The sequence below is a fragment of the Mauremys mutica genome, chromosome 17 (assembly GCF_020497125.1).
Source record: "Mauremys mutica isolate MM-2020 ecotype Southern chromosome 17, ASM2049712v1, whole genome shotgun sequence".
NCBI classification, from domain to species: domain Eukaryota; kingdom Metazoa; phylum Chordata; order Testudines; family Geoemydidae; genus Mauremys; species Mauremys mutica.
The window spans coordinates 26903624-27043720 of NC_059088.1; the positions used below are offsets into that span (position 1 = coordinate 26903624).

The window sequence follows — 140097 nt, forward strand, 5'->3', positions numbered from 1 at the left end:
GTTTTACAATCTATAACCAAGACAATTTACATTGAGTCCCAGGCCTTTAATGTTTCTCTAATTTACTTAAACATAGACACAATAGAGAATCCTGTCTCTTACTACCTAAATCTTAAAACAAAGAGTTAGAGAGGGCCCAATTTGTAATGCATATGGGAAAACAGATTCTTATAGTCCCAGAGGGTCATTTTTTTCTGCTATTTAAAAAGGGTGGCTAGCAGGATGAAATCAAATTATACTTTAATTATTATGGGACATTAGAAAATCCTGATCCTACATATCCCCCTTTTGACACTAAGATTATTAATCGCCAGTGTAACTTCTTATTTAGTCCACGTAATAGAAAATAGTGATTTGGCTTTAGCTTTGCATACATTTGTTTTATTCACCAGCACATTTTAAACATTTTAATTAAACACATACAATTTAAAACCAAAAACAATTAGGGGTAGTAACATTAGTATGCCAGTAGTTGTGGGAGACCATTCTGAAAATATGTTATACCAATGGTAAGCTGTTATGTCTTTCTGCAGTGGCAATTCTTAACATGTTCCCATTTGCGTGTATAATATGAATGGTTCTGTTTCCCACATTGTATTGTTTTGTTTGTTTGTTTGTTTTTAGGAACTATGTTACCTTTTTACCTTTTTAAACAGATGATTGGTAACTGTTTGCCATTCAATGCCAAGATTGATAGAGAACTCCGCTAAATCAGTACTTACAGTAAGCTGAGACTTTTTGGTTGTGGCAAATAGTAAATGTGATTATTGGTAAACACAGTACTTACATTACATGTACATTTGTCTCCTGGTGGGTTGCTAACACTTTTATCCTTTTAAAACACTTTTTTTCCAAGAATTAACACACACATTGCCCGTTATACAATACTTTGGTCTAATTATTAATTTTATTCCACATACAGGATCCTAGTGAGATGTCTTTACTACAGGGCTTTGGAGCAACAGGCAGGATAAGCATACCCACTTTTGAGGAGTCCACTTGGTACAACCTCTAGTGTCCAATAGTTTCCCTTCCTCCCCAGCCCATTAGCTCGAGGTCCGGGGTAGCCAGAAGGATCCCATGTACAATATGGAGAGTGGGCTAACTTTCCATATCTTTGCTTCCAGAGCCTGTTGGTGTGCGATTTTAACAACAATTTCTTCACTTAACAAATTTTGTCTCACCGTACTGGAGACATACTGCATTTAGTTATATTGATAGGTATTAAATAATTATTTTTTTCTTTGCTTTAACAGATGTATCAAAACCTTAATATTCTCTGATATTACCCAAAACATCTTATGTTCTAAATATCTGCATTTCAGTACATTCCATAGCTATTGCGGTATGTTTTTTAACTTTCATTTGTTTTTGTAATAGGTTGTTCTGTAGCTGGTATTAGCTTTTTCTGATTTTCTGAAAGACAAAAATAACATTTTTCTACCCCTTTCAGGGTGGCATTGATTATCGCTTAAAAGATTCCATTCTTTTACAAATACCCTTGCTGATTGCAGGCAAAACAGAGGAATTACCTGTGTTTTTTGTTCTATAGGCAGGCCAGGTTTTAATGGGTTCTACTTTTTAAGGGTTATGGGGAAATTATTCCACTGTTTAGTTATTAAATTAATGAGGTGGTGTACCTTAAGTTTTTCTTCTTATAGCAGACCAAGTTTGTAATGTTTTTCCTGCTGTGTTAAGCTTTAAGTTTATTCACAGGTAATAGCTGAGAAGCATCATTACCATATTACCTTAAAGGATTTTTCCAAAAATCATACACACCATACGTTGTTACAGGGGTACTTACTAACATTAAATTTATTTCAGTGTTTAATATTAACAATAACATTAGCATCAAATTGTTATATCCTTGGGGGCAGCCGGTTTAGGAAGAAATCACTTGAGGCCAGACAGCAGACAGCTAACAAAACCACCATTTTATTTACAGACTCAGAGAACTCACCCAGCCGGCTGAAGCTGGCTGAGCTATCCCCTAATAATCTAACTCAGTTACCATAGGAACCAAAAACCATGACAACCAAATACACAACATATTTCTCCCCCCCTAATAAGAACATCCCCTAAATAAAACACACACTAGACTAGAGAAGGAGGGTAGACTGCCTCCATTCCCGGCTAAACCCTGGGGATTATTTTGCCCCATAACCGTGGGTTCGCCCTAGCTAAAGATCCAGCCGATGAGGAGGCCTTCTGTCTCTAGGTGGATTACGGCGAACTTCTGGTGTTGTTGCACCCGAAAGTACCATGGGCTCAGGGTCCGCAGCATGAACGGGTGAGGAGGTGGTATCAGCTCGTGCTGGGCAAAGGGGCATCTCAGCCTCCGGCAGTAATGGAGGAGGACAGTCAGGAATAGGTGATTCATGATTCAGTGTCTCACCAGAAGAGGTGAAGTCAGACCCCTCAATTGCAGATGTGTCCTGAGGACTGGCATGACCTGGCAACAGCTGATCTACATGTCGCTGCCAGGTAAGATTCTCTGCAGTCCGGACTGTGTAGGAAACAGGTCCTGTTTGAGTGATGACTGTGGCCGGGACCCATTTAGCTCTGGAAGTATAATTCCGAGCCAAAACTGGCTGTCCCGGGCTAAAGGTTCGGTCTTTTGCTCTGGGTGCCCGTCTGATGACTTGATATTGCTGCTGATGTTGCACAGTTTGTCTGGGTTCAGAAGGTTTCAGCAGATGAAAGCAAGTGCGCAGCTGTCGTCCCATCATTAGAAAGGCCGGAGATGCCTGGGTCGTAGCATGAGGTGTGTTTCTGTAGGAAAGTAAGAAGGTATCCAGACGCTTTTGAATGGACTGTTGTCCCCTTGCTGATTTCAAAGCGTTTTTCATTGTCTGCACAAATCTTTCAGCTAATCCATTGGTGGATGGATGATATGGTGCTGACGTGATGTGGTGTATCCCATTTGCCTTCATAAAATTTTGAAACTCCTGAGAGACGAACTGCGGTCCGTTGTCGCTCACAAGTTGTTCTGGCAGACCAAAACGACTAAAGAGTCCTCGTAGTTTTTGGATAGTACTCTCTGCAGTAGTGGACTGCATTCTAGAGACTTCTGGCCATTTAGAATGGGCATCTATTGCCACCAAGAACATGCTTCCTTCAAGGGGGCCAGCAAAGTCAATGTGAATACGTTGCCACGGGTTTTCAGGCCAGTCCCATGGGTGTAGGGGTGCCCACTGGGGTGCATTCCTCACACTCTGACATGACATACAAGCTTTTGCCTTCTCTTCAATAGCACTGTCCAATCCAGGCCACCAAAAATAGCTTCGTGCAATTTCCTTCATGCGCACTATTCCACAGTGACCAGAATGTAGCTGTTCTAACATCTGTGATCTCAGTGGTGGTGGAATAATGACACGTCTCCCCCACAACAAACAACCAGATTGGACCGATAATTCCGTCCTTCTGGACTTGTAGGGAACAAGGTCAGATGAGACCGGAGAGGTTTCTCGAGATTTTCCATGCATCACCAGGTCCATAACTTGGGACAATACTGGGTCAACGCGGGTTGCCTTCTTTATCTGAGTAGCAGTGATGGGTGTATTCTCTACCTGTTCAAAGTAGAAGATTTCCTTTTGGGCACTATCTTGATGTTTGACCGGCAAAGGCAACCTTGAGAGGCCATCTGCATTGCCGTGCAGAGTGGATTTCCGATATTTGATTTCATATGTGTGTGCTGAAAGTAACAATGCCCAACGTTGCATATGACTAGCAGCTAATAGGGGAATGCCTGTGTAGGGTCCAAAAACTGACGTTAGAGGTCGATGGTCTGTGAGAAGAGTAAACTTTCGCCCAAACAGGTACTGATGAAACTTCCGAATTCCAAAAACAATTCCTAATGCCTCACGTTCGATTTGGGTGTAGTTAGTTTCTGCTTTGCTTAGAGTGCGTGAAGCAAAAGCAATAGGTCTCTCTTCTCCCGAAGGCATAATGTGTCACACGACCGCTCCCACTCCATAAGGGGAGGCATCGCAGGCCAATTGTAGGGGTAAGGATGGATCAAAGTGCGTTAGAACTTCAGAATTTAGCAATGCATCCTTAGCTTTGTTAAATGCAACATCACAGGCTTCAGTCCACTTCCAGGCCTTGTTCTGCCCAAGGAGCTCATGAAGTGGTTTTAGCAGTGTGGCTAACTGTGAGATGAACTTTCCATAGTAGTTCAGTAGTCCTAGAAACGAGCGCAGCTGGCTTACATTTCGAGGTGGGGGAGCCTCCACAATAGCTTTAACTTTTGCAGGGGCCTTATGAAGACCTGCAGAATCAATGATGTGTCCCAAATATTCAACAGAGGGCTTGAAGAATTCACACTTGTCTTTGCGAACTCGTAGGCCATACTCTTCCAGTCTTTGTAGGGTAGCCTCTAAATTCTTTAAGTGATCCTCTTCATTTCTTCCAGTGACCAGGATATCATCCAGATAGCACTGAACTCCTGACAAGCCACACAAGATCTGGTCCATAGCCCTCTGGAACAGGGCGGGAGCAGATGTTATTCCGAAGGGTAGGCGGCAGTATCGATAAAGCCCCTTATGAGTCGCAATAGTCAACAGCTCTTGGGACTTTTCATCGACGTGCATCTGTAAATATGCTTGACTCAGATCAATCTTAATGAACTTTTGTCCCCCAGCCAGGCCTGCGAAGAGGTCATCGATGCGGGGAAGCGGGTATTGCTCTGCACACAACACTGGGTTGACAGTGACTTTAAAATCACCGCAAATCCGGAGAGAGCCATCTTTCTTCACGATTGGAACGATAGGAGTGGCCCATGAGCTATGGGTAACTGGTATTAGGACTCCATTGGTGACCAGGCGCTCCAGGTCTGCTTCAACTTTTGGCCTGATGGCATATGGCACAGTTCGGGCTTTCAGATATTTTGGTGGACTGTCAGGTTTAATGTTCAATGTCACAGTGATTCCCTTCATACTTCCCAAATCATCTCCAAAAACAGCAGCATGTTTCCTTAGTATAGGGGTTAGACTGGTTTCTTCTTTAGTCATCCGGTGCACTTCTGCCCAGTTCAGTTGAATCTTCCCAAGCCAAGACCTACCCATTAAGGCTGGGTAGTTACCTCTCACCACAAACAGTGGCAATCTAGCCGCCTGTCCATTGTGCTCCACCTTAACATCAATAGTGCCCAGCATAGGCACAGCTTCTCCCGTATACGTCTTCAGAACAGTTTTTGTTGCCTTAAGCGGAAGATGCTGTAGCTTTTCTTTATACACAGTCTCGGAGATCAGTGAGACGGCTGCACCGGTGTCCAGTTCCATGCGTATACGTTTGCCATCCAATAACGGGGTTACCCAGTATTCATGTGAGCCCACTGCCAAAGACAAAACAGGCAGTGGCACTTTCTCTTGCGCTGAGGTGTCACCTTGATCATCCTGGGTCTGCTCTAGGGTATGCAGGGTTCCTCTTTTTGTCGGCCAGACCACAGGCCTCCTTTTCTTTTGTTTACAGACTCAGAGAACTCACCCAGCCGGCTGAAGCTGGCTGAGCTATCCCCTAATAATCTAACTCAGTTACCATAGGAACCAAAAACCATGACAACCAAATACACAACACAAATCTATTGAAGGTATCTTGTTATACCATGTCTTTTATGTAGGCAATTTGTTTGCTGACCAGATATGTTCTTTATTTGCAGCTTCTTTTGTGCTAGCAGTTGTCACCTTTTTTTATCAGTTAGGTAATTTGCATCAACACAAGCTTGGCTTTTGGATTGAAAGCCATCAGCAAAGCTCAGAGACTCTGTCTTAACACACAGGGATCTGAAAAAGAAAACACAGCCTATTGCGGCTCTTTTTGGAGCCCTAATAGGATTTTAATTCAGTAGCATATTTCATTTGTATTTCTTTTACCCCTTTCTACAATATACACTGCACATGTCCTAGGGAAAAAGCGTATTCCTTCTATACTACAATTTTTTTTTACATACGATGTAACTGTTTCTTTTTTCTTAGAGTTTTCATGTACCCTTATTAAAGTGACAGTCTGATTACACAGAGCTATTTTAAGGCTCAGTGTTTTTTAACATTGCTTCTTTTTGTTTTGTGCACCTCACCTCTGCTGTTGCTTCAGAGGGGCACTGTTAATTTTTTTTTATTCTTTCACTACAGCTTTTATCTGCTATTGTTACAAAAAAAACAACCAACCAAACAAAAAGACTCCAGAATCTTTCCCTATTCTCCTGATTTTGACTGCCCTATTGTTAGCCAAAAGGGCCCGTTTCCCCCTGGAGCTTACCTAATTACACCAAGGAGGCACGGAGACAGGAAGACGAGTACCACACCCTTTATTGATCGGTCAGCTGAGCGGGTGCTCCTCTCGGCTAGTGCCAGAGAAAGAGACACACCTTACATGGCCAGATGGGCCTACCTTTATACCCCGAAACAAACAACTTAGCCTACGTTTGTCTACGTCATTTGGTTGACCTGTAGAACCTGTACATGCATCTGTTAGGGAATAATTGGATATGCAGGATACATATATCATTTTGTGGGGGCTACAAGATACATACAGCTGTTGAGGATACATTTGTCATTCTGAAGGGGAAACAAGATACACCCGTCGACCCTTTGTGCTATATACTTTGGAAACATTCATGGGAACACAGCTGCATTTACTGGGGAGCCAAATAAAACTGATAAGCAAAATAGCTGACTTAGGTAGATACACGGCCTTCAGTCTAATAAGTTCTGTAAGCTTTCCAACACGGTTTGGGCAAGCATAGCATAACTTTGGTTCACTCAGGCCTAATACAAAAAGGCTTCATTAGCACTATGATTTTCCAACACTATTGCAGCCATGACTTGGTTTTTATTTAAAAACATTTTAAATTTTATAAAGAATCAAGTTACCCCTTAAGGGTTAAATGCTAAATCCCAAAGCCAAACAACACTAATTACCTGTGTCTTGCAAAAAGGTTTATCAGTTTTGAAACTTTGAATTAAAGAGTCAAATGAATTTTTAGTGGCATTAAAAACAAAAACAAAACCAATTTATCTTACACCTACAAAACAGAAGTTTTACAAACCAGTTGTGCTGGTTTAGATTCTTAGAACTTTACATATTTTCACAGACAAATAGATACATACACACTTTTTTCCCCCTTAACATTCCTTTACACTGCTTTGTTTTTACATAGCTGTATATATATTTGGATTATTTACAGGCATTCTTCTGGAAAAGGGCTCATTTTCCCTTCAGAATGGCTGCAAAGAAACCAAGAATTCTCTCTCTTTAACATGGTCCTTTTTAACATTTTCACAAAGTTTAACTGCTTAATTCTCTCCAGCCTTTGTAGAGTTAACTTTTCACTCTCTTTCCTTAAATTACTTGTTTATCTCCCAAAATGACACCTTTATCACCTCAGATTTCACCATGTTAAGTATTGTTCCAGGGGTTCATGCCTGCACTTACTGCTTTTCTTACTCCCAACACTATGCCCTTAAGGCTTCCAACCTGTTTTTCAGTTTCTTTATCTGTTGCTTGCCTGCTTTTCTGGGCCCGATCCTGCTTTTTTTTTTTTCCCCAATGAACCGTTTGTGAGTGATATTGTGGTCACTTCACAATTTTGAAAGAAATGTTCAAGGAAAGGGACCAGGAAGGGTGGGGGCTAGTTGAGGAGCCCACCCTCCTTGCAGAATTGGTAGTGGAACACTAAAGAATCAGTTTTTGAGGCAGACAACAAAGGGGAACAGAACAAGGGGCTTTTTGTCCTTTTTACAATGAGATGGGAGTATTAAGGGGTTTAGATCGATCCGGGGTGGAGGGTTTTTTTTGAGAACGGGGCAAAGGGGAGCGCTCGGTCTGGTGGTGGGAGAGGAGGCTTTTAATAAAGCTTTTAACTTATTATTTGAATATTTGAGAGAGGCGAGTTTTGATTTTGTCCACCTACAATTTGCCTCTTCCCACCACTGCATGAAACAATTAACCTCTCCTTTAGCCAACTTAGTTTTAGGTTGGCCGAGTTTGTCCTTTAGGACATCCACTCGGTCTTTGTTCCAAGATTTTAACAGTGGCCACTGAGTTTTGGGATCCCCCTGAGTTAGCCTAGACCATTTTTCCAGAAATTTACAGGAGTCCGGACCCATCTTAAATACATAAAATGAGCCGGCGTTTGTTTAGGGAACTGTCCTGACTTAGACGTCTCGTTACCCATACAGGAGGACTTCACACACCAATCGCACAAGAAGGAAATTCGGGTTCGTCAGAGCGATGCCCGGTGCAACACACAAAAGGAGCCCACAGGCTACTGCCTCAATCGCCCTTGCTTTCACACCCAGGGTTTTATCCAAAGTGCGGTGCGGCTGCGATTGTACAGATTCCACTCACTCAGACCGTGGGGACAGGAACCCCTTGGTCAGCCGATCCCCGGATGGAGATGGCACCCAGACTCAAACACTCCACAGGAGGACGGATAGACACAGAGACAAGACAGTCCTCAGTCCGGACAAAACACAGAGGGTATGGCTACACTGGCGAGTTGCAGCGCTGGAAAGCCTCCACCAGCGCTGCAAAGTAAGTGGCCACACCTGCAGGGCACTTCCAGCGCTGCAACTCCCTGACTGCAGCGCTGGCCGTACACCTCACTCAGCATGGGGAATAAGGATTCCAGCGCTGGTGCTGCAGCGCTGGTCATCAAGTGTGGCCACACACCAGCGCTGTGATTGGCCTCCAGGGTATAAGGATGTATCCCAGAATGCTTTTATAAATTACTCTTTGTTTTGTTGTGAACTCCGAGCTCCGTAGCTCTGTTGATCGTGGAGCTGTTTATCTACAAACACAGCTCCTGTTTGCTGTGATCAATCTGTGAACAATCAAATGAGATAATGAGGCAGGCAGGGAGGGAGTGATTTTGCTTGACAGAAACAGCGGGGGCAGAGGGGAGAAAGGGAGTCATGTTGGCTGCAGGCTGTTTGCAGTTAAGAGTTAAGGGTAAGGGATCGGGAACATGTTCTGATTTTTCAAGTCAGGAAGCTAACACACAGTGTTGGCTCCAAAAATCCACTCTCTCTCTCTCCCACCGCTCCCTGTCACACTACGCCCCACCCCACCCCGCTCTTTTGAAAAGCACGTTGCTGCCACTTGAATGCTGGGATAGCTGCCCATAATGCATCACTCCCAACAGTGCTGCAAATACTGCAAATGTGGCCACACACCAGCGCTGGCCCTGCACAGCTGGACGACCAGCGTTGCAACTACCAGCGCTGCAGATTGGTAAGTGTAGCCATACCCAGAAATAATTACCTGACCGGATTCCTGATGTCAGATCCCGGGATCCCTACCAGAACAGAGTGGGAACCAACAGGTTCGATGGCATAGACTTCACTGTGGTTGTGCGCCTTTCCGTTCTGGTGGAGGACCGCTCGGGCCAAATGCCCAGGTGCCGGCTGCCACGGTCGTCCTACAAAAACGGTCAGGAATCACACAACCCCAGTGAAGACAGTTGCCATCTCGGTGGAACCTCCAAATTGTCAAAGTTAGACTCAGGACTCACAGTTTGTCAGACCACTCTGTTTTATTAGCACAGCGCTCTGCTAATAACACCCAGATAATGTGAGCACCATGCAAGACACAAACTATCTTATTTATACAGATAAAAGGGTGAGAACTTAACAAGATAACAAAGGAAGCAGAATCAGATAAGTTTACTTGGGCTAGGCATGCATATCTTATTTCCTTACTAACTATTACCCATCTTCTGTTAATGTTTTGCCATTAGCATCATTGTTTATGCCTAATGTTTCTTTTCCTGGCACCTGTATTTCAACATTTTTTATTTCTGCTTAAAGGTACATACAACATTTCTTTAATCCATTCTTATTTTTACAGTATAATTCATTCTACTTTTACACTGTGAACATTTAAATAATTCAAAATGGGTGGGGAGAATTTAAACATGACCCTGGGTGTTATCTGTCACATTATAAAAGCTGAATTCCCCCAAGCCTCACTGAGCGGTGCTGGCCTCCCTGCTAGTGCAATGACTGGTCTCCAGACCTGTGTTAGGTATGTGGGTCATTCCGGGTGCTCCCGAGAATCACTGAATTCCCCTGTATCTGGGACCTGTAACCACCACGTGGTCTCACTAGCAGTGAGCTCCCCCGGACGGGTCGCGTGTGTATTAACTCCCAGTGCGTGTTCCGGGGACCCCTGCGGAGTCGCTCCAGCACCCGGGCGGACGTTGCTGCGGGGTGGGGGGTTTCCAAACACCACGGGGAGCTCATGGGGTCACTAGGCTGCTGGGAGCCCAGTCAGCTCTGCCTGCCGCACCTGTAGCAGGGCCAGGCTGGAAGGGAGACGCTAGGAAAGGGGAGACCCTGGCTGGGAAGGAGCAGGGACCCAACAGCCCTCAGGGGAGAGGGGAGCTGGGCGAGGGATTGGAACTGGGAGGCCTGACTGGGCCTCCCTGGGGGGACAGAAGGCCCTGCCAGGGGACAGCTTGGAAGTGCCTGGGGTGATTCCTAACGCAGGGCCCTGCAGGGGCAGGAGAGCGACTGCGAGCTGAGTCCAGGGGGTGGGCAGACGGGTAACGGGAAAGGGGCAGAGAACTCAGCCCAGCTGGGACAAAGGCTCCTATGTCTTGTGTGTGGTTGGACTCTGATACCCTGGAAGGGGGCTGAGCTTCCGCACTGACCCAGCCAGAGAGCTGAGCCAGTCAGAGCAGGTGGGGAGACATATACTGGAGAAACTGAGGCAGAGCAGCAGCAGCACCGTGCCCAGCCAGGAGGTGGTGGCGACCCATTCGCAGTCAGGTGTAGGGGGCTCCGGATGCTGAGCCCCAGCACGGCCGGGCAAAGGAGCAGGGATGGCTCCAAACCCAGGCCCATCGACAGCTGTGCTGCTGCGGCTCCCGTTTGCAGTAGGGGAGTGAAAAGACCCCGTTGCAGAGGCAGACGTCGCCCCAAGCAGCAAGGAAAGCTCCTTGCACTGGCCCTTCGGCTCAATCCAGCCTCTCTTTGTCCCGGCTGAGGACGTGCACCGTGACGATGGCTGTGACCAGGGCGCCCAGCACCACCAGCAGGAGAATCCCCTTCACCTGGCAATAGCTCGCTGGGCTGCTCGCAGAACCTGAAGGAAGAAACGTGACATGATTGGTTCACGCGGGGAGCGATCGGGGACGCTCTGTGGTTGCTGCACCCATAGAGTGCAACAGAGGAAGGAACCCGCGCCCCATGCTGCAGAGGAAAGTGAAAAAAACCCAGGGTCTCCGCCAATCTGACCTAGGGGCAAATTCCTTCCTGACCCCAGCTTCCCGCCATTGGATCTCGTGCTCTCTTCAGCTAGGTTAAAGTTCCCTCTGCAATCGGAAATCACTGATACTTGTAGGCTAAGATCCAGTCACCTGCCAACCTTCTCTTAAACTAACTAGATTGAGCTTCTAACGTCTCGCCTTATAAAGTGCATTTCCCAGACCTCAGATTCTTGTTGTAGCTCTTTCCTGAACCCTTTCCTGGTGGACAGTTTCTACATTAAAAGAAGCTGGTGCCCGGGCTCGCAGCACAGCTCAGGTTTGGCACAGTCGTGACTCAGGGGGCGGCCAGGCCAAATCTGAGCCAGTCGCGTCGCACACGGGGCTGCAAGGCCCAGAACAGGAAGCTGGGCCCAGCCCTGCAGGACAGGAGCTGCCTCTGTGGGGTGCGTGTGGGGCAGGCTCATTCTCCCATCCCCCCGGCCAGAGGGTGCTGCTGCAGGGGGGCTCTGGCCCCCTCGGTGGGGTGAGGAGGAGGCAGCTGCGAAGGAGGAAGGGAAGGACAAAGACGCTGGGTCTCTGATTTTGGGGGACCCCCTCTGAATTTGGGGTGGGGTGGGGAGACTTTGCTCACCTTTTCCTCCAAACCCGTGATTTGTACTAAACTGACCACGACTCACTGTCTTTAATGTCTCCATCCTCCCAGCACCCCCGGGGTGGTGTCACTTGTCCTGGGTCTGTACAGCGCCTAGCACTGGGGGCTCTTGATCCAGACTGGGGCTCCCAGGCCCCACGGCCATGCAAAAACCACCCCCACTCTCCATTTTACAGCTAGGGAACTGAGGCACTGAGAGATTAAGGCCCAGACCCTCAAAGGTATTTGGGCTCCTCACATCCAGTGGGAGTCAGCAGCCTAAATACATTTGAGGAGCTGGGCCCAAGGGACTTGCCCAGGAGAACATAGTGAGTAAGAGCAGGGAAGCAAACGGCGGTTTCCCAAAGCCCAGTACCCTAACCACTGAGCCAGCCTTCCTCTGAGCCTGAGCTGGGGGCTGAGAAGGAATCGTAAGTTTCCTTGGTTGAAACAGGATCTCACTGGAAGCAGGAGACCCCGTCAGGGGCTGTGTAGGACCCTGAGGTAAATTCTAGCTCTGACGAATGCAGAAATCTACAGGCTGAATCCAGAGCCTCTTCCTCCAACTTCACTCAGGCAGAAATATGACTGACAGATATATTAACAGATACATAACAAGTGGAAAGAGAACGGACTGCCGCTGTAAGGCCCTGTTGTGCTGCTAGAGGAGAACAAGGTGGCTCCAGTGTTAATGACAATCAGGCTCCGAGAAGGCTTATACTGAGGACTATTTACCTGTGTCTGGGGAGTCACACAATGATTTGACATCTACAGTGTCTGCGGCCCAGCTGGCTCGGTTACTAGCGTTACATCGGTAGAAGACGTCACTGCTGTCTGCGTTAATCACTACGTGCAGCAGGGATTGGCTCCCAGGGAACTGATGGTCCCTGTCAGACGGTATCCGGGACGTGCCTCGGGACCAGCTGTAGGTGACTCTGTCAGCGCCAGGCACCGAGCAGGACAGGGTAACGTTGCACTGGCCGAGCTCCGGGTGGGCAGAGAGCACCGTGAGGTTTGGCTGCCGCACTCGGTCTGAAAGGAGAGACCCTGGTGAGAGATGCTGAGGAAGGCGGCTGCCGTCAGTGACACACACTAGGGAAAAACGTGATCTTTGCTACTCACCAAACACAGAGACACGGAACTTTGTGATGTCGACACGGCCTCCTCCAATGTCAATGATCAAGGTATAGAGGCCACTGTCTGACTTCTTAACGGGATCAATCTGCAGTGAGAGATTCTCAGGGTGGAAAGTGACTCTGTTGATAAAATGTGGGGATGACCCAAGGTCAGGGGGTTCCCCTTTATTAAATGTTACAATCCGATACGTCTCTGCTGAGTCTAGTGTGACCTTCCAGGTGATCTCTGCCCAAGGCTCCGGCAATTTCACTGGCTGTAACTGGATGGATTCCTCTGCAATTGCAGCCACTTCCATTTCTTTACAACCTGGGGGTTCAAAAATACAAAGAGCAGGTGAGTTAAGGGTTAACTGAGTCCCAAGTTTGTCAGCGAAACATGGGCTGAAACAAGACCATTCTTAGCCTGGTTTGAGGTGAATTTGAAGCTGCTCAGAGGCGCTGGGTAGGCAGCCCTGGGGAAGGAGGGCTCTGTTTATCCACAGCACAGGTATGGGACAGGTGTTATGAGCCTTCCACAAACCTGACTTGGAGCAACGCTCTCTAAGGGTGAGCAGGGACAGCTGTATTTAAATACCATGTCGGTCTCTTGGACCTGCAACAACGTTTGAATTAAAATAATAATCCCTAGTTTTTATACAGGACCTTTCACCAGTAGCTCTCAAAACAATGTACACAGGAGGTAAAATAGCCTTATTTCTATCTTGCAGATGGGGAAACTGAGGCACAGAGTGGTGTAATGACCTGCCCACGGTCACCCAGAAATCCAGTGGAGCAGCCAAGAAGAGAAGCACGTCTCCTGGGTGCCAGCCTGGTGCTCCCTCCAGGTACTCGCTAGGCCAGCTGCAGCTTGTAGTTAAACTTCGAAACAGTGGGCCTTAATTCTATTCTGTGCTGGGTGTCACTGTCATTTACACCCACTCCGAGGTCCTTTCACAGGGTGGGGCCTGAGTGTAACTGAGATCTCTGCATCCAAAGAAGTGGGCTGTAGCCCACAAAAGCTCATGCTGAAATAAATTTGTTAGTCTCTAAGGTGCCACAAGGACTCCTGTTCTTTTTGCGGATACAGACTAACACGGCTGCTACTCTGAAACCTGAGAAAGTTCGGATTCGCAGAGGAAACATAATTTTCATCCAGCCAAAAGTGGTTTTAATTAGGGCTGTCGATTAGTCACAGTTAACTCACGCAATTAAGTCAAAAATTAATTGTTATTAAAAAAATAATAGCAATTAATTGCACTGTTACACAATAGAATACCAATTGAAATTCATTAAATATTTTGGAAGTTTTTCTACATTTTAAAATATATTGATTTCTATTACAACAGAGAATACAAAGTGTTCAGTGCTCACTTTATATTATTACTTTTGATTACAAATATTTTCACTGTAAAATGATAAACAAAAGAAATAGTATTTTTCAATTCACCTCATACAGGTATTCACATGGCACCTTTTTAGCACTTTTGTAGCTGGGGTTGCAAGGTATTTAATGCCAGATGTACCCAACATCTGTATGCCCCTTCATGCTTGAGCCACTCCAGCTCTAATCTACTCTTGGCTGATCTGAAATTATTCTTATCAGTATTGAGTTTCTGATTTTTTTCTTTCAATATTCTTTTTAATTAGAATATTTATTCAATGGGGACAAGAAATATAATTATTTTAGATATTTTCCCCAAAAGACAAACCAGTTCTAGCATGAACCTTGGCCTTTTAAAAAAATGAATATTTTTTCAAAACAGCTTATTTTGAAAAATTACAATTTTTGGAATTTTTTACATGGAAAATACTAAGTAAAACTATTGAATGCATTGGTAGTTCTGTGAAAAAATTTTTCTTCATTTTCACTATTTTTTTCCAAAATTTCAAATTTTGATTTCTCTCTGAAAATAAAACACTTTCCAAAATTATATTTAAAAAATCATTTATCAATGTATAGAAATCATTTAAATTCATTCATTGAAATGAATTTCATGAAACACTCACAAAAAAAAATTATGGGAGAAAAATTGCTGCAACTTTTTTTATCAGCTCTAGTTGCAATTTAATAAACTTCTGGAATTATTATTAATTATTTTTATTATTTATTATTCATTTATTTATTATAATTGTTATAATGCAGCAGTTCCTCAGAGCCCCACTCAGGGCTCTGGCTCCAGATCAGACTTCGAGAGACAGACCAGGGAGCAGTAGGAGGCTCTTGTGCTTTTTTGTGGTGCCACCACTAGATGGGGACAAAGAACCGCGCTGTGCTAGAGCAGGTTACAGGTTTTTAAAGGTGTTTTTCTGCATAGACTCAAGGGCGGCTGACAATCCTGTTACAGCCCCTTGAATGGCTGATTGTGTCTGACTGTCTCTAAGGTCACCTCTCTCTTTCTCTCTCTCTTTGCCTCTGGGTCCTGGGGAACGGTGGGTCTTGCTGCCAACACTATAGCGGGGGAATGGCTGCAGTCAGTGTCTCCACGTAGCAAATGATCTGCCAGGCGTTTAGTAGTCGGGTCCCTCATGTGATGGGAACCTCAAAGGGCTGAGAAATGCGACTAGCATCTCAGGGTCCTGTCCCAACCTCTCCGTAGCCCTTAGGTCAGTAGGAGAGGGGAGCTTGGGCCCTTCCTAGGGCTGGTAGCTGCTGGCAGCAGCTGGAACAGCATTTCTGAGTTTTTCAACATCCCCACCTGTGGTAACGTCTGGGGCCAGGGTGTGCACAGGCAGAAGGGAAAATAAACAGAGGCTGAGAAGATCCTGGGCCTGATTCTCCATCGCTCTGCACCTTGCAGGGCCGTTTCCCCCAGTGCAAAGTGACTGTGAAATGCCTCTACTGTGAACCGGGGACATTTCACACCCAGGACAATGGAGGATCAGCCCTTTCCGGGGCTCCGATCCCCAGCAGGCTTGGAACATCTCAGCCATCGCTGGTGTCGACTCAGAGAATCAGGCCGCGCCATCTCAGCCCCATGATTCTCATCACTGAGTCGCATCCGCCATTCCGCTACCAACCCCTCCTCGCTCGGCTCCTGAGCTGGGCTCGCTCTCTCTCTCTCTCTCTCTCTTTCTCTCTGTCACTCTCCAGTGGCCTGTGTAGGTTGGCGGCCTGGCTGCGGCTCTGTGTGCAGCTCACGCTCACAGTGTGGCTGGCCCCCGGCAGTCCCTGTGCAGGGGGTGGGGAGCAGGGAGCGGGAAGCACTAATCCATGTGGACCCTCCTGAGCAGTCGCCAGCAGCCACCAGGGAAGCAGTGATAATCCTGCCCCTGCTCAACGCCCTGCTACCCCTAGGGACCAGGGCTCAGTGTATCCCCTGCTGCAACATGGCAGGAGTCTTCCTCTGTCCTTCCTGCAACGCTGTGCCCCGACCCCTCCTTTTCCCTCCCCCAAGCCCTCCTGTCTCCCTGCCCCAGAGCCCCCCATCGCTCTGTGCTTCTCCTTTCGTTATCCCAACCCCCCCCATCTCTTCCCCTCCCAGTGTCATCTCTCTGCCATCTGCTGAAGGGAGATGCAGGCCCCAAAGCCCAGGGACTCACAGGGCCTGCCTACCCCTCTCCTGGCCACCCTGGGCTCCTCAGGGTCTGGGCAGCTTCCCACTGGTCTATCCCCCGGCTGCTGGCGAGGATGATGGGGACCCAAGTGCAGGGTTTGCAGGGGACGCTGTTTGTCACCGGTGGTTTCCTGCCCTGGAATTCAGACAGATCACTCACCGCCGGGCTGTGAAACCAGCAGGAGCAAGAGAAGGGAAGGCCGCAGAGCCCCCTCCATCCTGGCAGCGAGGGGCAGGCAGAGCGGGCAGCCGTCAGGCCGTATAATGGGTGTCCTGACCGAACAGGGCCGGAGCGGGTTAGACAGCAGGGTCTGGCTGAGTGGCCGATCCCTGATGGTGCCGAGAGGCTGCAGAGAAATGACCCGCCCCTCAGCTCTGCAGCTTCCCCCACGAGACGCTCTTTCCTTTGTGGTAACCTGCGCAGTGAGCTCAAAGCAGCCCAGGGCGCTGGGCTGGGGAAGGTTCCTCTTACTGGCCTTGCTCAGGGCTGAGAGGGGCGGTGGGTGGATCTGAAACGGACACGGCTCCTGCAGTATTGGAAAGTTCTGTCTATTTCCCCAGAGAGCCTGTCACGCTAGGCCTTGAGGGTCGGCGGCTCAGGACACCAGGGCTCCCATTATCTCCAGTGTGCAAGGGCCAGAGATTGGGCCCCCAGGGCTCCCACATTCACGGCAAGGCCCCTTCCCGCTGGCAGCGAGGGGTCAGGGAGCTCAGTGCCGATGAAACACTGGCCTGAGTCACTGGGAGCCGAGTGCCAGGCCGTTCCCTAGCCAGAGGCCTGGTCACAGGGATCCAGTGACTCTCAGCATGGCCGCAGCGCGGGGCGTGATGCAGGGGCAGGTGCTCAGCCCAGCTGGGACAAAGGCTCCTATGTCTTGTGTGTGGTTGGACTCTGATACCCTGGAAGGGGGCTGAGCTTCCAGCCAGAGAGCTGAGCCAGTCAGAGCAGGTGGGGAGACATATACTGGAGAAACTGAGGCAGAGCACTGGCAGCACCGTGCCCAGCCAGGAGGTGGTGGTGACCCATTCGCAGTCAGGTGTAGGGGGCTCCGGATGCTGAGCCCCAGCACGGCCGGGCAAAGGAGCCGGGATGGCTCCAAACCCAGGCCCATCGACAGCTGTGCTGCTGCGGCGCCCGTTTGCAGTAGGGGAGTGAAAAGACCCCGTTGCAGATGCAGACGTCGCCCCAAGCAGCAAGGAAAGCTCCTTGCACTGGCCCTTCGGCTCAATCCAGCCTCTCTTTGTCCCGGGTGAGGACGTGCACCGCGACGATGGCTGTGACCAGGGCGCCCAGCACCACCAGCAGGAGAATCCCCTTCACCTGGCAATAGCTCACTAGGCTGCTCGCAGAACCTGAAGGAAGAAACGTGACGTGATTGGTTCACGCAGGGAGCAATTGGTGACGCCCTATGGTTGCTGCACCCATAGAGTGCAACAGAGGAAGGAACCCGCACCCCATGCTACAGAGGAATGTGAAAGAAAAGCAGGGTCTCTGCCAATCTGACCTAGGGGCAAATTCCTTCCTGACCCCAGCTTCCCGCCATTGGATCTCGTGCTCTCTTCAGCTAGATTAAAGATCCCTCTGCAATCGGAAATCACTGAGACTTGTAGGCTAAGATCCAGTCACCTGCCAACCTTCTCTTAAACTAACTAGATTGAGCTTCTAACGTCTCGCCTCATAAATTTTTGTTTCCCAAACCTTGAATTCTTGTTGTAGCTCTTCCCTGAACCGTCTCCAGGTGGATAGTTTTTGATCTGCTGTTGCTGGGGCACATTTTAGCCCTAAGTGGATTGGCTACAACTACCATCAGAAATGGCACATACAGCAAGAATGACTGCTAACAGGACTTGTTGCTGTAGAATGTCACCTTCACAAAATTCCTGGAGAGAAATGGATTTTGAGCTGCTGCTGATGGGGTTCCTGGCCGTGCAGGTAACAGGTGAGACTCCACTTCTGAGTCTGTGCGAGATGAAAATGGATCCCTCACTGGAGACAACCGTGCTCTCTGCTATCTGGTTCCAGGTGTAGGTCACATCCTCTCCTCCCCCTCTGAGGGTGCAGTGCAGGGCGACGTTACACGTCCCATTCACAGTGCACATGGAGTCCTGCACGGGGAAGATTTTGATATATGACTCTGTCAGTCGTTCTGTTTGGGAGGAAAAAAAACTCATCAGTGATGACAGCTGGTTCTGGCACCTGCTGTGCAGGTGAATTTGGAAATCGTGTAATTCTGAAAGGGGGAGAAGACGAGAGAGAACAAACAACCCGTGAGAGATGTTGTCACGTTGCTCAGTGCACCACTGGAAGGTGCCCGGATACCGCAGTGATGAGGGCAGTGGAAGAACCTACACGGAGTGGAGTGGCTGGACAAGATCCGGAGAGGGGGGCTGCAAATCAGGTGTGAGTTTGCTATGCAGTATAGCTGCAGAAAGGCCAAGAGCGCAGCTTCCTTCTCACTTCAAGGGGCTATGGATCAGGCCCTGTGTGGTTCTATCTAAAGTGCTTAAATGGCCCCCATAATGGTAGAGTCTCTCAGTCTTTATCCTTGCAGCACCCCTGTGAGGCAGGGCTTTAATCCCCTTTGTACAGATGGGAACTGAGGCACACAGTGGCTAAGTGACTTGCCCAGGGTCATGCAAGAAGCCTGTGGCAGAGCAGGGATTTGAACCCAAGCCCCAGAGCCACCCTTCTGGTCTGAGCTCCACCTGGGAAGGGTTCAGAAAAGAGTGACGAGAACGATTGGCAGCCTGGACAACCTGCCTTATAGCGAGGGACTGAAGAGGCTCATGTGTCTAGCTCATCAAGAGAAGGTTTCTGTGCCACAAGCTGTGCAGAGTCTCACCAGCAGCTGCCGGAAATGCCCAGGGGACAGGGCTGGGAGATCACGACAGCGATACGAGTATCGAGAGCCTGCCATGCCAGAGTGCAAAGCTCACTTCATCCAGCGCTGCCATGGAACCTGCCACCACAGACCATCCTCCCCCTGCCCCGGCCGCATCCCCCAGCAACGCCCCTCGTGGCAACAAACTGAACAACCAGAATCCAGAACCATCCATCTGCTGTGGAGAGAAAGGGGCTGAAATCTCCACCCGCGACTTACTGTACACGTGCAGGTCGAATCTCTGTAAGGTGGGTTTAGTGATTCCCTGTATGGTTATTTGTGCTGTGTATGTGCCCGTGTCCTCCTGGCTTAGGTCAGTGAGTTCCAGTGAGTAGCTCCCGTCAGGGACTCTCAGTCGCTCTGTGTAATGCTGATCTATCACAGTGAGGGGGGCTTGTTTTCCTGGTGCCACAATTGCTATAACTGATTTTGCATTCCAGGCTATGCTGGTAACCAGGGTTCCTGTTGGAACCGCAGGAGAGAAAGTGACCGACTCTCCTTGAATCCCGTTCAGCCTCACGGGCCCCGACTCTCCTCCAGAGGCTCCTGCAGCTGGGAAGACAGAAGAAAAGGAAACTGTAAGATCCAGCCAGAACAAACCCCTCCCCCGCCTCCTATCACAGACGGACCAAGTTCTCCCCCGTGCACCTGTTAAAATATCTCCACAGAGAACCTGCCGCAGAGGATAAGAATAAATAAACCATTGCCTACATTACCCCAGTCCCGGACCAGGTCCAGGGTGTGAGGTGCTGTACAAGCACAGAACAGAGACAGTCCCTGCCCCACAGAGCTGGTGCCCTTTGTTGGCCTCTGGGATATTATACTGCCTGTCAGTTTATTGTTAAGGTGTCTATTCTTCCCTGGTACAGCCGGGCAACTTTCCTGGGTGCAGGGGGAAAGCAGGCTGCACAAGCCCTGCAAACTACGGTCTGCGGGCCATATCCGGCCCACAGGACTGTCCTGCCTGGCCCTTGAGCTCCCAGCCGGGGAGGCTGCCCCCGGCCCCTCTCCTGCTGCTCCCCCCTCCCCCGCAGCCTCAGCTTGCGTGCCGCCAGTGGGGGTTGGATGAGGGGCAGAGGGTCCTAGGGGGCAGGCAGGGGGAAGGGAGCAGGGAGCAGTTGGATGGGGTGGAGGTTCTGGAGGGGCAGTCATGGGACGGGGAACGGGAGGGGGTTGGATAGGCATGGGAGTCCTGGGGGACCTGTCAGGGGGCGGGGGTGTGGATAGGGGTGAAGGCAGTCAGGGGACAAGGAGGGGGGGTTGGATAGGGGGTGGGGTCCCCAGGGGGGTGGTTGGGGCAGGGGGTCCTGGGAGGGGGAGGTCAGGGGGCAAGGAGTGGGGGAGTTGGATGCGTTGGGGGTTCTGAGGGGGCAGTCAGGGGGCAGGAAGTGGGAGGGGGCAGAGAGGTGGCGGGCCCAGGCTATTTGGGGAGGCACAGCCTTCCCCACCCGGCCCTCCATACAGTTTTGCACCCCGATGTGGCCCTCGGGCCAAAGAGTTTTCCCACCCCTGGTCTAGCAAGAGTAGAACTGGGCTGGAAATGGAGAGGGAGCTGAGGTGGGGGAAGAAGGTTTTTAGATGCAGATTAAACAAGCCCCGAGTGCCTCCCCGCCCCCTGTTTTCTCTCTTCCTCTTCTGCTTTTTTCCCTCTTTTCTGCCCTTCTTTCCATCCCCCCTTCTGGTCGTCTCCTCGCCCACCACAGCCCCGTGCCCGCCTTGCTCAGCCCGATATTACAGCAGATAGACGTGCACCTGCGGGACAGCGCTGCTCCCCTGGCGATAGTATCCAGACCCCTCCCTGTCTCTGACGGAGTTCTCCTCCTAACACAGGGGTTGTCGCCCCCACCTTCAGAGAGGGGACCTGAGGCGCAGAGAGACTAAGTGACTTGCCCAAGGTCACACACGGGGTCTGCAGCAGAGCAGGGACTTGACACCCAGCCCACAGAGCCGCCCAGCCTCTCAGCCTTTGCTTCCGGCCCTGACCAAAAGTGAGAAGTGTAAACGCTCACCAAAGCTTCTAATCCGGTTCGGAGCCGCACGACTGTGTCGTCTGCCATGGATCCAACCCACTGCTCTGTGCTAGTCCCCGGCCTGTAGCCAGCCCCTTGGGAGGACCCCCGGCAGCGTGCCAGCCCCCCAGGGGGTCACCCTTTTCCGCAAGAGCTCTCAGCTCGGCAGACTTTGCTGTCCAGCTCTGCTAATGCACCCGCTTTATGACTTGCGAAATACCCGTTTTACCCTGCTCCACACAACTCAGCCAGTGCGTCTCAGTCCGGACCCGCAGTGCCCAATGCTATTCCAGTCCGGAGCCCCCCACGCAGCTCTGTCTAAGCATGTCAAACCTGCTCTCCAGGCCCCATGCTGCTGGCCTGAATCCCCTCCCCAGAGCTGGTGATGTGCCTGGAGCCTCCTCCACATCTCCCGTAGCTGCGAGTCTCACTCAGCCCAAGACCCGGTGCCAGCTAATGCTTTGTGATGGGAGCAGCTCTCCAAGGACGTGTCTACCGTGCAATCAGGGGGCCTGTGCAGGCATCACTGAGCTACCTTCCATTGATCTGGCTGGCTAAGAATAGCAGTGAAGCTGGGCTGGCACAGACTGGCTCACTGAGTATAAGCCAGCCCAGATCCCTGGGTACCTGCCCAAGCCCAAGTGGTTAGTCCATGTCCCTACCCATGCTGCTGCAGTTTCACTGCTATTTTTAGCTGGCTAGTTTTCCTCTAGCGAGCTGTGTTAGGCCTACAGAGGGTGCAATCACACCTCCTGATTGCTGTGTAGACCAAGGGTTGGCAACCTCTGGCACACAGCTCGCCACGGTAAGCACCCTGGCGGGCTGGGCTGGTTTGTTTACCTGCCGCATCTGCAGGTTCGGCCGATCGCGGCTCCCATTGGCTGTGGTTCGCCGATCCAGGCCAATGGAGGTGTCGGGAAGCCGTGGCCAGCACATCCCTTGTCCCGCGCCGCTTCCCACAGCCCCCATTGGCCTGGAGCAGCGAACTGCGGCCAGTGGGAGCTGCAATCGGCCGAACCTACGGACGCAGCAGGTAAGCAAACTGGCCTGGCTTGGCCTGCCAGGGTGCTTGGCCTGGCCTGCCAGGGTGCTTACCATGGCGAGCCGCGTGCCAGAGGTTGCTGACCCCTGGTGTAGACAGACCCTCAGTGAGCCCAGATGCTGGGTTTTTGTTCATTTCTTTTCAAATAAAACTAGTCTATCCACCCCACAAACAACTGGCTTCATCAGATCTCAGAGACTTCTAGCTACGACCATGTGGCTGGCCTGCTGGCTTACTGCTCTTTCACCCTGCCCTTTAATTGTTACTTACCTGCAGCTTGGAAAGCCAGCGGGAGGAAGAGAAGAGAAGGCTGCAGAGGTCCGAGCATCGTGGCAGCGCAGGATGGGACAGGCTGCTGAGCCAGGAGTAATCAGTCTACAGAGCAGATATCCAGACCAGCTAGGCAAAGAGCTCAGAGTGGTGGGGCAGGAGGATCTTGTGACTCCCCTGCTGAAAGGTATGTAAATGATATAACCCCCAGGTGGAGTGCAAATTCCCCTCGCTGTTTTTTGTGGAAACCCGGCTGCTGAACGGGTACAGTCCGGCTCGTAAGAACTCTGCAGAGCACATGAAACTCTGCGTGTGTGAGACTGAAGCTGAGCAGGGTTTATGGAGAAGGAAGGTTTTGTTGCTCAACAGAGGAAGTGGTGTAGAGACAACAGGATATTCGTAGTTTTGAAAGCTTGGTTTTTAATGGTCTTCATAAGACCTGGTTGAAAAACCAGGAAACAAATCAGACTGATTTCTAGGGACATTTTGCCCTGGCTTGTTGCAATTCAACGTGACGTTTTAAAAAATTCTGATCACTGCTGTAGCTGGTCATGACGGGTGTGTGCGGCAGGAGATAATTCTGGCCGTTCCCGATGTGCAAGACATGGGGGAATTTTAAACAGAGCTGGTTGGAAAATAGGTGGTGCGGGCTTGCAAGGAAAACAGTGATTAGAAGAAAATGGTTTGTAGGGATTTTCAGCAGAAAGTTTCGAAGTTTGGTTTTGAAACTTCCTACAGTGGAAAATGGAAAGTTGTTTTGTTTGTTTGTCTTCAGCAGCCAAAACTGTTTCAGCCACAACCTTGTTTTTGAGGATTTCAGTTTTCGGATGGAAAAATCAAACAACTGTAGCGTGAAGCAGCCGCTTCCTGTGAACATTTGCATTTGGCCAACCCCCCAGTTTTCTATATGAAAAGAACCCAAACCTAACTGGAGCCCATTCTGATGGGAAACATTCAACCAGCTCCAGGTGTAACGGGTTAGGGCATTCGTGACCCAGGAAAGGACCTGCCTGGGCAGCCGGCATCACAGCACTCGTGCAATGGCAACTTTCCAGAAAGGGGCCCAATTTAGTGCTGGGGCAGACACGTGTCATGAACTTTACGGGGACGATTCTGACTGAGCGCAGGGGACAGGACAGGAGTCTCCTATTGTAGAAGGGAGACAGCATTGCCTAGTGGTTAGAGCCCTGGACCAGGAGACTTGGCTTTGATTCCTTGCTTGGCCTCTGGGTGATCATGAATAAGTCACTTCTCTGCCTTCTGCCTCAGTTTCCCCAGCTTTAAAAAGGGGGAAATGATACTGACCCACTTTGTAAAGCACTTGGACATCTACTTAGAAGAGCAGGTATTATTGTTCCTGGCAAAAAATGATTTTTTTTTTGTAGAGGCCAGGAGTTGTTGGGAGTTGCATTAAGGGGACAGTTATCAGAGAAGAGAGTAAAGGGAATCTGTTCCCATTTGTGACCTCTCCCCTCTGCCCCCTACACACTGGTTGCACCCATCCCTGGATCAATGGTTCACTGGTGTCTCTGACCTCTGGTTTGTGCTGGTAGAAATGGCTTCCAGGGCGTGTTCCAATGGCTTTTCTAAATGGCCGTTCACAGCCCCTCCCTGATCCATGAGGCAGCCTGGCTAGGGTCACCCCAGCTGGGTGTGACAGCCTGGCTTGGGGTAAAACACTTCCACGCGGTGCTGGCTGCTTCGATTTCCCAGTCGGCCACTGGTAGCATTTTCATTGATGGCCTGATTTCCTCTCTCCTGACTGGGGTACAAAGGGGCCGCCGCAGGCATTCTGAAAAGCCGTACAATCCCAATGTGCTTTTCTAAGTTTGGGGAGTGAAATGCCAACATGGAAATGCAGCCTCCTCTGGGGTGGAATGGGCCAGCCGTTTAGCGGCTACTGTGCACCAGTAAACAGTGTTTATGGGCGGGGAAGCCTCCACTGCATCTGATTAAAGTGGAGGGGAAAGCAGGGCACCAATGTAATTCACCAACACTTGGATTTAGCCCCAGGCCTAACACCTCGACTGTAGCAAAGTACCCTGGGATCCCTAGACAGAACCAACAGCACCAAATAGCAGAACCTCGCCCTCTGCCCACTGTGACGTGCTCCGGGGTGTCATCCGGACTGTGGAACCTCTGTGCCCCTTTAACTCACCTGCCCAGGCCGTCTCTTACACTGCTCTGCCAGTGAGCTGCAAACCCCTCCAGGCTCTGGTCACTCAGCCAGCAGCGAGCAGAGGTGCACCCAGCAAAGTTACCTGGAGGCTCTCCCAAGCCACTCCTGAACTGCATGCAGGGGGACCCCAGCAAATTCCCCCAGCCTTGCCCCCCAGAAATGTGCGTCTTACACCGCTCAAGGCCTTCTTGATCAATACAAGCTCATTAATGAGCTTGCCACTCCGTCAAAGGGTAATGGACACGCCCCAGCCTCTGTCACCTGAGCGGATCCCCCAAACATTTTAGACAAACTCACTGGTTTAGATTAAACATCGAAATAAATTTATTAACTAAAGAGAGAGAGATTTGAAGTGATTATATGTGGTAGGCGTAAAGGTCAGAGTTGGTTACATAAGAAATACAAAGTAAACAGGCATCCTAAACCCTGAACTTCATCAGGCTAAGCAAGATTGGAACCAAACACTTTTTCTTACCCTGCTGAACACTGCAGGCAGGTTGCAGTTCAGAGTTCATATGAACTCAAAAGCTCTCTCGTTTGGTCCCTCCCTTCCCCCAGTTCCAGGAGATTTCTCGTTGTCTTCCCGGTGACATTTCTGCCAGGAGTCGAGATGGGGAAGGAGAGAGAGACCCCGCCTAGGGCGATGTCACTGTCCCTCATTTATAGGGTTCTCCAGGTGCTTGAAAAGTCCACATTGTGTCCTGGGGTTTGGCCGCCCCATAGTGTACGTGCCTGAGCCACTGTCTTTGTATACCAGGGCCGCCCAGAGGATTCAGGGGGCCTGGGGCAAAGCAATTTCAGGGGCCCCTTCCATAAAAACAAAGTTGCAATACTATAGAATACGATATTCTCGTGGGGGCTCCTGTGGGGCCCGGGGCAAATTGCCCCACTTGTCCCCCCCCCCTCCCCCCCGGGCAGCCCTGTTGTTTACAACTCCCCTGCTGTAGAATGGGGAGTTGGTTGCTTAACGCCTGGCTGGGTGTTGGTCACTCTTTTGAGACCCCTGAGGAGCTGCTCTGTGGGCGTTTCCCAGACTCACAACATATTTCAGTAACCAACCTACAGCAAAATCTCACAGCTTCATATACAGCGAGGCTTCATGCATTGCAACAGGACAGTAATGCTTAACAAAACCCATATAATCCTATAACGGTGGTGACTATGTGGGTACAGGGGGTTACATGGGGTATGAAACAGAAATCCTGGGTGAGAACCGACAGATTTACCAATTGATAAAAACACAGCAGTGAAAGCCACGGAGCTGTGGCAGCGTCAGCGTAAACCCCCGAGCCCGGTGACAGCTGCTGCCTGAGACCTTCCTTCTCCCTTTTCATCCGGTCCAGTCCCGTCTCTGGTTAGGACGTGAGTCGCTGCTGTCATGGCGACCATGGCCCCCAAGGCCAGGAGCAGCAGAATCCCCTTCACAGCACAGTGGGACAGCGAGGGGCCTGGAAATGAACAGACGCAATGGCAGGGGGTGGAGCAGGAGGCTCGGGCGCAGACCAGCTCCATCCATCAGAATTGGGGCTGCGGGTTTGTCACAGGGGCAAACATGTCACAGATACCAGGGCTCTGGGTCTGTGACTTTCTAGGCGGGCTACTGGCCCGGTGAGGAGGAGAAACGCACTGGGGTGCATGGGGTGTTGGAGCCCTGCCCTCACCCCACAGTGGGGGCTCCTGTCCCATGGGGCTGGGCTCAAGTCCTGGGCATGGTGACCTGGTGCCTGGGCTTGCAGCACAGCTCAGGTTTGGCACCGTCATGACAGGAGCCAGACCAAATCTGAGCCAGTGTCGTCGCCACCCAGCGCATGGAGCTACGACGCCCAGAACAGGAATCTGGGCCCAGCCTAGGGTGACCAAATGTCCCGATTTTATAGGGACAGTCCTAATTTTTGGGTCTTTTTCTTATATAGGCTCCTATTACTCCCATCCCCCATCCTGATTTTTCACACTTGCTGTCTGGTCACCCTAGCCCAGCCTCATAGGGCAGGAGCTGCCTCTCTGGGGTGCGTGTGGGGCAGGCTCATTCTCCCATCCCCCCTGGCTAGAGGGTGGTGTTACAAGGGGTCTGGGCCCCTTCGGTGGGGTGAGGAGTAGGCAGCTGCAAAGGAGGAAGGGAAGGAGAAAGATGCTGAGTCTCTGATTTTGGGGGACCCCCTCTGAATTTGGGGTGGGGTGAGGAGACTTTACTCACCATTTCCTCCAAACCCGTGATTTGTACTAAACTGACCACGACTGCGCGGTGACGTGTTGATACCCTGTCGCGAGAAAACTGCAGCCCTGGCAGAGTTCTCTGGCCTCGTCTCTGTAGTATCCGCACCTCACTGTCTGCAATGTCTCCATCCTCCCAGCACCCCCGGGACGGTGTCACTTGTCCTGGGTCTGTACAGCACCTAGCACCTGGGGCTCTTGATCCAGACTGGGGCTCCCAGGCCCCGTGGCCATGAAAAAACACCCCCTCTCCCTCCATTTTACAGCTAGGGAACTGAAGCACTGAGAGATTAAAGCCCAGACCTTCAAAGGTATTTAGGCTCCTCACATCCAGTGGGAGTTAGGAGCCTAAACACACTTGAGAATCTACAGGCTGAATCCAGAGCCTCTTCCTCCTACTTTGTCAGTCATATTTTTGCCAGAGTAAATATATTAACAAATACATAACAACTGGAAACAGAATGGACTGTCACTGTAAGGCCCTGTTGTGCTGCTAGAGGAGAACAAAGTGGCCCCAGTGTTAATGCCAATCAGGCTCCGAGGTTGCTTATACTGAGGACTACTTACCTGTGGCTGGGGAGTCGCACAATGATTTGCCATCTACAGTGTCTGTGGCCCAGCTGGCTCGGTTACTAGCGTTACATCTGTAGAAGACGTCACTGGTGTCTGCGTTAATCACTACGTGCAGCAGGGATTGGCTCCCAGGGAGCTGATGGTCCCTGTCAGACGGGATCCAGGACGTGCCTCGGGACCAGCTGTAGGTGACTCTGTCAGCGCCAGGCACGGAGCAGGACAGGGTAACGTTGCACTGGCCGAGCTCCGGGTAGGCAGAGAGCACCGTGAGGTTTGGCTGTCGCACTCGGTCTGAAAGGAAAGACCCTGGTGAGAGATGCTGAGGAAGGCGGCTGCCGTCAGTGACACACACTAGGGAAAAACGTGATCTTTGCTACTCACCAAACACAGAGACACGGAACTTTGTGATGTCTTCACGGGCTCCTCCAATGTCAATGATCAAGGTATAGAGGCCACTGTCTGACTTCTTAACGGGATCAATCTGCAGTGAGAGATTCTCAGGGTGGAAAGTGACTCTGCTGATAAAATGTGGGGATGACCCATGGTCAGGGGGTTCCCCTTTATTAAATGTTACAATTCGATACGTCTCTGCTGAGTCTAGTGTGACCTTCCAGGTGATTTCTGCCCAAGGCTCCGGCAATTTCACTGGCTGTAACTGGATGGATTCCCCTGCAATTGCAGCCACTTCCATTTCTTTACAACTTGGGGGTTCAAAAATACAAAGAGCAGGTGAGTGAAGGGTTAACTGAGTCCTGAGCTCATCAGTGAAACATGGGCTGAAACAAGACCATTCTTAGCCTGGTTTGAGGTGAACTTAGAGCAGCTCAGAGGCGCTGGGTAGGCAGCCCTGGGGAAGGAGGGCTCTGTTTATCCACAGAACTGGAATGGAACAGGTGCTATGAGCCTCCCACAAACCTGACTTAGAGGTGAGCAGGGACAGCTGTATTTAAATACCATGCCGGTCTCTTGGACCTGTAACAGAGCTTGAATTAAAATAATAATCCCTAGTGTTTATACAGGACCTTTCACCAGTAGCTCTCAAAACAATGAACACAGGAGGTAAAACAGCCTTATTTCTATCTTGCAGATGGGGAAACCGAGGCACAGAGTGGTGCAATGACCTGCCCACGGTCACCCAGAAATCCAGTGGAGCAGCCAAGAAGAGAAGCACGTCTCCTGGGTGCCAGCCTGGTGCTCCCTCCAGGTACTCGCTAGGCCAGCTGCAGCTTGTAGTTAAACTTCGAAATAGTGGCCCTTAATTCTAATCTCTGCTGGGTGTCACTGTCATTTACACCCACTCCAAGGTCCTTTCACAGGGTGGGGCCTGAGTGTAACTGAGAATCAGGTGCAGAAGATTTAAGGTTAGGATTCCCAGAGGAAACATAATTTTCATCCAACCAAAAGTGGTTTTAATTAGGGCTGTCGATTAGTTGTAGTTAACTCACGCAATTAACGAAAAAATTAATAGTGATTGATTAATCCCACTGTTAAACAATAGAATACCAATTGAAATTCATTAAATATTTTTGATGTTTTTCTACATTTTCAAATATATGGATTTCTATTACAGCAGAGAATACAAAGGGTACAGTGCTCACTTTATATTATTACTTTTGATTACAAATATTTTCACTGTAAACATTATAAACAAAAGAAATAGTATTTTTCAATTCACACAGGTAGTCATATGGCACTTTTTTAGCACTTTTGTAGCTGGGGTTGCAAGGTATTTAATGCCAGATGTGCCAAACATCCGCAAGCCCCTTCAACCACTCCAGCTCTAATCTGATCTGAAATTATTCTTATCAATATTCAGTTTCTGAATGTTTTCTTTAAATATTATTTTAATTAGAATATTTATTCAACGGGGACAAGAAAAAAAAACATATAATTATTTTAGATATTTTCCCATAATGACAAACCAGTTCTAGCACGAACCTTGGCCTTTAAAATTTTTTTTTGAATATTTTACAAAACAGAATATTTTGAAAAAATTAAAATGTGTGGAAATTTTTATATAGAAAATACTAAGCAAAATTAAATCTGAAAATAAAAAACACTTTAAAATTATTTTAAAAACCATTTACATGAATTCTATGGCACATTCAGAAAAAAAATTATGGTAGAAAAGAAATGGAATGACAAAGTTTTCAAATTTGCTGATATTTCTGCAAACTTTTTTTTAATCAGCTCTAGTTGCATGTAATAAACTTCTGGAATTATTATTTATAATGCAGCAGTGTCTCAGACCCAGATCAGGGCTCTGGCTCCAGATCAGACTTGAACACATCAAAGCTTGGGGGAGAGAGTCGTGGTAGCAGCAGGGGACTCTTGCGCTTTTATAAAAAGAACAGGAGTCCTTGTGGCACCTTAGAGACTAACAAATGTATTTGGGCACAAGCTTTCGTGGGCTAAAACCAACTGCATCTGATGAAGTGGGTTTTAGCCCACGAAAGCTTGTGCCCAAATACATTTGTTAGTCTCTAAGGTGTCTCAAGTACTCCTGTTCTTTTTGCTGATACAGACTAACACAGACTCTGAAACCTGCTACGCTTTTATGTGGAGCCGCCACTAGATGGGGACAAAGACCCGCGCTGTGCTAGAGCAGGTTACAGGTTTTTAAAGGTGTTTTTCTGCATAGACTCAAGGGCGGCTGACAATCCTATTACAGCCCCTTGAATGGCTGATTGTGTCTGACTGTCTCCAAAGTCAGCTCTCTCTTTCTCTCTGTCTCAGGGTCCTGGGGAACGGTGGGTCTTGCTGCCAACACTATAGCAGGGGGAATGGCTGCAGTCAGTGTCTCCATGTAGCAAACAGGGGCGGCTCCAGGCGCGTGCCTGGGGCGGCAAGACACGGGGGGCTCTCTGCCGGTCGCCACGAGGGAGGCAGGCAGGTTGCCTTCGGCAGCATGCCTGCGGAGGGTCCGCTGGTCCCGTGGCTTCGGCGGACCTCCCACAGGCTGCCACCGAATCCGCAGGACCGGGGACCTCCCGCAGGCAAGCTGCCGAAGTCAGCCTGCCTGCCATGCTTGGGGCAGCAAAATACCTAGAGCTGCCCCTGGTAGCAAATGATCTGCCAGGTGCTTTAGCAGCCGGGTCCCTGATGTGATGGGAACCTCAAAGGGCTGAGAAACGTGACTAGCATCTCAGGGTCCTGACCCAGCCTCTCCGTAGCCCTTAGGTTGGCAGGAGAGGGGAGCTTGGGCCCTTCCTAGGGCTGGTTGGTGCTGGCAGCAGCTGGAACAGCATTTCTGAGTTTTTCAACATCTCCACCTGTGGTAACGTCTGGGGCCAGGGTATGCACAGGCAGAAGCGAAAATAAACAGAGGCTGAGAAGATCCTGGGCCTGATTCTCCATCGCTCTGCACCTTGCAGGGCCATTTTCCCCAGTGCAAAGCGAGTGTGAAATGCCGCCATTGTGAACCGGGGACATTTCACACCCAGGGCAATGGAGGATCAGCCCTTTCCAGGGCTCCGATCCCCAGCGGGCTTGGAACATCTCAGCCATTGCTGGTGTCGACCCAGAAGATCAGGCAGCTGCCTGGAGCCACCAGGAGAGCAGTCATGACGCTGCCCCTGCCCACCGCTCTGATACCCCTAAGGACAGGGGCTCAGTGCATCCCCTGCTGCAATATGGCCACCTTGCAGGAGTCCCCCTCCGTCCTCTCCCCAATGCAGTGCCCCTGACCCCTCCTTTTCCCTCCCCCAAGTCCTCCTGTCTCCCAGCCCCAGAGCCCCCCATCGCTCTGTGCTTCTCCTTTTGTTATCCCACCCCCCCCATCTCTTCCCCTCCCAGTGTCATCTCTCTGCCATCTGCTGAAGGGAGATGCAGGCCCCAAAGCCCAGGGACTCACAGGGCCTGCCTACCCCTCTCCTGGCCACCCTGGGCTCTTCAGGGTCTGGGCAGTTTCCCACTGGTCTATCCCCCAGCTGCTGGAGAGGACGATGGGGACCCAAGTGCAGGGTTTGCAGGGGACGCTGTTTGTCACCGGTGGTTTCCTGCCCTGGAATTCAGACAGATCACTCACCGCCGGGCTGTAAAACCAGCAGGAGCAAGAGAAGGGAAGGCTGCAGAGCCCCCTCCATCCTGGCAGCGAGGGGCAGGCAGAGCAGGCGGCCGTCAGGCCGTATAACGGGTGTCTGGACCGAACAGACCCAGAGCTGGAGTGGGTTGGCCGGCAGGGTCTGGCTGAGTGGCTGCAGAGAAATGACCTGCCCCACAGCTCTACAACTTCCCCCACGAGACGCTCTTTCCTTTTGTGGTAATCCGCGCAGTGAGCTCAAAGCAGCCCAGGGCGCTGGGTCGGGGAAGGTTCCTCTTACTGGCCTTGCTCAGGGCTGAGAGGGGAGGCGGGCGGGTCTGAAACGGACACGGCTCCTTCTACCTTCGATGGTTCTGTCTATTTCATCGCAGAGCCTGTCATGCTGTGGCTAGAAGTTGTTTTAGGTACAAGAAATAAAAATGGAAGGGCAGCAGGGAGCCCCCTAACAATATCCGAGCTCACAGTCCTCCACTGCGATACCCACATCAGCCATCTGGTTGGCAGCCCCCCCTCCATTATGTAACCTCCCTTCCCTCCCTATGATGGGATAATGCAAATGGAAGCAGACGACTATAAGCCAAACGAGGTGTGTTTATTGAGGGGAAACTGAGGTACATGACCGGGAATGGGAAGATGCGCAAACATTAACTGGAACTCATTTGCTTTACAGGTGCAGTAACTCAGTGACTGTGTGGCCTGAAGCCAAGGCGCAGATGAGTGGAGTGGAAGGTGAGTATAACAGACAATATCCCCCTTCTCAGGGGTGCTCAGGTCAAACAGCCCCTCACTGAGGTAACTGCCGGCCTAGGATGGATTCTCCGGCGCCAAACCCCTCAGGGGAGCCCCGTAGAACCCCCGGGTCAGTCCGGTCCAAACTGGTCCTTGTTCACCACCGGCACCACCACTGACCGTTAAAAAGGGCGGGAAACACTCCAACTGCCCTTCTAGTCACATGACCCAATCCTCCATGTTGGGTCACGTAGTGAGGCGGCTGCCCCACTCCTGGAGAAGGGGTTAAAAGCGGCCAAGCTGGGCTGATTGGGGAAGCTGTGGCCAACTCATTAGGGCCCAGCTGGCCCTGATAAGAGGGCTGGGGGCCAGGAGCAGGAGCTTTGCTCTAGCCCTGGAGGGAGAAGGACGAGCTGCCTGAGAGGAGGGGACCTGAACTGGGCACTGCTGGGGAATAGGGCAAGGGAGCTGGGGAGCTCCAGCCTGGTAAAGCCCCAGGCTGCAGGCCTTGGTGAGGGCCTACAGAGGTACTCGGGCTGCAGAGGGGCAGCCCAGGGCTACGCAAAGGCAGCAGGTCCTACCCCCTTGCCAGCGATGAGTGGCCATTGCAGACTGCAGTCTGCCCCAGGGAGCAGGGGGTAGATGACGACTGGCAGTAGCCACTGAGGCGAGGTGGGTGTAGAGGGTTGGGGGTGCCCCTGGGATGGGAGACCCAGAGTGTGGGGGTGCTGCGGGGCAGAACCCTGAGGTAAAGGGTACCGGGGTCGGGGAGGGACACAGGGCCAGCGGCAGGCGAGACAGCGGCCGGCAGAGGATGCCCCGAAGGCTGGAAAGAGCTAATGCCCAAGACGACCAGCAGGAGGTGCCGCGCCGGTGAGTCTTCGCTTTGCTACAGGTCACAAAATGGATTTTGTACAAGTACCATAAATCATAATGATCTACACGATACAAACACATGTTAGGAATTTGCTCCTAACAGTTGAGGGCCGGGGTCTCCGGACACTAGGGCCCCTGTTATCTCGCCCTCAGTGCACCCACATTCATGGCAAGATCCCTTCCCGCTGGCAGCGAGGGGTCAGGGGGCTCAGTGCCAATGAGACGCTGGCCTGAGTCACTGGGAGCCGAGTGCCAGGCCGTTCCCCAGCCAGAGGCCTGGTCACAGGGATCCAGTGACTCCCAGGCATGGCCGCAGCGTGGGGTGTGATGCTGGGGCAGCGGCTCAGGCTGGGAGGGAAATCCAGAGCGGGTTCCAGCAGGAGGCGCTGAGCATGGGGGGGATAAGGCTGACCGAGCCTGGGCCCATCTGGGCAGCCCCTGGCTTCCCCTTGCAGGTCTCCCGCTCGCTGACCAGTCCCAGCCTTGCTCCACTGATGCGATCGGCACAAGCTGCAAGGGCCGCAGGTCTGAAGCTGCAGGGGCCATTAGCAGCTGGTGCCAACCCAGCAAATCAGCCCAGCTCAGAGCAGTGCCCGGGCTGGCCTGGTGCAGCAGGCCCACGTCCAGCCCAGCTCAACTGTAGCAAAGTGCCCTGGAATCCTTAGACAGGATCAACAGCACGAAATAGCAGAACCTCTCCCTCTCCTCCCGAAACAGAAATCCTTGATGAGAACACAACAGCTTTAGCAACTGCAAAAAATGCAGCAGTGAAACTACGGACCTGTGCCAGCATCAGCGTAAACCCCCGAGCCCGGTGACAGCTGCTGCCTGAGACCTTTCTTCACAGGCTGTACCCAGAGCTAGGGAGCAACATTCACTTCCTTGGGGGACTCGTACCCCGCAGAGGGTGCTCAGCTCTGTTCTCTGTCTTATCCCCCGCCCCCACCATCAACACGGAGTGCCCCTACAGCCAGTCAGTATCTAGAGAGCCCATGTAGGCTGGTGCCAAAGACCACCGCCCTAGCATTTGCTCTCCAAAGGTTAATGCAGCCATCACCCTGAGAAGCTTGTCTACATGGCAAGTTATTCTGCAATAGCTGTTCCTGATTAACTCCATGTACGGCTGCTCTAATTCCAGAATAAGTGTTTTATTCCGGATTGTCTTCATCCATTTAGGAAGTGCATTAAACTAAAGTGCTTTAAAGTCACACCCTATCTTATTCCAGATGAACTTTCACGTGTAGACAATCCTAAAAAAGACTGTAATCCTCAATGCTCACCAAACACAGAGACACAGAACTTTGTAACGTCATCATGGCCTGATCCACTGTCAATGTAGAGGAAATAGAAGCTGCTGAATGACTCCTTAAAAGGACTAATCAGCAGTGAGAGATCCTCTGGGTGAAAGCGACTCTGCTGGTGAAGCGAGAGTTTGTAAGTTCACCCCCCCCCTTCCCTCCTTGTGAAGGTTAAAAGCCAAAGTTCCTCTGCCGAGTCCAGTGAGAACTTCCCCCTGACTTCTCCATGCATCTTTGGCCTCTTAGCTAGTGGTAACAGGACTGAGCCCTCTGCAATTGCAGCCACTTCCATTACTTTGCAGCCTGGTGGTCCACAAATACTAGGAGCCAGGTGGTGGGTGAAGAGTTAACGGATTGCAGAGCTTGTGGGGGAAGTGTGGGATAAAGGGAACACGTCAATAGCCTGGACTTTAGAACCAGGGAGAGGGGGAGAAGGAGGTCTCCGTTTATCAGAGGAACAGGTCATATGAACGTCCCCCAAACCTGACTTTGACCCGCTGACTTCAATGTGTAAGGTGAGGCATTTGGCTAGGGGGCTTGCTGGACTGGGGCCAGAGGGCTCATTGCCTTTACAGGATGGAGCCCTTAGCCTCCCCCAGATCTACTGACCCCGATCTCCTGAAGTGCAAGGGAGGCTAAGTGCACGTGTAACATACATGGAGCTCTTACATAGCCCCCATCCCCTGATTTAGCGCACGCCTGCTGTTGCCTTGACCTGTAAGCGGAGGTGAAAGAGCGCCGGTACGGCGTACCGGTAAGAAAGTGGCTGCCGGTACACAGCCAACCGTACTGGCAGGGCCACTTATTGGGGGGGGGAGGAAGAAAGGGCAGCCCAGATCTGCCCCCCCCCCCACTTGCCCAGGACCTGCTACCGGTAAGTCCGTTAAGTTACTTTCACCCCTGCCTGTAAGTGACAGGCCTGGACACAGGAGGGAGCGTTAAGTAAGTGCTGAATGTCAGCAGGGGAATGGGTCTAATTTATAGCCCCTTCAGACACAGGGCCCTGCATCCTGCAGGGTTTGGCCTGTGAGAGGCAGAGAGACGCTGACCATCAGGCAATGCTGCGGTGGGGAAAATCCCACCCATGTGGCTTTATAACTTACTTCCTCCAGTCTATTTTCCTCTGTGGTCCAGCCCAGGGTGAGCAGGTGCGATCGCCACAAGAAGTGTGAAACTGCACGGGGAAACAATCGCTCCCTTTTTTAAAAATGAGACTATTAGCTGTATAAAAGTTAGGGGAGGGGTTTAGGGGTACTTGACTAGGCTAAGACAGGCAATGGGGGCTGATCAGGGACTAGGAGGACTGCTCCTGCCCTACTGAAGTGAATGGGAACTCTGCCATTGACATCAGGGATCCGGGACCCAGTCCTGCAAAAACTGCTGCACGGGCTTAATTGTGAGGAGTCCCACTGCAGTGCACTGAGCTACGTGCAGAGGCCGGTGCAGACTGAAATCAGTGAGCTAGGCCACCCTGCAGCAGCTAAAACCATCCTCCCTGCCATGCATAAAGTGAAGTGTGTGCATAAGTCCAGGGCCGGTGCAACTCATTAGGTGACCTAGGCGGTCGCCTAGGGCGCTGACATTTCAGGGGGTGGCCACCACAGTGGCCGAACATCCGGTCGTCGTCGGTATTTCAGGGGCGGGACCTTCCGCCGCCTCTGTCGGGGGCGCTATTTTAGGGGCGGGACCTTCTGCTGCCAAGGGCGCCAAAAAGGCTGCCCTGCTTAAGTCTTTTCAGGATCGGGGCCTCTGGAGGGGACTGAAACAATGGGTCCGCTGGAGGCGAAAGGCCCCACTCTGCCCTACACGCTCTTGTTCCAAAACATTCTTCATCGGCACAAGAGAATGAATTCTGGACGGGGTTTGGTAGGTGGTAGCATGGGCCAGCCAAATGGGACTTAGGACGCCTGGGTTCTGTTCCTGGCTCTGCCATGGACCTGCTGCGTGTGTTTGATCAAGTCACTGCCCAATTCAGTGCCTCAGTTTCCACATCTGTAAAATAGGAAAATGCTACTTACCTTGGGCCCTGAGCCTTTGGAAACGGGGTCTATAATAGCCTGACTTTGTCAGCCTTCAAACCATGCTGGAAGACCCATCTTGCCCATAAGCAGATGGGTGATTGCTAGCAGTGGTGGAGATTCTGGGCAGGTAAATTAATTTTGTGTTATTACCGATGCTGTCGCTGGCTTACTTCATTGGATTTTGGGTCTGTTTATAAATGATATGTGTATTTTAAAATAGTTATGGGAGCCCAGAGTATCGCACTCTTCTAGTACAGGGAAGTAAAAACCAAAATAGATAAATAAAAGGAGCTTTCTTCGTAAAGTATTTTGTGGTTTGCAACTGAAAAGCCCAGTTAGGACGAGAAGCAATTTCTTCCCCAACTCTTCGCAAGTCACATCTACCCTCCTACTGGAATTGGTTCTTCCCCATTGCTGCTCCTGGAACTTTTTTTAGTCACTTCTCTTGCAAACTCTGCCTGGATTGGAAGCGGCGAGCAGCAAGGTGCCTGCAAATAGCACGGCTCGGCTTGGTTGCTAGCGTGTGCTGGGGGCTTTTAAAGGAAGCTGGGAGGATATGGCGCGTAGGCTTTTGTGAGCAGAGCGGTCAATGTTCTATTGTGAAATGACAGGGCTCACGGCGGAGAAACCACACGGAGCAGAGGAAGTTGTTGACTGACCGCCTCGAAGGAGTCTCTTTTCGCTGTCAGAAATTCGCCTCCACTATCATCTCGGGGTGTCAAGAGCAGGGAGGGGGACATGAAATATTCCAGCTTTTAACAGCAACCGGTGCAGCTGATTCTCTCTTCTGGAACCAGATCATGAGGATCTCCTTGTGCCTGCTGCTTTTCTCTGTGGTACATGGTGGAGGTATGCGGTGTTAATTTTTACATCAGGTTCGAGGGAACCCCGTTACCTCACCAGTCATGTCACCAAGTCTGTGCAACAGACAGAATGGGGGGGCTACATGGCTCGAGAGCTCAGTTGTAGACTGCAGAACGCTTCACCTTGAGGGTGCCAGCTCAACTCCACCCCAGCTTGGTGGCCATGCAACAAGCTTGGAGGGGGTCTCAGTCCCGAATGGACGAGCCTCCTAGGCACAAAACAGCCACTGAAGCTGAGTCTGGTTATCTCCCCTTGTTGGCACCTCAGCAGCGCAGTCCGGGGCCAAAGGCACGGTCCCCTCCCTCAGCCCCAGAGCAGGAGAGGGGGAAATGGATGGGAAGGGTGTGATCTTTTAGCTTGATGGTGGGGCAGTGCAAAGGGAATGGGAGTGCAGGCAAAAAACTGGCCCTTTGCATCTTAATTTTCTTTATAGTGCTGCAATGAGCCATGGGGATAATTCAGAGCAGCACCTGGACAAAGGGCAAATTGTGGGAGTTGACTTTAACCCCATTCTAGAGGGTGACAGAGAGAGAATCTAGTATACATCTATAACAATTCCAGGAGCCTGTCCTCGGGTGGGGTAAATCAGCATAGCTGTATTTACTTCAGTGGAACAATGCCGATTTACACGTGGGGAGAATCCGGCCTCCTGGTTTAGCTAAGCTCTGCCGTGGGTTTGAAATGCACCATTTGCAAACACGTATATAGAACAAAAGCTGCCTGAATGTTTGCAGACAGCAGCTAATCAGAAGGTGAACCCAGGCTCATTCGAAACTGCGAGTTGAGTTTGGCGAGTTGTTTGCACTTGGGTTTTCACACCGTTGAAACAGCTCTGCAGTGGAATAACCGACCTGAATTGCACAGACACAACAACTTTCTTAAACTCTGGGGCTAAAGTCACTGGCCTAAATCTTCCCAAGTGATGAGTGATTGGGATGTTTCAATTTCTAGAGGCCTTCAAGGGATCTGTTCTGAGCAAGCATCCCCTGAAACCCAGCTCCCTTTGAGGGGTCTCGAGTCGGGCACCCATGAACGGAGACGCCAGGGATAGCCCCTCTCTCTTAAAATTCAGGCTGATTTGTATCGTGCTGTCAGCTCACCTGGGGCTCTGCACACCATTTTGTGTCATGGGCACTGAGGGGAACGTTTTCAAAAGCACCTAAATCCCACTGGCTTTCAATAAGGCTTAAGGACCAGATTTTCAAAGGTGTTTTAGGTGCCTAAAGATGCAGAGAGGTGCCTAGAAGAATTTTCAGAATCACCCTGGCACCTAACTCACATAGGCACTTAGGTGCTTTTGAAAATCCCACTAGGGCACCTCAGCACCTATGGGAGTTAGATGCCTGGGGGGATTTTCAAAGTCACTGTGGTACCTAGCTGTATCTTTAGGCTTCTAAATATTTTGGAGAGCTGGCCCTAAGTGCCTAAGTCACTTTTGAAAATGGGACCAGGTTCCTAACTCACTTGAGTGCTTTGGAAAAAGTTACCCTGAGTCTATTTGTGTAGCAACATTTTTGGAAACTGCTGCCTTGTGTTCTAGTTCCCCCTTGAAACGAAGCTGTCTGTAGGCTCCCAGGGCACTGTCTACTCATCTGGGGCAATGCTGATTTACTTCAATAGCAGGATGCGGCTGGTGCTTTATACTCGGGCATGATTTGGGTGGGTGGGCTGTTAAAAGATAGGCTGCAGGCACGACTCCAAAGTGGGCTGATCTCTGAAGACTGTGTGGTGTAGCAGGCTGGTATGGGAACGCAGAACCTTTCCCTGGTTCAGATCCGGTGCAGGTCTGTAATGACGGACAGGTATCGTCAGCTGGAAGCTGCTTAGTGGGGTGCACTGCAGGAAATGCTCTCAGCCCACTTCTCAGAGTCCACATCACGGTGTTGTGCCCCAGTCCTAGTGGAGAGACCAAAGAGAGCCTGAAAACTCCACCATCCCTCTCACTCCTTTAGGGCAGGTCTGTGGGGGAGCATGGGGCGAGCTTGCCTTACCTCTGCTGAATCAGGTCTGGGGGAGCCTGTTCGATAGTCCTTCCCTTGGATCAGGGCCTGGATTTGGCAAATGATTCGAGTGAACAGATGCGGTTTAAACAACACCCTGTCAGCCAGTTCCTGCTCCTAGTGACACCCGTGTGAATGGTGGAGTCACAGCAGAATTCAGCCCAGTGTCCCTGCAACGTGTGCCTGTTACTATGCCTTGTTCTGCACCAGGGTGCGCGCTTGGGGCTGTGCACACAAACCGAAATGCCTTGCGCTCTCGGAGCCAAAGAGTTTAGCTACTAAAGTGGGGAACCTCGGCTGGGGCCAACTGAAATTGCCTGAGGGATTTCCACAGAGCTGTGTCGACTGACACCCGCTGAGGATCTGGCCCTTAAAATATTAGACCCGGCACAAGGGAGAACAAGAAGATAATAGAGGAAGGGGAGCAAAGATAAGATCTTGTGGTTACAATGGTTAGTTGTGGCCAGTACGACGGTAGCGACTGTACGTACTGTACATATACAGGGCACGGGGCTCAGTTCTCCTCTCACTTTTTGCACTAGTCTGACTTCATAGGGCTTGATCCCCATTCACACTGGTGTCAATGAGAAGCGAATCAGGCTGGATGTGATCCTCAGCATCTGTAAATCCATTGGAGCCAGCAGTGCTATGCCAATTTACACCAGCTGAGGATCTGACCCACTGTCTTTAATCTGGTGTGTATGGGGGGTGGGGAAATACATCTTTAAAAGAACTGTTCAGTCCCCGAAACAGGACATGTTTCTAAAAAGCCATGACTGGAAAGGGTTATCTATAGCCTGGCAAGCAGCCCTTCCTCCGGTGATGAGCCTTTATGGAAGGAATCAGGATTTGGTAAAAGATTAGAATCGAACCTTACTTGAAAACTGAATTCCCATTGGCCTGGCTGTTCACACCATCACACAAGTTGTAATTAAACAGCAATGGGTTTGGTTAGGGTGTCCTCATGGACAGGGCCCTACCAAATTCACAGTCAATTTTGGTCAATTTCACAGTTGTAAGATTTAAAAAAATCATAAATTTCATGATTTCAGATATTTAAATCTGAAATTTCATGGTGTTGTAGGGATCCTGACTCAAAAAGGGTTTTTTTGGGGGGGGGGTCACAGGGTTATTGTAGGGATGGTTGTGGTATTGCTACCCTTACTTCTGCGCTGCTGCTGGCGGCAGCGCTGCCTTCAGAGCTTGGTGGCCAGAAAGCTGCAGCTGCTGGCCAGGAGCCCAGCTCTGAAGGCAGAGCTGCCACCAGCGGCAGCAGCGCAGAAGTGGGGACGGCATAGTAAGGTATTGTCACCCTTCCTTCTGCGCTGCTGCCTGCAGAGCTGGGGCCTTGGTCAGCAGCCGCCACTCTCTGGAGGCAGCGCAGAAGTAAGGGTGGCAATACTGCGACCCCCCCCTAAAATAATCTTGTGACCCCCAGCAACTCCCTTTCGGGTCAGGACCCCCAATTCGAGAAACGCTGGTCACCCCTGTGAGATTTGGGCAGAAGATAAATATTCAACCTGGAGATATGCAGGTAATGTATCTAGGGTGTAAACAAGAATCCCAACCAACTAAATGTACTTAGTACTGAATAGAATTGTGGACCATACACGAAGGTTTCTTAAAGCGGCAGCAAAGGGGCTCTCAGACTGTAGTGTCTAACAACTGGGAATATCCCTTTAAATCCAGGGATACGGTGGAGTTGAAGAAATTAATCTTTCCCCTCCCTCCTTTCTCAGTCATTGTGGATAGCAGCCATTTCCCCCCGTCAATCAGGCCTGTAACCGAAGCACAGTGTTTTTCCCAGGAATTTAATTGGAGGGGGGGGTTGAATCAATGGGAGGAGTCAGGGCCGATGAGGGGTGAGACCGTGAGGGTGAAAGGGGCTGTATGGCACCATAGTAAAAACTGAAAAATGTCTCATGACCATTTTATTAGATTTAACTCGTGTTTTAAAATCATCACACAAATTAAAGTTGGCTACTCAAGCCTTCTATGAAGCACCACGTCTACATCCTTCTTGGTTTCTTGTTATAATTTTGCACAACTCCGTTAATGAACTTCTTGAATGCAACATGTTCATCTTTGGTGGCTTCTCGTCTGTCCAGTACTTCCATTCCTTCAGCTGATATGCTCATTAGTTCACATAATCAGGCAGAAGGCGACTTCTTTCAGAACACAAAATTCTGTTCAATTATGAAAAAGAACACTCAACTGTAGCTGTTGTGACTGGGAGTAGCAAGAGATGAATTCTTACTTTTTTCATCCCAGGAAACAGCACAAAGATCGGTTCGAGTCACTAGTGATGATAAAAAAGAAGTTGAAGTCTTCATTCATTCGTCGTATGATATTCCACTCTGTGTTCAAATTCTCCATTCTGTCCTGAGCACATGGCAGCCCCATTGCTGGTAGTGCCTCACTCTACTCAGCTGTCGGTGTTTTATAAGACAGGGATCTGTGAAAGCTACATAGAAGTTGAGTAGAATCTAGAAGCTGATGTTGTAGATTTTTAAGAATCAAGTTTGGGTACTTTTTCAATTGTTTTAACAAACACTTCTTGTCCTCTTCATTTAAGGATTCAATATAAATGCCTTCATTAGTCATCTTCTGGACTGAAGTCTTTGCTTCTTCCAGTACTTTTTCAATGGATCTCTCTGATTGATCCAAATGTAGCTTCTATTGCTGGACAAAGATGTACGACTGTTGTAGCAGATGCCTGGATGGCATTGTTTAATGACCCAAGTGGTTTCAATGGTAGACTTACAAGCAGGGTCGGCTCTACCATTTTTACCATTTTGCCGCCCCAAGCAAAAAAAATTAAAAAAGTCCTGCCCCCATCCCCAAAAACCTCTCGGACTGTGCCACCCCAAGAATGGATGGAATGCCGCCCCTTAGCATGTGCTGCCCCAGGCAGGTGCTTCCTCCGCTGGTGCCTGGAGCCGGCCCTGCTTACAAGAGAGAGAATGGCAGTAGCCTTCTCTGAACATAGTAGCAAAAGTAATCCACCAGCCTCACTGCTTCCGCCCGCCCAGTTTCCCGGAAACCCAATAGATACTTAGAGCCATCCCATCTTGGTAGATACTTTCCAAAGCCAGAAATAACGGCTGGCGTAATTTTAAGACAATGGCCAAGGATCGCTCATGAGAAAGCCAGAGAGTTTTCCCAGGTTGGACTAATTTGAACTTCAGACCCAGTGTATCTTCTATATTTTCCAAGATATTCAGTCTTTTTGGTCTTTTGAAGAGTCTGCAGCTCGTACTAGCGCGAGTTGGAGTAGATGGCCTCTGCAGTGGGTATAGGAGAGATTAGGCTTACATTTTTCTGAGCAAAGCTTGTACTCCACCATGTCTTCCAGAGAAGTTTGCAGCTCCATCAAATGCACATGCAGCCATTTGTCTGGGGTCCAATTGACAAGCATTTAACTCTTCTAAAATGTGGATTGTCACAGATGCAGCTGATGGCCTACCACTGATATCAAGATAACGTACACAATGACTTCATACTTGATGCCCATTTGCATCGGTGCATTCATCAGCCATGTATGCAAATTTTCTGAGTTTGGTTCTTCAGTTTTTCAACTGTTGGGTCTTTCACTGTTGAACCACATGCTTCTACCGAGTCAGCTGAGTTTCTTGCCGAGAGATAGTGAGCATTTGCTGGTCTTGTTTGGAACCAGTGTTCAACTTCAGGATGAACAAATGACAATGCACACACTACAAACTGGAGGTCAATGTTATCTCTTGCTTAAATGGAAAGTATGATGCCACAGCCATGCTTGTTCACATGAACTGTACTGTGTCTCCAGCATTCTTAACAGCCTCATTAACACTCACCTGTGTTGTCCTTGGTCAGTGGAGATTCAGAGTTCAGAGGTGCTTTCACATGAGTTCACCTCCCAGGTGGAAGGCAAAAAGGCACCTTGCTCGTTCCTCCAGCTGCTCACTGTTCGCTCTGGCCACTGTTGTTCATTGTGCCACCGTTCGCTCCATCGCTCTGTTCCAATGGCCCTGCGCCGTCACCTTCTGCTGCCACCTGCCACTGTGACCTCTGCGAGTTGGTCTCTTCAGGTTCCAACCAGCTCTCAGTGATTTCAGCTGAGCTCTCAGTGGAGGAACCTCGCTGCTAGTGCAGACTAGGCTGTCTCTTCCACAGAAACACTGTCCCACAGCAGGTCTAAGCACTTAACTGGTTCTGTAATTGGCAAGCCATTCACAGTTGACTTCTTGCTTGCTTATATATACACCTGCCCCTGGAAATTTCCACTGCTTGCATCCGAAGAATTGGGTAGTCACCCACGAAAGCTCATGCTGCAAAACGTCTGTTAGTCTATAAGGTGCCACAGGATTCTTTGTTGCTTCAATCAGCACAGGCTAAGTACAGTTCTACTGCCCTTTACTCATGAAATAAAAATAACAACATTTCATTAACGCCTGCATTCAAGTGGTTTGTAACCCAACCCCAGGCAAAAAATATCACTTGAGTAGCACAACTCTGTTTGCTGGATACGTAGGTAGATTAGGTGTGACCTTAAATACAATCTGGTCCTGAAGCCTTAGCCCCCAGCTCATCACTAGCTGTCAGGGAGAACTCATTTAGACTTTGCTTACAAATCATTGTTTGAAATTATTAGGCTGGCCAACATCACCGAAATGAATGCACTGACATTGTCATAAAAAACAACAGCTGTATAAGGAAGCTAGTCAGTGTTCATACTTTTCAAATCTATTATACTTTTTCAGATACACGTATTTTATCATACACGTTATATGCTTTTAAAGTCTGTATTAATGTTTCAGTTTCAATTCAAATTTCCAAACAATCACTAAATTGGCAACACTGCATGTAACTAGCTCACAAAACTGGAGGGCGGGAGGGGGGGCTTGTAGGGGAAATTCGGGAGGGGTGTGTGTGTAGGGAAATCTCTGCCTAAGCATCATCTTTGACTCTGCAAAATCACATCAGCAGATCATCACATCCAGCCTGGGTCTGAATCTCGCTGATTCTTCCTATAGATAGGGCTCTACCAAATTCACGGTCCATTTGGTTAATTTCATGGTCACAGGATTTAAAAAAAACGTAAAATTCATGATTTCAGATATTTAAATCTGAAATTTCATGGTGTTGTAACTGTAGGGATCCTGACCCAAAATGGGGTTGTGGGAGGGTTGACAGGTTATTGTAGGGAGGTCGCAGAACTGCCACCCTTGCTTCTGCACTGCTGCTGGTGGTCGTGCTGCCTTCAGAGCTTGGCGGCTGGAAAGCGGCAGCTGTGGTGAATTTGGTAGGGCCCACCTATACAATAACACCGAGCCTTTCCTCCCCATCAATACAGCTACAGCTCTCTGCCAAGCTCTCCTCACTCATGCTGAGCAAATAATTCATTTTTTGGTTAAGTGGTTGAAAAAATGAGGAGCTTAGTTAAACAGAAAGTAAAGGGTACAGCACCAAAATGAAATCTCTGCGAGCTGCATGGAAACTTTTTAAAAGACACCATAATAGAGGCTCAACTTAAATGTATCCCCCAAATTAAAAAACATAGCAAGAGAACCAAAAAGAGCCTCTGTGGCTAAACAACAAAGTAAAAGAAGCAGTGAGAGGCAAAAAGGCGTCCTTTAAAAAGTGGAAGTTAAATCCTAGTGAGGAAAATAGAAAGGAGCATAAACACTGGCAAATGAAGTGTAAAAATACAATTAGGAAGGCCAAAAAGGAATTTGAGGAACAGTTAGCCAAAGACTCAAAAAGTAATAGCAATTGTTTTTAAAGTACATCAGAGCCAGGAAGCCTGCTAAACAACCAGTGGGGCCACTGGATGATCGAGGTGCACTCAAGGACAATAAGACCATTGCAGAGAAATTGCGGTCTTCACGGCTGAAGATGTGAGGGAGATTCCCAAACCTGAGCCATTCTTGTTAGGTGACAGATCTGAGGAACTGTCCCAGATTGAAGTGTCATTAGAGAAGGTTTTGGAACAAATTGATAAACAGCAATAAGTCACCAGGACCAGATGAACAATGTGGAGTCCGGTGGTACCTTAAAGACTAACAAATTTATTTGGGCATAAGCTTTTGTGGGTAAAAGTGTTTTTTTTTCAGAGGTGGTTTTTTACCCATGAAAGTTTATGCCCAAATAAATCTGTTAGTCTTTAAGGTGCCATCAGACTCTTCATTGTTTTTGTGGATACAGACTAACTCGGCTACCCCTCTGATACAGGACCAGATGGGATTCACCCAAGAGGTCCAAGGGAACTCAAATGTGGAATTGCAGAACTACTAACTGTAGTCTGCAACCTATCATTTAAATCAGCTTCTGTACCAGATGACTGGAGGAGAGCTAATGTGACGGCAATTTTTAAAAAGGGCTCCAGAGGTGAGCCCAACAATTACAGACCTGTAAGCCTGACTTCAGTACCGGGCAAACTAGTTGAAACTATAATAAAGAACAATATTGTCAGACATATAGATGAACATAATTTGTTGAGAAAGAGTCAACATGGTTTTAGTAAAGGGAAATCATGCCTCACCAATCTACTAGAATTCTTTGAGGGGGGTCAACAAGCATGTGGACCAAGGGGATCCAGTGGATAGAGTGTACTTGGACTTTCAGAAAGCCTTTGACAAGGTCCCTCACCAAAGGCTCTTATGCAAAGTAAGCTGCTACTCTCATGGTTAAAAGATAGGAAACAAAGGGTAGGAATAAATGGTCAGTTTTCAGACTGGAGAGAGGTAAATAGTGGTGTCCCCCAGGGGTCTGTTCTGGGACCAGTCCTCTTCAACATATTCGTAAATAATCTGGAAAAAGGGGTAAACAGTGAGGTGGCAAAATTTGCAGATGATACAAAATTACTAAAGATAGTTAAGAAAGACCCAGGCAGACTGCGAAGAGCTACAAAAGGATCTCACAAAACCGGCTGACTGGGCAACAAAATGGCAGATGACATTTAATGTTGATAAATGCAAATAATGCACATTGGAAAACGTCATCCCAACTATACATATAAAATGATGGGTTCTAAATTAGTTCTTACCACTCAAGGAAGAGATCTTGGAGTCATTGTGGACAGTTCTCTGAAAACATCCACTCAATGTGCAGAAGCAATCAAAAAAGCAAACAGAATGCCGGGAATAATTAAGAATGGGATAGATAATAGGTCAGAGAATATCATGTTGCCTCCATATCAGGGATTGGCAACCTTTGGCAAGCGGCCTGCCTTTGGCAAGTGGGATGGTTTGTTTAGTAGCTGACAAGAAGGGGTGACTAGCAAAGGAGGAAAATTACTTTTGTAGTACTATTCACCCCTTCTTGTCAGCTGTTGAGAATAGGCCACTTCCACCTTAATTGAATTAGCCTCGTTAGCACTGACCCCCCACTCGGTAAGGCAACTCCCATCTTGTCATGTGCTGTAATATTTATACTGCTTTCTGTATCTTTCACTCCATGCATCTGATGAAGTGGGTTTTAGCCCTTGAAAGCTTATGCCCAAATACATTTGTTAGTCTCTAAGGTGCCGTTGTTTTTACCCTTGGTCAGTTGCACTGGTTTCTTAACCCAAAGACAACTCTTGTATCCAGTCCTGTAACAACCTAGCTAAAGGTTTGCTAACTAGCAAACAGAAATGAGCATTATTGACAAGGTTAAAGCAGGTGAACATACACAAAAGGTACTAGAAGCGTCTGTAATAAGCAAGCTTGTACGTCCTTTAGGGCTAACCCAAGCCAAGCAGCTTGGGGGGGGTCTCTTGCTTATGTTTAGGAATCTTTGCCCCTCAGAGTCTGGACAGCATAAAGAGACCAATTTCTCCTAAACAGGCATTTTTACTCCCTTCCCCCCACATTCAAATTGTGCTGGGACGTGGGCTTGCACATGTCCCCTCTTCAGAGGTGTGGGGGAAGCAAATCAACCAAGGCTTCTCTCCACCGCGGTTTGTCTGGTGTCTGTACATCTGGTGGTGGTGGGGAGGAGAGAACCCTGCTTGTGGTAAACGAGCATTTCACACTTCATATTGCTTCTCCCCGGACTGGGGGGGATCTACGGTCTCAGCAAACATTAGAACATCGCCTTCTGGCATGGGAGACAGATGTTATAAGAAGGATTAATACGTGCAGCATCTTACAAGCATTCCATCAAGTCTGGACACATTCTTACGATTCTATCGATGGTAATAACATAACACGCAGGTGAGCCAGGTGAGTTTCCTGCTATGCATTTGTCAGGGTTCAGGGAGGCCTAGGGGCCTTGGCATGAGCTGTGAATGAGATAGGCGCAGCAAGGGGCAAGCTGATGTCCTTTGAGGAAGCATATGCAGAAGTATCACGTCATGGAACAGAGAGGTGGTTGTGTGTTTCTCGGTTGCTAGAATATGCGGTTCAGTGTTGGATAATTCAGTACAAGAGAGTTTACAAACTGAAGGGAATTCACAGACAAGCAGCACAAATTATCCAGGGGCCAGAAAAATTCATTTGTGAGGAGAGGGTAAAAGCGCTAAACATTTCAGGCCCAAGTTTCATTTTCACGAACGCCCTTTATATCCCTCTGGCCATGTTAAAGAGGCTGTAAGTAGATGTAAATTACAGATGTTCCCACTTTAAGGCTGCTTTACACTGGCAGAGGGGTGTAAAGGGGCGTTAGGGTAAATGAGAATCAGGCCCCTAAGTTGTGTGATCTCCATGGATAGGGCTCTGGAGTGGGAGTGAGCGAGAGCAGATCTTCATCGGGTGTAAACTGACATAGCTCCACTGCCTGCAACAGAGATCTGTTTTCTGATTGACACCAGCTGGAGATCTGCCCCCCTCCCACTTCCAGGTTCTGTTCCCAGCTCCACAACGATGCACAGTGTCAGTCACTTCCCTGCTCTGTGCCTCAGTTTCCTCACCTGTAAAATGAAGATAATGATGCTGACCCACTTTTGCAAAGTGCTTTGAGATCAATGGATGAAAAGCCCTGTACGAAAAACAGGTTCTTATTTATTACAATATTCAGTTTCTTAAAGAGTAAACCTACGTTTTGGTGTCCTACTGAGCATGGGACAATACTTATTCTAGCTTCTTCCTTTTGATTGTTTTCATGTAATTCAACCTTGTCCTTGTGGCTATTTACGTAAAAGTGTGTGGGGAAGAGAGGGCAGGGGGTGTGTGTTAACTAGGGCTGCCAATAGGATTGTCCAGGAGTCTCCAGGAATTCAAGATTCATCTTTAATTAAAGATTGTCCTGTGGTGAAACCTTCAGAAAAATGTCCAACCCCAGAATACCTCCAGCCCCAATGGCAACCCTAGTGTAAAGCTAACACTGACTGCTCTGCTTTGGAGAATGCGTCTCAGGGAGAGGCTGACCTGTGAGTTAAATGCAGCTCAGCCTGTCTGCTGAGCGGAAGATGCACAAAGGTGTTAGCACAGACCACAGTGTTATTTATTCTAAGCCTGGCGAGGCAGCGGCTAAGTGTGCAATTCACTGTACAGTGGCCAGCCCTGGGTCCTGTGGGCTGAAGTGAGACCTCACTTCCGGGTAGGCCCCGTGCTAGGCTGCTGTCCGGGAGTCAGTTTCACCGAGAGGCTCAGCCCTCTATGCCACTGAACCACCACGAGGCTGCGGCATGCCAGATTCAGGAGGGGGTGGGGTAGAGCCCACAAAGCTTCAACAGATGCTTGGCTGTAGAGAGTAAGTTAGAGCAGCCCTGAAGCTGGTCTAAGTTATGCCAGGGACTGTTCCAGTCTCTGGGATGTCCAAGATAAGCAGAGTGAAAAGGTCCCATGTACCCACCCACCCCCAAAGCTGAGCCAAATAGAAACTGAACACAACTGAGAACTGAGCCCTGAACATCAGAATCTTATTTATACTCTCAGGCCACTTAAATGGGCCTCGGTAGGGTGACCAGACAGCAAACAGGAAAAATCGTGACGGCGGGAGGGATAACAGGAGCCTATATAAGAAAAAGACCCAAAAATTGGGACTGTCCCTATAAAATTGAGACACCTGATCACCCTAGGCCTCGGTGTGAATGACACTCAGGCCCTCTGTGTCCCGCTGTGGCTGCCTGCGCCCCGGGGAGTGGGTGTGGGAGGAAAGCATCTGTAACAACAGCGCTGCCCTCCTACCGGCACAGCAGCTTCTGCCCCACACCTTGCTGCTGGAAGTGGGAAGCTGGGCTAGATGGACCAATGATCTGATCAAGTGTGGAAGCTCTGGTCCCAGCAATCCTGCTCACCCCAGCACAGTGATTTCCCTACACCACCCCTGAATTTTCCCAACACCCCCCCTAGTTTTGTGAGCTAGTTACATACCAATTTAGTGACTGTTTGGAAATCTGAATTTAAACTGAAACATTAATACACACTTTAAAAGCTTATACAGTATATGATAAAATATGCGTATCTGAAAAAGTATAATAGATTTGAAAAGTATGAACATAGACTAGCTTTCTTGCTTCCTTATACAGCTGTTTTTTATGATGTCAGTGCATTCATTTCGGTGATGTTGGCCAACCTAATAATTTCAAATGCTGATTTGTAAGCAAAGTCTAAATGAGTTCTCCCTGACAGCTAGTGATGAGCTGGGGGCTAAGGCTTCAGGGCCAGATTATATTTACATTCACACCTAATCTACCTAGGTATGCAGCACACAGAGCTGTGTTGTCCAAGTGATAGATTTTGGCTGGGGTTGGATTACAAACCACTTGAATGTGGGGGGAAAAGGGATGAAATGTTGTTCTTATTGTATGAGTAAAGGGCAGTAGAACTGTGCTTAGCCTGTGATGATTTGAAGGCATCAAGAGAGAGGGTGGGGACCTGTCCCTCTCCACTGTTTAAAGACAGAGCTGATTAGGCTCCAATAGATAGTCTTTTGTTCTAACCACTGCAGTTGAAATCACTGACAATCAGGTCTAAGTGCTTAGTCCTGTTGTGGGGACAGTGTTCCTGTGGGTACAGTGTTTTTGTGTAAGAGACAGCCCAGACTGCACTAGCAGCGAGGTTCCCGCACTGAGAGCTCAGCTGAAATCACTGAGAGCTGGTGGAACCTCAAGAGACCAACTCGCAGCGGTCACAGTGGTAGGTGACAGCAGAAGGTGACTGTGCAGGGCCATTGGCAACAGAGCGGTGGAGTGAACGGTGGCACAACAAACAGCCGTGGCCAGAGCAAACTGTGCCTTTTTGTCCCCCACCTGGAAGGTGAACTCACATGAAAGCACCTCTGAACTCTGAGTCTCCACTGACCAAGGACAACACCAGTGAGTGGAGTGCGGTGGAGGGAAAAGTGAGGGGCATGTTAAATAAACATTTGTTTGTTGGACTATATTTTAGTCAGTTTGCTCCAGAATGCTGGATTTGTGACTGGGAATGGAAACTTATATAACTATAAAACAGATCCAGACTAACACGGCTACCCCTCTGATACTTATATAACTATGCAGTATTTGCCAAGGTTGTTATCTCACATTGTTGCTATCTTGGGAGGTCATTATGTTGGGGAGTTTCTGTACTAAACATTTTTATTATAATTAATTTTTACATAAGAATGGTCATACTGGGTCAGACCCATGGTCCATCTAGCCCAGTACCCTGTCTTACAACAGTGGTCAAGGCCAGGTGCTTCAGAGGGAATGAATAGAACAGGGAATCATCAAGTGATCCATCCCCTGTTGCCCATTCCCAGCTTCTGGCAAACAGGCTAGGGACACTCAAGCAGCATGGCGTTGCATCCCTCTCATCCTGCTAATAGCCACAGATGGACCTGTTTCTCCAGGAATTTATCTAGTTTCTTTTTAAAATCCTGTTATAGTTTTGGTCTTCACAGCATCCCCTGGCAAAGAGTTCCCTGGGTTGACTTTATATTGTGTGAAGAAATACTTTTTTTTTGTTTTTAAAAATCTGCTGCCTATTAAATTTCATTGGGTGACTGCTAGTTCTTGTGTTATGTGAAGAATTAAATAAAATTTCCTTATTCACTTTCTTCGCACCAGTCAAGATTTTGTAGACCTCTATCATATCCCCATTAGTCATCTCTTTTCTAAGCTGAAAATTCCCAGTCACTTTAATCTCTCCTCCTGTTTCATACCCCTCATCATTTTAGTTGCCCATCTCTGTACCTTTTTCCAATTCCAATATATATATTTTTAGGATGAGTGACCAGATCTACACACACTATTCAAGGTGTGCACGTACCATGGATTTATATAGAGGCAATATGATATTTTTCTGTCTTATTATCTATCCCATTTCTTAATGATTCCCAACATTGTTTGCTTTTGTGACTGTTGCTGCACATGGAGTGGATGTTTTCAGAGAACTATCCACAATGACTCCAAGATCTCTTCCTTGAATGTTTAACAGCTAATTCAGATGCCATCATTTTGTATGTATAGTTGAGATTGCTTTCCAATGTGCATTACTTTGCATTTATCAACACTGAATTTAATTTGCCATTTTATTTGCCCAGTCACACCCAGTTGTGTGAGATCCCTTTGTAGCTCTTCGCAGTTCTGCCTGGGACTTAATTATCTTGAATAGTTTTGTATCATCTGCAAATTTTGCCACCTCACTGTTTACCCATTTTTCCAGATGAATATGTTGAATAGGACTGGTCCCAGTACTGACCCCTCAAGGATACCACTTTTATCTCTTTCCATTCTGAAAACTGATAATTTATTCCTACCCTTTGTTTCCCATCTTTTAAAAACCAGTTTACTGATCCATGAGAGGACTTTCCTCTTACCCTATGATGGCTTACTTTTTCAAAAGTCAATTTAAATTAAATACATTTTTTTTAAAATTATATATTTTTTTAGAAATCTAGATCTGTTAGTGTTTTGGTGTAACTTGCATTTTCCTCATGTTAAATTTGAATTATCCCTAACAAAACATTTACTTTACTTTGTTAGGTTCACTTTCTTCACATCAGTCAAGATTTTATAGACCCATTAGCATATCCCCCCTTAGTCATCTCTTTTCTAAGCTGAATATTCCCAGTCATTTTTTAATTTCTTCTCTCTATTTCATACTCCTAATCATTTTTAGTTGCCCATCTCTGTACTTTGTGCATTTCCAGTATGTCTTTTTTGGATGGGGTAACCAGATCTGCACACAGTATTCAAGGTGTACATGTGTGCCATGGATTTATATAGAGGCAATATGATATTTTCTGTCTTATTATCTATCACTTTCTTTTAAAATGCAAAGGTTTCAGAGTAGCAGCAGCCATGTTAGTCTGTACTGCAAAAAGAACATAAGCTTTCGTGGCTACATCCGATGAAGTGGACTGTAGCCCACGAAAGCTTATGCTCAAATAAATTTGTTAGTCCCTCTAAGGTGCCACAAGTACTCCTCCCCTGCTCTTTTTAAAAAAGCAAACAGAATGTTGGGAATCACTGACTGCAGCTGCACACTGAGTGGATGTTTTCAGAGAACTATCCACAATGACTGCAAGATCTTCTTGAGTGTTAACAGCTAATTCAGACTCCTTCATTTTGTATTTATAGTTAAGATTGTTTTCCAATGTACATTACTTTGCATTTATCAACATTAAATTTTCATCTGCCATTTTTGTTGCCCAGTCACCCAGTTTCATGAGATCCCTTTGTAATTCTTCGCAGTCTGCCTGGGACTTACCTATCTTGAATAATTTTGTATCATCTGCAAATTTTGCCACCTCACTGTTTACCCATTTTTCCAGATCATTTATGAATATGTTGAACAGCACTGGTCCCAGTACTGACCCCTCAAGGATACCACTATTTATCTCTTTCCATTCTGAAAACTGATAATTTATTCCTACCCTTTGTTTCCCATCTTTTAACCAGTTACTGATCCATGAGAGGACTTTCCTCTTACCCTATGATGGCTTACTTTTCAAAAGTCAATTTAAATTAAATACTTTTTTTTTAAATGTATGGTTTTTTAGAAATCTAGACCTGTTATGTGTTTTGGTGTAACTTGCATTATTCTTATGTTAAATTTGCATAATCCTAACAAAACATTTACTTTATTCATATCTTTTTTATATATCTCATTGGTCCTGACACCCCCCCTGTAAATTCGAACACTCACCCCCTAATTTCAATTCCTGGGGAAACCACTGCCCCAGCGGCTTCCTCTACGCATCTCCCCCCCCCCCCCGTCCCCCAGCAGCTGTGATGGGAAAGAGGGAAGCTGTTTAACAGGCCCATGTGCACACGCCTGTCCCTCCTCTGAGGGTCCTAGAGCAGCTTATCTGTGCTGGCTGGGAGACAATGGCACCTACTTAACCACACACAGGAAAAGGCGGATGAGCAGAAAATGCTCACGCTCTTGGGGGTTATTTTTAAAGAGCTTTTCAGCTCAATGCTTTGCAGGAGCTGCTAGCGCCCAGGGGCTGCTCCGGGGCTGGTGTGAAAAGAGAGCGTGGGGCTCCGTGCAGCTTCTGGGGAAAGGGGTCCAAGGTACAGTCCGTAAGACCATCCCGCTTGGCACTGTCATCTAAATGGTAATGAATGAAAGCTCATTTCCCAACCTTGGTGACAGACTGAAGAAGGAATCTGGGGCTCGGATGAGCCAGGGAGACTGAACGTCTAGCCAGGAGTATCACTGACGATGTTTTGGTAGTACCCAGGGGCCATCATGTGTGGCTGAGTGGTTAGAGCACTGGTCTGGTATTCAGCAGACCTGAGTGCTTGTTCCTAGCTCTCATGCTGAATGACCTTGGGCAAGTCACTTCCCTTCTCTGTGCCTCAGTTTCTCCAGCTGTAAAATAGGGCTAATGAAACTGACCTCCTTTGGAAAGCACATTGAGATATACCGATAAGAGCCAGGGGATGTGGGATGTTGCATGTACGCAGTCCATGCCCTATAGACCTGACACTTTAAATAGACAAGACAGAGATTGGAAGAAAAGGGCATCTTATGAGTAGCCCCACTTTCAGGAGGGAAATTGAAGCACAGATAGGTGAAACGACTTGCCCAAGGTCAGCCCTGAAATCTGTGGCAGAGCTGGCAACACTGAACCCAGGTGTCCCCAGGCCTGGCTCAGTGCCTTAGTCACAAGTCCATTCCACCGCTCCAAGAAGCATGAGACAGTGGAATGGGTGGGGCTGAGGATCAGCCTCCACAGGGACATGGTGGAAACCCCTTTGCCCGGGACAGTGAAAAGGGGGGTGGAGCGAGGATCGAACTGGCCACAGGGGTGACCCCACCCTGATGCAGGTCATTGCTGATGCACGGTCAGGGCGCAGGTGGGGGAGCCTGGGTGCAGCCACTCTGTGGTTTAATAGAGGACTCCAGGTTGATCAATCCAGCACCATTCACCAGCACTAAATTCCACCCACCTAAGCCAGGCCAGGAAACGATCCTGTTTTATTCCAGGTTTCCCTGACAAGCTTGGGACCCAGTTAACTCTGCACTCACCTGCTCTTTGTACTTTTGAACCCCCAGATTGTAAAGAAATGGAAGTGGCTGCAGTTGCAGAGGAATCCATCCAGTTACAGCCAGTGAAATTGCCGGAGCCTTGGACAGAGATCATCTGGAAGGTCACACTAGACTCAGCAGAGATGTATCGGATTGTAACATTTAATAAAGGGGAACCCCCTGACCTTGGGTCATCCCCACATTTTATCAGCAGAGTCACTTTCCACCCTGAGAATCTCTCACTGCAGATTGATCCCGTTAAGAAGTCAGACAGTGGCCTCTATACCTTGGTCGCTGGCATTGGAGGAGGCCGTGTCGACAACACAAAGTTCCGTGTCTCTGTGTTTGGTGAGTAGCAAAGATCAAATTTTTCCCCAGTGTGTGTCACTGACGGCAGCCGCCTTCCTCAGCATCTCTCACCAGGGTGTCTCCTTTCAGACCGAGTGCGACAGCCAAACCTCACGGTGCTCTCTGCCCACCTGGAGCTTGGCCAGTGCAACGCTACCCTGTCCTGCTCCGTGCCTGGCGCTGACAGAGTCACCTACAGCTGGTCCCGAGGCACGTCCCGGATCCCGTCTGACAGGGACCATCAGCTCCCTGGGAACCGATCCCTGCTGCATGTAGTGATTAATGCAGACAGCAGTGACGTCTTCTACCGATGTAAAGCTAGTAACCAAGCCAGCTGGGATGCAGACACTGTAGATGTCAAATCATTGTGTGACTTCCCAGCCACAGGTAAATAGTCCTCAGCAGAATAAATGTTTGGATTTATTGTCTTCTGCAATTGAGCATTTGCAATGCATGGGGCTCTGGGTCTGGGAGCAGCCAGAGCTCTGGGGGCTAGTCACATAGGTTTCAGTGATACTGGTGTGTTTCCACTAGTGCGGATCTTGCTGTCTTTGACTAATAGCTCTCATATAGCATGTTTCAGCTGGAAATCTCCAAGCACTTCACAAAAGAGGGCAGTATCATCACCCTCATCTGACACATGGGGAAACTGAGGCACAGAGCAGTGATGTGACTTGCCCAATGTCACACAGAGCAGAGACAGCTGGGAAGTGAGGCAGGGATTGTGGGATAGGTAGAGCTCTTTGGGAAACATTTCTCCTCCCGCCCTGAACATGGAGAAAATTTACACAAAATAACAACAAAATTGTTTCAATCTAAATTTTCCACACAACATTTAGACTTTCCATCAATAAACGAAAACCTGAACATTTTCAGCCAAAGCCCATGTTTTTTGATTTTGGGGGGTTTTCCCCACAAAACTCAAACTTTTCCACTGAAAGTAGATGCTCTTCATAAAAATATTTTATTTAGCCAAAAAAAAAAAAAAAGGAATTTTCAGTCAAAACGTGCGAAGGAAAATTTTGTCCAGCCCTTTAGCCAGGATTGGGATTTTCAAAGGAGCCTGTGTAAATCCAGCTCCCAAACCCCAGCACAGAGGGCCCTGCGAGAGAAACAGTTTAGAACAGGGTAAAGCTTGTCTGCGAAGGCAACAGGTTTCTGGGGCTGGTCCAAGACCATGGAAGTTCCTCCTGCGGGATTTAAGAAGCACCACAAACCTCAAACTACCTTCTGTTCCCAGTGCAGGGGACACATGGTCTGCACATGTTTGCAAGTAAAACCACTGGCTAGGGAGTTGTACTGCTGAAAAGGATCTGGGGGTTACAGTGGATCACAAATTGAATGGGTCAACAATGTGATGTAGTTACCAAAGGGGCTAATGTCATTCTGGGGTGTCATATGTAAGACACGAGAGGTCACTGTCCCATTCTTCTGATCACTGGTGAGGCCTCAGCTGCAGTTCTGTGTACAAGTCTGGGTGCCACATTTTAAGAAAGATGGGGACAAACTGCAGAGGGTTCAGAGGAGAGCAACAAAAATGACAAAAGATTAAAAAAAACCTGACCTGTGAGGACAGATTAAAAAACACTGGGCTTGTTTAGACTTGAGAAAAGATTGTGTGTGGGGCGGGGGACACCTGACAGCCGTCTTTAAATATGTGCAGGGCTGTTATAAAGAGGACTGTGATCAATTGTTCTCCATGTCCATTGAAGGTAGGGCAAGAAGCAATGAGCATAATCTGCAGCAAGGGAGGTTTAGGTTAGATATTAGGAGACACTTTCTAGCTCTAAGGGTAGTTAAGCTCTGGAACAGGCTTCTGGGGAGGTTGTGAAATCCCCATCGCTGGAGGTTTTTAAGAACAGGCCGGACAAAACCCTGTCAGTGGTGCTCTGGGTTTATTTGGTCCTGCCTCAGCACAGGAGGCTGTACTTTCTGACCTCTTGAGGTCCTTTCCAGCCCGGCATTGCTGGGATAGGATTCAAATAGCTCATCCCAGTAAAGGGCTAGACAGGGATACACCTGCTATTTCAGATATCAGCGGTCCCATACCCTGCTAAAGAGGGTTGAGCTGGTCCAGTAGGAGGATGAGAGACCTCAGGAAACCAGTGGTACTGTTCAAGGGAACAGACCGGCCATTATTCCTCTTGATTATAAGCTCTTCAGGCAGTGTCTCTTTGCTATAATTACGATTGTGGTAGCACCTACAAAGCTCCAGTGGAATAAAACAAAACTAAATCAAAATTTCCCTCCCAAATGAAATTAAAATTTAAAAAGTTGCATTTTAGGTTGATCAAAACATTTCATTTCAATCTGATGAGAACACTGCGCTCCTATTTAACCTTTTCAACTTAAAAAAAAATAAAAATAGCAGAAATTTGTTTCAGAATGAAAAGCAAAACATTTCATTCTGAAAATGGCATGTTTTGACATTGGAGGAAAAATTAAGCCTTTTGATAACAAAATGTCATTGAAATCTATGGGGTTTTTTTTTCAAAAAATGCCATTTTTTGGTCAAATCTTTTCAGTGAAACACTGTGACCCACTGTCATAGGGTCTCACCCCCACTTTGAGCTTTTGGGTTCAAAGATGGGGACCCGCATGTATTCTCCCCCCACCCTAGCCCTTAGGGTAGGTTTCCTTTTCGCTGCCACCACTCGATTGATTTGGTGAATCGAGACACCCCTCTGTTCCCCCCCCCTCCTTCCAGAGACTTTCCTGGGGAAGCACAGATCAAATCACAGAGGGAGAAAGATTCCTTTCACTTCCCTCTCCCTTCCCTGCTTTCTCTGCTTGGAGACAACCCTTGTCTCCACAGAATGGCGCCTAGCTTCCTTCCCCTGAATCCACAGGTAAGGAACTTAACCAAGTCCTGAACCTAAAAGAGTTTATTAAAAGAATAAAAAAAAGAAAAAAAATACACAATCTCTATGAATCCAAGATAGACATTCATAGGGTCTAATCTTATTAATTCCTGGAGAAATTTCTCCCTTTTCCTCAGTACAAACAATACGGCAAAATTACGAATAATCAATACAAACACACAGAATTGCAGACACAGGATTCTTATATGAAATTACCCAGTACTTCTAATACTCACTAGCTTGAATAGAAGAAATTAGTTCAGAAAGATGCGCAGACTTGATTAAGCGTCTGGGCTGGTGTAGTTCCAGACGGCTAAGAACACAGAACAAAGAACACAGAGACCCAAGTTCCCGCTCTCTGGGATTTTCAAATTCTCTTCCCTGATTGGTCCTTTGGTCAGGTGTTTCAGCAGGTCTGTGTTAACCCTTTACAGGTAGAACTTAACCCCTAACTAACTACTTATGACACGCCCCCCAAATCACCAACAGTGGGAGCACTGGCGGTGATTTCCTCCTAAACTGTAAAACCAACAGAGTAATAAACACATGCACTATTACATATACTACTAAGCATATAACATGTAAAGAACTCTTTTTAGCCACTAGATTTTGGGAAACTGTCACGAGAGAGTGCATCAGCAACTTTGTTGGAAGCTCCTGAAATGTGTTGAATTTCAAACTCAAAGTCTTGGAGAGCTAAACTCCATCTGATAAGTTTTTTGTTGTTTCCCTTGTTAGTATGAAGCCACTTTAGTGCAGCATTATCGGTTTGTAGCTGGAACTGCCGTCCCCAAACGTATGGGCGTAGCTTTTCCAAGGCATACACAATGGCGTAACACTCTTTTTCACTGACGGACCAGTGGCTTTCCCTCTCAGACAGCTTCTTGCTGAGAAACACGACAGGATGGAAGTTGTGATCCGGTCCTTCCTGCATGAGTACCGCTCCTACCCCATGGTCAGATGCATCGGTGGTAACTAGGAAGGGTTTGTCAAAGTCCGGGGCCCGTAATACAGGGTCAGACATGAGCATTGCCTTAAGCTGGATAAAGGCTTCCTGACACTCATCAGTCCACTTGACTGCATTTGGCTGGGTTTTTCTGGTCAGATCAGTTAGTGGAGCAGCGATTTGGCTGTAGTGTGGTACAAATCGCCTGTAATATCCGGCCAAACCTAAGAAGGATTGGACCTGTTTCTTTGACCTTGGGACAGGCCACTGTTGGATAGCCTCCACCTTGGCCTGTAGGGGGTTGATGGTTCCTTGACCCACCTGGTGTCCTAGGTAAGTCACTCTGTTTTGGCCTATTTGACACTTTTTGGCCTTAACAGTTAGTCCTGCCTGCCTGATGCGCTCAAAAACCATTTTCAAATGTTCTAGGTGTTCGGGCCATGAATCAGAAAAAATGGCCACATCATCGAGGTATGCAACTGCACAGTCTCCCAATCCTGCTAGTAGACCATCCACCAGCCTTTGGAAGGTGGCAGGTGCATTCCGCAGTCCGAACGGAAGCACAGTAAATTCATACGCCCCTGCATGGGTGATGAAGGCAGACTTTTCCTTGGCAGGTTCATCCAGTGGTACTTGCCAGTACCCCTTGGTTAAGTCAATGGTAGAGATGAACTGGGCACGTCCCAACTTTTCCAATAGCTCATCAGTGCATGGCATTGGATAGTTGTCTGGACGAGTTACAGCATTTAGCTTACGGTAGTCCACACAAAAGCGTATTTCCCCATCTGGTTTGGGAACCAGAACCACTGGAGATGCCCATGCACTGGTAGAAGGGCGGATGATTCCCATCTCCAACATGTTGTCAATCTCCTGTTTAATAGCAACTTTGGCATGAGGTGACACCCGGTAGGGTGGGGTCCTAATCGGGTGAGCATTACCTGTGTCAATGGAGTGGCAGGTTTGCTCAGTCCGTCCTGGCTTGGCTGAGAACAAGGGCGCGAAGTGAGTGCACAGCTCCTTGATCTGTTGCCGCTGCAGACGTTGCAGGGTTGTGGAGAGGGTCACCTCTTCCACACCACCATTTCTTTTACCTTCGTAGTAGACACCTTCAGGCCACTCGGTGTCATCTCCTTCCTGAACTGTAAAGTGACAGACCTGTAATTCTCTGGGATAAAAGGGCTTTAGAGAGTTAACATGAAACACTTTAGGCTTTAAAGAGGAATCAGGGAATGTTATGAGGTAGTTAACAGCTCCCAGGCGCTCCTGGACCATGTATGGTCCTTCCCAGGACGCTTCCATCTTATGGGCCTGTTGCGCCTTCAAGACCATGACCTGGTCTCCTACCTTGAAGGACCGCTCCTTGGCATGTCGATCATACCAGACCTTTTGCTCCGCTTGAGCATCTTGTAAGTTGTCTCGAGCAAGGGCCCAAGAGTCTCGGAGGGTGTTTTGAAGGTTGCTTACAAAGTCCAGAATGTTAGTCCCTGGAGGAGGTGTAAACCCCTCCCATTGCTGCTTTACCAGCTGTAATGGCCCCTTAACCTCATGGCCATACACCAGCTCGAATGGTGAGAATCCTAAACTGGGATGTGGAACAGCCCTGTAGGCAAACAGCAACTGTTGTAACACTAGATCCCAATTATTGGAGTGTTCATTGACGAATTTGCGGATCATGGCCCCCAATGTTCCATTAAACCTTTCCACTAGGCCATTAGTTGGTGGTGGTACGGGGTGGCAACCAAATGATGCACCCCATGAGTTTCCCACAGGTCTTTCATGGTCCCTGATAGGAAATTTGTTCCCGAATCTGTTAGAATCTCAAAGGGCCAACCCACCCTGGTAAAAATGTCAGTTAAGGCCTGGCACACAGTTTGAGCCCTGGTGTTGCCTAGAGCTACTGCTTCCGGCCATCTGGTAGCAAAGTCCACAAAAGTCAGTATGTACTGCTTTCCTCTGGGGGTCTTTTTTGGGAAAGGACCCATAATATCCACAGCTACTCGCTGAAATGGGACCTCAATTATGGGAAGTGGCTGGAGAGGGGCCTTGACCTGGTCTTGAGGTTTTCCTACCTTTTGGCATACCCCACAAGACCGGACATACTTGGCAACGTCCTTGCCCATCCCCTCCCAGTCAAAGGACCTTCCCAACCTGTCTTTGCTTCGGTTCACCCCAGCATGGCCACTGGGATGATCATGGGCTAAGCTTAAGAGCTTTTCCCGGTACTTCGTCGGAACTAGCAACCGTTTTTGAGGATGCCAGCCCTCCTGGTGTCCACCAGAAAGACATTCCTTGTATAAAAGTCCTTGGTCCACAACGAACCGGGATCGGTTAGAGGAGCTGAGAGGCGGTGGGTTGCTGCATGCCGCCGCCCATGCTTTCTTGAGGCTGTCATCGGCTTCCTGCTCAGTCTGGAACTGTTCCCTTGAGGCGGGAGACACCAGTTCCTCTGGAAGTGATGTAGGTGATGAGATTGTTTCTGTAGACTGTGAACCGCTCTCCGCTGGTCCATGAGGTGTTATTTCAGGCTCCGGCTGAGCCTCTAGGGTAGGGTTGTCTGCTGGTTTTTCCAGTTCCGGCCCTGGGACTGGCTGTATTATGGTTGCTGTAGTTGCTGGTATGGGAGCCGGTTCCACCCTCTCTGGTAACACCGGCGAGGTCTCGGTGGATGGCTGAGGAACAGGGATGGTTGCAGCAGCTCGTCTGGCTTGGCTGCGTGTAACCACTCCCTCTGTTTGTGGCGGCTCAACGTGATGGGCCAAGTGGTTGCCCAGAATCATGGGGACAGAATAATTGTCATAGACAGCAAAAGTCCACGTCCCTGACCAGCCCTTGTACTGGACAGGTAAATGCGCTGAAGGTAATGTCACAGGTTTTGACATGAAGGGGCGAACTGTCACTTTGGTTTTCGGGTTGATGAATTTGGGGTCCACGAAGTACTTCTAATACTCACTAGCTTGAATAGAAGAAATTAGTTCAGAAAGATGCGCAGATTTGATTAAGCGTCTGGGCTGGTGTAGTTCCAGACGGCTAAGAACACAGAACAAAGAACACAGAGACCCAAGTTCCCGCTCTCTGGGATTTTCAAATTCTCTTCCCTGATTGGTCCTTTGGTCAGGTGTTTCACCAGGTCTGTGTTAACCCTTTACAGGTAGAACTTAACCCCTAACTAACTACTTATGACACCCACTCTAGTCACAAGCGGGTGATGTAGCGGGTGATGGTCCTATAGAACTAGAAGTGAAAGAAAGAGAACTGATTGGCCAGCCTAACTGGCAATCATCCAGAGAAACAGGGGTGGGACTTCCTTTCTCTGCAATGGACTCTGGGTAGTAAAACCCTTTATAAAACTTCTGACTCCCTCTGAGCAAGAGAGTGAGAGTTCTAGGGCTGATGAGGAAAGGTCACCTTACCTGGAGGAACCTGGCCTGTGTAAGACATAATAGGGAGTATTTTGGGTGAGTAAACAGACTGATGTCAAAACGTCTATTTTGTTGGGTTTTTTATTTAAAAATTTTGGGGTTTTTTGTTTTTGTTTTTTGCTAAAAGTCTCTGAATTGGGCCCCAGTGTTTAGTTTGGACAGCCTTGCTGCTGCACTTGGCCAGTAGCATGCTAAGGATATGAGTAGTATGTGTATGAGCACATCTGTTGAAGGTGTTACAGATGGTTATATGCCATAGGCTAGTGTTGCAAGCTCTTGTGATTTTGTTGCAAGTCTTATGACCTTAAGCATTTTCATTAAAGCCCCAACTCCTGGAGTCAGGTGACAAAGTGAGACATCTATCTATCTATCTATCTATCTATCTATCTATCTATCTGTTGTGACAGACCCAGGCCAGTGGAGTACAGGAGTCTGGTCGAGGGCAAATATACTGGTCACTGGATGAGTAGTTTTCTGTTCCCTGAGTGACCAGAGCAGGGGCTGCACTAGAGTAATCAGGAACCTGCTAGAACCAATTAAGGCAGCCAGGCTGATTAGATCACCTGCAGCCAATCAAGGCAGGCTAATCAGGGCACCTGGGTTTAAAAAGGAGCTCATTCCAGTCAGGGAAAGGGGGAGCCAGAGGAGAGGAAGTGCGTGTGAGAAGCTGGGAGCAAGAGGCATAAGGAGCTGAGAGTGAGAGGATGTGCTGCTGGAGGACTGAGGAGTACAAGGTTATCAGACACCAGGAGGAAGGTCCTGTGGTGAGGATACAGAAGGTGTTTGGAGGAGGCCATGGGGAAGCAGCCCAGGGAGGTGTAGCTGTCATGCAGCTGTACCAGGAGGCACTATAGACAGCTGCAATCCACAGGGCCCTGGGCTGGAACCCGGAGTAGAGGGCGGGCCCGGGTTCCCCCTAAACCTCCCAACTCCTGACCAGGCACAGGAGGAGTTGACCCAGACTGTGGGTTCCACCAGAGGGGAAGATCTCTGAGGTGAGCAAATCCGCCAATAAGCGCAGGACCCACCAAGGTAGAGGAGGAACTTTGTCACACAATCTAATCTATCTAATCTCTAAAAATATAACCCAAGTGAACTCTAAAGGCTTGCAAACCAGAGGGCAAATAAAAGAAAAAAACCCAACAACATGGATTTTGTAATCCAAACTCACGATCTTATTGAATACCGGTGGTTGGCAATATTTCTCAGCAGTCTGTTGGGCTTCATAAGAATTGAGCTATAATTTACCAAAGCATCTACTGCCCATTAACTAACCCATCATAAAAATGCTAAAAGTAGGATGGAGAACAAGGGACAGGAAAGGCTCTCTCATTCTGCAGTGTAATGAGAGCTCAGCTTTTCACCTTTCTCTCTTACAGTGGGACTGTTTCAAAAGTATCTGTGGGAAATTGTTGCTGCAGGGCTGGGGCTGCTGCTTCTGCTCACAGCGCTCACCCTCATCTTCCTCTGCAAACATCGGAAGAAGCGAAGTAAGTGGTTAAAAGGAAGCTCATCCAGTAGAGAAACGTCACCTTCAGGTCATGAAAGTGACTTAAGATGAGATCCATATATGGCTGGCAGAGAGCTGTCTATACACTGTCAGTCCTCCCTGCTGACATCTGTATTACACTGGAGATCAGGCTAGATGGTCACGCTGGTCCTCTGACTCCATTCTGGACTGAAAATCTATGAAACCCATAGTAACCCCCTGAAACTGCCTCTTGTCTATACATTTCTAAATGCTCATCCTGATTTACTGCACTGCAGCCTGACCCTGGGGTAGGAGGCCAAGAGACTTAAAGGAAATGCTAAGATCACTGGGACCAGGGTGGGTGGCTCTGGGAAACATCAGGGCTGAGGGTGATCTGTTAGTGGCAAGCTGCCCACACCCTGAGCAACGCTGAGCAGAGGGCCTTGTCTGGGGTAACTTTCACCCTGTGAGACTGAGGTGCGATTGAGTTTCTTACACAAGTCGCTTTGTTCTGTCTCTTCAAAGGCTCCTCCAAAGACAGTGATCCGCCCCTCACCATCTACGAGGAAGTGGAGGACTCCCGCCCCAGAAGAAACGCTGTGAGTCCCGAAGGAATCCCTTTGTTTTCCCCCTTCGTAGGCAAGGCCAGGGCAGTATTGTTACAGCTCGCCCGGCTTAATGGTGGCAAAAGCTGAAATCTACAGCAGAGAGTGAGTCTTGTAGAGCACCACCCTGCTTTTCCATAAAGAACGCTATCACTGACAGCCTTCCCACCCAGATCAGCTAGAAAACCGTCCCTAGGAACATGGGAATTGCCAGACTGGATCAGACCCAGGCCCCTTTGGTCCAGTGTCACGTCTGTGATAGTGGCCAGCGCCAGATGCTTCTGGAAGGGGGAAAAACCCTTCTCTAGGCAGCTGTGGGATAACCTGTTATCAAGGAAGGCCTCACTTTCACCCCTAATAGTCCAAGATTGGTTTAAGCCCTGAAGAATGAGATTTTTTTATCCCTTCCAGAATTCTGTTTGCATTAATTTTTATAACTCTGAATATCCATGTTCTCCATATAAATGTCTCCCATCCCCTTTTGATTCTTACTCACTTCTTGGCCTCAATGATATCCTATGGGAGTGAGTTCCACAGTCTAATTATGTGTTAATTGGAAAAACTAGTTCCTTTTATTGGCTTTGAATGTGTCACCTTTCACTGTCATTGAGCATCCCTGTCTCAACGCAAGCACAAGGAGAAAACAGACTTCTGCGCTAATGCCCTAGAAAGCCCCATGTAATAATATGTTATTAGCACGTCTGTTGCTGCTGTTTAGCTGTGCATCACAACATGCTTTAAGAAGTCTGGTCAAGATCATTACCCCCATTTTATGGATAGGGAAACTGAGACACAGAGTGGGGGAAGTGACTTGCTCAGGGTCAAAGCTGGGAGTGACACCTAGGTCTCCTGATTCCCACTCCAGTGCCACTTCCCCTGGGCTGAGACTCCAGTTGGGGTGACTATAATTTACCAGCCTAAATTCCCCCTCAAGTTTTGAATGCCACAGGCATTCTCTACTTCCCATCTAAACATTTGTGTTGTGTTGCTGTGTAGCTGTTAAGCAGCTGCCGCGCTCTACCCCAGAGGGGGCTTCCTTGCAGGAGTGAAGGAAGTAAACACTATGTATAGTGTGTACATTGCTTTGCAGTCCTGCATGATGGAAGTGCTATAGAAATACGCTTGTTGTAAGATCTGAAGTAAGAAATATATTTTCCAGACAGGTCAATGGAATGTCTATCAACACGCAGGATTCATTCATAACCACCTGCTGCCACCTTCTGGTCAGTTTAGAGCATAGCAGCTCCCTTTCTGATTTCTGATCCCCTGCTGCCCCCTGGAACTCGTTTCATCTCAGTCTTGGAGCTGCGGCAGTCATAAAATACTTTCCCTGTATTCGTCTTGTCTTGTTTTGTTACGTTTCATTTCTCTGTATTTCTTGGATAAGTGGAGCTAATGTCAGATGAGCAATGGTTTTTTCTTAATAAAAGTACAGATATTTAATGTATAAAAGCAGCATAAAAACCAGAGAGGTAACTGTGTTGGTTAATGTGTATATGCACTACTGTCCTCTACTGAATGGAATCAGAACTCCCCTGTATGTCATAGGCCCTGTACTGCTATTGGCTAATGGGGATTTTCCTTTAGCTCAGGTTTCAGGGATGGGGACTTCTGTAGTAGGGGGACTCTGAGCTCTACCCCTGCTGTTACTGAGATGTTCTGGGTGACCACAGATTTGTTAGTGATCGTTGAAGGCCTGACCAAATAAGCAAATGTGCTGCTGCCTTCCAAACAAGTTGTAGGTGATGGAGCTACCCCTCCCCAGAGGGAATGGCCAGACCCTAGTGGTCTGGAGGGCATGTTTGTCTGTGGAAAGGTTATCATGACTTTAGTCCCCTCCGGTCAGTTTTTAGTCTGCACCACTGTGGCCTATCCACACTGTATGTCTTAGCTTTGAGTTTAGCTTTGAGGACAGATGGTATCCAGTACCCTAAGAAACCTCAAAGATTAATTCTACAGCAGTCTTGCCATCCACTTCTCTTGTATCTGCTTTTTAAAAAGCTGATCAAGTGTTTTTTGGCACAATTTCTTTGCAGTCTCTCGGCACTGCTTGTCGTTCATGAGTCCATCATCCTCTAGCAACCTGATTCAGAGCTCATTGAAGTTGGTGGAATGGTTCCTGTTGATTTCATGGAATCTTGGGCCTTGTCTACACTACAAGACTATTTCGAATCAACTTAGTTCGAATTTGTGGATTCGACCTTATGAAGTCAAATTTGTGTATCCATACTAAATACACTAATTCGAATTTCTGAGTCCACATTCACGGGGCCAGCGTCGACTTTGAAAGCGGTGCACTGTGGGAAGCTATCCCACAGTTTGCCCATTGGAATGCTGGGTAGAGCCCCCAATGCCTGCTGGGGGAAAAAATGTGCCGAGGGTGGTTTTGATTGAATCTCTCCCTGAAAGCGCCGGCGGGAAATCTGTTCGCACCCTTCTCTTGTCAGTTACAGCGCGTACGCCACAGCACTGCGAGCATGGAGCCCGCTGCGATCATCGCTGCACTTATGGCCGTTGTCAACTCCTCGCTCCTTATCGTCCACCTCTTCCACAGTCAGCTGCTGAGAAATCGGGCGAGGAGGCTCCGGCAGCGCGGTGAGGACAGGAATTCACAGAGTGGCGCAGACCTCTCACAAAGCAGGGTACGCCGCGCCGTGGAGATCATGGTGGCAATGGGTCAAGTTCATGGTGTGGAACGGCGATTCTGGGCCCGGGAAACAAGCACGGACTGGTGGGACCGCATAGTGCTGCAGGTCTGGGATGAATCACAGTGGCTGCGAAACTTCAGGATGCGTAAGGGCACTTTCCTTGAACTGTGTGACTTGCTGGCCCCTGCCCTGAAGCGCCAGGACACACGGATGCGAGCAGCCCTGAGTGTGCAGAAGCGAGTGGCCATAGCCCTCTGGAAACTTGCAACGCCAGACAGCTACCGGTCAATAGCGAACCACTTTGGCGTGGGCAAATCTACCGTGGGGGTTGCTGTGATGCAAGTAGCCCACGCAATCGTTGAGCAACTGCTCTCAAAGGTAGTGACTCTCGGAAACGTCCAGGACATCATAGATGGCTTCGCCGCGATGGGATTCCCAAACTGCGGTGGGGCTATAGATGACATCTATCCTGGCACCGGCCCACCAGGCCAGCGAGTACATTAACCGAAAGGGCTACTTTTCAATGGTGCTGCAAGCACTGGTGGACCATAGGGGACGTTTTACCAACATCTTCGTTGGGTGGGCGGGCAAGGTTCATGACGCGCGTGTGTTCAGGAACTCTGGTCTGTTTAGACGCCTCCAGGCAGGTACTTTCTTCCCGGACCACAAAATAACGGTTGGGGATGTGCAGATGCCTACAGTGATCCTCGGGGACCCAGCCTACCCGCTAATGCCCTGGCTCATGAAGCCCTATACAGGCGCCTTGGACAGTGAGAAGGAACTCTTCAACTACCGGCTGAGCAAGTGCAGAATGGTGGTGGAGTGTGCTTTCGGACGTCTTAAGGGGAGGTGGCGGAGCTTACTGACTCGCTCGGACATCAGCGAAAAGAATATCCCCGTAGTTATTGCTGTTTGCTGTGTGCTCCACAATGTCTGTGAGAGCAAGGGCGAGACCTTTTTGGCCGGATGGGAGGTTGAGGCAAATCGCCTGGCTGCTGTTTACGCTCAGCCAGACACCCGTGCCGAAAAGCTATCCCAGCGGGAAGCGCTGTGTATCCGGGAGGCTTTGAAAGCAAGTTTCCTCGGAGAGCAGGGTAACCTATGACTCTACACTTGATTTTAAGAGAAGCTGATCCTGGGCCTGTGTCTCTATGTGTTGAGTGAGATCTGCGGTTACATACCGTTCTCCAAGTTTCCCCCACTTCCAAAACACGTTTTTAAACAAATTAAATGGAACAGTTATTTTTAATAAATCTTTCCTTTACTTTGCATTTCTGTTCAGGGTTTGAAACATGGACGCATACTGTGCTGGGTACGGTGTGCACTGATGTACAGACCGCTTGTACAATACAGGACGGACAGCCTCCTGCTCCTACATAGGTCTCTGGGGTGGGGGACGGTTTCAAGTGGTTGTGCATGTAGGGGTGGGTTTGCAGGAAGGGGCGAGTGGTGCCGTCTTTGCATAGGGATTTGGATGCAGGCTCTGGGCTGTGGGTTTGGGCGTAGGAAGGGGTGAGGGGTGTGGGGGAAGGGTGAGTATCTGTCCGTGGATGAGGGCTCTTGTTGGGGCTCAGGGCAGCGGAGAGGATCGCGCCTACGGTGGAAGTGCATGGTATGGGCAGCATGCCTTAACATTAGGGGGTGGCAGGCGCTAGGACCGTGGACAAGCGTACACATCACAGAATGACCCGGGGCAGCATACACCACACAGAGGGACCCTGGTGACTACTGAATGCAGTCTGTGTGTGCCCTGCAGTTGATCCTGCCCCCGATAGTCTGTACCCTGCTAATGTAGGCAATCCCGTGCAATTATAAATCCCCTGCCCCCCCCCCCACATACACAGTCTTCTGACACGAAAGACGTGACGGAAAGAGTGAACAACAGCAAACAGCTTTTATTAATCTACTACATAGTGGGGTGATGAAACTTGGATTTGGGACTGGGTGATCCTGTAAGAGAAGCGCTTCTACACAGTTATAGCGTCAGAGGTGTGTGGAACATTAGCGCTCAGCTGTGGTGCAGTGACAGTTCTCACGGCCCCTACCGCCCCTCCGTCTTGGCGTTGGAGGGTGGTTGCAGATACAGTGCAGGGGGGCTCTCTCCTCCTGCCTGCGGTCCTGCAGAACATCAACAAGGTGCCGGAGCGTGTCCGTTTGCTCCCTCATTAGCCCAAGCAGCGTTTGAGTCGCCTGATGGTCTTCCTGCCGCCACCTATCCTCCCGTTCGATGTGTGTGCGATGCTGTTGACATAGGCTCTCCCTCCACTGTCTCTGCTCTGCCGCCTCGGCTCTGGAGCAGGCCATCAGTTCCGCGAACATCTCTTCCCGAGTCTTTTTCTTTCGCCGCCTAATCTGAGCCAGCCTCTGCGAGGGGGATGCCGGGGCAGTCCGGGAAAGAGCAGAAGCTGTGTGATGGGAAACAGTAAATGATTTCCTTGAACAGATACATGTTTGCGAACAGTGAACACAGTCTAGTCAGTTTCTCTGAACAAGACCATACAGGGCACCAAGTCTCACGAGATCTCAGGAAAAGTTCGAGATTTCGGAATACGCTCTCATTGGCGGCGCCATTGCACAGGAGAGCGGACAAGCGGGGAGAGACAGCATAATCCGTCTTGCAGACAGTCCTGGTAAGCCTTAAAGTAGATCATCCTTATCAGTTAGTGGATAGCTGTGCTCTCCTGCTAAAGGCAATCTGGAAAGCAGAAAGGCTGAGCCTTTTCCAGCCCCTCCCGCAAGTGCACGGGAAAGATCAATGTCTGCTTGTTCTCTGTGGCCTCCAGCACGTGGCTGTTAAGCGAGGTCGTTGTTATGCAACCTAACTGTAAACCGTTAACAATAGTAACAATACACTAATTGCCCGACTTAGATGCAGCCTGTCCAGACCGACATCACCCTGAGGCGGGTCACTCGCAGTCAGAGAGAGCGGATGCTACTGGAAGCCCTGCACAGACCAGGACCATATGCAGCAATGCTGGTGGAGGCGATGATTCCTCTCTACATTAGGATCTCCTGGCGCGGAAGAGTGTGCTTCCATGGAGCACAGAATAAGGCACCTCTCCCCAGGAACCTCCTGCGGAGGCTTTTCGAGCTGCTCTCTGAGAGCTTTCTTGAACTGTCCCAAGAGGATTATTGTTCAATCCCTATATGTGTGGACCTACTATTTATATAGTTTGACATGTAAAATTTTGTATATAGTATTTCTATTTTTTCTATACCCGTTTTTTAAAAAATAAAAGTTTCCATGTTTATAGCACTTACCGCCTGATCCTTCCCCTGATTCTGAGTCTGGGTTAACGGGCGGGGAGGGTTGGTAGGGGATCTCTGTGAGGGTGATGAAGAGATCCTGGCTGTCAGGGCAAGCGGTATTGTGTTCGCTGTTGCCTGCGCCGTCCTCCACAAACCCTTCCTCATCTTCCCCATCGGCGAACATCACCGAGGAACTGTCCAGGTAAACTATGCCATCCTCAGAGTCCACGGTCACTGGTGGGGCAGTGGTGGCAGACCCACCGAGAATGGCATGCAGTGCCTCGTAGAAGCGGCATGTCTGGGGCTGTGCTCCGGAGCGTCCGTTTGCCGCTCTGACTTTTTGGTAACCTTGTCTCAGGTCCTTGATTTTCACGCGGCACTGCATCGCACCCCGGCTGTATCCTTTCTCTATCATTGCTTTAGAGACCTTCTCGAAGGTCTTTGCATTCCGCTTGCTGGAGCGCAGCTCCGACAGCACAGACTCCTCGCCCCACACACCGATCAGATCCAGGACTTCCCGGTCTGTCCATGCTGGGGACCTCTTTCTATTCTTGGATTGGCCGGACTCTTCTGCTGGAGAGCTCTGCATCGTTGCAGGTGCTGCGGAGCTCGCCCCGATGTCCAGCCAGGACGTCAGATTCAAAGTGCCCAGACAGGAAAAGGAATTCAAATTTTCCCGGGTCATTTCCTGTGTGGCTGGTCAGAGAATCCAAGCTCGGACTGCTGTCCAGAGCGTCAACAGAGTGGTGCAGTGTGGGATAGCTCCCGGAGCTACTAAGTTCGATTAGCATCCACACCTAGCCTAATTCGAGCTAGCCATGTCGAATTTAGCGCTACTCCACCTGTCGAGGTGGAGTACCAAATTCGAACTAAAGAGCCCTCTAGTTCGAATTAAATGGCTTCCTAGTGTGGACGGTTGAGCGGTTAGTTCGAATTAACGCTGCTAAATTCGAATTAAAGTCCTAGTGTAGACCAGGCCTTGGATCTGGCCCCAGAGGATGGTTGAATTTTATTCTCGCAGCAGTTGAACCAGTGATCCTGACTGAAGAGACAGGAAGGAAATTAAATCCCTTATTTTCTCTCTCTCTCTTTTCTCTCCCCCCCCCCCCAACTAAGATATTTAAACCAACCCAGTTTTTTTTCCCCCCTGTACAGAATGGAAATGCCCAGAGCAGAATTGTAGGAAACACCATCTATGCTGAGATCAACTCCAACCCGCAGGTAAGTGCCCACTGGTCCTCCCAACCCAGGTTCACTCTGCTGCTTTCAAGCCGTAGGTTTTCTTTCACATCAAGCTACTCCATGTGCAGGCGTATGGAGGAAGAGTCACCTCTCAGGCCTGTGGGACCAGAGCCTCTACTGGTGTAAATTGATCTGGCCAGTAGTTCTTGAGGAATTGTAGCAATGTTGGGCTGGAACGGCCCTTGAGAGGTCATCTAGTCCAGCCTCCTCTGCTGAGGCAGGGCCAAGTAACCCGAGACCAACCCTTGTCCGACCTGTTCTGAAAAGTCTCTGGTGATGGGGATTCCACAGCCTCCCTCGGGAACCTATTCCAGAGCTCAGCTCCCCTGAGTTTTTAGAAAGATTTTCCTACTAGTTAACCTGTTGCCTGATTTGTTGAGTGGTTAGTGATTGTATTGACTTAAGTTGATCAGTGATTAGATTTGAGGTTTGAAAGGTTCTAGTCCCGGTATCAGCACGACAGAATGAAGTTCAGTGTCTGGTTGGGAACCCGGACATGCACAATGATCACACTAACCTGAATGTTCCTATCCTAAAATATCCACAGCTGGTTTCTGTTCCTATTCCTAGGGTTCCCTGGGGGGGGGGGGGATTTTACACCCTAAATCCCCTAAACACAATATTGTCAGTTCCCTGATAGCCTTAGGATTTCTGAGGCCCTACACAGTATTCTTAAACTGGTGCTCCTATGTCCGATGGCAGCCCAGGCTTGCAGCCTGGTGGGGGAAGGGACAAGGCAGCAAAGTATACCGAGACACCTGGCCTGCCTCACGGCAGCAGAGAGTCACAGTTCCATGCAGAGAGCCCTGTACCCTCTCCCTCAGACTGAATGCATGGCACCGGCACATTCGGCTCTAAGGAGACTGCAGCACGTGCTGGATCTGTGGGAGCTGACCCGCTTTTACTTGCTGTCATGGGCAGTAGGTGATGCTGCCGCTTGGGGATGCTCGCTCCTCAGACCACCTGTGGCCCTGCCCATACTCCACCCCTGCCCTGCCCCAGGTATCGCCCCCCACTGTCTCCCTCCTCTCTTCTCTCCCCCCCCCCATCACCCTCTTCCAGCCAAATCCCTGAACCCAAATGAAGCAAATTACATTTGAAAAAAACCCCACTCCTCTGCAATTTCTTTCTAAAGAAAATGGGGCATATTTCCCACTGCATGCCAGATGAAGAATGGACGTGCAGAAGGTACCTAATTAAAAGCACTAAATTTGGGAATAAAAAATGTCACAGGTGTTTTGATATGTCCTGAAGTTTATCAGAGATTTATTTGCAAAAACTCTGTAGTAAGGTCGAGTCAGCTGTCCTGCTGAATACAACATTAAATATTATGGAATACATGATGCAGCTCTTAATCAGTATTTCTAAGCTGATTTTATATTTTAAATGTACTCTTAAGCTTTCATAAAGTAGTAATTCCAAATTACTACATATTTAACTCACTGAAACAAAGACATTATTTTAAATTAATCAGTCAGAGGTTAAGTGTGTTCATAACAATATTCACTGCTTTTAGAAAAAGAGAACACTTCTTTACTCTGTGTGATCTCCATAACAACAGACATGTTTATGAAATTTCACCAACTTTAAAAAATGTTTCCAAAGATTTTAGGTATAACAAAAGATTTTATATCTTACTAGCTACAGATTTTGCTGGAGGGTTCTGTTAAAACTAGTTCATCAGATAAACAGAAGTAAAGAAAGGGAAACTCTTTGTCCAGCTATCTGAAAGAAAAGGGGTGTTGTCCCTTTAAGGGCTCTCCTCAAGGGGTGAGGGGTGAAGGGAGAAAGGGATGGACAGGAAGACTTTGAAAGCAAGGTTTGTTTGTTTTTTTGTTTTTGTTTTTTACTATAGTAATTAAAATTAAAATGTGTATTTTAGATAAGGATGGTCTTTTGAAGGATTTATTTAAACTATATGTTGAAAATCCAAGCATTTAAGGCTAAAGATGAATACTCAGATTTTTAGATGCACAATCAAGGATTTGTTTAGAGATGTGATTTTATATTCTTTAGCAACACACTAATGAAAATTTTTAAAGCAAATTTTAAACTAAGGTCCTGTAGACTAACATGTGCATTACTGTAATGTTTACTCAGAAAAACTGTTTTGTTTTGTTTTTTGTCAGTAAATTCAGAAACTGACAGAATATACCTGGGGGTTGGCAAATACCTGTTAAATGGCTTCATTACCACTTGAATGGCTCTTTAACTGGTTTCAGAGAGGTAGTTATATTAGTCTGTATTAGCAAAAGACTGAGGAGTACTGGTGGCACCTTAAACTAACAAATGTATTTGGGCATAAGCTTTCGTGGGCTAAAACCCACTGCATCAGATGCGTGGAGTGGAAAATACAGTAGGAAGATATATAGAGATATATATACACACACAGAGGACATGAAAAAATGGGTGTTGCCATATTAACTCTAACAGACAAATCATTTATGGTGGGTTATTATCTGCAGAAGGGAAAAAAAAACTTTTGTAGTAGTAATCAGGATGGCTCATTTCAAACAGTTGACAAGAAGGCCTGAGTAACAGTATGGGGGGAATCGGCACCAGGAAGTAGATTTTACTTTGTGTAATAACCCATCTACCCATCTTTATTCAAGTCTAATTTAATCAAGTTTGCAAATTAATTTAAATTCTGCAGTTTCTCATTGGAGTCTGTTTTTTAAGGTTTTTTGTTGTTGTTGGAGAATTGCCACTTTTAGGTCTGAAATTGAGTGACCAGAGAGGTTGAAGTGTTCTCCTACTGGTTTTTGAATGTTATGATTCCTGATGTCAGATTTGCATCCATTTATTCTTTTGCACAGAGATTGTCTGTCTGGTTTGGCCAATGTACATGGCAGAGGGGCACTGCTGGCACATGATGGCATATATCACATTGGTAGATGTGCAGGTGAACGAGCCTCTGACAGTTTCAATGTTGTGCTAATAGGTCTGGCAGGCTGGAAGGCTTTTTCACTTTAAAGTACTAGATCCCCTCTGGAGAAAGACTTTCCAGGCTGCAGCAGCCAGCTGTGGTGGGAGCCTGCAGGAAGGGTCAGAACAGGGATAGGAAGAGCTGGGAAGGTGGGCACTAAGACCCAGGGCTGCCCCAAATTTTCAGGTGCCCTATGCAGCTGTGTATGCCTAAGTATGACCTGTGGATAGTTCAGGGTTACTGCTGGGTAACTCACTTATGCTCAGGCTCAGAGGCCTCCAAACCTTATGCTAACCACTTAAGGGACACATCTCACAGGTGTAGACCTGTGGGTTCCTCATGTCACTGCTCCATAAAATACCTTCAGGATAGTTCTATGAGCTAGAGACTAGAATCTCCCTTGCTGCAGATTAAGCCCATTACTACTTGCTCTACCTTCAGTGGACATGGAGAACCATTGACCCCGTCCTCTCTAACAGCCCTTAACAGATTTGAAGATTTATCAGGTCCCTTCTTTTCTCAAGACTAATCCTGCCTAGGTTTTTAAGCTTTCATAGGTCAGGTTTTCTAAATCTCATATTTTTGTTGCTCTTCGCTGGACTCTCTTCACATCTGTCCACATCTTTCCTAAAGTTTGGCACTGGAACTGGACACCATACTCCAGCTGAGACCTCCCCAGTGCTGCACAGAGCAGGACAATTATCTCCCATTTCTTTCTTACAACACGCCTGTTAACACACCCCAGAATATTAGCCTTTTTTTAAAGCTGCATCACATTGGTGGCTCGTAGTGAATTTGTGATCCACTGTAACCTCCAAATCCTCTTCAGCAGTTCCACCACCTCCCCATTTTATAGTTGTGCATTTGATTCCCCCCGCACGCACACCCCTTCCTAACTGAAGTACTTAGCACTTGGCTTTATTGAATTTCACTTGTTGAATTCAGACCAATTCGTCAGTCATTTTGGATTCTAATTCTGTCCTCCGCAGTGCTTGCAACTCCTCCTTGCTTGGCGTCATCTGCAAATTTTCTAAGTACACTCTCCATTCCCTTATCCAAGCCACTAAGGAAAATATTGAATAGTACTAGGCCCAGGACTGGCCCCTGTGCCCCCTCCCGCACCCCCTGATACGCCCTGGCATTCTGTCAGCAAACCACTGATAACCTTCAATCCATAACGTTTTTGCTCTGTTCAAGTTCTAATCTAACTGTAACTCGTTCCTTGAACAGCCCCCGATAAAGGGTCGTGTTCTAGTGGTTTGTGCTAGTCTCTGGGATACCTAGTGTTGAATCCCAGCTCTCCAGCTGACTCACTGGGTGAGTGAAGTGTTCTGTGATCTAACAACCAGAAGCACTATGTTGTTGTTGTTAGTACAAGGATCATTGGGTCAGGTCCTCAGCAGGTGTGCATTTTGCATAGCTCCACTGAAGTCAATAGAACTATGCTGACCTACTCCAGCTGGAAGCCAGGCCCTTTGTCCATCATTTGCTCTTCACTGATGTTGATTGTCTTGACTTTCCCAGGTAGCAGACTTCACGGTGTACGCGGCTGTCCAGAGGGTGAGTCTGTCTTGCTGTGGTGGTAGCAGTATCTGGGCAAGCCACAGCGAATGGCCGTATTGGGTTCTGCAAAGGTTTCATCCTACGTAGCTGGGCCCACTAGTGTGCGAAGGGTAAACTTTCAAGGGGCTTGGCAGGATTTCCCATCCACGTCAATGGGAGTTGGCAGCATTGTTATAGCCCCATCGGTCCCAGGATATATGAGATCAGGTAGGGGAGGTCGTCTCTTTATTGGTCCAACCTTCATTGGTGGAAGAGACGAGCTACACCGAGCTCCTCTTCAGGAGCAGGTCTGGGGATGCCCATCTGTGTGCGAGCTAAATACAAGCTGGGGCAGATTGTTAAGCATAAGGGGTCAGGCATGTGGCAGGAGGCCCCCTGAAATGGAGCAGGCAAAAAGGGTGAGTTTGTTATAGAAAAGAGGTTTGAAGGGGCCATTAAAGGTGAGCAGGCAGGTGTGTTACATATTGTTGACCTGGACTGGAGCACTGCATTATTTGCACCTCCAGGCTGTGGTTTGCAAAGGGCCCTAAGGGAGTTAGACACCTGCAGTGAGATTTTAATTTCCAAAGGTATTTAGGCACCTAATGATGCAGATAGGTGTCTAAGCTCTTGAAAATCCCACTAGCCACCTATCTGCATTTTTCAGGCTCCTAAATACCTTTGAAAATCTGGCCCCAACTTCCATTGACTTAGGCCCCTTTGAAAATCCAAGTTGTAAAGGTTGGCAGGTAACATTTTCAAAGGCACCTAATGACTTAGATGGTCCCCACTTGGACTTGTGCTTCTGACATTAACGGTGAAGTCCTCACCCTGCTGAAGTCAATGGAGCCAGGATTTTACCCCATCCTCTAACCTTGAAGGCAGGGCTGGTGCAACCATTTAGGTGACCTAGGCGGTCGCCTAGGGCACTAGGATTTGGAGGGGCACCATTTTCTTCGGCAGCAACCGCGGCGGCCGGATCTTCGGCCATCCCGGTCGCCGCCAGCATTTAGGCGAGGGAGTTTGGGCAGGGGAGCATGGGGAGGGCCGCCTGCAGCAAGTGGGGTGGGGGGGCGGCATGGAGGGGGGCTCAGGGTGGGAGCACAGGGTGGGGGGGGCGGGAGGGCGCAAGATGGAAGTTTCGCATAGGGCGCGAAACATGGTTGCACCAGCCCTACTTGAAGGCTTGGCTAAGTCCCACTGCCAGTTGATGGGAGTCCTACTCCTACGTCGTGTAGGTCTTTTGAAAATCCCAGAGTCTAACACACAATGCCCAGCTCAGGGTCCTCCCACCAGTGGTGGAGGGATCGTTTTGCCCACATGCAATCCCCAGATGACCCCACAGCAGCAGCTACGTAGCTACTGATAACACGGCCCCTTAGCTAGTCCCGTGTGTGGAGGCATCAGAGCAGGAGTTGGGACTGAGGTGAGCATGCAGATGTTTGGGCTTGGTACACAGATCTTCAAGGCTGTCGGAGGGGTCCCAGGGGAAGCACTCAGCACTTGGCAGGATCTGGCCCTTCGCATGCCTGGCTTTGCTTTACCATTCTGTGCCCTGCAGCCCCATCCAACAGGGGCATGAACTGTGCTGTTTAGGTTCCTGTCCCTTTGGAGCGTTACCCTTCCTGATGGAATAAGAGCCTGTTGCAGCCCTGTTCCCTGACGGCTTTGTCAGTGACGAATGGCGAGGCAGATCGATTGCTGAGTAACAATCGTTCGCATGTGTCCTTGCTAGAGCGTGGCAGAGAAACTGGGTTTATTGCCTGGCTTATGGATGTTATAACTAGGGTGACCAGACAGCAAATGTGAAAAATCGGGATGGGGGTGGGGGGTAATAGAAGCCTATAGAAGAAAAAGACCCAAAAATCGGGATGGTCCCTATAAAATCAGGACATCTGGTCGCCCTAGTTATAACCAACTGTCTCGCTCTGCTTCACAGCCTCCTTCTGTCAAGAGGAAGAAAATCAACCCATCCTTCATCTCGACCATCTACTCGGAGGTAACGAGTGTGCGGCTCTTATCCTGACACACTGAACCCCTGTGGTGCTCGAGGGACAATGAGCCCTACCGGCTCCGCTGAATGTCCCCTACCCGACGCCCCACCAGAGCTAAGAGTGGTCACTAACCTCTGGGCGAAATGCTGGATTCATCCCCCTGACCCCACTCCCCGCTGTGGGGAGAGGGAGGGAGCATTTACCCCTCCTCCAGCTCTTTGAAGGGAAGGAAAGAGGAAAATTCCACATAGGTGAGGGCCAAATTCCCTGCTGGTGTAAACCAGCTGTAATTCCATTACAACTGCTGTCACCCTGGTTTCAATGGGCACAGATCCCGAGCTGGGGTAAAATGACCCACTCCACCCCTGGAGTGTAGGATGGGGTTGATTCTCACCTGGTGTAAATAGATGCAGTCCATGCTGACTTATGCCAGCTGAAGATCTGGCCCCACATGTGTTTTTTCCTGCCTGGGACCTGATTCTTCCATTGCTGGGCATGAGCAGCTTCCACTTGCTCCGCTGGTAGCGACTCCTCTCCGGCTGCAGCTTTATTTCAAAACAGCACGAGGAGGTCCTGCTTGCTCAGAGCCGGCGCTGGTGCAGTCTGACCCTGTTCTGTCAGAGCAACTGCTGAGGTTCCTATTCCCTGCAGCCTGTTCTCCAGGGCTCTGTCCCTTCTGCCAGGCAAGCCAGCTAACGCTTGCAGCAAACAGTCTGGTTTCGGCTTTGAAAGCATTGCTGAACAACCCACTACTTATAAAGTGAATGGCGCAAGAAAAGAATCATCAGTCTTGCATCACCCGCTTGCTGCCAGATACCAATGAACATCTTTGTTAAAATTCAGGGCCAGGGTCCCCACCTGCTCCAGTTTCCTTTTCAGACGTGCTGGGCTCATCTCCCATCCAAACACTGTCTTTGTCACTCCTCATCAGTGCTTGATTTTTGTCATGACAAAAATTTCCTGACAAAAATTAGGTCCATGAGGCTGGATGAGATCTCCTGCCCCCTTCCAACCCCTCCCCACCCCAGGATTGTAAAATTGGTAGATTTGGTGCCTCTGCGGGGGTTGTGTGTTTGATGTGATTTCCTGTTATTGAAGCACATTCAAAGTGGCTGGTTTTCTTGTAGGTTCAAGAAGCCCCTTCCAGACCCAGGCGTCCTCAAATGCAGCACCCATCTTCACCTAATCCTGGGCATCTGTATTCCTAGCTTCTGCAGCCCCTCACTGCAGGACACCACCTTCCTTTCTTTAAAGGCCTTTTCCCTGTGGAGGGAGCTCCTTGCTGATGGACAGACCTCCACCTGTGCAGATAAGCACAGCTTTGATCTGAGCTGTTTGGATGCACAGGACTTGGGCTTCTTCCTCCTTGCGCTCAGAATGGAATTATCACAATAACAGGATCTTCATTCATATCGTACAGTCCCAGACCAAACCGTGAAGGTTTTTTGAAAACAAATACACAGAGGGAGCAGAGAGCAGATACCTGAACTTTTCTTTCATTGGGAAAGGTGTTTGAGAAGGTTTGATGTGGCAAGATGGTTGGTTTGGGGGTATTTTTTGTTAATTTGAACTGTTTCAATACTTCTGTGCAGTTTGCATGCAATATATATATATATATATATATATAGAGAGAGAGATTTAACTGCATAAGCAATGGGTATTGTGGGTTTATTAGCCTAATAGCTTATTTATAGCTTTAAAATACAGCTAAGCAGGACAGATGTAGGATGTAACTCACCCTAATGCTAGTGTAAATCAGGAGTAACTCCACTGAAGTCAGCTAGGGCAGATACTCTGTTGGTGTAAATCAATTGTTACCCTGGTTTTACAGAGCTGTAACTTGTAAGTGGGAGGAGATTCAGCCCCTACTCTTCAGGGAGGTGTCTAGGGGACAGGGAATGGCACTGGAATTTGAGGTTAAAAGTTTTGGTGACTGAGTCGCATAAGAGCGGAGACCCAGGTCTCGCATCGCCCCTGGTAAGGAAGAAGATGACTATTAATAATTGTTTTATTTTACACAAGACTAATACAAGTGGATACCATCAGGTGCAATTTAGGCAGAAATTGTTTTGTTTTTAAAAAAAGGCGTTTTACAAAACCAAAGATCAATAGAAACGTATCAAGATTGTTTTGAAAAAAAATCTATTTGAAATTTATTTTAAAAAAACCTCCTCGATCTTACACTACAATAGTTTGAGCTCAGTGTCCTGTTAGAGTGAGCAAGGGTCAAACCAACTAGAAACAAAGGTGAAACTGACCAGCCAGGTTTTTCCTGGCTGAGAGAAATGCAAACCAGCGGAATAGAGAGACTCAAGAGGAAGTTTTGAACCTTCCCATGACTTGCATCAACTTGGTGGAAAAGGCAAGGAAACTTGTGTTTAAAAGCAGGGACGGCTCTACAAATTCCGCCGCCCCAAGCAGGGTGGCGCGCTGCGCTGCTTGCGCTCCCGGGCGCCGGTCCCACGGCTCTGGTGGACCTCCCGCAGGCATGACTGCGGAAGGTCCGCCGGAGCCGCCTGCCGGCAAAAGGCCGCTCCAAGCACGTGCTTGGCGTGCTGGGGTCTAGAGCCGGCCCTGTTTAAAAGTAGAGCAAGAGGTGGGAAGGATAGTCCAGTGGGTAGGGCACTGCCACAGCTTCCAGTGTGACCTTTGTGCAAGTTCTTTAGTCTCTCTCTTTGCTCCCATTTCGCACAAATACAATGGGGATAACAGCACCACCTGCCCGGGCACGTGTGTGAGGCTATAGCAAAGATTGTGAGGTGCCCAGAACTGTGATTGGGGAGGGAGGGGTCATGTAAGCGCCTAAGATAAAAGCTAAGCTCAGTTGGTGAGGGGGCATCCCACAGGGAGAGTCTGACACCAGTGACTGTGAACCACATTTATTGGCTTCCTGTGGGCAAAGGAGGAGGGTGGGCTCAGGGTTTCATTTCTGCTCTGCCCCAGATTCTGTGTGACCTTGGCTAAGTCTGCCTGTGTCTCGGTTCCCCGTTGATGAGAAGTTAGGGTTTCCTTAACTCACAGGGGGCAATGCAATGGACTGTGAGATGCTCCGAGTCCTGTGCAAGGAGCCTTATGAACACATAGCAGAGAGGTGTTCAGAGCATCACCTTTGAAGCCCCAGAGGGCCTTAGACCCAACTACCTCCCCTCCCCCGCCCTCTTCCCCATGACACTGTCACAGGAAGCACTTGAGTTTGGTTTTACAGAGCTGGGGAGGCTAATGGAATTGCTGTTCCCAGAGGGGTCAATGGATGTTTAGAATCTGGCTGCCCCACCTACTCTGAAGTCAGCTGCTGATCTCCAGAATACGTGGGCTTTGCAGCATCCCTGGGCAGGGGCGTGGGGTGGGCCAAGGAGTGATGGGCTCGGGGTTTCCATGGGGATGTTTTTGTTTATGTATGTCTTTGAAGGCTCTATTTTTTGCGCTGGGTGGGATTTGGCTGCTGTCAGTGCCGTAGGTCGTGTTCTTAGGCAGAGGTCAGAGGCAGAAATGAGAGCCGGGGGCGCTCGCTTTGCAAACCTCCCCCACATAACCGTTTGCCAGAGCAGGGACTGGCACCGTGTTTGTGTTTTACAATAAATGTCCTACAATGTGATGGACATTCCTTCTCCACTTCAACGGGTGATCACTTCACACTGGGGTGGGGGATTGTGCATCTGAGGTGACCCCCTCTGTCTTTTGAGAACATGGAGCACCCCCTGAAAGTCCTGACTGGGCACCTGCCCCGATCTTCTCCCTACTCTCTGGGGTGCCCCAGGGACATGACCCAACCGCTCAATCCCCTCAGTTGAATCCCACCATGGTCCCCCCAATGGCTATAGGGGAAGTTTACTCCTAGGCCCTTGGTCCTGCATGGAGTGGGTCTCCGTGCTGCGGGGCCCCTCTGGGTCCTCTGCTGGCCATCCTGCTGCAACATTGGTCCCCTGTGAGTGTCAATGCATTTAACCCTCCATGCCCAATGCCTGTGATAGAGGCAGCTCCCAGGCTGCTCTCTGCTCCAAGCTAGCTCTGCTGGTTTCAGCACCTACTTCTCTGATTCCCCTGGGCCTCTGCTAGCCCTGCCACTCCCCTGCTCTCCCTTCCTCGCCTCCCAGCATCCCACCCCCCAGGGACGAGACCGTAGCCCAGCACAGGGACTGATGGGCCGGAGAGCCCATGAGGGGTCGTCTGCTGCAGCCCGGCCGAGGACACAGCCGCTGGGAGGAGAACGCCGAGTGAAGCAGGCAGCTGCTCCGACAAAGACACCGAGGACCTGAGGCCGCTACCCACAGGTGAGCAGGTCGGGCTCCAACCATCAAATAGCCACAGGAAGCCAGGGCAGGTGACAGCAGTGCGCACTGCAGGGGGACGCAGCCAGGTCGTGAGGGAGCTGCAGACTCGGGAGCGGTGGAGTCGCTGCAAACAGCTGGCACAGCTGGACTGCAGGGCCACGGACGGGACCAGGAGTGGGTAAAAGAGCCTCAGCCACAGCTGGACTGGCCTAGGAGGGTTGGAAATGAGCCACGTGAGCAAAACAGAGGAGCAACAGACTGCCACCCAACAGAATGACGGCAGCAAGAGAGGGGAAGCAAGTGCCCCACCAACCGCAGTAACGCTTGCAAGTGGGAGACGGGGTCAAAGGCCAGCGCACTTGAATGACTAGGGGGCCTAACAGATTACAATGGGCTGGTGGTACACACCATGTCCCTGCAGTGGGCTATGTACCAATAATCTCTGGCCCCAGCAAGTCCACAAACACTGGCACAAAGGACACAACAGTGGCAAAAATTGTTGCAAGGAAAGATGTAGCAACTGGCACGGAACTTGGCGGGAGGAGCACATGCCATTGGAGGGAAGAGTTTGGAGGAGGCACTCGAAGTCAGTCCATGTGCACAGGGCGGGAATCTGGGCTGCAGTTGCAGCATCTCTGTAATAGTTTACTTAATAAAGAGCCAGTTTAGTTTTTACACACAATCCTTGTGATTACCCAGTACATGGTACATGAACCAGTAATGGCCCTTTGGAGATTAAAGTTCTAATTAGGGCTGGTCAACTCTTTTACTGTTTTTGATTAGGGGAAGGGGTTTTTTTGCTGGAATACTGGGATTTTCACTGAACCAACATTTTTCAGGAAAAGTGGCTGCTTTGTGCAGAAGACTTTGATTTGTCATCGAAAAACTGAATGCCCCAAAATGGAATTATTTGGATTTGGCAATGTTACCATGGTGCTTCATGGGAATTGTAGTTCGGTTGCCTCCTGGTTCCATTTTCTATGGATGAGGTTTCCTGACCTGCCTACATCTCCCACAATGCACCATGGCCAGGGACTCCCCTGATGAAGGGGGAATGTCATGGTGCATAAAGGGATTTGTAGTATGACCAGGGAGACCAGCCTATGTAAGACAATGGGAATTTAAGGCATCCAAACTACAACTCCCATCAGGCAAAGCAGCAGCATTTTGCAACATTTCAGGGTTTGGCCAAAACTGTTTAGTTTCAAATTTCTAATGAAAATCAAAGTTTTTCTACAGGGGGGAAAAAATTATTTGTATTGACCAGTTGCCCTTCCAAATGCTATTGCCTGTGTCCCCTGTGTGGTTAACCAGTAATTATTGTGTGTGTTTGTGTTTGCATGTGACCAGCAAATGTGTGGCAACCTTCCTCAAACCGTTTAATTTCCACCTTTCTAGATTTTTTTTCCACTTTAAGTCAAATAAAGCTGACTAAAAAGCTCCTTTAGAAGCACTAGGGGGTGATTTCCCCATTTCAGTCCCATCTAGAGGCAAGAGGCCAGTCCTGTGTCCACGTCATTGGCCTGGAACATGGGAGATCTGAGTTTTGTCACCTTGGGCAGGTGACTTCATCTCAACTCCCACCTGAGCTAGATGGGTGGTAGGTGAGACTGGCAAAGTGTGTCATATTTCCCCCAGCTACGGGTGGCTCATGGAGCACAGCTACCAGCTTACAGACTTAGACCATGGCTTCACTGCCTCAAAAAGGTGTGATTTCCACCACCCCGCAATGGATTTAGCTACTGTGCTATAAAACCCTAATGGAGACAACACTACATAGCTAGGTGAGAACACACACTGACAGCAGTGTTGATCTCACCTAGCTACAGTGCAGTATAAGCAACAGAAACTGGTCTCCACTCGAATTTTACTGTGAAATAGCTAACCCGTGTTAGGTACCCGGAGGGGGGGAGGGTGTGTGTGTGGCTATCTATATATAATGACAGTAGTGTTGGTGTCACTAGACCTGAGTAAACCAAAGTTGTGACTTTGGGCCTGAAGTGAACCAAAGTTCTTACATGCTGTGAACTTTAACCAGCCTAAGATGCTAACAGACTGCAAGCAAAATGTGTAACTGTCAGCTGTTTCAGCTTGCAGATGCAGGGGAGGAGGGGGAGAGAGGGGGAGAAAAGTCTACATGCATCTGTTCTGTGAAGGCCAGAGATAAGCTTGTGGATGAGAACTTTTTCTAACACGCTGAAATGTAATGCCTAATGTAGCTGCTGCTGGGAAGGGAGGGGTGAGGGGGAAAACCGAACAAAAGGCTTACACAAACAAGGGGGGTATAAATGCTGGGATCCCGCCTGCGCGCGGGTGTGCAGGATTTGAGAATGCTTTTCTCCCTGGCACCATATTTGGGCTCAAATAAACCTGGTTTTGCTTCTCCACCCTGGTGTGATAATTAGTGCGACGCACACCGGGCAACGAACCCTGCTGTTGCTCCGCCTCGGGCTCTTTGAGCCGGCAACAGTAGTGACTACTAACATCTAGCACTTCTCATCAGTAGATCTCAAAGCACTTTACCAAGGAGGTCAGTATCAGTATCCCCAGGCCTTTAGCTCAAGAAATGGAGGTCTTCTCCTAAAGATCTTAAGTTCAAACCTCACTAATGACAAGGGAGTTTCATGTACAAGGGAGACAATGTGGTCCCCGTCTGATGGGGATAATTAATCTCTGTGTGGGAGGCTCTCTATCGCTGGGCTGATAGGAGCCAGGGCTGTACAATATTTTTGTTAGTTAGCAGAAATATACTGCCACTCAATGTGGCTGCCAGCGTCTCTGTGGAAAGCAAACGCAGGTAAAGCTACCTACCTTCAGGCCATTTTGTTTTATCAATGTGAAGATTCAGGTTGCCTGCTAAACCCAGGGTTGTGAGTGCAATCCTTGAGGGGGCCACTTAGGGATCTGGGGCAAAAATTGGTCCTGCTAGTGAAGGCAGGGGGCTGGACTTGATGACCTTTCAAGGTCCCTTCCAGTTCTAGGAGATTGGTATATCTCCAATTATTACCTATTACCTTTAAGAGATAAGATGAAAATAGAGTCAATTAAGGTGACGTTAACATTGAGTAATGAAATAACCCAGTGCTCGTTTCTGTCACGTCTGTGTGAGACCGGTGATCACTTTACAAAGACACCTCTGGCACCTTATAGACTAACAGATGTATTGGAGCATGAGCTTTCGTGGGTGAATACCCACTTCATCGGATGCAACCCATGAAAGCTCATGCTCTAATATGTCTGTTAGTCTATAAGGTGCCACAGGACTCTTTGCTGCTTTTACAGATCCAGACTAACACGGCTACCCCTCTGATACTTTACAAAGACAGGCTACGATAATGTGGCTCATTAGTGATGAGGTCCAGTTCTGAACTGCTTGGTGGCTGACAGTCTGAGCCGCACGCTTGGTTAACTACTCGCTGGCCATTTTATCTAGTTACGCATATTCCCAGTCCCACCCCCCCACCCCCGTGTTTGTCTAATGCGTGAGAAGATGAATGGCAGGGTGTGTCCTATGTGCTGCACTTCCCCCTGTATTCGCAGCTCAGATTGCATAGTTTCAGCTACAGGCAAAGATGAAGACATGGAGGTGAGAGGCCCCTCTGTCCCTTACTGCTCCTGACGCTGCTCAGTTTCTTGGCAGGTAAGTGACTAATCACTGGCTTAAAATCTACCAGCACAGGGGAAAGGAGCAGGAATTTGTCTTCAGTAGTAAAGTGCTGGAGATTCAAGGTTCATTAACCATATGGTTGCAGGAAGTGACTAGATTCTTTAGCAAATTTTAGCACTATCAGCAGCTGCTGTGTTCTATATGTGCAATAGTTTAGAATCAACAGGGGAGCAGTGAATGGTCAGTGGCTTCAAGCTGAATTTTATCGGAATAATTATTTGGTAAGTAATATCTGGTGAGTCACTGAACCTATTTAAAGTGCTCACTAGTTTGTAACTTTTATCACCAAATGAATTTTAGTTCTAGGGATTTAGAAAACAGGCAGGGCAAGTGGCATGAAACATTGGAGAGGGAAGTTGGAATCTTATGAATCAAAAAATCTTTTGACAATTGTCAAACAAAAGTTACTGAAGACTTTGGAAAACTTTGATTTCTGTACACTGTTCATTTTTTTTGGCTGAGAAAATGAAATGGAATTGATCTGTGCAGTTTTTTCATGCCTGTAACCCCTTATCTGCCAGAGGGAAAGAGAAAAGCTTCACCTTGTAGGCATTTATTCAGTCTAAGCACCAGTCTGCATACAGGAAGGATCAGAAATGGAGCACCACTGGCATTAAATGAGTTATCACATAGGAAAAGAGTAGGACAAGGAGGTTTGGAGGGTAACTGATTGAGAAAATTCAGAACAACGAAAAAGACAGGAGTATGCATGCATTCCATAATTGGAGGGGGGGCGGGAAGATACATAAGGACAGGTTAGATAAACAGCCTGTTAAGGCTGGGGGGTGGGGGGAGTTGTCTAGGTTTATTAGGCCCTGCCTCAGTGCAGGGGGCTGGAGTTGATGATGTCTCAAGGTGCCTTGCAGCCTGACATTTCTGTGATTTAAAAGAACATTGAATGCAAAGCACCCAAATTGAATCAGGGTGCTGCCCCTGCCCCTTTTTAATGTGGGTGTAGTTTTGGGGGGGGAAAGGAGGCTGCATTGCCTTGCCCCCCCCAAACTGCAAGCCTCAGGCAGGCACAGAGTGGAAAACTTATCAGCAGATGCCCCTCTGTCCCTTTATTGCTACTCACACTGATCAGCTTCTTGGCGTGTACAGTAGAATCTCAGAGTTACAAACATCCTGGGTACGGAGGTGTGGCAGAAGGGTGTGGCTGAAGCTCTGATTTTGTGCACTTAGGTGAAATTCACCTCAGTGCAGAGGGACCAGCATGAGGGCTCTTCACCACTTATGCCTTCAAGATAGGGTCTGTCCATGTGCAGCAGCCTCACTAAAATACCCCTCACAACCCAGACCTGTCTGGTCTGCACCACAAGAGGTGCTACAGGTGCAAGGTCACGTCAGGATGGGCCGTTCTCACATTTCAGTCCAGCATGGATGAATTCTAGTGAGATAAGATGTTCAGAGAGATTTCTGCCATCTTGGGCCACAATCTCATGGGACTGGCTGTTCCTGGTGTATTTTGATTGTGTCTGAATCAGGATTGGGAAATTGGCCCTTTTTCCTGATAGTGTCCAACCTAGAACCAAAATCTGAGAGACGAGGATGAATCCAGCGATTCACACCGAGTCTCCGAAACTCAAAGAGGTTCAGACTCCAGGATCAGGTTTCAGCCCCTCTCTGTTAAACTTCTCCGTAATCTTCCTGTGTGTTCCTAATGCAAATACGCTTATCAGGTTCCATAAAACCCACATTTAGAAAAACAGAACAACAGCTGCCATCTGTGAAATGAGACAAATTGTGGATCTTGATGGGCAATAAAACCTTAGTGCAGTGAGGAAAAGGGGAAAAGAAAAGTCTATTTACCTAGGGATCATGTGTCTATTTATCCATCATGAACTCAGCCAGAGGTGAGGTTCTGTGGCCTGCGATGGGCAGGAGGTCCCACTAGATCAGTGGTTTTCAAACTGCGGGTTGCGACCTAGTACTGCATCACAGAATGTAAGGCACTGGGTCGCGGCAGCTCTGGTCAGCACTGCTGACGGGGCTGTTAAAAGTCCCGTCAGCCATGCTGCCCAGCTAAGGCAGGCTAGTCCTCCCAGACCCACCCACACAGATCCTGCCTGCCCCTTCACAGCCCAGCACCCCTCCATACTCCCCACAGACCCACTCCCTCAAGCCTTGCCTCCCGGCCACACTCACCGGCCCTGCTGGGAGGTGTCTGTGTCTGCTGGGCTGAGCCGGCAGCACAGCCAGAGCTGGTCCCAGGGCCAGGCATTGCTCCATCCCCTTGGGAGTGGCGCAATTGGACAGGCCAGGACGTGCCCCAGCCAGGCTCCTTCAAGACGCACTTGCCTGGAGGGGCCCAGCCAAGCCCTTCACACTGTTCCCGCCCCCAACCTGTCTGAGTCTGGCCAGGCTTCTGCACCAGTCCCAGGAGGCTCAGCTCTGGGGAGACAGGTGGGGCCCCACAGATGGTGGGAAGCAGAGACTGCCTGGAGCCAGAGGTGCACTGGGGTCTGGCCAGGGGGCTGAGAGGAGCAGGGGATAGGGCCAGGGGGCAGAGAGGAGCCCTCAGACTGCCAGCGGGCAGGCCGAGAGGAGAAGCTGGTGGATGGGGGGAGCCAGCAGGGTCTCGGGGCGCAGTGCAAACAGAGCAGGCCGGGGCCCCTTCTGAGCATGGGCCCAGCTCCATGGAGCCACTGGAGCCATTGTAAACCTGGCACTGGCAACGCAGTGCCAGGACAGGCAGGAAGCTTGTCTTAGCACCCCCGCTGCACTGCTGACTGGGAGCTGCCTGACATAAGCCCATGCCCCAACCCCACGCCCCAATCCTGAGCCCCCCAAACCCAGAGCCTCTTCCTGCACCCCAAACCCCTCATCCCCAGCCCTACCCCAGAGCCTGCACCCTCAGCCCAGAGCCTTGACCCCCTCCTGCACCCCTGCCCCAGCCCAGAGCTCCCCCACACACCCTGAATCCCTCATTCCCAGCCCCAACCCACAGCCCTTATTCCTGCACCCCAACCCTCTGCCCCAGCCCTGAACTCCTCCCACATCCCAAACCCCTCACCCACTACCCAATGGACTGGGGATATCAACAATTTTCTTCAATTGGGTCACAAGAGAAAAAATTGAAAAGCACTGCACTAGAGGATCATGACGGTCCCTTCTAACCTAAAGTCTGAGTCTATGTGCAGGGGCTTGACTATCCATCACTCTGTCTCTGTAGCTATCGTTACTCTATGGTCCCTATTCATCTGCCTACCCTGAGCTTACGCCCCCAGGTCATCTGCCCTGGGTGCGGGGCAGTATTCTGTGAGCAGAGCCCTGCCTGGCCTTGGCAGCTGGGAGAGCGGCTGGGGGTAGATCTGGGTTATGAATCTGACCCCGATTGGCTGCGTTAGCCGCAATCACCCTTCCCCTCCGTCCTGGCCAAACGCCCAGCGCTCCCGGGGCCCCGGGCTGGGCTGCCAACACCCCACAAGGACAATTAGGCCAGTTACAAATGTATGTGGCTTATGGGATGAGCCAGCTCCCCTCCCTTCTCCACTGACCCCTCGGCCAAGTGATCCCCCGGGAACTCCATCGCTCAGGGGCTGGTCAGACTCTGCCTTCCCCAGGCCCACTGTGATAATTCATTAATACATTTAGCAAAGTCACAAACACTCGAATCCTGCAAGGTAGGTAGAGACAATACCGAATGTCCATAGGAACATCCATGTACTTGCACCATCCCTTGCAGACCAACCTGAAATGTTAACCAATGTCTTCCTCCTCACCTTCCCCCTCATCACCAGGGGCCATCAGCCGGGGACCTCCCCACGGCTACAGCTCCCTCCTCCTGCCCACAGACTGGGATACAACCTTTATAATACGTTATGCTGATGCCACCCTGCCTAATGCCTATTCAGTAGGGGTTTCTCCCCGCTTCCTTGTTTGTGTTTCCTCACCCTACTAATGTTGAGATGTCCTTCTCCTATAGATTAGTATATTAACGAGCTCTCCTTTTTGTCAGTTTGTTGCTCTGGCACGCGTGTGGTCAGACATCTGCAGATATTCTATCCAAAAGCCGGTGTTAGCTCATGTTCCTGTGGTTGGCTGGTGTCATTATGGACAAATTCCTCCCTTACACATTCTATTCCCAGTTCTCCAAAACTCAGGGGGGGGGCCTGTTGGGCCATTTATCTGTGCCATAGGCTGCAAGCCTCATGCTAACTGCTGAAGCCAGTGTCTTACAGGGGACAGGCCTGAAGGGTCATTGCATTACTGCTGAATAAAATAAATGCGAAAGCTGGATCTATGGGCTACAGACAGAAACTGAAGTCCTATTGCAACCTGGCATTGAGGCTGATTCTTGTCTTGCTGTGGGGGGTTCTGCTTGAAATTTCAGCTCTTTGTGTTTCTAACAAGCGGAAATAGTCTGAGGGCAACTGCTCAAATGTCACAAACTCGGGCATCCATCAGCACTTTCGGCTTCAGCTGAAACTGTCATGTTATCGTTACGTACGTTAATAGGCTGGTTTGCATGTGGAGACAATCTGCAGTGTGCGCCGTTAAGGCTGATGCACTGGTTTGCTACATAGCAGCAAAGTTGCTCTCATGTCTTTGCACATTTCCTTCATCAAAATATAAGGCGGCACATGGTAGGTATTCACACTCCAGTCAGTTTCACAGGCTCAGGATCTCTCTCTCTCTCGGCTTGTGGATCATCGATCTGACTGCGTGTGCAATGTGAAGACGACAATGTTGCCTGGTGATGGTTTGTTCATAATAGCGTCTCTTCAGTGTTAACGTCAGATCTTCCCAGTAATGGATGTGAACCACTGGGGGCTGAAAGGAAAGTGGGTCAGTTTTCAGCAGGCGTCGCAGATTCCCCTTTGTTTAATTCACTGCCAGTTCGTCACTCCAGCTAGGTCCTAACTCTTGGAGACCGCTGGCTTCCAGCTACCGTGTGTGGGAGCATCTTAGCATTCACTTGCCACCGGCTCCCCTTGAACTCAGCAGCTTCAACGCACTGGCCCAGCACACTGGCTCGCTGCGTGAATTTCACCACAGTTGCTGCTGACACCAGTGATTCAAAGTAAGTGTTTACTACTTCGTGTGGTGTTGTTGTAGCCGTGTCGGTCCCAGGATAGTAGACAGACAACGTGGGGGAGGTAAAATCTGTTTTCTTGGACCAACTTCAGTTAACCGGAAAGCTTGGCTCTCTTCCCAACACAGAGGTCCTCTTCGGGCAATAAAATATATTAGATTTGGGGACTGGTCCTGCTTTGAGCAGGGGGTTGGACTAGATGATCTCCTGAGGTCCCTTCCAACCCTAATAATCTATGATGCTATGATTAGCTCCCCTTGTTGCTCTGTTTACTACTTTGAGGCTTCTGAGCCCTGCTTCTGTGAACAAGGATCTGGATATTACTGGATTTGTGGACTGCTCTGGGGGTGATGCACAAAGCCCCAAAGTTCAGGCAAGCATCCCTGTTCAGGAAAGAGAGCAAAGCATGGGCTTAATTTTAGGCATATGCTTTCGAATTGTCGATGAAGCTTAATCACATGCTTAGAGTTAAGCAAATGCATAAGTGCTTTCCTGAATCTGGCTCAGTAATTGCAACGTAGACCCCATCAGCTACTGCTCTGTCCCACCACGGAAGGCATGATCATCCAGGAGAGCAGATGGCAGGTAAAGCCTTATGGCTGCTGATGCTGTGAAAGAGGGCAGGCTGAGATCATCAGCCCAGCATTTCCTAAACCACCTCTCTTACTTGTGAGCTGATCACAACTGAAGCAGAGTGGCTGAAACACAAGCACAGAGGCCCAGTGATGACATTTGTAGGGTCACTTGAGCAGAGCCCTGCTGCAATGGTTGGTCGGCCCACTCAGTGAATATCCAAGGCGCTGCTAATGGCACAGATCTCAGCTGATGTGAATCAGCGTATCTGCACTGATTCCGATGCAGCTCTGTTGCTTAACTCTTGCAGAGAATGTGGCCTGTTTACACCTGTACCAGTGATGTGATGTGCAAGGGAGAAATGTCCCCAGATTGGTTATTTGTGGCCAGAGCTTAATTTGTAATGGAAGAGGTGCCAGGGCTCAAGCAATTTCATAACTGATGTGGCAAACCCTGACCTGCCCTGCCCACAGGTGCCGGGGCTATGACCTGCCCAGCCCTGGCACAAATTAAGCACTGTTTGTAGCTGCTATACAGGATAAAAGTTAGACCCTGGGGCCCGAGTCTCATTTACACCGAGGCCCCTTTATACCGCTCCTTCAGGGTCAACAGGCCTGAACGCAGACGTCTGTATCTGATCAGTGTATTAGGCATGTTCCCTGTGCCTGCTCCACAGAGAACAGACGTCTTACAGCTGCTTGTTTAAGCCATCGCTCCTTCAGCTCAAGCTTTGCAGGCTGGTGCTCACTATTCTGGGCCATGACAAAAATGGCAGCCATCACCCTGGAATATCCTTCACTCTCCACTCGTTCCTGGTGACTGCATTGTGGCCCTTCTGTTAGCCCAGAACCACCTCATCGCACATTGCAATAAAGCTGCCAACTGGTTTAGCCTTGAAATGAGGCAAAGGTTTCTATCTATCTGAGGCGTGAAGTTCTGGAACATCCTGCCAAGGGGAGCGGGGCGGGGCGGGGGGGCAAGAAACCGAACTGGCTTCAAGACTGAGCTTGAGAAGTTCAGGAAGGGGTTGGGATGATGGGACAGCCCACAACGGCATGTAGCTGATCTGAGACTGTTAGGAGCAAATGCCTCCAACGGCCGGCGATGGGACACTAGATGGGATCTGAGTTACTGCCGAGAATCCTTTCCCAGGTGTCTGGCTGGTGGGTCTCACCCACATGCTCTGGGACCAACTGATCAACATATTTGGTGTCAGGAAGGAATTTTCCCCCAGGTCAGATTAGCTGTGACCCTTGGAGGGTTTTCGCCTTCCTCTGTGTCATGGTGTGCAGGTCACTTGTAGGTTTAAACTAATGTAAATGGTTGGTTCTCTGTAACATGAAGTCTTTAAACCATGATTTGAGGAGTTCAGTGACTCAGCCTGAGGTGAGGGGTCTGTTACAGGAGTGGGTGGGTGAGGGTCCGTGGCCTGTGATTGGCAGGAGGTCAGACTAGAATCATGATGGTCTCTTCTGACTTTAAAGTCTATGACACAGCCAGGCTGGGGTGGGCCGCGTTACAAGGGACGTGACTCCGTACAATGGGAGGCTGCAAAACATTGTCTTGCAAGGACCAAATATTTTGGTGTTACTTTGCACAGCTCAATGCCTCCATCCTAGCACGGTCTCTAAGGAGAATGACACTGCCTCTGGGATTCTGCCCAATGAAGAGGCAGGTTAGCAGCGCTCCTTTGCATTGGCTGCAGCCATTCCCAGCACAAAGGCAGCCAGCGTGGTACAGTATCCCGCTGACGGAGATTCTGTGTTGCAGCTGCATGGGTGCCGGGCGTTTCATCGGCCTTGCTGGCTCACTAGCCTGTGGCAGGAGATAACTTTGCTCCCTTCTATCCAGGGGGTGACGCTGGGGATTTCGAGTTCAGCTGCACTCGCCTTATGGCTGAAAGTCCAGTACAAAAGGACCACAAATGAACAAACAGAGATGTCGGCAGGAGAAGTTGCTGGTGATGTGATGCAACAGAGGCACCCACATCCCTGCTCTGCAGGAAGGGGATTGCAAAGAAATCACTAGCCAGGCTGGGAGGCTTGTAGGTTACAGGGGAGTGAATGGCGGCTGAAAAATAAATGGCCAGAGAGGCAGCTGGTGTCAACTGATGGCTATGCTGGGCTGGACTAGCCGGGGATATGGCCTGTGATGTCAATAGAATTACCCTCCTTTATACTAGTTTGAAGAGCTGGGGCATAAAACAAAACCACTGACATGATTGCACCTCTCAGCTGAGACATAAAACCGAGGTCTTGAGTGTTTGCAGCCATTAACAAACCCACAGGGCTTTTGTCAAGATTGAGATGTTAAGCCAGAGGTCTGGTCGTTATTGTGATTACAGTAGCAACTACAGCCACCGGCTGAGATTGGGGGTCTATTGTGCTAGATTCTGCGCAATAGCCTACACCTAAAACGCTGTACCACACACTGCAACTTGGCTCAGGAGGAAGTGGTTTTTTGACAAATCGTCGCATGCTGCAAAAAGGGAATTTCAACGGCTCTTTAGATTAGTTGAAAATCCGGCTACGCCCATCCCACCACGCTTCCTCGGTGAAATAATTGTTTTAAAACCAATCGGCCTGTCTCTCATTTACACCAAACCCTTTTTATCCCAGTGTAAAGGGGCCTTAAAGCAGTTGTACCTTTAATATATTCCCATATTAAGGCCCTTTTACCCAACCAGTATAAATGAGAATCAGGTCCTTTGACAAGGTAACTTGTTTAGAGGACACCCTGGTTTTAGATTGCTGCCATGCTGGGGAAGATGGCGGCTGCTGTTACAACTTTTGCATGCTTGGTGGTGCTCAGCAACTTACAAGGTAAGACAAACATTTTGTGTTTTCTCTTGAAAAAGGCACTTGCTTCACATTCCTCTTCCAGCTGTCCTGGCACTTCTCTTTATGGCTGTAAGGCTGATCTTTGGCAATGGGCAGTTGCCTTTCTAATGTAAGTTCTTTTGTGGAGCTGTCACTCCCAAACCTCTCCGCCCGTTTTGAATCTGGGTTGCAGATTTAGGCTGTGAGTGTGCGTGCATGTAGTGATTTGATTCTTTCTTAAAGTCCCCTGCCTTGTGCTAGATAAGTTTTATCTTGGAGGGCTGGAGGTGGGGGAAAGGATATTGTTGGTTCCCTTTAGCTTCTGGCTCTAGAAGTGACCAGAGGGAGAAAAATGCGTTGGGACTTTTCAAAACTTCCCATCAAAATTTCTCATCAAAATTTGAAATTCTGATCAAAGTCCCACTTCTTAGAGACGTGATCAAGTGTTTTGCCAACATTTCTTTGTTAAGTGGAACACGGCTGCCTTGTTCCTTCCAAGTTACAGTTTTCAGGCTCATCACATCAGTTTTCAGGCTTAGAAACTTATTTTTTGGTTTTGTTTTTTAAATGAAAGCCCATTTTTTCCATCACAGAGACCAAAGCCGAGGGGCTCGCAAGAGTCTCTGCATCAAAGTTCCAGAGAGATTGTTGAAACTCATTAACTGTATTTAGCTGGGGTGCTGTTTCTTTACCCTGCCTCATCTTTGTTCATGGAAGTCAGTTAGAACCGTGCCAAGGATCAAGAAGCTCGTCATTTTTTATCATTGACAACATTTGTTCCTGCACGCACTGAAATCAGGGCCATCAAACTCCACACTTCTGGTCAGAAAGGGTTGTTTTTTCCCCCTGCATATAGCACTACAGTGATCAGGGGAATCAGGCAGGGGTTTTGTTCTACTTTTTAAAAAAGTGAGAATCTCACTTTTTAAAAAAAATGAAAGCTAAGTTTCTAGCCCTTGTGGTTGTGGAGAAAAGCTTGAAAACATGATCAATAAATGTTCAAAACCCAGCAGGCACATAAAAAAGACCCCCAAATTAATATTTTAAAAAAGACGATCTCATGCATGAGGTAACTCCTTCGTGATTTTGGGAGGTGCAGGGTTGGCAATATGGCGGCAGTGGAGCGGGGGTGCGAGTTGAAAGTCCCAACTTTTTAGAGGCATTTCGGTGCTTTCAATGCTGGTGTAACGGGTGGTGTATTTATTATTCCTTATGTATTATTTATTAATCCTTATGTCATCCATTACATGTCTATGGCAGTCACACAGTGTCTGTGGTTGCCCCCCCTCCCTTAGTAATGGCCATTTATGGTAGTTCTGTGTACAGGAGAAGGTGACCCAGCTTAGTACACTGAGTTGAAACAGCAAAAACCACTGTCTCATCATCATGCAGCAGCTTACAACACAGCAGCAACGGTGAAGCACATACAGCGAATCAAGAGACCATAAAGTGATAAAAGGAGCTGAACTTCCCACAGAGTCAGCAGCGGTCACATGCAGGGCTTTTTGTTTTGTTTTTATTTTTACTTCTTGCTTGGATCAAGCAATCACCCCTAGCTCTTCTCACCCATGGATCGCAATGTGCTTTTTAAAGGCGGTTGGTACCATTGTCCTCATTTCACAGTGGGAGAAACTGAGGCACAGAGAAGGGAAGTGACTTCATGTAGCAGGACAGCCAGGAATAGAAGCCAGGTCTCCTGAATCCCAGTCCAGTGCTCTAGCCACTAGTCAATACTTCCTCCAGTGAACAGAGCATACTCTGTTTGCTACATTACCAGTTCAAAAGGTCCAACTTATAAATATGAATGTGTTTAACTCCCTGATGTGTGTGTGTGTATGTCCATCCCCTCCCACTCTGGTGCTGTTGGGGTAACAATCTGCTATTGCTACTAGCTAATGGAGTTAGTTACTGCTTTAGCTCAAGTGTGAGACATCGGTTCTGACTGTTGATGATAAACCCTGACCCTAAAGATGATCCCTGCTGGATTCACTACTGGTGTCACTCATGAAAATGCTCTTTCCATGATTTAAAAAAAAAACAACCCAGCTCCCTCAAAAAACGAAATGGCCTCTGAGAAAGGAAATGATGGGGCAGGAAGTGGCTCAGCATAAAGCAGCCTCTCTCCAGCTAATTCTGGGCGATTTCTAGATGGGGTGAGTGGAACAGGAAATGTGAAGGGTGAGACCATCGTATGTTGGTTATTGACTAGGACCCCAGAGACCAAGTTAGGGGCAGGAAAGAAAACAAAAATGGGTGCAATCTAAGCCCACACTGGAAATAAAAACAATATTTTGCATTTCTATAGCAACTTTACTTACCAAGGAGCAAAGAATGCCGACCTCAACTGAAACTTACCACAGCACTCTCTGGAATTAGCTGGGACTCGTTATACAGAGGGGGAAACTGAGGCACAGAGTGAGGCAGTGACTTGCCCAAAGTCAGTGAGTCGGTGGCAGTGCTGTCAGGGTGTAGCCAAAACTTGGCAGGATCCACCTGCTAGAGCAAATGAGGAATATATTGGTGTATCAGTTAAATCTCCCCAGGCAGGAAGAATATCCTGTCCCTTCCTTGCTGCTTCATTGCAGCAGTGGCACTTTGTGGGGACTCCCCTCTGGATGAGCGGCTGCTGTGCATTGTGGGAGATGTAGGCTGGAGGAGAACAGGGGTGTGAGGTTCTGCACTAGCCCAACTGGACACAGATGAAGGGAGAAACAGTCCGTTTTGATTTTCCCGTGCGCCAAAGAAATAGTTCAGCCAAAATCAGCATTTTTCCTGTGGAAAACATTTTTTTCTCTGGGAACCACATTTGCTGTTTAAGTTCCCACCGTGGATATTTCTAGGACCTTGCTGCCGAAGTTATCCCAATAATTTCAGCATAACAGAGCAGCATGGCAGAATCCCGCCCCTGGAGATGAACAGCCCACGCCTGCTCCCGATGCCGGTTTGGGGCAGCGACCCCAAGAAATGGGCATCCCCCTCGTGCCAGTCTCCCTGGTCTTTGTGCTTTGAGGGACAGGCAGTCAGTGTCCTTTCATCTAGCCGGGCAGACCTCATTTGGCCTGCGTCTCCCCCGCAACACCTGCCCCAGGGATCTCCGTTTCCTTTAGTGGTCTGTTCTCTAAATGGCGTTTCTCCCCCTCCCCGCCAACATTTTCTTTGCTTCTTCTTGCTCTTCCTTTCACTTCTCCCTTCGTGGGTCACTTGCATTTGTGCTGGCTCACACCTCTGTGCAGGTTGGACCCCCAGGCCCACAGTGAGCTCAGGCGTTAACTCTAATTTCCACCACTGTAGTAGAGTCGGGGTGGGCAAACTACGGCCTATGGGCCGGATCCAGCCCCTCAGGGCTTTGGATCCAGCCCGTGGGATTGCCACCCCCATGGAGCTGCGGGCCCCACATTGCTCCCGGAAGCGGCTGGCACCACGTCCCTGTGGCCCCTGGGGATGGGAGGGCAGAGGGCTCCGCACGCTGCCCTCACCTGTGGGTTCTACCCCCCAAAGCTCCCATTGGCCACTGTGCACCGCTGCCACCCCTGAGCAGCTTGAGGTAAGCAGCAGCAGGCCAGAGCCTGCACCCTGAACCCCTCCTGCACCTCACACTCCAACCCCCTGCCCTGAGCCCTCTCCCGCACCTCTCCTGCACCTCAACCCCCTTCCCTGTTCTGCACTGGGGGGGCAGGCAGTCTGGAACCTGATTGTCACAGGAGCTCAAAGTCCTTCACAAAAGAGAGTGAACGGCATTATCCCCATTTTACAGGGGGAAACTGAGGCATGGAGAGGGGCATCTGCACTAGCTTGTCCCAGTTCACCCAACAACTAACTGAGAGTAATTAATGCTTGTTCCTTTGCTTCCCATTGCAACCCTGATTTTTGTCTGTTGACAGTTTATGAGGCTACAGAAGTGCCATGCAGTCAGGTAAATGGGATTGTCAATGGCACGGTGTATCTAAACCCCAAACGGTCAGTCCCAGAGGAATACAAGCAGATCACCTGGTGGTTCAACGAGTCCCTAACGATCCTGACTAAAAAATGTGATCAGCCAGTGTCTTACCCCAATGGCTCTTTTCATACTAAACTGCGTTACCATGAGAATCACACCCTGGAAATTAAACAGCTGCAGAAGCAAGACAGCAGCACCTACCGGATGGATGTGGAAGACAGCCAAAGCCAGGAGAAAAGTGAACGTATCCGACTGGACGTGTATGGTGAGTGGGGAGTGGCTTCTTCGCACAAGAGTCAGGGATGGTGAGGTTCAGGGAGCTAGAAGGGCCCCGATGATGCACTCTCCTCTCCCCACCCTGAAATGTCCACAAGGCAGTGAAAGGAGCAGGTAACAGCCTGGATGGGATAAAGAGGTTCCTAGGAAATGGGCCAGGTCCTCAGCTCAGGTTCTGGGTCCAACGCGCCATCGCCGGAGCTGCTCTAGCTGGAATCTTTGTGGCTGGGGCTTTAAGGGGAGGGGTCATGTACCAACCTTAATTACGTTCCTGTTTTGGGACCTCCCACAACGGACCAAATGGGAACAGAGGCAAAAGCAGATTGCGGCTCTGCTGGGAGAAGGTGGGGTAATGGAGCCACCCAGACCTCTTGGAGGAACAGTCACACACACCAGAAAGCAGGGGAGACCAGCTAGTGAGTGCCAGAAAGGCCACTGGGGGAGGGGGCTCCATAAAAGAAAGGAGTTGATAACCCCCCAGGCTAAACTGGTAAGGGCCAGGAAGGATGGCCTTGTAGCCAAGGTACTGGACTGGCACCCAGGAGATTTGGTTTAGTCACTTAGGCCAGTGTTTCCAAAAATGACTAAGGATTTGGGATGCCCCATTTTCTGGACACACTTTAAAGGGACCTGATTTTGAGAAAGTGCTGAGCATCTGGGCTCTGAAAATTGGGCTCTCACAGGGGATCCAGAATTGAGGGACACACAGTCACTATTCACGTTTAAAAATCTTGGCTTCAGGCCTTGGCCAGGGGTCTCTCCGTGCTTCAGGGCGTGAGGATATGGTCATTGAGTCCTGAGAGGTGCTGTGGTGATGGAGGCTAAGCACCCAGACCAAGCCCAGGGTCACATGCACTCTGCTAGGTGAGGTGGTGGGTAGACAGGATCGGGGGGATACACAGGGAATTTGATACTGTTCATCTAATGTCTGTGATCCAAACGAGGGCTGAATTTCATGACCCCCAAAATGCTGAAGGAAAACGATGACATCTGGAAAACAGACTATCCAATGGGAAACTTTTTAATGAGCTTATTCTAGTTAGCTTATCAAAGGGAAGATTAAAAGGTAACTCACTCTTACAGCAGTACCAACACACAGAGAAGATCTCTGAAGAGCCCTCTCTTATCAATCTAGCAGATAAAGGTAGAACAAGATCCACTGGCTGAAAGTTAAAGTTAGAAGAAAGTTTCATCTGATTTCGTATTTGCGTTTAACAGGGATGGAAATGAACCACTGATGCAGCTCACCAAGGCACATGGTGGATTCTCCATCACTCAAGGTCTCCACATCATGGTTGGACCCCCTTTCTAAACGATACACTGTCACCCAGCCACAGGTCAATGGGTTGGAAGCAGGTGCCATTGGGTGAAATTGTCTGATCTGCATTACACAGGAAGTCAGACTAGATGAGCATCATTCATAGATTCCAAGGCCAGAAGGAACCATTGTGGTCATCTAGCCTGACCTCCTGGATAACACAGGCCGGAGACCTGCCCCAAAACAATTCCTAGAGCCGGTCTTCTAGAACAACGTCCCATCTTGATTTTAAAATGGGCACTGATGGAGAACGCACCACGCCCCTTGGTAAATTGTTCCAATGGTCAATTATTCTCACCGTTATAATTTTACGCCTTATTTGCAGTCTGAATCTGTCTAGTTAATAGACCCTCTATATAAAATCTATACAGGCAACACCCCCAGCTGGTATAAAATAGTTTCATTGGAGCACCACCAGTTTACATCACCTGAGGATCTGGCCCAAGGTTAGATCTGTCAGGGTTTGGCCTGTTGTTGAATTTCTCTTTTCTCTATTTCCAGATCCCATCCCTAAGCCCAGTGTGAACGTCACTTCCAGGGTCAACGAAGATGGATGGTGCAATGTCACCCTGGAGTGCATTGTGGCTGCCACCCAAGTTACCTACCGGTGGTGTGAGAATGAAAAGGATTTAGTGGGCAAAAGTAGCAGCACACTGGATGTTCAGTTAAAGTCAGAAAGTGACGCGTCTTACAAATGCATCGTCAGCAACCCCGCCAGCGAAGAGACAGGCTTCATCTATTACAGAAGCCCTTGCACATGGAATGGTAACATTCATTTGCTTTTGTTTCTCTTGCCGCGTCTATCTGGCTAGGGAGCCCAGCTATACAGCCGCTCGGGTTAGGGCTCAGTTGAAGCAGGGCAGCTGTGGGTTTGGTGACTCTTGAGGGAGAGTCTTGTTCGCTGGTCCCCAGTGTGTATTTCCCCCCACGGGGGACCCCAGAGCAGCCTTCTGCTGACCTGCCCTGGGCTGTGAGTTGCGGTGAAGCTGCAGCCACCGTGGTGCTAGGTTGGGAGCGCCATGCTGCTGGGGGTGCTGCGTGTTGGATGATGGATCCTGGCCACGCAGCGTGATGCCGCCCAGGCTTGGAAGGGCCGTGTGTGCCTGTGACACAGGAGAGCCGCCTGCTGCTGCTGTGATGGGCAGTTGTTCGGGTGATGGGCTGAGTGCTCAGGGGGTCGAGGCCTGTGCTTTGGAGCTAGAGGTCACGGGGACAGTCCCTGGCAATGGCCCGAACAAGTAGGGTCCATTAGAAGCACCAGGGCAGGGTGTGGTGGTGTCTGCGTCAGCACAAGGTACAAAGTGATGCAGCAGGGGGGGGGGGGGGGCGGGCGGTGGGGAAGGCGCAGTGCAGACTCTGTATTCTAGGGGGATCCCAGAGGATTAGCCACAAGGACGGTGCCATTGCAACTGGACACTGGGTTCCAGAGCCAGCAGTGAGGTTCTGGGAGCCTGTGTCGATAACTGGGGGATCCTCTGGGTTTTGGAGGTGTCTCGTTGGCTCATTCTGCACAGGGAGGAGAGAAATGTCATCCTGGGTGATTGAAGCAGCAGGGGGGCTCTCTCTGTACCCACTGGGAGACACGAGGGGGGGAGCGCTCAGGCCTGGGACAGGGCTGCTTTCCCTGTGTTTCGCTGGGCATCCTCTCCTTGCTCCCCTCTCCTTTGACCCCTGTTCAGCCTTGGCCCCAAAGGCTACCCCCTCCTGTGGGTTTTCCATGCCAGGGGCGAGGCTGCCCATGTGTATTATTGGCTGGCATAGCCTATAAATAACAGGCTCTTGTCTTGTTTCAGAGAAGAACTCAGCCGTGCCCTTGTCCCTGGCTCGGCAGACGGCCGATTCCATCCTGGCGTTTGGATTTCTCCTCCTCGTCCATAACTGGGTCTAGGGCTGGGGAGCCAAGGGAACGCAACGAACCCCTCGATTGCCTCTGCCTGGTGAAACACACAAGACCAAAATGAACACCAGAAATAACAGTGTCCGACAGCCATCCACCATCTTGCCAACACACTGGGGATTGAACCAGGAACTTAGAGAAATAAGAGGAAGATGATGTTGCGGACAGGGCTGGCTCCAGGCACCAGCAAAGGAAGCAGGTGCTTGGGGCGGCCAATGGAAAAGGGTGGCACATCTGGGTCTTTGGCGGCAATTCGGCAGCGGGTCCCTCAGTCCCTCTCTTCCTCTCTGAGCTGCCGCCGAAGTGCCGCCGAAGAGGAAGAGAGGGAGCGAAGGACCCGCTGCTGAATTGCCACCGAAGAATGAAATGGTGCGATTGAGCTGCTGCCGAAGTGTCGCCAATCGGCTTTATCTTTTTTTTTTTTTTTCGCTTCACCGCTTGGGGCCGCAAAAAAGCTGGAGCCAGCACTGGTTGCGGAGACAAGGCCCACTACTTGGGTGCAACAGAAATGGGCCCAATAAAGGAGATTACCTCCCTCGCCTTGTCTCTCACGCAGCCTTGTCCCTGGCACTCAGCGATACATTAACTTAATTCAAGAAGGTTAACCTGTATTCAGTAAGGGTTTGTCCAGGAAATTGCCTCACCTGTGACAAATTATGAGGGACCTGGGAGAGAGGAAACAGTCCTGGGAGAAAGAAAAGCTGGGAAGCCTGCAGAGAGGTCAGGGCAAGGAAGCTCCCCTCTCTTCCCAACCGGGGATGAGCTGGGAGAAGGGGACCAACGGGAGAGCTGCAGACTCCTGTTTTAAGAAGAGAGGTAACAACTGCCTGAATTAACCTGCTCCAGAGGAGGGTGGGGGTTCCTGCCACAAGGAGAGATGGAGGAGGGGTAGCCCCGGCTGGGAACAGGGCACAGGGGGTGGGCTTCAGCGCAACCCCAAATGCCAGGAGAACCTCTGCTTTATTAAAGATGTTTGTTCTGGACTATTTGGCACCAGCTTTTATTAGTAAACTCGTCCCCTGGAGAGTAATATTGAGTCAAGCAGCCTGAAGTGGAGTTACTGGGTTCCGGAGCAGGGAAACTGAGGCAGGGAATGCCACACTTAGCCAGAAGTAGGTAATGCTGCCGGGCAGTCACACCCCGTGACAGTAACAAAAGGGGCAGAAGCATGAAAGACAGAGTGAGTAGGAAACAAACAAATACTCATGGCCCCACCGTGACATTGGCAGCTTAGCCCACAGCTCACGCTGCTTGCTTGTTGTGATGCTTTGGGGAAATCTCTCTAATTTATGACTTTGTTGTGATGTTACGAACTCGCTGTATGTACCTTTACCAAGCTGCAAACTCCATATGGAATGTGCAGCCTTTTGGCATCTCTGTTGTCCTTTCAACTCCATGTCGGAACAGGACAGGGTAGGGGCAGCGGCCTAACAGTAGGGGGTCATTTAACTTAAGTGCTCGCCCATTGAAATGTGATCACTCTCAACAACGGACTGGCTCCAAACTAGGAAAACTAGGTTAGCCGGGGTGAGGTTGCCTGGCAGTGAAGACACCTGTTGAGGGTGACAAGGGAGTCACATGACAGAGAAGACTGGAAGGTTATAAAAAGGGAGGCACTGATCTAGTTGGGGATCATTTTTCCTCTGCTCAAAAAAGATAGGAGAGAAGCAATGGAGCATGTAGGTGCCTAAGGTGGGAGCCCTGCCTACCTACTGCACATAGCTGGATCAGGCACTGAATTAGAATCCAGGGTTCTAGTCTCAGCTCTGCCACTGACCTACCTTGGGCAAGTCACGGTGCCTCTTGGTGCCTCAGTTTCCCCTCCTAACTTTGTCTGGTTCATGTAAACTCTGCAGGTCGGGGACAGTCTGGTTATAGCACCTAGCACAACAGGGCCCTGGGCATCCTTGTGGCCTCTCACACGGTTATCATACTAACAATAACACTGATTGTGAATTGAGACCCTTTTTATTGGTTAGCAGATCTTTACCTATTGCCCTCAGCATGGGAGTCTGCTTGTTGGATGCAAATGTTCAATAGCTGGTTTCAATGAGCAATTTTCAGGAACTGTTCAGTTCCCGCTATTTCTGATTGACAGTTAACTGGTTGCTAGGAGCCATGGTATCATTTTTGCTCTCGGGGTTAGGTACCTGAAACTGTCTTAGAGAAGTATCTGGGATGACATTTTAGGTGACTAACCATTTACAGTAAAAGGCTGAGAATCTTTCAGGATTAACAAGCATTTTCATAATGACCTGAGAGTCCTCCAAAGAATCACGAATAAGATAACAGCAAGTCCTCCTGAATGGCAGGCAATGCTGCAGAAATAATAGCATGCAATCATCTAACTAATTAAACTAAAGCAGACTGACTAGGGGGCAGAGTTAAGGTTGCATGGACATCACCAGCCAGACCATTTGCAGGCTTTCGAGTGCTGAGCAGGGTGAAATACTTCAGGCAAATAACTTTTATTTGACCAAAAATGCAGCTTTGGGCTGACCAAAACAATTCAGGAATTCTGGTTGATTTTGGTGAATTCTTGCTCAAGAATAAAGAAACTCAGAAAAGTCTTCCGATGGATGTTGTGGAATTTCCCTCCGATTTATTTTAAAAACTCTTTAAAATATTTAAAAAAAAAACACTCCAAATAAAACAAAACAGTTCAGGTCGGGTGATAAGTTTCATTTGATTCAAAATGATTTTTTTCTTTGATTTGCTGAAAAAAAAATTGAGGGTCATCAAGTCCAGGTCCCTGCACTGAGGCAGGACCTAATAAACCCAGACCTGCCCTAACAGGTGTTTATCCAACCTGTTCTGATGTATTTTCCCCCACTGAGGAATGCACCCATGGGTGCCACACATACACACTCCTGTCTTTGTTGTTGTTCTGAATTTTCTCAATCAGTTGCACTCCAAACCTCTTTGTCCTACTCCTTCCCTATGTGTTTACATATTTAATGCCAGTGGCCCTCCACTGCTGGTCCTTCCTGGATGCAGATTGATGCTTAGACTCCACTTGCAAGGTGATTTTTTTTCTCTCTCCTTCTTTCCCTCTGGCAGGGAAGGGGTTAAATCGGGGTGCAGACTCTTTGAAGTTGGTGGGGAGGAAGGAAGCTGTTGGAATGTTCCATTAGCCTTGCAAAGGGAGGGGGTGTGGGGGGAGCTGTTCTATAACACGGTTGTACAAACGAGCCATAAAAATAATCACCAGCCTCACAAGGGTACATCACTAGACATGAGTGTGCACAAATGTGAACTGAAATTGTGTCTGTGTTGGGGGGGGTGTTAATACCGGTAGATTCCTCTCCTCTTCCTCCCCCCCCCAAGAAGAGATGGTTCAGTCACCTGTTACAGGTGAGACATACCTGGATGCTGACTGCCATGGTAACTGCTCACCATGGGGGACAGGTTTGACCCTATTAACCCTCAGAATGCTGGTTTGCCCCCAGGCATTTCACACCTTGGGCACCAGCCAGTTCCTGCCGGTTTGGGAAGGGGCCACCAGGGGGCGCTGTGCTGGGTGCTGGCTCCTGGCCACTGGGAGCACCTGGTCCCTACCTATCTCCCCTCCTGCTCCATCCATCGCTCTCCTGCACCCCCATCCTCCCATTGCAGAGGACAGACGGGAGGAAAAGGAAACCAGCTAATGCCACTTTGCTCCCCTCCTGCCCTGTGCATGGCTGGCAGCAGCTCGTCCCTGCACCCTATTGGGGAGGTCCAGGGGGCAGTTTGTCTGTGTGGGCAGGACAGCCAGGGCTTGGGATGCTGTGGGGATGGGACTGTAAAGGGGAGACAGCGGGAGGGGGCAGGGGAACAGGGCTGGGGGTGGGGGTTGGGGGTGGAGCTGCAATGGGGCTATATAAAGGATGAAGGGGGAGGAGGGGTCAGAAGAGGAGGGAGGAGGGAGAAGGGACCAGTGTGTGTCTGTGTGTGCGGGGGGTAACATAGGTATCACAAGGATATTACTCAATGGCTAATGCAGAGCATGGCCCAGCGGCTAGGACACTAGCCGGCGACTCTGGGTCCAGTGCCCAGCTCTACCAGACACTCCCTGTGTGACCCCGGGCAACGCTCTGAGTCAATTGGTGCCTCAGTTTCCCCACCTGTACCATGGGGATAGCAGCACTCCCGTGCCTCATAGGAGAGGGGAGGGTTAGGGTAACTGTTAGCGACTGGGAAATGCTCTGGTCCTGGGGTGACGGGCAGCCAGGTAAGTAGCCGAGACAGAATGTGAAGGTGGGTATTTAGGGGCTAGTTCACCTCTCTCCCAAAGTGATCCACAAGATGGCAACATCTGCGAGACACAGGCCAGTTGTGAGAAATCTGGGGCCCTGGTACAGGCCCCCCCCCTCTTATTTGGCCTCATTTACACAGACATTAGAGAAGTTTGGGGGGGCCCCTGAGCTCGGGTCCCCCCTTTTCCTCCTGTCTCATCTGCCCTGGAGAGAGGCTTCTCTAGGGTTGGCCACGGTCCTAGCCTAAGGCAAAGTGGTGTGCTGGTCTAGGCTGTCCGGATGGACTTGCCGTGTGGACAAGGCGCTTCCTCTCTCTGGGATAATGACAAGCAGCTCCCTGGAGCGCTGGGTAGTGCTCATGCAGCACTTTGAAAACCACAACACTAGAGATGGGCCGGGCCTAATCTGAACTCAGGAGCTTCCAGAGCCAAACTTCCAGCTCAGTATGATGTGCCAGGTCTTGAACCCAGGCCTGGGAGTCCTGACAGCTGCTGCTGCATCCTGGCCCCCACACCCAGTGTCAGCTGAAACCTAGAGTGCCCACAAGCTGGTAGGACTATAGCCTCAGCCAAGACTCAACCCATGGGAGCCCTGATTGGAGGATTGTCCGACTCCACTGATTGGTCCAACCACACTATTTAAGCCAGAAGGAAGAACAGGAAGTTTGTCTGAGCAATAATGTGGCTTCCTGTTGTGGCTGCACCCAACCTGTTTTGCTTTTGCCTTCTCTCGTTTGCACCCTGCCCCTGCTCCATGTTCAGTCCTTGCCTCTCCTCCATTTCCTGCCCTTATGCCTCCAGTTACCCGCCTGGCTCTGACTCTGGCCTCCAACTTCTGACCCTGATTGTCTTGCCCCTTGGTTCTGCCATTTGGTATCTGACCTTGGCTCTGACTCTGGTCAACTGATAGTTGCTTCTGATACTGACCCTTGGCTTCATTCCCCAACCTGGATGCCTGCTCTGCCCACTAGACCTGACTGCTGCTCTGACTCCTAGGCCAGGTCACTTACGGCCTGGTCCATAACAGTCTGTCCCATCCCAGCAACTCACCTGTGTTGGACTTTGGCAGCAGGGCTAAACCATACAAAAATGGCCAGTGGGTTTCTAATGACCCAAAGGGACCTCGGTTTTATGTGTCCTCTTCCTCATTAGTTTAGAAAAATGAGGCACAGGTGGTAAAAGTGAGACATTGTGCCCTGGGAGAAGTAATGTAATTGGCTTTAATTGCGTTCCTCTGGATTTATGCTGGTGTGAATGAGAGGAGAATCCGACACTAGGACTGACGTAGCTGGAAGAGGCTGGATCAGAAAAGTTTGTGAAGTCTTTCCATGACCTCCTGTGTCTTGATAAGTCACAGCTGCCAGCCCCCATTACAGACACACTCAGCCTGGGCCCCTGGTCAGAGCTCAGGGTATTAGGGTCATGATTAGAAGACCAAATGCAGCCTTGTGTACGTAAGTACCAGATTTCTCCAAGCGCACCCAGCAGCAGCCACTTTGGCCCACTTTATTTGGGTGCTGCTGAGGAAATCCAACCCTCCAGCCTTCTTCTGTGAACAGCTCGGCTCCCAGAGGCTCACCTCGCTTTCCTCTTTCCCACAGAGCGGCCCCTCCTGAGATGTCCTCCTAGGACTCTCTGGGAATGTCTAGGAGAAGCTACTGATTTGATGTTAGGATGGTGATCCTGGGACTATGTTGGCTGCTCACGTGCCTCATCCTCACAGGTAAAGAGTGTGTGTGTGTGTGTGTGTGTGTGTGTATATATATATATAGCTGGTTGAGAATTTTCCATTGGAATGAAGAAACAATTTCTGCAAAATCAAAACTTTCTATGGGAATTCTTTAATTTTGTTGAAATCTTTCACCTTTTCCAATTGAAAATTGAGGAAAAAAATTTTTCTGGTCATTTTGACCCAAATCAGAATATTTTGTTCTGTTGAATTGACCCAAAATGTTTAATTTCGAATCAGTTCAACAAAATGTTAAAATAGCATTTCCCTGTCAGTCCATTGCCTCATGGGAGTTGTAGTTTGGGCCTCAATTCTCGCCTCTGGGCCAGGCTCCCTGGAGGACTACATGTGCCATAAAGCAATATAGGCTTCCCTCTTACCAAGCTGTGTGGTGCATCATGGGAGTCCCATGACTCTCAGTACATTATGGGAGAGGAAGCCCAGCCCAGGCCATAGGCATCCAGCTCTCAAGTTACAGCTTTGAAGAGTCAATGTGCCTCAGTGGGAAAATACAGATCAATATTGAACTGATTTGAAACAAAGCATTTTGGGTCAGTTTAACAAACTGAAATGAAACATTGCCATGCAGGAATGTCAAATGTTTTCAGTCCACACTGCTGAAACTAAACCCTTCGATGCTTCCAAACTGAAATATTCCAGGATTTCCATTCTGCAAAATAACTTTGAAATGTTGGCTTTTCATCTTGATGTGGGATGGAGAATGAATGTTGAAATATTGTTGTTTCCCAGCGAATGGAAACTCCCAGTTTCCCTCAATCCATAGATAGGTGGAGGAACGTGTCTGTGGATAGAGAGGCATGCATGGGGTTGGATGGATAGATAGATAGATAGATAATATCGAGCTGCATGAAATATCTCATCAGACTCAGAAATCAATCTCACTTTAAAGAACTCCGTTCCATCAGTTTCCTAACCTCTCTCTTTCTTTCTGTGTTTCTAGATGCACGCACCACCAAATCCCAGGCGATCCAGCTGACTGGGATGGTGGGAGGGTCGGTAGTTTTCCCGTTCAAAGTTCCCCCATGGGTGCCCGTGGAGACGATCGTCTGGAATTCGGTCACAACCCTCGCCACGTTTACCCCCAGGAAAGGGAAACCAGCTGCAGTTAAAGTGCTGGATAAACGCTACATAGGGCGGTTGAGGGTCTTGGACCAGACCTATTCTCTGGTGATTAGCAACCTGAGCATGCTGGACAGGGGCATATACAGAGCGCAGATAAACACCGAGTTCACCACCACCGTGACGGAATACCTGCTGCGCGTATACAGTGAGTGTGGGGCGGGGGGGCTGCTGGGGGTCGTTTGCTCCAGCTAACGGTTGAGCTATTGGTCTGTGGAGTTGCTCCTGCTTTTCAAAGGTGCTGAAATCCCGTGGCTCCCCTGGATTTCAAGAGGAGATGCAGCTGCTGAGCATCTCTGGAAATCAGACCAGAGCGAGGGAGAGGAAAATCAAACTCCCTTAAATTCAAATTGTGTCTCTTTCAAGAGCTTTCCTTAAACAAAGACCCCTCAGGCCACTTTCCTCCAAGGGTCAGCAGGGAGCTAGTCAGCTCCTTTGAAGCTCTTTAATGCGTGCATGGCATTCCAGCGCTCAGTTTTAATGAGGGGCTCATGCTAATTTCTCATCTTCTGCAGCTCAAATGTGGATATAACCGCCCTGTGGGTAGGTGTTTATTTCAACATAAATATATGTTTTTAACGAGATTCCCCATAAAAATATTTGTACATAACATCTAGCCCCTTAGACACGCCCATGTGTAACACTTGTCATCGTGAAAGAGCTTAGCAAATTATGGGCCTACCCCTCCTATTGAAATCAAGGGCAAAAATCACATGGCAGCAGGATCACCAAAGCCCATTTGGGGCGTGGTTCCATGCTGCATATGTGGGTCTCCACTGCGTGGACCTTTGAATCTCAGGGCAAACGTTCCTGGCCGTGTGGCAGCTGGGTGAAAATTTTCTATGCAAACTTTTTTTTGAGGGAAAACTGAGTTGTTGAATAAATGGATTTTATTTGCCTAAAGTATCTGTTGGAAAACTCACCACCCAAAAACTGAACATTTTTTGGTTTTCACCTGGAAACAAAGCATTTTGATTCGGCTGTCCTGCCATGGTGCCTCATGGGAGCTGTAGTTTGATGGCCTCACTGCCTTGTTCTCCTCCACAGGCTAGGCTCCCTGGCCAAACTCTGTCTCCCATGATGCACTACCAACTTGCATGGCCTCCCTTCTCTAAGGTGAGACCATAATGCATCATGGGAAATGTTGTCTGATTAGGAAGCCTGGCCTGTAGAGGAGAATGGGGCCAGGAGGCACCTGAACTACAACTCCCATGAGGCACCACAGCTATATTTCAGAATTGAAATATTTCAGTTTTCAATTTTTATCAAAAACAGAGAATATTCCATGTGGACCCCACCCCACCCCGACACACACATTTTCTGATCAGCCTGATGTGTGACCTCCATTAACAAAGAGTAATTCATTGTCTCCAGTTAGTGGCTATATCATATGTAGAAACTTAGGTTGCAGTAGGAGACTCATATCTTAATGACCTGGTCCTTTAATTCATGTAGTTTAGACTTTCAGATGCAGAAGGATCGGTTCAGTCCTGCAGAGGACCCCAGCCAGAGGTGTTCTTCCAGAATAACCTTGCGTATATGCTATGTAAAGAGATGAGAGGGCTGGGAACCTGTGGAAATGACCTGGGATTGCACAAAGGGGATCAAAGCTACGTGCAGCGCAGGGAATCCTCACTGCTCCCTTTCCCGTTTCGTGTTCCCTCCGACACGCAGAGAAAATCCCAGTCCCAGATGTTGCCGTTGCCATTCTGAATGGAACCTGCAACCTCCTGCTAAACTGCTCTGTCGCCGAGGGAGCGGAAAGCGCCACCTTCATCTGGACGTACACCCGCAGGAGGGTCATCCAAATCAAGGAAGGACCCACCCTGCGCATCTTGAGCCGGCCAAGAGCTAAAGACCTGGTCCACACCTGCCTGGCCAGGAACCCCGTCAGCCAGGGCTCAAAAACGATCTCCATAGAAGACTATTGCGGTAACGTCCTATCTAAGCATCTCTAGGAGCAACCTGAAAGGCCTGGGGTCCTGGGGTCAGCATGGCCATGGCAGGGCTGCGTGGGTTACGATCCCGCTGCGTGAAATTCACCTCCGTGCAGAGAGCCCGCCGCGTGCCTCGGCCCCACCTAATCCTAGATGCAGGCCCCTATCCTTATAGAACCATGGCAATGGCCCAAGCCTTTCAAACCCTGACTGTGGGCATGGGCCAGGGCTTCATTGCAAAGTTTTGTTGGCACAGAGGTGCTGGTCCATGCCCCTGACTGACAGAGCTGGGCCAGCCAAAATACCCATGTAAGTGCAGCTGTGCCGACAAACGAGTCCCTTTTGCTGATCTGGCCTGTGTCGTTCAGGGAGTGGCCTAACTATACTGACAAAAGATCTCCTTGTGCTGCTATAAACTGTCCTCAGTAGGTGGCTCTGCTGCACTAGCTATACCAGTAGAGCTGTCTCAGCAAAGCTTGTCTAGTGTCGTCTGTCCAGCCTGGAGAGAGAGACGGTCTGCCGCTCCCGTGCCCTGCCTCTTGCCCCGCCACTTACACCAGTCGAGCGTCTGGCCTCAGGAGGTCCCAAAAATCCCTTTCTCATTTACTAGCATTTTGTACCCCGTTGCGCTGGTGTAAATGCCTGCACCGGGTTGTGAGCTGTCTGGGGCAGAGACTGTCATCTTGTTTGGTGTTTGTACAGCACCTTGCACCACGGGGTCCTGGGCATTACCGCAAAGCAAAGAACAAGTAATATTCAGGGCAATAGGGAATAGGAGTGAATAGCTGCTTTCGTAGGCAGAAAATAACCCCAGAGACCTAGAGCTGCTCATTGCAGAGGCAAATGTTCATGTTGCGTTTGTCTGTTTCGACAGAAAGTGGCTCACCGGCATCCATTTTCCAAGCGCTGAAGGCAACGTGCTTCTTCGTGTTCTTTGGACTCCTCTTCAGCATGACCGATATTCTAAAATAAGGCCCACACGCTGCTGTCGAATAACGCCAACTGCATCCAAATGCCACCAACCCTTGCTGTAAGTTGCCTGAACTGCAGCCCTTCTAACCTGCAGCTGGATGCGAAGAGCTGCCGCTGCAGAACTTATTCCTGTGGCTTTTAAAAAAGCTGCTGTAGATTACAAGCAGCAAGAGAGGATGCCGAGGCCTTTCCCATCTGCAGGCAGAAGATGATAATCTCCTAACATCTCCGCCTTATGGGCATGAAGCATCACACCTGCGATCCAGCCAATAGTGTGATTATTTGCTCATTGTGTTGACTCCTTTTTACCAATAAAATGCACTTCCCAGTCAGGCCTGAAATTACTGATGGGCTCATAAAGAAGTGGGGCTTTTTTCCCAGTTATGCCAAGGCTCTGGGTGTTGCTGTAATTTATGCTCGGAGTGGAGTAAAGGGGCCTTAGTGAAAATGAGACTCTATCCCCCCAAGATCTTCAGCTAATAAAGACCCCTCTGCAGATCAATGGGCCTGATCCTCCCCCGGCTTGCACCCCAGGGGCTTGATTCACCATTGTACTATGCCCGTGGTTGGTGACTGCTGTGGTGTGGAGCAAGCTGGTGGGCAGGAAACCCCTCCCCATTTAACTGCCAGCTTCCTCTCTCACTCATTTCTGCATTTGAGTTCTCAGCGCATTTATCTGGGTGGGAGGGGGAAGAAAGCCAGTTAGAGGGGGGCAGTGGTGTTACCAATCCCCCACATTCAGAAATCAGGAACCAGCCCATCCAGAACTCCTGCTTTGTGAAACACATAATACTCAGTGTTGGGGGGTTTTTTTTCTTTGCCTTCTGTGTTTTTCAGCTTTAGGGTTCTCGCTTTCAAGCCTTTCTCTGCAACCACGGGGGGCTAGATCCTTTTTTAAAATGAAAGCCGAGATTCTCAGGAAGCCACCTTCACCCGGGAGCCGGGCTTGCAGAAAACAGGACAAAATCTGGAGAGTTGGTAGCACTGGTGGCAGCTTCCCTGCTGCCCAAATTGTTAATGAGTGGGAGCAGAGGAAGGACCTTCCTAAGTGCAGAAGATGGGGAATCCTTTAGCTTGGCTTTTACACTCTGGACTGCCACGTGGAACAGCCACGGGATTTCTTTCTTACCTGGCCTTCTCAGAAGCTCAGCTTGGGCTCTAGGAGACACTGAGCTTCACCCTGGGGTATGTGGCTTCCTGGGTCTGAACTAGTTCGAGTCGCCCGTCCCCACTCCTGGAGGTACATAGTGAAAAGAACAGCAGCACTGAACGGCTAAACGCTGCGGGTACATCCATACAGCCAAAGCTGTGCACGGGTTAGCCTGAACCAGCTAGCGCGGGTTACACTAGCAGTGAGGACAGAGCAGGGTGGGCTTCGGAGCAGGTCAGGACGCAGCGTATGTACCCAGGATCTGTGCCGGGCTGGCATTACCCATGCCAAAGCTGGCGCTGTGCTCGCTTCACAGCTACCGTGCCCCGCACTGGCTGGATTCGAATTCATCACAATGGCAAGGTCCATGGTGGACTTCATAGAGTCTCTGCCTTGTCTCCCCTTAGAGAGTCAAAACTGCATAAAAACCTCATCCCCTCATGCTGTCATGGTGCCGTTACGATGATTAATCCTCTCTGCTGTGGTAACACATCGGCGCCAAGACCCCAATGCGTCAGGTGCTGTACGAACACCAGAACAAAAAGCCAGTCCATGCCCCCAAGTGCTTACAACAACGTGTTAGAGACACAAGGGGGGCGAGGGCCTATCTTTGATTGGACCAACTTCTGTGGTGCAAGGTGCAAGCTCTCAAGTGACACACGGCTCTCCTCGGGGCTGGGAAAGGTGCTCGGAGTATCACCGCTACCTACAAGATTGTTTAGCGTGAGGAGTTAACATGTTGCAAGAGACCCTTGGAGGTGAAATGGGCCGTTAACCCCTCTGCAGCCACAGGACAAAGGGGGGTTAGTGGCTACAGATTGTTGTCAGAAGCCATAATTCCAGTGTCCTTTTCGTGTCTAGTGAAGTTAGGAATTTAAGCGCCCAGGCCCAACAGAGCTACAGCGACATCGCACACAGCAGGCTACGCTAGTCTGCAGGCCCAGGAGACGATGCCAAGGTCCAGTAACATCCTGCGAGCGAATGACTGGCAAAATGGGATCAGTCCCCTAAATCTAAGGATGAGTGAGCACATATAATTATACCCCCCACCACCCGATTCTCACGTGACCCCGCCCTCTGGAGAAGAAAAGTGCCACTGTTTACTGAGGGTCAGCCTGGCTGCTGATATAAACCAGTGTGGCTCCACCAACTTCAGTGGAGCGGTGCCAGCTTACTCCTGGCACACGGGGCTTCCAGGATCAAGGGTCAGGGAGTTTCTTCCACTGACTTTCTGAGTTTCTTTAGAGTGACCTCCTACTTGATAGGGCAACTCCCATCTTTTCATGTACTGTGTATATGTACCTGTTACTATATTTTCCGCTCCATGCATCTGATGAAGTGAGTTTTAGCCCACGAAAGCTTATGCCCAAATACCTTTGTTAGTCTCTATGGTGCCACAAGGACTCCCCATTGCTTTTTCTTCAGCTGCATTTCCCCTCCCTGCTATCTCGACTGCTAAAATTCTCCTCCGAGGCACAGCTGGGCCAGGAGGGGTCAGCAGCAGCGCCTGACAAATGCAGCCTGCCCGTTGTGTCACGTACAAGTTTGTTGTTGTTTCCTTCTCGGTCAGATCCGTGGCTGGGGAATGTCTTTTTATAAATAGCTTTCCGTGGCAATGACTGGATTCCCTGAAGCGTGGGCTGAGCTACAGTTAGTTCTGGGAACTCTGTCCTTTCCACTAGCTTGGTTTGCTCTTCAGCCATTTGCTCTGACATCTCCCGCACAAACCGAAAGCTTTGCTACCGTGGTGGGGACAGGCAGTGGTGCTTCCAGTATCTCAGCTGCTTCAGAGGAAGGTGCAAGGTACCCCCAGTGGGCAGTTATGGAATAGCTTACCCCAAGCGAACACTCTTTCCTAATCTCTAGTGTTAGAGGTGAGTTTATGCCCTGAAGCATGAGGGTATATCTCCTTTCTAAAAGATTATCCAGTCTAATGTAATGGTGGATATTCTCTTTATCCATATGCATGTCTAATCTATTTATTAATCCTGTTAAACTCTTGGTCACAATATACTGTGGCAAGGAGTTCCGCAGGTGAACTATGCATTGCATCAAAAAGTATTTCCTTTCATCAGCTTTAAGTGAGTTGCCTTTCAGTTTAATGGAACATCCTCTGTCCTGGTAGCATGAAAGAGAGTGAAAGTTCCCAATATCTTCCAGTCCACGTACTGTGTCGGTGTTTTGCCAGCTGTGAGGTTGCATGTGAGCTTCAACACCAAAGGCAGAAGCTGCATTTTCTGTCTTTGCTTTTCTTTCCCCCTCCCCCATTTGCGTGCGTTTGTCTTGTTTTGCCTTCTAGGAAATGGGCTCAGCCTTTAACACTACCAGGAACAACGACAGCTCCAGCTCAGCTCAGCTAACTTCTCCTTTTCCCCCAAAGCAGCTTTAATACCATCGGAGACTGTCAACGCAGGTTTTCCTTCGAAAACTGAAACAGGGAATGGGAACAAGAAATCTTGCTAAAGTAAAAACTATACTTAATATCTTAAATTTCAAATTCTTCCGCTTTTTCTTTCTTGCCCCTCTTTTTAATAACGCGTTAAAAGGAGGTTTAATGGGGTGTTTGCCGTGGTACTAAGCAAGCTGAGATCTCTCTATACCAAACCCCGAACCTTGTTTACTGCTGGACAGTTTCAGGGTCATGTTAACACCTCTGACACTTTGGTCCATCTAAAGCAATACGACAGCCCTGTTCTATGTTTGTACCGTAGCTGGTGCTATGGGTCCTGGTCCACGAGTGGGGCGCCTAGGCACTATATAATTATAATATTAAGGCCCTACTTGAATTGCGGGATGATTGTCAAATAATCGCGGCTGAATTGTGGACAAGATGTGGAAAAGTAATAACGGCCCTTTATTCATTGCGGTCGTTTGGAAAAGCCAGAGAAGACCTATTTGTTTAAGAAATATTTGCTGGAACAATATAAACACTCAAGTATTATCTTAGGCCTGCTAATTTTTTTGATAACCAGACAGTTTGCTGCAACTAAATTACAGTCATTAACGCACGAGGTTGACAGCGGGAGTCTGGGTGGCTGGTGGCCGGGGGCTCCCGCTCTCAGCTTCCCAGCTGACAAAATTGCAGCGGAAGCCTAATATTGCAGGACCCACAATTTCCACAGTATCGCAAATGACGTAGAGCCTTAATTTTAATGTTTAGTAGAGGTGAAGACGAGCGGTTCCAATTACTCCTTCTAAGGCAGATTGCCTTTAACTTGTCACCACCAAATTTCATCTACCATCACACTGCCCATTGGACTACAGACGGGGAATACAGGTGCAGTTACCCTGAACTGTGACAGCTGCCGATGCGTGAGGTCACTGCGCTGGTAGGAAATTGATTAGATCAAATATGCCCAGATTATGCTAGCATGTGAAAGACGTGGTTTCAATTCCTGCTTTGCTACAGACACTTTGCGTGACCTTGGGCAAGTCATTTACCAACCGTGCCTCAGTTCTCGGCCTGTAAAATGGAGCTAATAGCAGGGCCCTGCTTCACACAGGCACTGTGATGCTATTTGCAGGTAAAACTAGCGTAGTGCTCAGAGACTGTAGTGCATACAGCAGATGGTCTCAGGCTGGCGCGCCCTTTGCACAGCTGCCACTAAGTGAATTCCTGCAGGCTGGCTTTTCACATGTTCATCCTGCGTGGGCTTAAGCAAAGCTGAGGGGCTCAATCCTGGCTTGTGTGGCAATAGGAGGAGGAAAGGCCGCAGCAGCCCACCTAGCAAGAAGGCACAATGCCCTCGTGGGTCCTGACCAGACTAGACTGTAAACCCTTAACTCTGACCTCTATTTGGGGCTTACCTTAGAGCTCCTAAAATCTGAGTTTTCATTTTTTTTAAAGTAAGTTTCTAGCCTTGTGGTTGCAGAGAAAATCTTGAAAACATGAATCGAGTGACTAGCAGTGCCGAAGCAAAGGGCAAAGAAAAAGACCCGAATGGCGGTTATTTTTGTTTTTACAAAAATCTCCTGATTTATAAGCCAGTCTCATGATATTGTGGGGCCTGATTGATGGGGTTTGGCTGCTGCTCTCTTGACATGTGCGGTTTACACGGGTCACTCTTTATGTTCATGGGATGTGATGTGTCTGCGAAAGTGTGAGGTTGATGGTTGATGGTTTGTGTTACAGTGGGAGTGAGAGGAATAGGGGTTGTGCTTCTATTGTCTGTGAGCTGGCAGCACTATTCGTGATAAGGGAAAGGGAGCCTCCCAGTCCTACTGGTCATTTCTTTGCATTTCAGGAACTGAATTGGGTGAGTTTTTCTTGGCTGTTACTTAACATTAGCTTTTTGTTTTGTATTAACTCTCCAGCTATCTAGATATTGATCAACATCACAGTCTATTTACCTGTGAGCTGCTGGAGAGCTGTGCACTAAAGCATTAAGCAGTGTGACTCTGAGCACTTTGAATACTTTCCACCCCAAGAAAAAAGGAAAGACACAGCAGACTAAAAACAGGAAACATGCGTGGTTCCACGGGCTTGCGTCTTATTTGAATACACCTGGTTTTACTGTATGTGGTGTCAGCAGACCTTTAAATACTAAGTCCACTGCAAGCAAAGTTCCATGCGTTGAGAGATGGACTGCAGTGAATGCATTTTGCTGATCATTTCTTTTTGCTGTGCTGGGGGTATGTATGTTTTCCTATGGTTACAAGGCTTGGTGCAAGTTGATTTGCGAGTGTATGCTGTTCAGAGCTATATGTGACAATTGCTTTTATCATGTATGAGGCAGATGCAGCTGTGCTTTATAGCCAGAATACAAATCTGCTTTAAAAAGAGGAACAGCTTTCTGAAGAGGGTGTCTGGATCATATTGTTTTAATATGTGGTGGCTCACAGGACTGTGAAGGGAGATGAGACCCAATATAGAGAGATTGATCTGTATATGTGCAGCCAGGAATCATTTTACAATGTATATTAGAGCTGGGTGAATAATTCGTAACAAAGCATTCGGTACCTCTCTCTGCCCCCCTTGCTCAGGGTGTGCAGTGCCTTATTTCACAACTAGTCCCGTTGACTTCAATAGAACTATTTAGAGAATCTGTCACTTACTGTGATTCGCAGGGAGTCCTGGTCTGTGACTGGGGGTCCAAGATGCTACCACAATAAATAATAACCATGAATGGATGCCTAGGAGGAATGGGGTGAGAGTAGCACTGGGGAAGACAGAGGCTGGCTGTCAGGTGAAGTTTACAAACGGTGAGCTCTGCCGGTCAGGCTGTTGAATGGGGAGGATCAGCCCCAAAGTTTACATCACTTAAAACTAGATGGTTCGAGGTGCTAGAAATGGTTTGTGTCAAAACCTCCGTGGAACAGCTTGTAGGGAGCCGGCATGCACTGGCCAGGGTGATCCTGGTGGGACGGATGAAATTACCCTAATTCTGCAGGTGTTTGCGATCTCGGATCTCTATGCAGAGAAGACTCTATTCTTTTCAGGGCTCTGGAGATGGCTCTACTGGCTACTATCTGCCCAGGGATGCATGTGCCGTGTCTTGCTAAAGGGAGCGTGTGTCTAGTGGTTAGATTGGAAGTCAGCACTGCTGGGATCTGTTCCCAGTTTGCAGGGGACGTGTGGCTAGTGGTTAGAACAGGGGGAATGGGCGTCAAGACTCCTGGGGTCCTATTAGGATTTTCCTGTCATTCGGGGCAGGGGTAACAACTGTCAAAGGTGAAGATTAAAAAATCTTTCCTATTATTTGAAGATTATTTAAAAAGCAAAGTACGTGCAGGACAACAAGGATGTGCCTCACGTCAAACAAAGCAACGGGAACCGGAGCTGAAGTCGATTCTCTCTCTGTAACTCTGTTGTTAGGGCTTAGTGAGGATGCTTTGCACATCCCTAACCCCTTCCATTCATGGGTCTCTAAACCCTTTTGAGGCATTAATGACAGAGCGGCTCAAACTCCTTGGGAGGGCGGCCAGTGATAGTATCTCCATCCCCAGAAGGGGCGGACCAGGAAGGCTGACAGATTGCCCATAATTACACACCCAGGCAGCAGCAGAGATGGACACAGGACCCCTGACTCCCAGTCCTCTGCTCTAACCTAGGCACTAGTTCAGAGCCAGATCTAGAACCCAGGAGTCCAGACTCCCACGCGCCTGTTCGAACCACTAGGAAACATTACCAATGCGCAAGACACCGTCTACTGAACGTGCTGAAATACGGGGCAAAACAAAATGAGTTAAAGAAAAGGAGAAGACCACGAGACAGCCTCCCTTTGGAATTTCTCATTGGTTTGGCTGCTTCAAAACTGGCTCCATACCAGGCGAATACATGCTGTAACTTCCCCTTGGGTTTTTCTGTGCTGGGAGCATACCAAAAAAGTCCCACATGGCATGAGAGCTGCTTTAGACTCATTGCCTGTCTCTGGTCTCATCCTTTGGAATGCTGCTGGTCCTGGACTCGAGCTGGGTCTTAACCTGGATTCTGTCTGACTCGGTTCTGCCTGTTGTCAGAGTTCAGATGAGAAGCCTGCTCCATGCTGGATGTGCCCTCTGGCTGGGGACTCTGCCCTGGCAGAGGGATTTTCGAGATGATCTAACAGGGCTTTTCCATCAGTCGCTATTAAGATCCTAATCACAACACACCATTCTAGGGCCTGGTTCTCATTTACACTCTGCTACTAGCATAAATGAAAACCAAGCTTGTTGTCTATTCCTGCCACATCCTGGGAACACACAGCTACATGCTAGGTTGCCTATTTTGTGATGGTTTGTGGTATTTACTGAAATTGTACAACTGTGTGTTTGCAAACGAGGCCGGATGGGGATCTGCTGGCTGGGCGGGAGAACCCCCCTTTGTTGTTTTTCTGTGTGGGGCAAACCCCCTCCTCTCATGGAAATAATTCATAGGAAAGAGCGGGCAGGAAAATTAGTTGTTTTTGCTTCCAGTTTAACTGACAACAACAACCCAGTCAATGATGAGCTGGCATCCCTCACGACTAATGTTTCCTACAAAAACAAAGCGTCGGTAAGCAAGAGGCCAGGTGAACGTGAATCATTGTACCCCAGGTAATGGGCGGAAAGGGGCTCTCAGGGACTTCCCCCCGCTACGGAGGGCTGAGGCCTTCACAAAGTTCTCTCCAGGAGAAATGGACAGTCCTGGGCATTTTTCACTGACCCCAATCTATGTATCTGTGCGTGTGCACGCACACACACATCCACACACACATACACACACATACACACGCACACACATCCACACACGCACACACACATGCACACACACACAAAGGTTTAAAATTGTTTTTATTAGCTGTGTTTTTCCATAGCGCGGATCAGTCCATTGTCTGAGCACCTAACGAGCGTTCAGCCTGACAGCAGCCCGGAGTGAAGGAGAAGTTTTATGATCCTCCGCTCACAGATGGGGGCCTGACATTTGCCAACAGGCCTTTTGGGTTCCCAACGTGAGACACTTGGAAGGCACTTGGCTTTCAGAAGGCAGGTGCTCGGCACTCTGACAAGGCAGTCCCTCTGAGCTGCCTCACGTTTCATGGATTTTAAAAGGCCAGAAGAGACCATTAGATCCTCCAATCCCACAGGTCACTCAATTTCACCCTCTGACCCCTGTACTGAGCCCAATAACTGGTGTTTGGCTAAAGCATTTCTGCCAGAAAGGCCTCCAGTCTTCATCTGAGACGTCAAGAGACGGAGGAACCACTGCTTCCCTCGGCACTTTGTTCCAATGGTTAATCGCCCTCCCTGTTAGAAATCTCAGCCTTATTTCTAAAGTTGGGTACCCAAAATCATGAGCCATTTTGAAAATCTTAGCTGGGGAAACTGAGGGCCAGAGCTTTGCCTAAGGCCAAGCAGGGAGTGTACAGCAGAAGCAGGAATTGCATGTGGGTTTCTTGGTGTGCAGCCTAGAGCCTCAAACACACTGCCCATCTCTTGCTAACGGCTCCGTTCCATCGGCCACTCACTGCTGAATTCCATCCGCTGTGAGATTTCATTGCAAACGTTTCGCAGCGCTCCCTTCTCGAGAACTGAGCCCAGGCTAATTTTAAGAGATTCAAGCGATGGGTCTCCCGCCTGACCCCACAATCTAACAGACCTCGCTCCAAGGAGATTTCCCCGGGAGACGCCATCCAAATTTCACAGTTTCAGCTCATTCCTCCTGGGCATTGCTCCTTGTTCCACCCCGAACAATTCCCCTCCTGTCAGATACTCACAGGCAGTGAGCTGTCTCCCTACCCCCCTTGCAGTGCTGGTGAATGCCTGCAGCCCCTCATACTAAGGTTCCATTTAGGGTGAATGAACCAATCGATGATGCAGGCATGTTACAGACACGTGCTATAGATGAGTGGTTTCCAAGCTGTGGTCTGCGGACCCCTGGGGTCCGTAGACTATGTCTAAGATTTCCAGTGGGATCCGCACCCCCATTTGAAATGTTTTAGGGGTTCGCAAATGAAAAAAAAGGTTGGAAACCATTGTTCTACATGGGCCTAAGCACATCAGCTGAAGGTATTCTAGCAGGCTGGGCTGTATAATCAGCCATCCCAACAGGTCATTTATTGAAACAACTGGCTTCTCATTTATTAACCTTTCATCAGCTATTCATAGATAACCCTTGCAACAGTCATTTTTTCTCTCTGAACTCATTCTAATTTGTCATCCCCTTCCTGAGCCCACAGTTCCCAGAAAAAAGCACAGTAATCTAACTAAGCCTCATGGTGCCAGGGACTGTCACCCCAGCTTGGAGTCTGTCTCGGAATTGCTTTGAGTCAAGCAAAGGCCTTCCCCTTCATCCTGCGCTTAAAGGCCACCCCAGAACCCTGGCAGGTTTCGAACGTCTGCTCTGGATGCCTTCAAAACAGGGCAAGCGCCACTCATCAGCGAAGACGCTTTGATGCTTCATTGAGTCAGGGTCTCTTTGCACGCTCTGCTCTGGCTTTACAACGGAGCCTTCGTCCGACTCCGAACACAGTTTTTATACCGGTTTAGCTATTTCATTTAGGACTGTGAGTTTTAATTCTACCAATGTAGTTAGCCCAGTGCCACCCGGGGTAGTTATACCAGTACAATCCTGGTGTAAGTTATACAGGTGCCTTGGAAGAGTAAAACGTATTCCCCTTCTCTGTATTCCTACAGAGCACGTTTCTACCTGTCTAACTGCATTCACACTGGGGGATTGTATCGCTTTAACTAACCTGCCATCATTAAAGCGGTACAAGCGGTGCGTGTAGACAGGGCCTTGGTGTGATTAGCAATTAGCCTCTCAGCTAAGCAGAGGACTGGTGAAAGCAGCAGGGACATCATCAAAGAGCTGCCTTTTCTTCTGACAACCTAAAAGCACTTGAAGAAAACCGTTGCTGAAAATGAAAACTTTTTCGCTTGTGTCGATTTTTCGAGGGTTTCCTGTCAGCCTGTGAAGGGAGCGGGGTTCTTGGTACGCGAACCAGCCCAGGCGTCTACCAACTGGGCCAGCCCCTGCCACCCTGACCTGGCCGGGCAAGCATTGCCGCTAATTTCAGTGCGACCATGGGCCAGATCCTCAGCTGGTGCCAAGCGGTGTCACAGTGCTACATCAACTTACAATAGCTGGGCTCTGAGCCGTTGACATCAGTGGAACGCTGGCCAGACGGCACGTGCTGGGGGTCTGGCTGCCATTGACTGCAATGGAGAACAGCCGAGTGACACCAGGTGCAGATTTCTTAGAAAGACGCACGTTGCAAGGGTTCCTGTTTTTAACCTACTCAGATAGAGATGGAACATCCATTGAAAACATTTTCTGTGTCTTGCCCGAACGGGCTGGCATGTTCTTGGCCCTGGCGGATATTGGGGTGTTCCCAGCATTGGACTGCCCGCCAAGCATTCTCGTTAATACAAATCGAAAGGTCTGTCTACACGCACTGCACTACACTGCACGCTCCTTTCAGCGGCATGTGGAGTCCGTACACCGCATGCCTTATAGCCCGGATATAAACAGCTGTGCAGCCAGCGAGGCACTGCTTAGGCAAGTAGAATAAAGACATGCTGAACCCTAGGGTATGTACCCTACATTCTCGCTAAATACCCAAGCTGGGCCTCCCTTGTCTACACTGTGATTTTGAGCAGCCTACTGTTCCCCTTGCCTTCCCACCGCCAGAGCCGTTCATTGCCACATGTCGGCAATGGTTCCTTCTCGGGAGCAGGGCACGGAAGGGAGAAATTCAGAGCAGCACGAGCAGACCCCTGATTCCTCCTTCCACCAGCAGCGCCATCATCAGCCTCTGGCCCTCACTAACTGTGCGGTGCTGGATGGTGTGCTGGGGGCAGAGCCAAGACTGCGCTCCGCCCTGCCCACTTGTCTTACTCCCCCTTGTGCACAGTCAACCTGTGGAACTCCTTGCCAGAGGATGTTGTGAAGGCCAAGACTAGAACAGGGTTCAAAAAAGAGCTAGATAAGTTCCTGGAGGGTAGGTCCATCAATGGCTATTAGCCAGGCTGGGCAGGGATGGTGTCCCTAGCCTCTGTTTGCCAGAACCTGGGGATGGGCACTAGGGGATGGATCACTTGATGATTCCCTGTTCTGTTCATTCCCTCTGGGGCACCTGGCACTGGCCACTGTCGGCAGACAGGATACTGGGCTAGATGCACCTTTGGTCTGACCCAGTCTGGCTGCTCTTAAGGAGCAGCAGTGCAGCCCAAGACACAATCACACGCTTAGTAATAGAACAGGGCTTGCTAGTTGGTGGAGTTTGAACACCAAACTTTTGCTGGCTTGTTGCCAACTCTTGTAATTTTATCACAAGTCTTCTTTTTGGTGGAGGGGGAGGGAGGTTTCTTCAAACCCCAGGTCCTGGAGTCACGTGATTAGGTGAGTATCTCCGCTTTCATTAGAAAAACTAATGAAAGTAAGTTTCTAGCACTCCTCTTTGTGGAGAAAAGCTAGAAAAGGAAGCCTGACAGTAACCCTAAAGGCTCAGCAAGCCGATGGCAAATAAAAGAGCTCCAGAATATATAACTTTTTAAACATCTCATGATGTTTTTTTAGGTCTGACTCGTGATTTTTGAACTCCTGGGGTGGACGATGCTGTGTACGTTGCCATCTGTAAAACATCAACTCATGTCTGCGCTAACTCTGTTTCATTGCTCCTTGTAGGCATGAGCTCTGGGTTGGAAAAAACGGTCTATGGAAGCCTGGGGGGCCCATCGCTGCTGAACATAACGCCCGAACTTCAGAATTTTACTGTGCAATTTAGAGACGCTCGATGGAAACGAAGTGCATCGAATGGAGGCACGAAGACATCTACCTTTCTAGCTAGCTATGATGGAAAAAATTATACCAATTACATGAAGGAGCGGATCAAGTTTCATCCCGACAACTTCTCCTTGGAAATACTGAAAACCATGAGAACGGACGCAGGGCACTATGAATACACAGTGACCAAACACTCTGAGGAACAGTCTTTGCAGTTCCAGTTGGAAGTATATGGTAACGAGCACAGTATTCGTATGCAGGTTTGGGTCCCGATAGCTGGTCTGGCTCGGTGGCTGGTCAGTTGCTAGGAGAAAAGGCCATTGGCATGATGAAAATGGTGCATGGTTTCAGTGAGTCCAGCCTCGGGAGTCCTGGCGGGAGTGGGGCAAGCGCACTGGCTGTGGGAGGAGCTGCTGCCTATTCCAGTCCCAGCCTCTCCCTGCAGGGGGTGCTGTAGAGACCCTGGCACTCACCCACTCCAGCAGCCTCAGCACCGTTCACACCCAACGGCCCACACGCCCTTTGGCACCCAGCCGCCCTCCTCCCCACCTGCTAGAGACACCCCAGCACCCAGCCGCCCTAGTGAGAGTGCCCACGTTTTGTGCAAGCCTTGCTCGGGGCGCATAATCTGACATGCAGGGGTATATGCAAATTATTCACAAATATGCAAATGCGCTCTGGTATAATTTGCATAAAACACTACTTATGGAGGTGCACCAAACTCGGCAGCCAGGGGAGGCCTTAGCGGCTAGAACTGCCTGCTCAGTCGAATGGCGCCGATGTTGCTGGCGTCTAAATGCCCTGGAGAGGGGATGACCCAGAGCAGGCCTGGGAGCCGCATCAGGCCGGCGGCATTTCACTCAGGGCTGTCAGTTCCATCCTTCCCCAGATAATCCATTCGTCTCCCCTCCTCCTTACTCTCTGCAGAGCGGGTGTCCGTCCCCGACATCCAGATGGTCAGCAGGACCCTGGGGAACGAGAGCTGCAGCATGAACCTGAGCTGCGTGGTGAACAGCGGGGACAACGTGACCTACAGCTGGAACTGCAGCGAGGGCAACACCTCCCAGCTGCACCCCTACAATGACAGCTTCCTGCACCTCTCCTTCACCCCGGGGGAGGGCAGCGTCTCCTGCTCCTGCACCGCCAGGAACAGAGTCAACCAGCAAACCACCAGGTTCAGCTCCTCGGTGGAGTGCAGCAACAAGACAGGCGGTAAGTGGGGCTGGAGGAGAGAGGGGCAAATCCCCTCTGACTGTGCAGTGCCTGGGCCCTCCGGGGCCAAGGGCCGCTTGGCTGCTGGCTGTGCCGGCACCAGGGTTTGGGTCTAGGGGCCAGATCCCCAGCTGGCGTAAATCAGCTGCGCCAGGCCTCGACCCAACATCTTTACCTTGCTTTGGGTCTTCCGTGCACGCTCTGGATCCATCTCCACCCTCAGAGACAGGGATGGGCCCGTGTCTCTGAGCTCAGAACTGAGCCCCGGGCCCTGCCAACCTGGCTTAAACCCACGGGCACCACCCAAGACATGGGCATTGAGACTGGCTCAGAAGGAAGCATTGGTACCTAAGCGGGCCAGATCCTCAGCTGGTGCATAGCCGCACAGCTCCACTGAAATCAACAGGCCTGATTCTCCTCTCACATGGGCCTGTGTAAAGCAGGACTAGCTCAAAGGGCCCATTTCAGCAGCCAGATTGCGGGCCCCGGGCATTCAGAGCTCTGGGCAAGGAGCCATTTGTAGGGGTCCTACAAACCCCAAAACTACACCTCATATTCCTGAGTTCCATGTGCTGGCACCTTATCTACTCACTATTTACGTCTAGACAGACACGGGCACTGGTCCGTTTCCTCGTGGGGCTGAGGGCCGAGGGCTGATTTACACCCAGGTCTTTTTACACCACTCCGGGTGCATAAAGCAGCCTTAACAGGGACTGTGACGGTAATTTGCATCCACTTTAAAGACCTCTTTGCCCTGCGGGAGCTTTAGTGTAAATAAAAATCCCGCCTCTGGTTTCATGGTCGCTTGGTTTCCAGAGCTAATCATGCAGCAGCCCCGGCCACCGTACAGTAAAGCCCAGGGTTGGTTATAAATCACACCTACTGCAACATTAAATCCTCCGTGGGAACTTCCTCTCCACTAGCCTCTGGGGGAGAGAGTCTCTCTCTCATTGGGGTTTTTCTGTCACCTCCTTTATGACGCAGGGGACTTTTATGGGGTGTTTTAATGAGACATTTAAACCTGAACCTGGGACGTTTTTCTCTTAAGGCTCCATTCCTTTGAATTAACATAGTCGGACCCAGATTTCTACCCTGCCCCTTGCTGTCTTGTGTTGGGGGAGGGGGGAAAACCATCCCCTTGTGACCAGCCGGACCAGGCCCTTTGCAAACATAGACCGTATCACAGTCCTGCCGCAACGGTAACTAGAGCCTCAGGGCTGGGAGCAGAACCAGCAGAGACATACAAAAAGACAATAAGGAGTCTATGCCTGATTCTCATTCACCCCCAGGCCTCTTTACGCCTCCTGGGAAAGGGACCTTGGAGTGAGTGGGAATCAGATCCACGGTTGTTTGACACTAAGACCCGCATTGTCTCCTTGGTTCCTTGTGCTCCCTGCTTTGACCTGTTGACTCTTGTGGTCTCTGTAGATTGGAAGCTCTTTGGGGGCGGGGCAGTCCCTTTGCTCTGTGTTTGTGCAGCGCCTAGCGCCATGGGGGCCTGGTCTATGACGGGGGCTCCCAGACACCCCCCAATATTAATAACGAGAGAGCAGCGTTCGGTGTAGTCCATCCTCCGTGGCGTCACCCCGCTGCAGTGTAACGCCAGCGGGAGCTTGGCAAGCCGGCTGTGGGAATGGAGTCAGGCTGCTGTAAAACCAGAGCGAAGCAGCAATGGGTGGAGCAGCTCCAGGCGTTTGGCACCTGACTGGGACGTGTAAGAATTCGGCACATAGGACCACATTTTAAGAGCGCTTGTAAGCGGGTGCTCTCACCTCTAGGGTGCCCCCTTGTGCCTGGACACGGCGTTACAGGGACTTCGCCTCTCCCGTCCTCCTCCCACAGCCTTGGCCCCGCAATGGCAGTTCCAGCCAGTGTCTTCTTTCGACTTCTCCTCGGGGTCGTCAAGGGCCCGGCCCTCATGCCAAGTCACGCGACAGTTTGCGCCCCTCCCGGGGTTACTAAAGCTCCAACTTAAAGTGCACGAACAAACAACGTCCACCTCTCTGTTCTGTCCCGACTGGACTCGGCTTCTTGGGCCCGGCCGAGGTTCTCCTGAACGGCTTCCTCCCCAGCCCAATTCCCCCCTGCTCCCTCCCCTACGCTACCTCAGGGGGTGCCTCAGCCTGGCCTCCGGCAGCTCCTCCCAGAGCAGAACTCGCCCTGTTCCCCCTCCAGCATCCTCCTTCCTCCACTGAGTTCCCTGCTGCACCATCGCTACTCGGGTCACTAATTAACCCTTATGCTGCCGGCTCATCAGTGAGGCTGACGGACAGCAAGAGACTTAGGGTTGGATTTTTAAAGGTATTTAGGTGCCCAACTCTCATTGGTTTCAATGGGCATTGGGTGCATAAATACCTTTAAAAATCCAGCCCCTAGTGACTTTTGAATTTCAATTAGATTTAGGTTCTTAAGGCCCAGACCCTCAAAGGCATTTAGGTTCCTAATGTCCTTTGAAACCAATGGGAGTTAGGAGCCTGAATACCTTTGATAATCTGGCCCTTTTGAAAATGGCGCTTAGGCTCCTAAATCACTTTTGAAAATTTTACCATGGTCTAGCAAAACACGCGCGTGCTTAACTTTAAGCACACGAGGAGCCCTAGTGTAGACAATGGGTCTGACGCTCAGATACACTGAAGTCTATACACGCGGAAAGGGGTTATAATTGACTCCCGCTTTTATGTCGCCTTTACTCTGCCAGAGAGAGTCCCAACGGGGCTATTTACACACTTCAAGCAAAGCCTGGATTGGGGCCTTCCGTACCTTCTGCTGATGCTGCACTTCCTGTGTTTTCTGTCTGTTGTACACAAAGATAATAGACCGCGATTAAAGAGATAAAGGAAGCGGCAATGTGATCTTAAAGCTGCATGAGCCCTCGCTCCTGGTTAACGATCACCTCCCCTTAGAACAGGGACCAGTTACTGAGCAGCTTCTTTTCTTTGTAAATCACCTTCCAGGCTTGCTCAGGAATGAGCTCTTGGAATCCATCGTGCCAATAGCCATTGTGGGCGTCCTGGTCTTCGGTGCAGGGATCGCATGCTGGCTGAGACACAGAGGTAGGTTTTCAAGGCATTGGGAACTTGTTACGGTCTTAGGCCAAGTCCACCCTGCAAACCTAACTTCCGTCGGCATAGAGCCGCCGCAGTCATTACAGCGCTCGTGCGTGGCTACACCGTGTGCCTCGTGTCGGCCGTGCACGTCCTCAACCAGCAATGCTTGTATCGATTGCACTGTCAGCATGGGGCATTGTGGGACAGCCCGTGAAAGCCGGTAACAGTCGATGTAAGGCCTGGAGTGTCTAACCTGATACCACATCGACCGAATGACATCGCCCGTGACTCTACGCCACTCGGGGAGGTGGCGTTAAGTCGGCGCAGCAGGACAGTTAAATTAGCGGGAGCCAAATTTAAGCGTGGATACTTCCACAGTTAGGTTGACATAAGCTGCTGCGCATCGACCTAACTCTTGAATGTAGACCAAGACTTTGTCCTAGTCAATGCCAGTTTTTGTACTGGTATAACGCTTCCAGTTATGGCTATAATCATTTATACCAGTACAACCCTAGTGATACTAGTATAAAGGTATCTTAGGGTATGGCTACACTTACAAATCTGCAGCGCTGGTAGTTGCAGCGCTGGTCGTCCAGCTGTGCAGGGCCAGCGCTGGTGTGTGGCCACACTCACAGCTACCAGTGCTGCAGTGTGGCCACATTTGCAGCATTTGCAGCGCTGTTGGGAGTGATGAATTATGGGCAGCTATCCCAGCATTCAAGTGGCAGCAACGTGCTTTTCAAAAGAGGGGGGTGTGGGGCAGTGTGACAGAGACCGGGGGGGAGGAAAGAGAGAGTGGATTTTTGGAACTGACACTGTGCAAAATCAGAAAATTTTCCCACCCCCTTACTGTTAACTGCAAACAACCTGCATCCAACATACTCTCTTTCCCCACTCTGCCCCCTCCCCCCGTTTCTCTCAAGCAAAGCAAACACTCAACCCCTGTGAATCACGCAGGGAGGAGGATCTCATTTGATTGTTCACAGATTGATCACAGCAAACAGGAGCTGATAAGCAGCTTCCGTAGAGCAGCTCCGGTAGCAAGGGAGCTCCGGAGGTTCACAACAAAACAAAGAGAGGCTGCATAACAAAACAAAGGGAGTAATTTAGTTAAAAGCATTCTGGGATACACCTTATACCCTGGAGGCCAATAACAGCGCTGGTGTGTGGCCACACTTGAAGACCAGCGCTGCAGCACCAGCGCTGCAATCCTTATTCCCCATGCTGAGTGAGGTGTACGGCCAGCACTGCAGCCAGGGAGTTGCAGTGCTGGAAGTGCCCTGCAGGTGTGGCCACTTACTAATTGCAGCGCTGGAAAGCCTCCACCAGCGCTGCAACTCGCAAGTGTAGCCATACCCTTAGTATCTTAGTATAGTTTATTCCCCTTCCTATACAAGAATAAACACTTTTCCTACTGGCATAACTCCGTCCACTCTAGTGGGGGGGGGGGAGTTGTAGCACTATACTCCAATATAGTTAAAGCTGTACAACACTTGTGTTTAGATATGACTTTAGGGTGAAATTTATCCCTGTGCAAAGGGCCAGCACACAGTCCTTGCACCATGTAAATCCTCCTTCATTAGCCCGTGGAACTCATTGCCACAAGATGTCGTTGAGGCCAAACATTTAGCAGCATTCAAAGAGGGGTTGGACATATACACCAGCTAAAGAGAACATCCAGAGTTTTGTCTCGCTAAGGTACTTACCTGGCCCCCATCACTGCAGCAACTGAGCCCCTTACAATTTTTAATACAGTCATGCCCGCAGCACCCATGTGATGTAGGGATGTGCTGGTTTTTTACACATGGGGACCTGAGGCATGGAGAGATTGTGGCCAGGCCTACACTGGAAAAGCTTTGCAGGTATATAGCTATCCTGGCAAATCTTCCTAGTGTAGATGCAGTTTATGCGGCAAAAAAATTGCTTTTGCTGGTGTGACATATTCTGGCTCCTCAAACAAAATAAGCCAGACCCACAAAAGCACTTTTTTGCTGATGTAATTGTGCCTATGCTAGGGCTTTTGCTAGTTTTAAAACATCATTAAAAATCATACCCCTAACCACATGACTACTCCACCAAAAGGTTCTAGCGCAGACCTGGCCTTCAACATCCGGTGCTTGGCCACTGTCAGATACAGGCGAGTGGGTTAACTAAACCCTGGCTCTGACCCAGCCTGGAAATGCCTGCATGCGTAGGTTTTGTGCTGCGTCTCTGCACATGGGTAAATTTCACCTGTATTGAGCAGACTAGCCGTGCGTTCAGTTTCAAGGGAACTCCACCTAGTAGTTTATTTTAGTTTTAAAGAGAACAGACGTCTTATTTTCCACCCAGCATACGGAGGCAGGAAGGAAGGTTAAAAAAAAAATGTAACCACTCGAATATCATTTGACTCACATACTTCATCATGTGCTCTTGTGATATGATCTCCTCTCATGACTTCAAGGGGACGCGAGGGATCCTAGGCTCGATATAGGTATCTCGCGTACATCTTAGATAAATAGAAAGGCATGGTGCAACTTGTGCTTCGCCTTGTGCAGGCACTTATATTAGTGCGATGTGAGTGCAAATCAGAAAAATAGTGTTTCACACCCACTTTGCATAGGAGCAAATGACTGCACAAAGTGCCAGGCAATGGGTGATCCATCTAGAAGTTGTAGTTTGGGCACCTCATGTGCCCATTGTTCTCTATAGGCCAGGCACCTGGTTGAACTACATGTCCCATGGTGCATGGCTCTCTCCCATCTTCACGAGGGGAGCAGATAGAGCATAGGAATCCCTGGGCAAGGTGCATCATGGGAAATTAAGTCCAGCCAGAGAGTTCAGCCCATGAAGACGAATGGGAGCATAAATCATCCGGAACCACAACTTCCATGAGGCCATTTTAAATAGACGTGTTTCAACTTTTGGCTTAAATATTTTTTTTCACTATTTTGACAAACTATTGGAATTTTCTGTCAAAAGCAGGCACTTTTCATGAAAAAATTTGTTTAGCCGAGAGCCTCAATTTTTCTGTCAAAAACCCATATGGATGGAAAATTTTTGACCTGCCCGGTCCGTCAGCCTTTCACAACACCCAGTGGAGTTGATGGGGGATGTGGCTGGTTTCAGGCGGCTGAACGTCCAACAGCTTGGGAACTGCTATCTTAGAGGAAGCCAGAATTTCATTAGGGCCTTATTCTGCTGATGAACGCTTAGACTGCCGGCATTGTGATCTATTCTGACAGGTCCTTGCCTGGATCTCTACAAATCTAGATGGCAAGGCTGACGTGGTCACATCTGTGTGTCTCCTGCCCTAACAACCCTTGCAATTGTTTTTCCAATCAGGCCAAGAAGAGCATTCGCAGCTGAAGGAGGAAAAGGAAAGTTGTACAATTTACTCACAAGTCCAGAGGGTGGAGGTGAGTCATGGCCTTCCAATAGAATCTCAGGGTTGGAAGGGACCTCAGGAGGTATCTAGTCCCACCCCCTGCTCCAAGCAGGACCAACATCAACTAAATCATTAGAAGGTTAAAGTCCCATCTACCATGTGGGTGAATTTTACCCTGGGAAGAGGGCCACACGGCTCATGTATCACTTACATCCTGCTTCGCTTGGGTCTGAGTTGTGTATAGGCATTTCTGCACAAAGGGGAATTGATTTTAAACTGCATTAGCGTCCAGCTATATTCAGAAAACTCACGATGTTCACCTAGCTTAGGGTTGCCAACTCTCCAGGATTGGCCTGAAGGCTCCAGGAATTAAAGATTCATCTTTAATTATGAGGAGGTCAAGCGATGAAATCGCCAGGAATCCATCCAACCAAAACTGACAACCCTAACCTAGCTCCTTCCTGCTCCCTGTACCTGCGCCCGAGTCGTGAGTCGCTGAGTCTTCTCATTTTACTGCCCTGAAGAAGGTTACGCCCTGTCTGCCGAGCAGGGACAGACGCAGCTATGCAGGGGGTGTGATGGATTCCACTCCGCCTTGCGCAGCCGCCGCCAAATGGCCTGGCCCCAGCTGTTTTCACAGGGGTAATTTTAGAGAACCGTCTATGGGTGTCTGCACTGCAGCTCTGTGGAAGCCGGGCTTATGGACTCTGTGTTTCCAAGCCCACGCCTGAGCATCCAGGATGTATCATAAACCTGGGCTTCCAGTTGCTGGACCCGGGGCTCACAGCCCTGCTAACCCATCCGCACTGCACGACGCAGACCTTCTGACTCGGAGCTGCAGCTTGAGCTGGGTCCGTGCTGCAAATGACAGGGCCTGGATCTGAGTCCCAGCTGGGCTTGGGCTCTGACCATCTCCTTAGCAGGGTCCCGCGCGCTCGCTGACCCATCAGACGGATTTGTGTGTGGATGGAAAGGGGGCTGGGGCTCACACTGAGTCAATGCCCATAGCGTGGGGTGTAGACATTCCTTATGGGGCACGGGGACGTTCATGCAGCTCTGAGGGACTTGAGAACTAGCCCCATGTTTCTCACCTCTCAGTGACTCCCTGATTGAGTCACTAAGAGGACGTTTTGTGCTGGTTTCCTAGCAGCCAGCCCAGCTACATTCCCCCCTGGGCAAGCCATGCTGAGTTCTCCCCTTCTTGCAAATCACCCAAGGTTCTGCAGGCCAAATGCTGCCCTCAGCGACCCCTGTGCAGCGCCTGACACACCGGTGCGATCGCAGGGCTGAGGGGTGGTCAACGAAAACGCTTCCAAGACCCCCCCATAAGGAGAATCTCGCCTGCTGCAGCATAAATACTGATAACATCAGATACAGATCTGAATGGAGAGCAACTACCCACCTCATAGTTTCGTACTGGAAGTGGTTCCTGTCCACCACTGAGGTCATTTCCTAGTTCAGTGAGAGTTTACCCAAAACGTGGCTCTGCTCACTGGAGAGTCTCAAGGAGAAGGCAGCTCTGCGAGCCTGACACTTTGGCCACTGGGTGTCGATAGAGGCTCATCACTGAATCCATACATAGCGGGGACCAAAGGATGCACTACGAGATCAGAATCAGGGGTTTTTTTGTTGCAGAAGCTGAGGTGGCTAAAGCAGGCTGTCAGGGACTGTGTGCAGTGCCTGGGGATTTCGCCTCTGGGCAGCTGGCTTGGCACCCCGCAGCAGTCACGCTCCAGCGAGATGAGTTTGGTTTCTGGCCAGGCACTGGCAGGCAATGGGCCATAGCTGGGAGCTCTCTGCATGTCCCGCTGGGAGAGACTGGGGCTGGAGCAGCAGGGAGACCCTCTCTGAGCATGCAGCCCCTCCGCACATCTGGCCAGTTGTGCTAGCTGGTGGTGGTGCAGAGAGGCGTGCTGGCCTGCATGTTGGCCTGGGGGAATCTAGCCTGTAATTCAGTGTAATGTCAGCTTCATCAGAGAGAATTTCTCCCAAGACCCTCACAGTCACAGGTGGTTTCCTGGCTCACTTTTGAGCGTGGTCTCCAGGAGGCTGAGGACTGCAGCTAGCACATGTGGCTCTCCCCATCTGAGCAGGAAGTGGTGGGTTCCTTCCGCTGAAGATGTTGGGCTCACAGTTTTCTCTCTTTGCACAGCAGCAGAAAAGCTCTCGCTCCCCTCCTGTGGTGAAGACCTCTGAGTGCACCACCATCTACGTCTCCGCCACCGGGCTACCTCCAGACCCGGCTCAGGTGAGAGGGAATTTGTGCATTTCATTGCTAGCCCCGCAGTTAATGCCTCCCCTTGGCTGGCATCAGCCATCCCCTCCTCACTCCTATTGCATCCAGCCCTTCGCTGTAGGAGCAGATGATGGGTCACAGAAAAGAGTTTGGGCCCGATCCTCCACTGGGTTCAGTGGAGTTATTCCTGACGTACATGTGCCGAGGGGCTGGCGCTGCTGGAGGTGCAGAGGGGCGTGTCTGGGGACGTTTGCCCGACTCGTTCGCTGGCTCTAGACGCGTCCAGCCTGGGAACGCCGGCAAAGCCCCGGGAAGCGTTTTCAGCAGCCGAGCTGGCTGTTTGCACACCAGCCCCGCAGCATGCGGTGCCAGCGGGTTTTCATCCCTGAACGTCCAGCCCCACAGCACAAATCTCTGACCCTGAGCTCTTAGATAGTAACGTAGGATGAGTGGGGACCTCCTGGGTCCCGGAGGCCTGTCCCTGCTCTCTCAGCCACCCCCCTCGCAGAATCTCATTCTTAAACTTGATCAAATTCCATCCTCAAACCAATTGGGTTATTATGCAAATATTTTAACTAATATAGCAAAATTAGCTTGGATAACCATTTTTATGCCTATAAACAGAACACTTTTCCCACTGAGAATTCCCATTACAGCCTAGCTGACATTGATACTGGCCTATGCTATTTTACTCTCCTGTATTGTGTTTTTGTTTTACACGTTAAACTACGTAAAATGGCTGTTATTAAACACAGATGCTGTAAGCTGTTGTTTTGCAATGACCTGAAGTCTGTCTCTCTAGGGTGAGGCACTGGACCATTTCAAACCATTCCAAGCACAAGAGGCTGCTACTGAGAGCCTGCCCCAGAACCTCCCTCCTCCGATGGTTAGAAATCTTCTCACCTCCAGCCTCAATTTGCTCCTGGGTGGTTTATCCCCGTTTGTTCTGGTGCCAATATTGTCCTTAAGTTCAATGGCTCTTCCTGGTGTTCCCCTGCTGTATGCACACAGGGCAGTGAGATTCCCCCCTCAGCCTGCCTTTGGCTAGGCTAAACAAGCCTCTCTGGAACGACCAGCCCTCCATTCCCCGGCTCACCCTGGCAGCCTTTCTCTGCCCCGCTCCAGTTTGAATTAGATGGCAGCAGTAGTAGGCTATTATCTTCCAGTGGCCCACCACATTGACATGCACACGCACTCTGCCTTCTTCCTGCAGGGCTGGGAACAGGACAGGCAATTCTTGAACTCAGCTCCCCGGGCTGATGGGCCAGCGGGTGCTTTGCTTCCCGCTCCCTTTAATGCTGAAAGTGGCAGCCGAAGCCATGGGGCTGCAGGGGGGGTTGTCGGCGCCTCAATCCATGTGCATTGCTTGGTTTGTGCATTCACTGTCTGCTCTTGCTCTGTTTTCTTTCCCAGCCCCCAAATCCAGGGGTGACGACCATTTATGACACCGTGATGCCTGCAACAAGCCCCTCCCCGGGGAATGTGCAAAATTGTAGCCGCTCTGGAGACACCGACGGACTTTTCCCCTGCCCGCAGCAGAAACCCATCTCTCCAGCTGGCCAAACTTTTACCCACGTCCACGCGAAATCCCACTTGGCTCCACAGAAACGGGATAAAACTCCACCGTGCAATAGCGGGTGGCACAACGTGTCTCATCCAAACCGAGACCCGCGGCTGTAAACGAGAGTCACAGAGTTCGTAACAGCAGAGCAGGGGGGAAGGATCCAAGTGAGGCGAGACACCCACGAGGGACTTTGCTATTGACTTTACGTGAGAGGCGCCCAAAGACAACCACGATGGGCGGCCGTATAAAACCCCAGGTTGGACGGAGCGAGGGACAAGCGCAGGAAAAAGAGGGGAGGATCGCAGGTGAGACTGGCTAGGCGAGGAGACCGAGGGAGATACAGAAAGGCTGCTCCCGGTGACCGGAGCTGCATAGGAGAAGGTTCTCTCACCACCAGCAGCCAGATGGTGCAATGGCTCCGGAAAGAGGCTAATGCTGGAGGACTAGAGGGGAGCAGAGACACTGAATCTGTCTATTGCAAGTTCCATGGAGGGTTTGAAAAATAAAGTGAACTGGATCCTAAGGGGCTGATCCTCAGCTGGTGTAAATCAGCCTAGCTCCCTGGTCTGCAATGGAGCTACAGATTTACATCCTCTGTGCATTTGGCCCATGTGAATGCTGTCCCTGTGTATTATCACCCCACTGCTGATAGGATAGAAATGTTAGACCTGCCTCTCAGTCCCAGAGCAGGAGCAGGCTCCATGGGGATTCTCCTCTGGGCAGGTTAATCTTGATTCAATCAGCTTCAATTCTCCCCTGCCTGCTTCTGCATAGTGAAATTCACCCCGCACTGAGGTCCAACATGAAGCCTACACTCCAGTTTGATCTTAAATCCCCCCTGCTCAATTCCCCAAACAAGCCCTCACTTGTAATACTGGCTCTGTCCGCAGTGGGGCTTGAACCCTGGATCTCCAAGCATGAGTCGCCCAGCTCTGTTATAAGCTCACCAGCCTTGCTATGCAGACCAGCCACCCCTAGATGGGGACAGAGTGGCACATTCCGTAGTTGTGGTTTGCACATAGAGCTGATTGGAGAAATGTCCACAAAACCGTTTTCCATAGGAATGTGCAGTTCTACTGACATCAACACGCCATGCAAAGTCAGATCAAGTTTTTGCTGGAATTTCATTTCAGAAGAAAACCAGGAGGAGAAATTCCAGTACTGTTGTAACGTCCCATTCTGACAGTTTTTGGAACACAGCATTTCAGTTCTTCGTTGGGAAAGGACTTTTCATTCTGAATTATTTTAAAATTTTGCATCAGATATTACAATGCATCTCACGTATTTGCGTTCTGCGACGGTATTTTTAGAAAAGCTGAACTCAGAATGAAATGGCATCAAAGCAAAATGTTCCGAGTGCCCCCAAGCAATTGCGATTTGTCATTTCAATTCAGAACAAAGCCATATTTTGAAATCTCGTTAAACAGCGCATCCACCTTGCACATGGCTCTAGTTACACAGAGCCCTCGGGCCAGCCCTCTGCGCAGGGGTGAGTTTCACCATCAGAGAATAGACAGCCCCTCTCAAGCCCAGAAAATGTCCCAACCATGGGCAGACTCATTCCTGACGTACTTACCCCTCTGACCTGTGAGAAGGGGGAGGGATAGTCTGATAAATGACACAGACTGTTTTTAAAAGGTTCTCCTGTTGCATTAACTTGGGAGGCAACATGGTCTAGCAGTCAGAGTGCAGTGACTAAGCAGCCAGCTTCCTGGGGTCTTGTCTTAGCTCTGCCACCAATTCTCTATGCGACCTTGGGTGAGTCCCTTTGCCTCCCTGTGGCTCAGTTTTTCCTCCGAGCTGTAAAATGGGCATCATGATACCAACATACAGCATGGAGGGAGAATCAACGTTTGTAAATTGCTTTGGAAACCTCAGAGAACAACTTATGTTATTTGTGCAGCGTGAGCTGACTGTGTGCGCCAGCTATAGGAAAGGAGAAAAAAATAATAATGCACTGACAATAAAATCCTCCAAAGAAATTAGTTGAGGTTTTAATTGCTGAAAACCCAACCTCCCCGCTTGGAGACAGCTCCAGCCGCGGTCTTTCACATCCTCCTCTGCACCTGGGTCTTCTTCCCTCTGCAGGTTCTTGTTCTGTCCAGACTCATGTTTCTCCAGGGAGGCAGCGGCGCCTGCAGGCCCAGAATGCTGAAGTTAGAGCGGCGCTCAGTTTTGTTAGTACCGACCTGTGGCTGCGGGGCTGCTCCCTGCTGCTAGGAAGGTGCAGAGGTGATGCCCTTTGTGCTTCTGCAGAGGGGAGGTGGGAATAAGCATGAGCCTCGTGCTAACGAGACCCTGTGTCAGACTCACCCCCTGCTGTTGGGCTAGAGTTGCACGCCGGCCCCAGGTTCTCCACCACACCGTGTCATGCTTCCACTGATCCCCACCGTTCTGCACCTGCCACTCGCCTTCTCAGGGAGGGTTGAGTCATAGGCGCTCTTTGCACATAGCTCACCCCTCTCCTCCACTCCTCCGTGTGGGGAGCGAGGTGTCCTTGCTCATGCAGACCGAGATAACCTCAGACACCTTAGACTCTGCTTCTAATGGGCCAGGGGGTTCCCAGGCCGGGGAGGTGTCTCTTGAGCTAGAAAGGGTGGAAACGTTCCTCCCCGTTTCGCCTGCTAGCCACCTGCATCTGGGAAAAACCACACCTGGGATTAGCTCAGCATGCAGAGATGGCCTGGGATTAGGGATGAGGCCAGAGGTGGATTATTGGGTCAAAGAGAGACGGGGCTGCCCCTGAGCTCATCACACTAAGGCCAGGCCACAGGCTCTGTAGCTCATGACACGGGCACGGGAACATGGAACCTGCCAGACCGGATCAGGCCTGTATCTAGCCCCGTATCCCACTCCCAACAGTGGCCCAGCAGCAGCTGCTTCCCAGGAAGGTGTCAGCAGCACACGTTGGGCTGAAGTGGGATAATCCGCGCCCCCCGATTCTTAGTGGTGGGAGGCAGGTTTTCTTGGTATTTATCCTGGTCAGAAGGAGTGGGGATGGGGTGTCACAGACAAGGATGCCCCGTGCACGTATCCATGTTGGTTCCACAGCTTCATGGGTAAATGAGGCACCTGCAGGAGACCAGTGGGGATATCGGTCCGCGCACGAGCGTTACTCCTACCTCGGCAGAGAGAAAAACGCCTTCAGGAGTTAATGGATTCACCCCTTAGATACACCAGCTTCTCCCAGAGTAACCCAGGCCCCCCAGCTGGGGCAAAGCCACCCAGATGCGATCGGCCATAGGGAACGGACAGGGCCAGGCTGCGATGCCAACAGAGGGGATTCTGTATTGACGCTGCTGGACACACACCCAGGGCCCTCTCTGGCTCCCAGCCTGTGCTGCCTTTTGTAACCACATGGGGTCTCCTTAAATCCTAGCCTGGGCTCCGCCATCCTGGAAGGAACAGCTGGCTGCAATTCCAGGGTGTGCACACACTCTGCTGTGCTGTGGAGCTCCTGCTGGACGGTGCTGGCCAGGGCGGGCAAGTGTCTGTCTGGTGCATTCAGCATATCCCCTGGGGAGCAGAACTTCACGGGGGGAGGGCAGTAGGTGAAACACCCCCCGTCCTCCCCCTGCAGTGGAATCACTGATGCAGGGAGCGGAACGGCACCTCGTCTCCGTAGATGGAAAAGCAGTAGTGAAGCAGGAACGTGCAAAATCCCCCTATACAAAGCCACTTTGTTTCAGTTTTGAAAGTGGCTTTGCTCTTTGGTTAGCAGAAAATAATCGGCGCTTTGATAAGAGAGGCTGCATTGTGCTGCTGTTGACACAGGCGTAAGTTGGGGGTGACTCGGCTGAACGCAGTAAAGCTGCCCCAGTTTTACACGGTTGGACGTAAGAACCAGAGGCAGGGCCCAGATGGTGCATTTCAAGGTAGCAAAGATAGAGGAATGAATGATGGTGTGTAGGGATGTACGCAGCCCCCCTTGCCTCCTGCAAGGCAGGTGTCGGATGAAGTGCAGGGGCGGAGGCTGGGGGCAGATTGCTGAACCATGAGGATGAACATAACTGTTGAACCAGTATTGCACCTGGGGTGAAACTCCCCCCGTGAACAAGGCCAAGGTGTCACTTATGCCCCCTGCAGCCCACACGATTTTGAACCCACACTCTGCACAGGGCTGAATTTCACCCACCTCCCCAAAGCCAGTGGGCAGCTGGCAGGTCCTTTGTTCACTGTCTGATGAAAACTGGTGAACTTGGGTTCTTAAACCATTATTGCAAAGCCGGGTGAAAAACAGTTTTCAACTGGCCCACCAGAAGGTACCTCCCCGGCTTTGGGGCTATGCCCCTGGGCAGAGTTCGAGTCCCTAACAGCTCCTGCTACGGTGCTAGAGCTGTTCAAAAAAGGATGTGAAGGGAAAAAAATGCAATTGCAAAAATAGGGAGATGCCGTTAAGTTTTACAG

The 140097-nt window shown here is 49.5% G+C and overlaps 6 protein-coding genes across 15 annotated transcripts; 4 read left to right on the plus strand and 2 right to left on the minus strand.

The window, feature by feature from the left end:
* Positions 1-9987: 9987 nt before the first annotated feature.
* LOC123352165 (natural killer cell receptor 2B4-like) lies at positions 9988-13290 on the minus strand. Its single transcript, XM_044991951.1, has 3 exons — positions 12966-13290; positions 12579-12875; positions 9988-11088 (listed from the first exon to the last, which is right to left on the minus strand). Exons 1-3 carry the CDS (start codon positions 13273-13275, stop codon positions 10961-10963), a joined length of 735 nt encoding a protein of 244 aa, XP_044847886.1. The 5' UTR covers positions 13276-13290; the 3' UTR covers positions 9988-10960.
* Positions 13291-17480: 4190 nt separating this feature from the next.
* On the minus strand, positions 17481-32015 carry LOC123352163 (natural killer cell receptor 2B4-like). Of its 3 annotated transcripts, none has more exons than XM_044991950.1 (4): positions 31706-32015; positions 28060-28379; positions 27673-27969; positions 17481-17865 (listed from the first exon to the last, which is right to left on the minus strand). In XM_044991950.1, the coding sequence occupies exons 2-4, from the start codon at positions 28367-28369 to the stop codon at positions 17738-17740; spliced, it is 735 nt and encodes a 244-aa protein (XP_044847885.1). In that variant the 5' UTR covers positions 28370-28379; positions 31706-32015; the 3' UTR covers positions 17481-17737. The 3 variants fall into 3 exon arrangements, with proteins under 3 accessions (XP_044847885.1, XP_044847883.1, XP_044847884.1); XM_044991948.1 differs by lacking the exon at positions 17481-17865 and adding an exon at positions 25966-26342; XM_044991949.1 differs by lacking the exons at positions 17481-17865; positions 31706-32015 and adding an exon at positions 25966-26342 and having other exon boundaries at positions 28060-28399.
* LOC123352161 (natural killer cell receptor 2B4-like) lies at positions 22746-83000 on the plus strand. 6 transcript variants are annotated; one of them, XM_044991942.1, is made up of 13 exons: positions 22746-22902; positions 28766-28882; positions 32391-32449; positions 34552-34759; positions 37256-37493; positions 54901-55221; positions 55312-55608; positions 63827-63937; positions 64444-64517; positions 71576-71641; positions 76113-76148; positions 78070-78129; positions 79252-83000. In XM_044991942.1, the coding sequence occupies exons 5-13, from the start codon at positions 37445-37447 to the stop codon at positions 79330-79332; spliced, it is 1095 nt and encodes a 364-aa protein (XP_044847877.1). In that variant the 5' UTR covers positions 22746-22902; positions 28766-28882; positions 32391-32449; positions 34552-34759; positions 37256-37444; the 3' UTR covers positions 79333-83000. The 6 variants fall into 6 exon arrangements, with proteins under 6 accessions (XP_044847877.1, XP_044847880.1, XP_044847878.1 ...); XM_044991945.1 differs by lacking the exon at positions 34552-34759; XM_044991943.1 differs by lacking the exons at positions 22746-22902; positions 28766-28882 and adding an exon at positions 31566-31939.
* Positions 83001-94209: 11209 nt separating this feature from the next.
* Positions 94210-100350, plus strand: CD48 (CD48 molecule). The gene is made up of 3 exons (XM_044990883.1): positions 94210-94492; positions 98371-98691; positions 100346-100350. The coding sequence occupies exons 1-3, from the start codon at positions 94426-94428 to the stop codon at positions 100348-100350; spliced, it is 393 nt and encodes a 130-aa protein (XP_044846818.1). The 5' UTR covers positions 94210-94425.
* A 4907-nt stretch (positions 100351-105257) lies between these two features.
* LOC123351672 (SLAM family member 5-like) lies at positions 105258-112261 on the plus strand. 2 transcript variants are annotated; one of them, XM_044991194.1, is made up of 5 exons: positions 105258-105301; positions 107753-107874; positions 108842-109168; positions 110695-110952; positions 111832-112261. In XM_044991194.1, exons 2-5 carry the CDS (start codon positions 107826-107828, stop codon positions 111927-111929), a joined length of 732 nt encoding a protein of 243 aa, XP_044847129.1. In that variant the 5' UTR covers positions 105258-105301; positions 107753-107825; the 3' UTR covers positions 111930-112261. The 2 variants fall into 2 exon arrangements, with proteins under 2 accessions (XP_044847129.1, XP_044847130.1); XM_044991195.1 differs by having other exon boundaries at positions 105288-105325.
* Positions 112262-117614: 5353 nt separating this feature from the next.
* SLAMF1 (signaling lymphocytic activation molecule family member 1) lies at positions 117615-137659 on the plus strand. Of its 2 annotated transcripts, none has more exons than XM_044991191.1 (8): positions 117615-117711; positions 124166-124498; positions 125192-125476; positions 128431-128529; positions 131848-131921; positions 134043-134138; positions 134929-135012; positions 135540-137659. In XM_044991191.1, exons 1-8 carry the CDS (start codon positions 117660-117662, stop codon positions 135804-135806), a joined length of 1290 nt encoding a protein of 429 aa, XP_044847126.1. In that variant the 5' UTR covers positions 117615-117659; the 3' UTR covers positions 135807-137659. The 2 variants fall into 2 exon arrangements, with proteins under 2 accessions (XP_044847126.1, XP_044847127.1); XM_044991192.1 differs by having other exon boundaries at positions 134046-134138.
* Positions 137660-140097: the final 2438 nt, after the last annotated feature.

Coding starts and splice junctions, on each gene's coding strand:
- LOC123352163 (XM_044991948.1), bottom strand. CDS start 28,369: ATGGAAGTGGCTGCAATTGCAGGGGAATCCATCCAGTTACAGCCAGTG. Junction 27,970..28,059: donor GTTCCGTGTCTCTGTGTTTG/GTGAGTAGCAAA, acceptor CTTTCCTTTCAG/ACCGAGTGCGACAGCCAAAC. Junction 26,343..27,672: donor GTGCGACTCCCCAGCCACAG/GTAAGTAGTCCT, acceptor GTTCATTTCCAG/GCCCCTCGCTGTCCCACTGT.
- LOC123352161 (XM_044991941.1), top strand. Junction 71,642..76,112: donor AGATCAACTCCAACCCGCAG/GTAAGTGCCCAC, acceptor TGACTTTCCCAG/GTAGCAGACTTCACGGTGTA. Junction 78,130..79,251: donor TCTCGACCATCTACTCGGAG/GTAACGAGTGTG, acceptor GTTTTCTTGTAG/GTTCAAGAAGCCCCTTCCAG.
- LOC123352165 (XM_044991951.1), bottom strand. CDS start 13,275: ATGGAAGTGGCTGCAATTGCAGAGGAATCCATCCAGTTACAGCCAGTG. Junction 12,876..12,965: donor GTTCCGTGTCTCTGTGTTTG/GTGAGTAGCAAA, acceptor CTCTCCTTTCAG/ACCGAGTGCGGCAGCCAAAC. Junction 11,089..12,578: donor GTGTGACTCCCCAGACACAG/GTAAATAGTCCT, acceptor TTCTTCCTTCAG/GTTCTGCGAGCAGCCCAGCG.
- LOC123351672 (XM_044991194.1), top strand. CDS start 107,826: ATGGTGATCCTGGGACTATGTTGGCTGCTCACGTGCCTCATCCTCACA. Junction 107,875..108,841: donor CACGTGCCTCATCCTCACAG/GTAAAGAGTGTG, acceptor CTGTGTTTCTAG/ATGCACGCACCACCAAATCC. Junction 110,953..111,831: donor CTCCATAGAAGACTATTGCG/GTAACGTCCTAT, acceptor CTGTTTCGACAG/AAAGTGGCTCACCGGCATCC.
- SLAMF1 (XM_044991191.1), top strand. CDS start 117,660: ATGGACTGCAGTGAATGCATTTTGCTGATCATTTCTTTTTGCTGTGCT. Junction 124,499..125,191: donor GTTCCAGTTGGAAGTATATG/GTAACGAGCACA, acceptor TACTCTCTGCAG/AGCGGGTGTCCGTCCCCGAC. Junction 135,013..135,539: donor AGAACCTCCCTCCTCCGATG/GTTAGAAATCTT, acceptor TTTCTTTCCCAG/CCCCCAAATCCAGGGGTGAC.
- CD48 (XM_044990883.1), top strand. CDS start 94,426: ATGCTGGGGAAGATGGCGGCTGCTGTTACAACTTTTGCATGCTTGGTG. Junction 94,493..98,370: donor GGTGCTCAGCAACTTACAAG/GTAAGACAAACA, acceptor GTCTGTTGACAG/TTTATGAGGCTACAGAAGTG.